Source organism: Mercenaria mercenaria, chromosome 8, assembly GCF_021730395.1.
Source record: "Mercenaria mercenaria strain notata chromosome 8, MADL_Memer_1, whole genome shotgun sequence".
Classification (NCBI taxonomy): Eukaryota; Metazoa; Mollusca; class Bivalvia; order Venerida; family Veneridae; genus Mercenaria; species Mercenaria mercenaria.
This window is the reverse complement of record NC_069368.1, coordinates 13354976-13499154: the sequence shown is the minus strand read 5'-3', so window position 1 is coordinate 13499154 and position 144179 is coordinate 13354976. Positions and strand designations below refer to the sequence as shown.

The 144179-nt window shown below is 35.2% G+C and overlaps 5 protein-coding genes across 5 annotated transcripts; 3 read left to right on the top strand and 2 right to left on the bottom strand.

Annotated features, from left to right (window-relative positions):
* Positions 1-23268: 23268 nt before the first annotated feature.
* LOC123565496 (uncharacterized) lies at positions 23269-24048 on the bottom strand. Its single transcript, XM_045359364.2, has one exon. The coding sequence runs from the start codon at positions 24046-24048 to the stop codon at positions 23269-23271; it is 780 nt and encodes a 259-aa protein (XP_045215299.2).
* A 6828-nt stretch (positions 24049-30876) lies between these two features.
* Positions 30877-125169, top strand: LOC123523023 (DNA polymerase kappa-like). Its single transcript, XM_045300606.2, has 14 exons — positions 30877-30945; positions 35829-36051; positions 36304-36408; positions 37421-37539; positions 62297-62449; positions 67731-68328; positions 68915-69039; positions 72771-72937; positions 79844-79876; positions 94506-94602; positions 96439-96610; positions 98938-100887; positions 115548-115740; positions 121930-125169. Exons 2-14 carry the CDS (start codon positions 35838-35840, stop codon positions 122039-122041), a joined length of 4038 nt encoding a protein of 1345 aa, XP_045156541.2. The 5' UTR covers positions 30877-30945; positions 35829-35837; the 3' UTR covers positions 122042-125169.
* LOC123523025 (uncharacterized) lies at positions 81977-89948 on the bottom strand. Its single transcript, XM_045300608.2, has 2 exons — positions 89800-89948; positions 81977-84742 (listed from the first exon to the last, which is right to left on the bottom strand). The coding sequence occupies exon 2, from the start codon at positions 84739-84741 to the stop codon at positions 82660-82662; it is 2082 nt and encodes a 693-aa protein (XP_045156543.2). The 5' UTR covers position 84742; positions 89800-89948; the 3' UTR covers positions 81977-82659.
* On the top strand, positions 108400-111446 carry LOC123523024 (uncharacterized). The gene is made up of 2 exons (XM_045300607.2): positions 108400-108504; positions 109222-111446. Exon 2 carries the CDS (start codon positions 109223-109225, stop codon positions 111335-111337), a length of 2115 nt encoding a protein of 704 aa, XP_045156542.2. The 5' UTR covers positions 108400-108504; position 109222; the 3' UTR covers positions 111338-111446.
* Positions 125170-131109: 5940 nt separating the features above from the next.
* On the top strand, positions 131110-140895 carry LOC128559150 (adhesion G-protein coupled receptor V1-like). The gene is made up of 3 exons (XM_053550342.1): positions 131110-131385; positions 139990-140167; positions 140635-140895. The coding sequence occupies exons 1-3, from the start codon at positions 131369-131371 to the stop codon at positions 140893-140895; spliced, it is 456 nt and encodes a 151-aa protein (XP_053406317.1). The 5' UTR covers positions 131110-131368.
* Positions 140896-144179: the final 3284 nt, after the last annotated feature.

The window sequence follows — 144179 nt, the reverse complement described above, 5'->3', positions numbered from 1 at the left end:
ATGAAATTATAACATTTTTTCTTATTCAGTCAACATACGGTTACGTTAAAATCAACTTTATCTTTCTTATCACAGATCGGAAAAAGAGTTTATAAAAGAGAAACATTGCAGTTTTTATCTCTGTAAAATATTTAGTAAGCCTGAAGGTGACTTCACGATGGCTTTTTGATCAAAATGAAATTTAAAAGATTTGATGAGTAAAGTGATTCAAATTCATTTACATTTTATGCCGCCTATTTTTTACCACTGTAGCTTTTTAGATATATTCTTCATTTTTCAAACTTTGAAGGGCTTTCAAAAAGTAAAAAACAACAACTTAAAACACAAAAAAGTTAAAAGTAATTACTTATGCTGACAGAAAAACGAGACAAAGTAAAGTTGTAGCAAACACTTTTCTGTCATTTTCTCGTTAATATAATATGGTTTTTATAATAGTAGCTCGATCTGGGATGTTGTATTCGACTCGTGTGGATTTTTGCCAGATCGGATCTCACGAGGCGCGCAAATGCTGAGTGTGATCCGACCTTTCAAAATCCACGGGAGCCGAATACAAAAACCCAGAACTAGCTACTGTTATCATGACCTTTTTATTATATACCTCCACCGTTTTGTTTGTTGTATTGTTATTGAACGAAAACTTCAATATTTATCGATATTAAAATGGAACTTAGTGAAGTTTTTATGTGCGCTATTTATAGAACTGTGTCAGGTCATGCATGTTAATGAAAGTAGTCCGGCAGCAAACAATACAAAAGGTACAATATGGATTTTTTTCTGCCTGTTCATATTAACTTGTGAAATACAAACCGATATTTACAGAATTTATATAGGTATGTAATAAATACATATACCTACGTATTTATATTGTTGACAGAGTGATCAAGATTAACTGGAGATTTATACCAGGGGTTGTTTAACCTTTACCCTAAATTTCTAAAATGGACTGGTCCATCATTCAATTTTGATAATACCATTTATTATTCGAAGGGGTGTTCACTGAAAATTTACTAACTGAACAGCGAACAGTGTAGACCAAGATCAGCCTGCACCGATGTGCAGGATGATTGTCGCAAAGGCAAAATCACTTGCCGCCAGCAGGCTAAAGGTTAATAAAAAGGTAGAACTGTGTTACAATTTTTATGTACTTTCGACTGTAATAGAACTGATTTTTATCTTATTGGATGTTAATATGGCTTGGTCCCTTTTAGAAGCCGCCAGAGCTAAATTAGAAAAGTCTTTAACAACTTCTTATCATGAACCTCTTGACAGATCGTCACTAAATGGTTGAAACGGTTCTGCATTTTTGGCCGTAAAAGCAAAAAGTAGGCAAACCTATAAATAAATTTTGGTGAACGGTTTAATGGATGTTCACCAAACTTTGTCAGAAGCAAGGTCAAATGCTAAGGTTCTCATGTGAGCAGTTTATGCCTAAATGGTCTTGCCTTAAATTTTAATCTATATTTATCAATACTGGTTCAATTATTCATATAAGAAATATCAATTCACGCATATCTAAATTGTACTCAGGAAGTACTTTCATAGAACATGACAAATAGTCTGATACTGAAATCATACAGGTATGTAAAAATAAGAGTGGTTAAAAGAAAATAAGACTGACTGACTGACTGACTGACTGAATGAATGAATGAATGAATGAACGTGTTTGTAATTTTTCTAAGCGAGACATCCGTAAAGACCTCTGCAAGTTATTAAATCTGCCTTATATTTGTTACGTTAAGTCACTCGCGGACATGTGAAAATGCATAATAAAATGTACATAGTTGATATCATTCTTAACCAGTGCAAACAAGTAGGAAAACTGCAAAACATTTGACACTTTTGATGGTTCTAACAGTTATCTGTTGGTTTTTTGTTTTAAAAAAAGGTCTGAGGTCATTTTCTTTCAAATTAATAATGCTTAGATATACTTTGGATGTTCTCATATCACACAACAACTTTTATTAGGACAAGGTCACAGCATACTTTACAAAGTTACAAACCTGGCTACCTCAGACAGACCAACTTGGTCGCCTTATGGCTTTACAAACACATTGTTTTCTTTTGAAGTTTGTTAACTGTTTTTCTGTCCCTTCTTTATGTGCTATGTTCCTACACTTGGCCCTGAATATTCCGTAAAAATTTTATTCCTTTCTCACCCCGAACCTTTTGTTCAGGGTGAGCTATATGTATTTATGAATGGTTCGATGTCCCTCTACAGTTTGTAGCTCGACTATTAAAAGCTGGTTATGCCTTTAAGGTAGTATTTCAGTAAAAAATAACTGAAACTAATTAAAACTTCGCACAATTCTTCATTGTGATAATCAGAAATGCAAAGCACAGGTTCCATTCCTTTTGCTTTATCACAAAAGTTATACACCTATTTTAACATAGCAAGTTTGGTTAAGTTTGTACTTCAGTAACCACTTGTGAGAATGGATGTAAACTTCACACACTTAAGGTTAGACAAAATTGCTGCCTATTTTATTCTATATATGTAATTGTATTCATTTAGCTTTTTGTGACGAGTGTTAGTTTTGAATTGACGAGTGTTGCTGTGCCATGTCAACTCTTCTCATTTAAATATCTACTGATCAGACTCGATCAAATTTGGTCCGTATCCTTCTGGCATTAACTTCTCTCAAACTTGATAAAACGGTTCTGTTTGATTATATCTAGGGGACATCAGTGTTATAAACCACGGAAAACATATGAGCTGCATAACGAATCTTCAACAAACTTTGTCTGTAGCAACTTACTTTGGATTGATCTTTCTCAGATTTCTTCAAATGTTTCTAACTGAAAGCACACAGGTGTCGTTATAACTAATCAAAGTACTGAAAGTGCAGAAAGACGAGCACGAAAAATGAAAAATGTGCGACAAGATAAGATTGACACGTCTGGGTTTTTATTGTTTTTCCATATCAAGTAAGGTGAACAAAAGGTACTGCTGGGGAGAAACATCTTACAATTTTGCTCCATATTTCGGTTCAAGTATTTCGAACTTCGCCAAATCATATAATAAATATTTCTTTTGCATGAAAATTAAACAGAATATAAAACATGTAAATCATTCTAAGAAATTATTGACTATTAACTGAAATATGCTTTGAATTTTGGACAAGTACCGCATAAAGCAGCCACAATTTCGGATAGTGCAACGCCTTTACAAAGTTAACTCACTGTTTTCAAAGGACTGCTACAGATGTCCCTTTTGATACATTTTTAATATTGTCCCAGTGCTGAACACTCACATCGCTAGGTTCAACATCGTTTTCATTAACTCTAAAAATTGTGTGATTGATATTTCTTTACAAATGGCATTTCTTTCTAAAGGGTGACCACTTTTCAGAGTATAAGTATTCATTTGTATGGGACAGTACGGTTAAACATGTACTGCACAGGTAAACTGGCGGTAAAAAATGCTGTTCGTTTTCCAAAAACTGTGATAAGTTTATTTTACGATTTACATTATCTTTTCAATGTTTTCATGGATCAATCGTGTCGATTTTATAGTCATTATATCAATTTCTTTCAAATAGCCCAGCTTAAAACAAATAGATTGTTTTATTTTTTTTTTTTTTTTTTTTTTTTAAATGACTGATTTAAGGTGACGTTTAAGGCTTTATGAAATTTGATTCACAAAAAAAAAAACTACTAAGGTTTGAATCTTTTTTCATTGTATTTCAAAAGTATTTAAACCTATGCATATTTAGAACGTTCTCCCTTAAGAGAACTGTATATGATATTTGAAAACTGAGTTTCTAAAATGTTATTACCTTTTTATACTGAAGCTAATGAGTTTAACTCTCTGTATTTGATAATATATGGGCAATTAATTAATTTGAAAACATATGTCAAAATTCTGTGACAAGATGTTTCCTTAAGCAGAGGATACTGTATAAAATGAAGTAATTTTAACGGGGTATCACCTAGCTGTGGGCATTGGTCACATATTGATTTTATTCCCTTTAAAAATGTAAGCTACATCTTTTGAAGTCATAAGGACTATAATCAGATTTTCCCCATCTTTGTCGAGCTCCAAAATCTATAGCTTACACTTCTTGAATATAATAAATATGATAGAAACATTTGAACATTTTAACAAATGTAACCTTTATCTTTTAATTTTTTATCAAAGTGTTGAACATGTTCATGAATGGGAGCACAAACTCCAGGAAACCTGTAGTAGAGAAACATCAGGGGACCGTTTAGATAGATGGATACATGTTTTATGCTTCCTGGCTTTTCAGCAAGTTCACGGCTTGTGTGGACTTCCGAGCTGACCACTGGTGAAGAGATAATCATTGTGTACGTAAGTGACAAATGATCTTTAATGCTTTGGTGTTGGTGAAGACAAGGAGAAGGCCTCTAGGCACTTTACCCTGAATAGTATAAATGTTACAAGCAATGTGTTCATAATAACATTGTAATTTTAACTGTTTTAACTGTTCATCTTTTTAAGAACACACTTTATTAAAAGTAACCATATGCTCTTGGAATACTTATCTTAGTGTATAATCATGTGAAGACAAGAAACATAAATTTGGGCCGGCAGGTTCCGACAAGATTGTTTAAGTTCCTACTATATATATGCATGTTTATATGAAACTGGCAAAGTGTATGGTATTACCGGGTTGCACTGCTTTAAATAAATGCAAATTCGCATCTGTTAGGCAGAATTTCTTTACTTGATTCAAACTGCTCGGGGAAACTACCAACAATAATAACTCTGTAACAAACCGAGCCTGTCATTACGATGGTACTGCAATATTTTAAATTTCATGAGCATGTTTTGGAATCATCGACATAAATGGCATGTCAAACGTTGCTAAATTATATATGTATGTTATAGTTATTGTATGTTTGTTATTGTTATTCAATGTCTTGTCATTCATATTCTAAAAGTCATTATTGTTATTCTGTATTTTGTTATTCTTATTGTATTTTTATATTGTTATTCAATGTCGTGTCATTCATATTCTAAGTCTTACCATTGTTATTGTATATGTCGTTTTCGATATTCTTATATAATGGTAAAAGTCATCATTGTTGTTCAATATCTGACGATTCTATTTACAAAACGTGTCATTCTTATTCTATGTTATGCAATTGTATTTGTATAGCGTCGCTGTGCTATTTATATCGCGGGAAATCGCACATACAATAAGAATATCAAGCTTACAAAAAAATGAATATACAACACCAATAACGTCTTTTACAATAAGAATATCGAACATACAATAAGAATAACGACATATAGAATAACAATGGTAAGACTTAGAATATGAACGGCACGACATTGAATAACAATATCAAAGATACAATAAGAATAACGAAATATAGAATAACAATAATGAATTTTACCATAAGAATATCGAACATACAATAAGAATAACGACATATACAATAACAATGGTAAGATTTAGAATAGGAATGACACAACATTGAATAATAATATCAAAGATACGATAACAATAACGAAACATAGAATAACAATAATGACTTTTACCATAAAAATATCGAACATACCATAAGAATAACGACATATACGATAACAATAGCAAATTTTAGAATATGAATGACACGACATTGAATAATAATAACAAACATACAATAATAATAACATACATATATAATTTTGACATGCCATAGACATGTACTATATTATTGTATGCACTCAATTTTCAAACTTCTACCACAGTTTAAATATCGCTGGTCGTTGCAAGGTTTAGCATGCAGACTATTTGCATATTGTAAGTACGTGCAAGTTGGCGAGCGAAGTGAGCCGAAAAAAATATAGAAAACATTATAAATGGCAATAAAATGTATGTTATGTGTTAATGGAGATAGTATTGCCTTTGAATCCTTTTATTTTTAAGATCATGTGTGGATGATATGACCGTTTTCTTCGGTGAATATTTATATATCTTATCTTTTCAAATATTGCATTTTTGGCATTTTCATGTTTCTCTTTTCGAAAGTAGGCACCTACTTACAATTAATTAATTTTACTCAACCGGGAGCGAGATGTCGTCGACGATAGCATGTATATCAACTACCGCCCATGATCAGGTTCGATCAGACTGAACCTGCTATATTTTCATTTCTGATGTGTTGACCTGTGGAAATCCGTTATTTTATTGTATTTTATTTTATCTTAAAAATTGATAGATCACGTATAAAGCGAATTGATTCTTTATCTGAATTAGTTCGTTTTCATTGTCTTTTATGTTCATACGCTTGTTACTAAATGAATCTTTTGATGTTGGATATGCCTAGCTACTGCCACGGTATGTAATTACTTTGTCAAAGACTCCCAGTACCTTATATAGAATAAGGGATAACATACATAAAACAGAAAATATCTTATTAACTACACCTTACATTTGAGGTTTACTATAAACAAATAAGTATAGAAATAAACTATTCTTTCATAAGGAGATATTTTTCTTTTTGAATTGCAAAATGTAAATATCGTCTGATAGGGAACTCTCAAATCAATAGGAATTTTCGATTGCAATTCCAGTCCCTTTATATAAATCTGTAAGAATCTTAAATAAATCTGTAAATTACATGGATTTGTTTAGAACAACATGGACATTTTTGACATCACGAACTTGTGTTTGCAAACTGAGTAAATTTAAATTATTTAATTTACAAAACCATGATTTCATGTGCTCGTATCTCATACGGGATCAAACACACTGGTTAGGCAAAATTGACGGGCTTCGTTTAAAGTTACAGCTCCAGGTAATTTAACGAGCATACACCAGGAATATGTGAGTGTATTAAAAAAATAATGGTATTTTATGTTTCAACGTTATAACGGAAAAGACGGTAGATTTTACGGAATGAAAAAAGGCCTCTGCTACGCTCTAGTTTCATTCAATTTCGATGTATACGTTCCGTGTGAAAATTTATTCAGTCACTTACAAGTAAAAAGGTTACCAAATAACTAGTACTTATTGTGTGGTATACCACACTTTTTTCTTACAACCATAGATTTTCTGATTTAAGCGACATAAAATCATACTTAATGTACTTGTATAACAACAATATTGTTTTTACAACCATAGATTTTCTGATTTAAGCGACATAAAATCATACTTAATGTACTTGTATAACAACAATATTGTTCTTACAAGTGGATTCATTAACTTACCTTTGAAATTATTTGCTCTCAAGCTGATACCATGAACTATGCTCCAGGATATATTCCAGTTCACCTCACATGTAAGCTGCTTTTCTACTGTCTAGTGAAAAATATTCAGTTCTTTGACGAATGCAAATGACGCGTAAAGTATTTATTTCCAGTAAATAGCGCGTAAACGCAAAAGGTAAGTCTGTTAACAAGTGGTTGAAGAAGCCAAAACGAAAACGAAAGCCCATGTCAATTTGAAAAGAATGATGTTAAATGTTGATATCAAAACAACTCGCCAGAAGCCATTTTATTAAAGATTTAAAATTAAATACCTTATCGGCTTGTCAAGGAATATTTTATATTTAGAAAGCGTATTCAGATTATTGAAAACACAGGGAAACGTGTTCAATTTAATGATGATATAAGAAAATAATCAAATACAGTAGAACACCGTTACCTCGATATTCAAGGGACTGTAAAAATTGCATCGACGTATCCGAAGTTCGACGTAACGATATCGACTGTCTGGGACTACTTTGTACTTGTGTCGGACGTCTATATTGTAATTATATCCAATGCGTATTCCAGAGGGTTTGAAAGGGGAAAGAAATAATATTAAACGTAAATACGATTTTATTTTTATTGACAAATAAAACATCTTAATTAAATAGTAAATACATGTACATAGTACATACATACAACTTTTTTTAATTTTTCAAAATATACGTGAAAACATTAGCATTTTTATTCCTTCCCTAAACAAGTCTGAATGCAGCGGTAATGTTCCTAGTTGAATAGTCATTTTGACTAACAAAAATTTGCCAGTTAAATACGCATATTGTTACTCAATCCTAAATGGCAGACTTTTACTCCGTCAAACAAAAAAATATTTCATCCAAATTAGTTGTTATATTGGAAAAAAACTTGCTCGCTTGCACGCTGTTTTATAAGACTAATAGAATTAAATGCAAACTTTCTGACATTTAAATTGGATTACAGATTAAATAACAAACAAAACAAACACTCAAACTAGCTTGATTATGATTAATACATCGCCGAACAACAATAGGTTGATTTTCACACCTTACAAATAACATGGATATTTTTGACAAGCTGTGATATCGACGAAACCAGGTGTGAAAACAGTACAGGTAAGTTGACGGGACTGAAAAAATCTCATCGAGCTAAACAAAATATCGAGCTAATCAGATCGAGGTAATGATAAATAATTACATTAAAATATATAGGGAAAAATCGGGACCGACTAAAACACATCGTGCTAACCAGATTATCGAGCTAACCGTTATCGAGGTAACGATATTCAACTGTACTTTCTTTCCACACGTAAATTTATATTAGTGTATTAGCCTGTATTAATTTTAATTGAATTACTATTCTAAAGTAGTTTCTGCAGTTTAAGATAGATGTGTTAGCAATATAAATTGGATTTATGATGTTCATACATGTTTTCATGTTTTAACAGATACTCAAAGTATTTTAATTCTGAGTAATGTGCATGTTTTTATTATCTTGCAATAAAATAAAGTGATATATTATGTGAACTGGATCTTTATTTTGTTTGTGTGTAAATCCATAAAGGACACCTCGTAGCGCTTTTTACTGTGCCCAGTACCTTGGAAAGCAAGGCCTGGAACCTCGCAGCTCAAAACAAATTGAGATCACAGAATCCAGTGAAATGTGTCTATTAATAAGTTTAAAATGACGTAAGTTTGATTTATCAATGACAAACAACAAAGTGAATTATACAAGTTCTACTTTAGTTTTGTCACAAAAATATCCAAACCTATAAAAAATGAAATTTGAAGAAAACAAACAGTGGATTTCGCAGTAAAATAGTCTTGGGTTGCGGCGTTTGTACGGCTCGATTTTACGGCCTCGATTGCCGTAATATAAGATAATTTATTTTACGCCTAATATGTCTTTTCTTGGCATTCTTTTCACCGACATCACGACAAAAGTTTTAAATATATTTGTTTCCATAATAATCATAAGTTTGTCAAAGATAATTAATACCGTTTTAAATAATGAGACAATGGCAGTATTAATAAGTAAGTATTGTGATAATTATAAAAATGAAATTGTAAAATATACTACAGTGACACCAATATGGGAGGCACCCTATTAAGACTGGTACCATGAAAACAATGGCCGTTTAAGAAACGTTGACATTTCTCTTTTTCTTCTCAGGCAACAACATAAAGTTATTCACCGCCCTATTTCTTAAATGTATATGCAAAGAGTTGCTAAATATGCGATATACTGACATGAGTGTTGCTACAGAGCGCAAATTCATGCACAATTTTGGTTTATAAAAACGAACATCTAGCAACAAATAAAATGAAACTCTTAACGTTAATGAATACAAAACAAGGTACATATACTAGTGTCGTTTCTATTTTGTTTTTGAATAGTATTTTTTCTTCTAGACTGGATAAATACGTTCATTTTGACAATATTTCGTGTTTTCGTAGTATATCTATGATAATTACGCAACTAATGCACAGAAGAAGAAAATTGAATTGGAGCGTTTCGTTGTATTTCTAAACTTTAATACTTCCTTTCTTGGCATTCTTTTCACCGACATCACGACAAAAGTTTTAAATATATTTGTTTCCATAATAATCATAAGTTTGTCAAAGATAATTAATATCGTTTTAAATAATGAGACAATGGCTGTATTAATAAGTAAGTATTGTGATAATTATAAAAATGAAATTGTAAAATATACTACAGTGACACCAATATGGGAGGCACCCTATTAAGACTGGTACCATGAAAACAATGGCCGTTTAAGAAACGTTGACATTTCTCTTTTTCTTCTCAGGCAACAACATAAAGTTATTCACCGCCCTATTTCTTAAATGTATATGCAAAGAGTTGCTAAATATGCGATATACTGACATGAGTGTTGCTACAGAGCGCAAATTCATGCACAATTTTGGTTTATAAAAACGAACATCTAGCAACAAATAAAATGAAACTCTTAACGTTAATGAATACAAAACAAGGTACATATACTAGTGTCGTTTCTATTTTGTTTTTGAATAGTATTTTTTCTTCTAGACTGGATAAATATGTTCATTTTGACAATATTTCGTGTTTTCGTAGTATATCTATGATAATTACGCAACTAATGCACAGAAGAAGAAAATTGAATTGGAGCGTTTCGTTGTATTTCTAAACTTTAATACTTCACTGCATATGGAAGAAATTTATTTCATTTACAATATTCAAAGAAGATGTCGGCATTCTTTGAGTATTTTTGGTTGTATTTTTGAAATTATGGTTATCCGGTTTAAAACGTGAAAAATTAAGCCGCTCGTAATTCGGTTCAATTTTCGATATTATATTGAATAAACTTGAACAATAACGAATTAATTTCATGATCAAGATCACTACATGATGCAGGAATACCTTACACGTTCCGTAAAGGCATTCTCCAGTTCAATTAAAATGTTAAAAACATGTAAAATGATCGTTTTATTATACTCACATGTTCATTATAGTTGTGATCCTCCATTCTTAACTGGAGCATGCACGTTACGTTACCTGGAACTGTAACGTTACGCGGGAGCCCGTTCGTTTTGCTTAACCGATGTGTCTTACAACTAGTATGTTTTCTGAGAACACAATATTTTATGTCGTTTTTGTATACGGCTACCTGACGGTTACATTTTGCTAACAGAAAAATATGTTCAGTGTAAAGATAACTACTAACTACTGGTATATCACAATGCGACTTTCGTTAAAACGTAAGTCTTATGCACAGATTAGCAAGAATGTAAGTTTCAGTTTTCTAAAGAAGGAATATCATTAGCATTTTGAACTTTAGGGTGGCCAATCACAACATTCTTCACTTTAGAGACAAAATGACCTTTTACATTTATTTAGATCGATCCATTAGTTGTATCAGTGGTTAACGATTATATCGGTAACATGATCTTTATAATTAATTTAGACGCAGCTGGACACTGTGCTGCCTGTCAGTCGTTTTTTAGTTAGATGTGGCAAACTTGAGAGTAACTGCTGCTTGTGATGAAAATTAAAACTTTTGTTCATTGGCAGTCTCTGAAGAACAAGTTATATCAAAGCAATGAAATAAACAAACACGGCAATCCTTAAAGCTTAAGTGATATCAAAGCAATGAAATAGAAAAAAGCTATCCCTAAAGAACAAAGCAATGTAATAAACAAAGCAATGAAATAAACAAACATGGAAATCCCTAACGAACAAGTTATATCAAAGTAATGAAATAAAACAAACATAGCAATCCCTAAAACACAAGTGACATCAAAGCAATGAAATAAACAAACATGACAATTGATATCAAAGTAATGAACCTAAAAAACACATTACCTATATCGACTATATCGTGCATTCGATCCCCGGGTGAGGCGCATGTTGTCCATGACGATTTGTAAAAACACATCTTGTCTGAAATCATTTATCCTCCACCTAGCAATTACTTGCAGTGAACATGTTTGTACTGGTACAGAATCCAGGAACACAGGTTAGGTTAATAGCCCGACGTTAAATAACTGAAATACTGTTGAAAAATGGCGTTAATCCCAAAACAAAGAAATCCTTCTAAAACAACACATTCGAAAATGTCTCACAGTAAAAATTCAAGCCGAAACACATGTGACAATTACACCCAGGAAACCATATAAATAACATTGAAAGATTAGTTTGTAAAACGATGAAAAAGAGAGGATGCCGGTTCTAATCTTGATTTAGAAAATTTTCCAGAGTCTGGGAGCAGTGCATGAGAAGCTGCTGTGCCAGGCATCACGGATCACGGTCAGATTCTTTGATACAACTAGAACAATGTATTTTGACCTTACGGCCGGTCTTAAACTTCTTTCGTGTCTTATAGAGGCCAGGGAATAACCATTAGAGCAGATGGGCATTTTTTTAATCTTTGATATTGCTCTCTGTTATTTCATTCTGTAATGGTTTGGTTCCCATTTAATTTTGCCTTGATCTACATATAAAAATATATGTTGTCTGGTTACGGCCATTAAAGGTATCATCAAGCAGGTAAATATAAAATATGTTCTATCAAAGACTAATCATGGCGGAAATTGATTGTCATTTCATAAAAGATACGCAGAGACGTCATGGAATGCAGTATATTTGTTTTTGTATTTCACTTTGTTCCATACAGCCAGGAGAGAAGGTAGGATTGTTCTTATAATAAATCAAAATTCTGAAACGTTTTTATATAATCTTATAATTTTTGCTTTTAAGTTTTATTCATTTTAAAGTTATGCTTAATGTTTAGACCTTTTAATATCGAAAAAATATACTATAGTATGTACATGTGTATTTTGTTCTATCGATATAACTTAGAAACACTCGCGTTGGGAATAATAACATGGCCATCCAGCTGGCTTACGGAAGGTCGGTGGTTCTATCCAGGTGCTCGTTCGTGATGAAATAATGCACGGAGGGGCACCTGGGGCCTTCCTACACCATTAAAGCTGGAAAGTCGCCATATGACTTATCATATATCGGTGCGACGTTAAATCCAACCAAAAAAAAAATAATAATAACAAGTTCAAACCGGAATTTTGTTTTGAAAGGCTGGTCATATTTTAAGCAAATATATTAATAGACAATGGTCAGATCTGATAATTTATTGTACCAGTGTTTTTTCTTTAATACACACTTCTTTAATCGCAGACAATGTATTAAAGGTCTTCGTTCAGTATTAAGTTCGGAAGTATTTTTGTACCTTTAATATATTTGGTACCGTTTAAAAATTAAGTTTAAATACAATTTATGTCGAATAATTGTAAATTGAAGTAACAAATGTATCGCTTAAATAGCTGTGCCAGGTCAGGTATAATGTAATAAGTAAAATTCTGTAAGCGACACTTCAGTGTGGGTTAGATATACTCTGTGTTGTACTTTATGATTTTTATTGCTTTAGCTTAATATTTGTATCATAGCTCGGTGTTTTTTCTTAACAAATTTGGTGCAGATAATTCGTATACTCTTGAGTACAGGGTGCGGTAACTAAAAGTGTGCAGATATTTAATACCCGCACGCTAGTTACCGCACTGTTAGATAGGAAAGTATGCCAGAGTGTCTGGAACAGTAGACAGCAAGGTGTATTTTATTGATTTTCTGCTCTAGCATTGGTTTATTTTACCTGGGCTTTACACATCTGTAAAGCAAGGATTTTAAGTACTCACTGAACTACTGTATATGGCAATGTGGACCGCCTAAAACTTCCATATATGGATGGCTATGATACAAAACAGAAAGAACATTAAAACTCACGGGTAAACGATTTATACTCGGGGGCTACGCCCCCTCGTACAAATCGTTTACCCTTTAGTTTCAATGCTCTTTCTATTACATAGAGGATATTTGTTTGTTTCAATGTGTTTCGCGAGTGAACACTAAATGCAATATTTTCACGAGTGGCATAGCTTTGAGTGAAACTGTAAGATAGGGTGTTCATGAGTGAAAGATATTCTGATCTTACATATGTTTTAGTTTTAATAAACCCATCAATGTACAATATACATGGAATTTAAATTATACTTAAAATTTACATATAACTAAAGTACATTGCCATTCATAAATGAATTACAAGGGACTTTTAATAAACTACTTACAAAATGTATAGATGAGCCGCGCCGTGGGAAAACCAACATAGTGGCTTTGCGACCAGCATGGATCAAGACCAGCCTGCGCATCCGCGCAGTCTGGTCAGGATCCATGCTGTTCGCTAACGGTTTCCCTAATTGCTATAGGCTTTGAAAGCGAACAGCATGGATCCTGACCAGACTGCGCGGATGTTGGTTTTCTCATAGCACGGCAAAGATATCTACATTTCTGTGTGAACAACAATCATAATTAATTGTTATCACATATATCCCAAAATCTAAACAATTACTGCTAATCCAAGGTTTAAATGCTGCATAAAAAAGTTTAGAATAAGAAACTGAGAACAGAAACGGGCGCAAACGCGCACTATCACAAATATAAAACATACAAATATTCTTTTTATTTCGTGTTTTGACCAATTCTAACCATATTATAGTTTCTTACCCCTGAAAAATTTATTTTATAGATTCCGCTGTGAAAATACCAGATGATATTTCGATAATTAACTGAGGAAAACTATAATAAATCGTAATATAGCTATAGTAATATGAAACAGTAATGAGCCGATATGTTATTGAATCCTGTTGACACTGAAAGTCATTAGGACCGTTTGTATTTAATACATCTGTGTATTATCTATCATATCTGAGGATCCATACAGTTTTCAAGTTTCTCAGGTCCGAATCAATTACGGAAACGGATATGTCACTGCTAATTTGTAAGACACGAACTAACCATTTCTAATACGTTGTATATTAGGGTCATTATAACAGTAGTTTAAGGTACACGGGGGAGGAAGTGTCACACGAAGGATGAAGTTCTTCTGATAACCTGTCATGTTTTCTTCTGATAACTGTTACGGAGTTCGTCTGATTTCTGAATGACGTGCCAAGGAATCGTAGGAAAAAATGGTAATTATTTATCTTTAAATAGAGAGAATGGGGTGTAAAACTAAAGTTTGATGATCAAGGTTGCCTGATGTCTTGTGCTATGCGTCAGAAAAAAACTGTTTAGTCTAATAATCAGCCCCACTACTTTGAAAAGAAGACATTTTGAGTAAAATATCGAAATCGTTTGCTCATTCATACATATTATTCTTCTTATTCACGTTCTTCATCCGCAGCACATGCAATAGAATAATTTTAGTGCAAAGTTGCAAACATATACCACTTTCTAACAATTTTATGCCCGATTTTTCAAATGTTACGGAATTCCGGTGATAACTCTGAAGATGTCGCAGAGTTCTTATGATAACTTTTATTACTGCCAGGGTGTTTCTTGAGCTATGTTAAGATACTTTTTAGCTAATTTTATTATTTAAAAAGGTTGTTAACGATGTTCTAACGTAATATATTTATCCAAGGCACAGTATTGTGGTTATATAATGTACGGTATGTGTGTTTTTGAGTTCCAATGATAAGTTTTTAGTGTTATATTTGTTATTCTGACTAGATGTTACTTTTAAAGGGACTGTGTACGCTAATAATGATGATCTGGCTAACTATGGTTAATTTTTTAAATACAAATTGCACATAAATGATGTACAGTGTTAAACAGTTACAGAAATATACTCTTATTTTCATTTCTAACACGATCCGCAGCAGTTGCTATATAAAAATATAGCGAAATCGCCTATACATGAATCTACGATAAAATATAGCTGTTCCATTCCACCCTACGATTATAACATGACTGTGAGATTCTATTCTGCTTCCGTTATATGCCGACTAAATACTCGACTTTTTCAGTGCTAAGCAGAAGTAATAAAATGTACATCAAATTTTCTGAAACAAACAATTTCTAACTGATGAATTTATTTGTTTATATTTTTACCGTAAGAAAATGTTTCAGCCCGGTAAGTTTCAACCTCAACATCAGTGCATCTATCTGGTCGTGTACGTAGTTTACAATTTCTGCGCTGTAAGCACCACGAATGTCAACTAGATTCTACTTTGACATTACTAAAATAAAATTATGATTCATGTTCCAATCTTCCAGACTCGACTGTTTACGTGTTTATATGCCGCAATGTTCTGGCGTGTATGTTTCAGTGCCATCATGTAGTGACGTGTACTATTTTAAGAAACTGCATATATATAAGGTTTGTATTTACATCGGATTTCTATATCTGACCTTAGATATTATTGAAAATAGCATTTTCATAACTTAATACTTTAATTAAAATTTAATGAATATCGGAAAATTCCGTTTTATGCAACGCTTTCCATTCGTGGGAGGTTTTTGTAATAGCATATGGCCAGCCGAATGACATATTGAGCTAAAATGTAGTGCTGTAAAATGCGCAGAATTTGCGTGGTTAGAATCGAAATAATAAATATGTTCCAATAATTTTATCAGTTAATAAAATATGGGCAGTCGTTCGGATGCGAATATTAAATCACTCGTGCTACGCACTCGTGATTTAATTATTACGCATCCGAACTCCTGCCCATATTTTATTAACTGATAAAATATAGGGACATATTTATTATTTCTTAATTAGTTGGCTTGGAAATTACTTTGTGGATTCTATTGTAAGAAAGTGCAGAATCCTCTTACTTTATAATATTTCCAGCTGAACTCTAAAATGCCATTCATTTCATCTTATAGCATTTAGATAGCACTTTAAAATTCACATTATTCACTTATTATGATATTCTATATGACAAATAGTATATGCACGTATGAGGATGACAACCCCCTATTTGGTACGCAGTATTCAGCGCATCGAAAATTATATGCATTCTGTAAGATGTAATGACAATACTGCAGTATTAACGCCAGTCACATTACGAACATGTCGGTTATCTGCCTCAAATCTGTGGTAAATATGCTATAGCATCATATGACTCATGTCAACTGATTACACATGAAGCGGTAGCTCGCTCTCTGTGTTGTGTAGTGTCGCATTGTGACTGTACTTTTTCAGTGTCAACTTTATAAAGGATTTAAAAAATTATGATGGTAAAGTTATAACTATCATGGTAAATCATACTATATAGCATTATTTTTTATCATTAATCCGATCAACCACTTCAGAAACAGACAGCCTCTGCAAATGCAGCAACTAGATGTACCCTAAATTAAAGATAACGGATTTGATTTCAATTCAGTGATCAATCAAAACGGAAACCAATAAATCGTTGTTCACGAACATTAGCACATCCATTGATAGAACGAAAAAATACAATTTACTGCATTTATTATCTATTCGTACTTTACTATATATGTCATTATACTGCATATAGTTTTAAACTTTACAAAAGACTCATACCGTACATTATATAACCACAATACTGTGCCTTGGATAAATATATTACGTTAGAACATCGTTAACACCCTTTTTAAACAATAAAATTAGCTAAAAAGTATCTTAACATAGCTCAAGAAACACACTGGTAGTAATAAAAGTTATCATAAGAACTCTGTGACATCTTCAGAGTTATCACCGGAATTCCGTAACATTTGAAAAATCGGGCATAAAATTGTTAGAAAGTGGTATATGTTTGCAACTTTGCACTAAAATTATTCTATTGCATGTGCTGCGGATGAAGAACGTGAATAAGAAGAATAATATGTATGAATGAGCAAACGATTTCGATATTTTACTCAAAATGTCTTCTTTTCAAAGTAGTGGGGCTGATTATTAGACTAAACAGTTTTTTCTGAGGCATAGCACAAGACATTAGGCAACCTTGATCATCAAACTTTAGTTTTACACCCCATTCTCTCTATTTAAAGATAAATAATTACCATTTATTTCTACGATTATTTGGCACGTCATTCAGAAATCAGACGAACTCCGTTACGTTTTCCAGGAACTCCGTAACAGTTATCAGAAGAAAACATGACAGGTTATCAGAAGAACTCCATCCTTCGTGTGACACTTCCTCCCCCGTGAGGTAGTTCTGCACGTTAAAATCGGATTTTTTTTTCTACAATGTAGAATTTGATTAAACTCAAAACTTTGAAATACACTAAGAAAATTACGGTGTTCCGTTTGGACAATCGTGACTTTTTATTGAATCCTGAACCGCGACGTACGATGGTAAGATGACGAAAACGCGATGGTGCGATGGCACGATGATGAAACAACGATGGTACGATGGTGAAAACGCCATGGCACGATGATGAAATCGCGATGATGCGATGGTACGATGGTGAAATGTCGATGTAATATCGCGTTTTCATCATCGTACCATCGCGTTTTCACCATCGTATCATCGTACCATCACGTTTTCATCATCGTACCATCGTTGTTTCATCATCGTGCCATCGCACCATCGCGTTTGCGTCATCGTACCATCGTACAAAGTTGAACGGTAGAAATTTAGACATATTTCTCAAGTTAACAATGGTATATTTTATTTATTGATACCATGTATAATCTTATGCACCAGGTCTTTTGAGTAAAACAAGTCAAAAAAGGAAGATTTTACTTCCCGAACGGAAAGCAAATTGCTATATTTAGTATCAAGTTTCCCGTTCAGGAAGTAGGGAAACACCCAGTGGTTGACTTCCCGAACGAGAAGTTTCCCCTGCTGTACTAAAGGACCATATATGGTTTTCATATCATTAAAATGCTCTGAAGTAATGAGGTTTCAATATTTCATTATTTATTTGAAATAAAGAAGGAACTGAATTGGTAGTATGTAACCTAAATGGGCCGAAATATACCGTGACGTAGTTTTATGCTTGGAAACTGGCTGTACCTTTTACGTTGTCTTCAAGACGACTTTTCGTTCATATCAAAGTTTCACAGAATGAAATAGTTTTGTCATTATTATATCGAAAGAAACTAATTACTAATACATTTTAACACGCCGTGTCAGACTTCAGCCAAAAAAAAATGTACAGAAATAATAGATAAATACCGACTATGAGTTATGTGTGTCTTGTAGTTTGAATAACTTTATTACACATATAACAGTATGAAACAGAAATTTAAAAATATATTTCATTATGTTAATCCAGTTCATAACTGAAATATGCATTATCATGTGATAGAAACGGATTTACGTGTGTTTTAGATTTTGACCATATAAATCCAGAAAGGAACGGAAAGCATAGTTTAGTTATTGGGGAATGACGAAGAGCAACTTGCATCAGTGAACAATTTAGAGAGGTTTAAATGACAAAAGCGAGATATTACTTGAACAATCGAATATCTGGAAAACAACGAAATCAAATGTTCATACAAGTATATATATCTTAATGTTTCTAATAGTTTTTGTTAATTTCGTAATAGTGATTTCAGTTCAAATTTACATGATGCAAGGAAGTGCTTAATTATTTGTTTACTTTAAACGTTAGTATGTGTATGTTATTTTACCCTTAGTATATAAAATGTTTGATAAGCAAAGGTGCTACTTATATGTACTATCATTAAACGTCATTTATTTAGAATTCACGTTTTAATCCTTTAATAGTCGTTAACAAATTCACGAAAGCTAAATTTTGTTTTACAGATCTGAATCTATTTTGTTTTACAGGTCTTACTCTACACTGGACAAGGACTGGTATTCCGCTGCAAATGTAACAATTTAACTATACATTGCAAAAGGATATTATGGTCACTTTGGGCTGATTGTAAACGAAGTATCGATCATTGACTTTCGATCGTATGCTTCTGATCAACATATCAATATTTTGCGAAGACAGACAGTCCGGAAAGATAAATACGTAGAAAGTGTTAAAATTCCCGCATTTTATAGTGTTAGATTTTATATAAACTGTTCTATTCTATATCGCCATATAAGAATATAATTTGAAACATCGTACAAAAAAAAATAATCCTGGAAATATGGAGAGCAACAAATCTGTTTCTACCTACAGCAACAACACGACCAGTTACACTGAAATCGAGAAAGCTTCTCTTTCATTGGTATTATGTATAGTAATTTGTTCTACTTTATACATCATTTTTGACATAGTGGTCATTCTGGCGTTGAGAAGAACCAAAACAGTTCCTAACATGGCTCGATTCCTTGCCATATCATTGCTTCTTTGCTACGCCTGTATTGCAATAATTACTTTATGTAGAAGAGTCATCGGCTCTATAAATAATGCGTTGGTAATTCTAAAGGTGACAGGCATAGCAATTCGACTGACAAGTTACACAATCATTGCAATGCTAGCTATAGACAGGGTCGTTGTGATATGTGCCTTCAGTGAAAGTTAAATCCGTCGCTGTTTTGATTTTGTTTATCATTTTCCTGTGGTGTTTTGTTGGCTTGATTTGGAAATGTGATCTTACAGCTACACAAAGTGAATTTGCTGCATTTGATAGATGCTTTAAGGATAGGACGCCGCCATTTGTGGGATCAGCGTTAGTAGGTAATGGTGTTACCGTACTTACGTGCCTTTGTATCATCAGCAAAACATTGTATAAACAGTCCAAAATTAGAAATATGAGAATCCTTACAGGAATGTACAAAACGACAATAGCAATATTTGGAAATGTCATCAATTACATAGCAATCGTGGTTATATATATCATTGCAGTAGTTTCTTTAGATTCAGCACAGAGTAGATTACTTACTTTAGAAGTACTCGCAGGATTAAATGCTCTCCTAGATACTGTTTTATATGCACTTTGGTTTAAAGAATGCCGTTTAGAGCTGTTAAAAATAGCGACCATTTGTGTACCCAAGCTGGAACAAAAAGTTGAGAGACTCAGGTATCAAGTTTTTAGCATTCAGAATGCGGCAGATGTAAGCCAAATAGGTTCAAATGCAAAAAGGATTTGAGATTTGTCAGTAAATTGTAGTGCGTGCAGCATTTATACAGGAACACTGTTTATCTTGAGACTCGGTTCAAAATTATTTCACCATATATAGTAATTTTTGATACTGATTATAGCAATGTTAACCTTTCCCTTGTTAAATTTCTATAATGTCCCATCATTCAGTTTGAACAATACCATTTAATATTCGAAGGAGGGTTCACTGAAAATAGCGAACTGTGCATGCTGCTGATCTTGGTCTGCACTGGTCGCAAAGGCATATTCACTTGCCACCAGCAGGTTAAAACTTAATTTGAATCAGACTACAGTATGTACAATTTATTTATTTATTATTATAGTCTCTTCACTGTACAGTACATCAATATACAACATAGGTCATAGAAACAATAATACAATGTACAATGTCATTCATGTATGAATTATAAGAGACTGAGATAAAATTGATTTCTACTACAAAAAGCCAGACATAATTTTAAAACATACTCATAGTTACTTTTACTGGTATTACCACTAATTAAAATTCTATATTTACTATCTAAAATCTAGGAATTAGACATATAAGTACTAAGACAGTGCCATTTAAAAGTTTAAAACAGACTATTTATAATAAAAAAAGGAGATAGAACAATTGTTTACAGACTGTCCTAAATATCTACATTGGTACATATAAGACCATAATGTCAGTGTTATTGATACAGCTATTAAAAAGCTATCTGTTTTGAAATGTATGTTTTATTAAAAATATATTTTAACAAGAACTATTCGTAAGACAGCACGCTCAACCTTTCTCAGTGAATTAGAGCTTTGCCCGCAAAAGAAACACTTTATTAAACTTTAACCAGAACATTCTAAGTTAATAAAAGGGGCACAGCCCTGTAAAAATCCAAGATCAGATCTATGGGGATCATTTCTCCTGGTGTAGACTGACAACAGATGACCATTTCAAGTTGCGAGTCTAACAAATTTATGAAACTTAAACCAAAAAATTATAAGTTAAAAAGGGGCATAACCCTATCAAAATTGAAACCAGAATTATGCAGATTATTTCTCCTGGCATAGAACTTGATAGTAAATAATTATTTTATGGTTCAAATCACAAGCTTTGATAATAACAGAGATGTTCAAATTTTCCAAAAAACTTTTGACTAAAGAAAATTCTAACTTAAAAGGGGCATAACTGTGTCACACCTGAAACCAGAGCCATGGGAATTGTTTCCCCTGGTGTAGATCTTGGTAGTGATAACTGTTTTAGTTTAATCCTTGAAGGCAATAAAGACTTCTGACTTTATAGAAAGAAAAACTTCGACGGTTATGACAGCGCCGCGGCAAGTGTGATAGCTCCATTTTCCTTCGACAAGTCGAGCTAAAAGGTATAGTGAATACCATTGCTAAAAATTGTAAACAAAAAGAAACACTTATTACTCAAAATGGAAATTACTTTGCATGGAATATGAGTGATTAACACTGACATTATGCATTAACCTAAAACACATGTTTTATCTAAAATATGAATATTGTTAGTACATTTAATAACTACTTTATTTATATACAAATTCATTTCTTCTCCTTAAAATAAGAAAGCAAGTTTTGGCTATAAAACGAACAAGAGCTATATTTGTAAAAATGAATAAAAAAAAATTCATTATCAGAGTAATGCTTAAATTCTGCTTCTATAGAACTGGCTTTTCTGAACAATTCTTGTCTAAAATCACTATATAATTGACATTCCATAATGACATGTTTTTCATCCTCAATATTTTCCTTACAAAATGGGCAAAGCCTTTCATTGATATCTAGTCTTTCATATCTTCTAGTTTAAATACGTATTGGCGCAACACCTATCCTAATTTGCAAAAGCAGCTCTATGTGGACGAGACAGAATAACTTTACAATATTGTTCTGTTTCATATTTTGATTTAAACAATTTATAAGTACGTAGTTTATTTCTACCTCTTTTGCTCGGGCCATGTTGAGCAATTATGTCGGTTTTCCACCCATTAACAAATTCTTGCATGGAAGACTCAATGACTCTATCTAAAACAGATTTCTTAGACATACTCAAAAGGCGATTACACAACTCTTCACACGTAAAGTTTAAATTTTTGACATATTCTAAAACACCAATTTTTGCATTTATTACCATTTTGGTTATAACAATAATCAAAGATTCTACGGTTTATACGTGTTGTTGACATATTACAAACTCTATGCCAGTAGTTTGAAACATTAATTCGTTGTCTCACTGGTGTGGGTCGCCATCCCATATCGCCAGCAACTGCCGTTGATGGGGCAAATTTTGATACACCAAGAAACAAACATATTGCTCTATTTTGTACTGAATCAATGCAAGAAAATGACTGGGTTCCACAAACAGCTGCTCCATATCCAATGACGGACCACACCATCGAGTCAAATCTACAGGCATACCACCCAGAATTCTAAACTTTGCAGTCAAAAGACCAAGTGCAGATTGTGCAACAAATTTAGCAATAATATTTAAGTCCAGAAACTGATCCAAAGTAAGGCCTAAATACACATACTTATCTACAACTGTAAGACTATCGTTACCACATTTAAATATATGTTTGGTAGATGGTATATGTCGTGGTCTGAAGTGAACTATATTACTCTTGTTTGGATTAACATAAATACAATTTTCACTGGTCCATTCATACAGTGTATTTAACATAAGCTGCAAATCTTTTTCATTCTCGGATAGTAGTACAATATCACCCTTGTCTCAAACCTGTTTTAACTTTAAACCAGTCTGTACTTTAACACAGGAAGATATACAATCATACAGTGACTTTATAGCACCATGCATTTTACCATGTATACCTGTACTGCCCAGTTTCCGCCAGAGACGACCTCTGTGTACAGAATCGTATGCTTTTCTGAAATCGATGAATGCTGCGAATGTGGACATTTTATGTTTGATTCTAGTTTCAATTAAATTTGTCACAGACGATAAATGATCTACAGTACTCCTTTTCTTTCGGAAGCCATTTTGTTCATCAACTAATTTTTCATTTGATTCTGCCCATAGAGACAATGTATCGCTCAAAACCGAACTGTACAGTTTATACACTGTAGGTGATAATGATATCCCTCTGTATGACATAGGATCTCTAATATCATTTGTACTACTTTTGGGAGTTGGGTTTACAATACATTTACCCCAGTCTGATGATATTTTACCAGAATTAAAACATACGTTAAATAAAACATGTAAATATGAAACAAAAGTATCATTCTTAAATATCTCATATGGGAAACCATCAAAGCCTAGAGATTTTCCACTTTTTGCCTTAAAAATAGCTTTGCGGACTTCCTGCACACTAATATTATTATTTAAAGTTTCATCTATCTCTAAAGCACCATCACTTTCAGCATATATTTCCTCAATGGCATTATCTTCTCTATCAAGTACATTATACAAAGCTGAAAAACTGGATTTCCATTTATCTAAGACAGCTGCTTTATCTTTAATAATGTGACCATTTTCAGACATAACTTCCATAGGTAAAGAATGTTTTTTCCTGATATCCTACTCCAATTTTACCAAAGGATTTCCAAAACTTATTTGGATCAGTATTTACATTCTGTAATAAGTCCTGTTGAACATTAAACTAATGCAGTCGTTTAGATTTTTGCACTAATCTATTAAACCCTTTACGGCACATCAGAAAATCGATTCAATACTTTTTTCGGGTAGAAGGAACTTTACTGTTTAAATATTTGTTTTCATATTCACAAACTTTATTCCATTTTACTGAAAAGTCATTATTTCACCATGGTTTTCCAGTCTTTTTATTCTTTTTGGGGCCTTGGAATTACTGGACGTACTCTTCATCTTACACTTTAATTTTAATGACATTTCTTTATTTAAGGTCTTACAAAGTTCAGAATATGCCTCATCAATATCAGTTTGATTTCGGAAACTAGACCTAAGTTAAAAACTGTATTATGTAATTCCTGTACAATACTAGTATCTTGTAAAAAAGTATCTGGCATATTTCGAGTATCATACATTGTTGATGAGTTACAGTTTTCATAATCAATTACACAATCGTTTCTAGTAAGAGTACATGATATCATAATATCCCATACTAAAATGGAATGATCTGGCATTGCAATTGGCATAATACTAAACAAATTTACCAGTTCAGACATACGTTTAACCTCAAAATTTTGATATAAATTCAAATCTTCATGACTAACTAGGCAAAAATCTACCACAGAACAACCCTGTGGTCTAACACATGTATAATCATTTTTCATAGTGTTCCTACCATTCAGTACACAAACATTACTATTTATTAAAAAGTCAATAAGAAAAGATCCATATCCATTACTGATAAAACCAGTAACATCCCGCTCAATGATAGAATCAACACCTTCTATATAATCATAAAGATCGCCAATGCGACTATTAAAGTCGCCACAAAAACATAATGTCCCATATTTATGATATTCATATACCAATGTTAAAAGATTATCGTAAAAATTCTGTACATCTGTCTGTCTGGTTGAAAATTTTGGTGGTAGATAACATACAACCGGAAATAAACAAAGATCAGCATGTATACATTGTAATTTTAACAGCAGAATACCCTCATTTTCATTATTGCATTCTGTCACTTTAAAATCCTCAAGTATATCTGCCAGTCCTATTGGGTAGAATATATATTATAGGTTCTTTGATTTCATATGACAATATTTTTCATCAAACGTGTCAGTTACATACATTTCTTTCCTTATTTTATCAGCTTGCATTAAACTGGAAAATGGTTAGAATTTGATTTCCTCGGGTAAATATCTAATTTATGAGTATCAAATATACCAGTATTATATATGTGTTATATTTTTAAGATGTTTCAAAGTGTTGACGTATTAAAGATATTGTATAAAACGTTAACTGTAATAAAGATGTTCAATAAATTCACATTATTTTGCGTTTATTCTATTTGGTTCAAGATAATATGAGCCGCGCCATGAGAAAACCAACATAGTGGCTTTGCGACCAGCATGGATCCAGACCAGCCTGCGCATCCGCGCAGTCTGGTCAGGATCCATGCTGTTCGCTTTTAAAGCCTACTGCAATTAGAGAAACCATTAGCGAACAGCATGGATCCTGACCAGACTGCGCGGATGCGCAGGCTGGTCTGGATCCATGCTGGTCGCAAAGCCACTATGTTGGTTTTCTCATGGCACGGCTCATATATCTCCCTCATCCACACCCCAAAGGTAACGGGGATATGGTAATGGTCGCCATCCTTCCGTCCATCATCTATCTATCAATCCATAATCCTTTTTGTCCAGAGCATAACTCAAAAACTGTCTATGGCATCACACAAGGACCGAGGTCTATAACTCTATCTTCCTTGTTTTTTAATTATAAGACAATTTTCATTTTTGATTTCTGTTGCTTAGTGGTCAGTTATGTCAATATCATACTAAAATGGTATATGTTCAATAGGAGGACATACAAATGCGGTTCTTTCTCTTTTCAGCGTATTCTTTTTTAGAAAGCACTGTTTTCTACATGAAAGTAGTCAGATTGGTTCGACATGTGCAAAAGGATTGCAATCTTGATAAAAGCTACAATGGGTCTTTTCTGATTTTTTTAAGGTTTCCTCTTTTTGGTTATTATTTTAGTAGATACATTCAAGGAATATTTCTATGAAAATGCTTTGATCATCGTCATGCAGATTCATGGTAGACGATGTTTGTTTTTACCAGGTCCCAGATCTTCCTTGTAAAGTTTCCTATATGTTTCTTCTTTTTTTTTCTTTTTTTCTATATGTTTAGCGTCACATTGACGCAATATTGCTCATATGGCGAATTCTGCTTTGCATGGTGGAAAAAGACCCCAGGCGTTCTTTCCAACAAAATTTCATCCACGCGCTGACCTACAACCCTGGTGGATGTATTCCTGTTTGCTGGTTTTCGGCTTAAGTTAGAGTCTCACAACTGGAGGATTTTTAACGAAATTAATAAATCATAATATGATATACATACAGTATTTACATAAAAACATCACTTTCCTATTTAAAGTATGTTAAATGGTATCATTTATTTCCAAATATCACAATGGTCACAAATCCCTAAATTGCCTTTACTTGACATATATACACTTTCAAAATATTTAAAGCACAATACAGTCAAACCTGTCTATAAAGACCACCATTGGGAGGTGGTCTTTATTCACAGGTTAAAATACACTATAAATGTTAAAATGGGAAACAAAACATGTGGTCTTTAGAGCCAGGTGGTCTCTGTTCAGAGGTGGTTCTTAACACAGGTTTGACTGTATAGTATTTCATATTCATGTACAAAATAAAGTTATGTGGAAAACAATCAAAATTCCCTTTATCAAAATCACTTTGACTGAAAACAAAAATTGGGTGTAGCAAAATACCCTTCACACTTCTGCATTAGTTTAACAGTATTTATTTCGAATACAATGCGCACCTACATGCATGCATACATGCAAGTGAACTAAATATGTGCAAAGTAGACAAAGTATGTGAAAATAAGTCTTCCAGTTCGAAAACGAAGTTTCTAAGAATTCGTTTCTCAAAGTATGTGTAAAGTTCCTCTCGATGTTGTCTTAGATAATCGAAGCAAGGACACATCGTGAGGCCTTAGGATGATTTTAATTGCAGCAAATTTCGTTTCCTTTCTTTTCTTTGTTCTTTCGTTTCTTTTCTTTTATCCTTCTCACTTCGAAAATTTCATTATATGTTTCCTCATAAATATACAGTTTGTGAGGTACGGTAACTTTTGAAAGAAGGTTTGTCTACGTGCCTTATAAAGAGGGCATGCTAGCAGAAAATGGTTCTCTGTTTCAATCTCTTCATATACGCAAGGCGAGCTATTTACAATTGATTTTGTGAATAGATCATATTTCAAGGCGCTGCATTCTAGACGAAGATGGCCAAGATGGATAAGTCCTAGTCTGCCTGCAATAAGAAATTGCGGGAGTACACTATGACAGTTCATATTAAGTTAACCTTGAATTCATTTAGAGTAGATTTATTTATTTATATTTTTGATATGCTCGGGAAGGGCGTTCCAATCGCGGATGTCGGAATGAAGGAGTGATTCTCTATGAAGTTGCATTTATGTCCCTTAATTCATGTCGAGTTTATATGGTCATCGGGATTAAGTCTGACAGATAACTTGGAGTAATTTGGAGTAAGAAGATTTTTCATCTTGTAAAAGATAATAAGCTTGTGTTTCCTCCTGGAAGATAAAGGTTCCCATTTCGTTATTGATACTGCATACTTTTGCAGCCCCGGTCATAATTCTTGCACTTCGATTTGTCTGGCTTCGATCTGTATAGCTGCGATTTGTTTCTTCTAGTCAGTAGTGGGTATTATAATCCTCTATGGGATTTTACCGGGTTACATAATCCCCTTCTTGTTACGTCTATCGTAATTCCCTTCATGAAATTTACAGGGCTATAAAAAAAACTTTCAGATTAAAAAAGAGATAATGTCTCACTTTCTAGACATATATAATAAAATGGGCTATAATGCTTCTGGATATGTTTACAAATATTTATAATAGTTTGGCATATAAAGAGATGATTATTTAGATCCTCTTTTTGTTAGAACAATTAGTAAAAGTAAAGACATCCCTGCTATTTTCACCATGGAGATTATGATACTTTCTGCAAAAGCCAATGATTACAATATAGAGGCACGCACAATTGTCAACTTTAAAACTTGCTTAAAGCCCGTCTTTGCATAATTGAATATTCAAAAATATCCAGCGTTTCAAACACGTACTATCAGAATTAATTTAACTTTAATACTTGGTATGGTCGCCATTTGCTTGGACGACCGCCCTGCATCTGCTGCGCATGAACAAGACGTAATTTAAACAAATGACCTCAAAAACATGGTTCCCCTCCTCTAAGACAAACTGTTGCAATTGCCTCAAATTCTGTGGAGTTCATCTTCTGACAGCCTCATCGACTACATCCCAGATATGCTCAATGGATTTAGGGCAAGTGAGCGGGATGACATTGGCAGAACATTTACCCTGTTTGCAGCTAGAACAGCCGCAATATGCCCCATCCTGCAATATCGAATGTCCCTAGGAATACAAATGGGAAGTTAAATCTCATTTATGTACCTGTCAACATTTGAATTACCGCGAATTCCGACAGCAACAGTTTTTGTGTTCGTTGATATCCTTTCCTAAATCATAACGGAACCCCGCCAAATGGTGTCAGATATTTCTGAATCGTTCATTTCTCATTCGATAAATTCGTTTTTTTGGGGGGGTTAACACCGTTTTTCAACAGTATTTCAGTCAAGTAACGGCGGGCATGCAGTTAACCTAACCAGTGTTCCTGGATTCTGTACCAGTACAAACCTGTCCTCCGCAAGTAACTGTCAACTTCCCCACATGAATCAGAGGTGGAGGACTAATGATTTCAGACACAATGTCGTTTATCAAATAGTCACGGAGAACATACGCCCCGCCCGAGGATCGAACTCACGACCCCGCGATCCGTAGACCAACGCTCTTACCTACTGAGCTAAGCGGGCGATAAATTCGTACCCCATCTTTATAAGTTAAAGGCGTACGCTAGAATTTCCTGTATATGAGATGGGCGAAAACTTTCCCAATAACAGAATTTCTTTAAACTTTGGATATTGAAGGACAATCATCTAAGAAACAAAAAAATGCAATAAAAATCATAGGTCACTGGATTCGAAAAAGAGTTATCTGCCCTTGAAAACGTCATTTTCGGGGGGAAATGCTGTTTTCAAGGGCAGATAACTCTTTTTCGATACCGGTGACCTATGATTGTTATTGCATTTTTTTGTTTCTTAGATGATTGTCCTTCAATATCCAAAGTTTGAAGAAATTCTGTTATTGGGAAAATTTTCGCACCAAATTCTAGCATACGTCCTTATTTAAAGCGTGATTCGTCATTAAATAAAATACTCCCGCCCAGTCCGCTCTGGTCATCCGTAAGTGACGACGGGCCCAATGTAGACGGTTCGTTTGCGCTGATCAGTCACGATTATCACATCGCATGAAATGGGCGTCTGCAGCGCGCATCATTTTCCCTCAACATTCTGCGCACAGTCTGAACGCTGATAGGGCGACCATGCGTTCCAACTGTTACTCTTGATGTATCAGTATCTCGACGTCGCCTGTCTTGAATTTGTATATTCAGAATGTTTCTGTCCTGGTTTCTTGTAGTAACACGTCCTCTGAGTTGGCGTGGCTGGTCATGGACAGAGCTTGTCGTTCTGTATTTACGCAGCATACGTAATACTGAGGTGCGATGCACGTTCAGCATTCTTGCAACCTTAAAGAGTACAGAATAATTATACAAATTTCTGAAAACGGCCTAAGGTAGATTTTAGATTTTAAACAAAAATCCGATTAAAAACGAAATAATCATTACCGGCGAAAAATAAGTAAATGAACACTTACAACATTGTAATTCGCACCATCTTCGATTAGACTAGAACTTTTGCTCTTTCCTGGATTGACATTTTCGTCATTTTATAATATCAATGAACTTTCCTAATAATTGCTTCAAATGTCCACGAATTTAACCGTTTATATTTTTAATCTTAGAAAATACATGTATTACTTATCAGTCAGCACAAGTTTCACGTGCACCGCGCCTCATCTAAAAAATCAAAAGCAATGCTTACATGAGCAATTAAACAGTTATTTATCGGTTTTTGGAAGCATGCATATAAACTCACATTAAAATATAATTACAGCGATTATAAATAAAATCCGAAATTCAATTTATTATACATTCTAAATTTGCAAGAATATTTCTAATAAAAACCGTTAACTTTCGCGTTAGTTACTATATTTACTGTAGCGTTATATGTTAGTGCCGCAACATCTATATATGTATACGCATGTCACACTTCGTGAACATATAATTATTGGCTATATTGCGACTTTGAAAAACAGGGGTTTCGTCGGATTAGTAATGAAATCTGTTATTTTTAGACATATTTCCTTGTTCATTTTGTATCAAACGATGTCTTATATATTGTTCTAAATTTCCTAAAAATATTATTTAGTTCTCTTTGGTAATTTTAAAGTAGAAAAGTTGTTACTTGTATCAGGAAGGTCTAATCAGTTGTTCCAGCTTGTATTACTTTTCTAATTGAAGGTGGTCAATCACATTTTTATATGATTTTTTTACTAATTATATACTTATGGTATACAGTATACGATTAGTTGTTTGTTTTAGTAGTTTGTTCTCTGTTGGTTTCTTGTTGTATTTGTTTTTGTTGTTGTTTTTTGGGGTAGTACGCCACTGTACAGTAATTTGCACAGAATGGTATATTTCACGATACACCTATAAAAAGAGAGGGAAGGACGTACACATTTAATTTCGTTTTATTTACAATTTCTGGTGAGTTATACAATATTACATACCCTTAAGTCATGATAACACACCTCATAATGAATCTAAACGTCGTTCTTTTTTGTGTAGTTCCCAAATAAAGTGCAATGGATACTGCAATATTAACGTTTTTCGAACATGCGATAATTCGGATAGTTTATATCGGATAGTTCTTTAACAACTGTTTCTCTGACAGCGCCGCCCAGTGATAGTCGGAAATCGACGGTTGGGTGAAAGATGTAGATGTAGATGTAGATGTTATTTGATAATAATTTAAAAAAATTAATGTGGCACAACTACTGTATAGGGTTAATTTATTGGTTATCTATACCTTTACAATTTTTAGTTAACACTTACTCTGCTAAATTTCTATAATGAACTTGTCCATCTTTCAATTTGGACAGTACCATTAACTATTAAAAGGGGTGGTTATCAAAAAGTTATTGATTGAATGGCGAACAGTGCAGACCATGATCAGACTGCACGGATTTGCAGGCTGATCTTGGTCTGCACTGGTCGCAAAGGCAGAATCACTTGTCGTCAGCAGGCTAAAGGTTAAGTTTGTAAAATTATAGGCTGAGGGTATGCATAGCTGTCAAGGCCTTAAGTAGTCCAAATAATTTGATGTCAGAACTGATTTTGAGATATATTCTTGATAAAGCAGAATCGCTCTCTTTAAGTCAAAACAAGACCTATTCTGTGGTGAATATAGATTTAGGTAAAAACACGATCAAACAATATACTTGAACGCAGAAATTGTAAAACAAAATAAAACTGAATCATTTTATGGTTTAAACTTATATTACAGTAAAACACGTTAATAAAGCGTAAACACTGTAATATTTCATTTTGGCTACTTTGCCGTACTTACATGTCCGCCATGACACTCGTAGCGCGGTTGGTCGTTAGGCGTAAAAAAAAAATTGTTTGTTTCCGGTATCCCGACCTACCCTAAATTTTTGGCCTGACCCTAAATGTTTTTATAGCTTTGGAGAATATTTTTTTCAACTTTTTAACAAAAAATGCAAAACTTCACTTTATATGCTTTAAAACATGGTCAGTGATGTTAGAAATCAACTTACTGATAGCGATTATAAATAAAATCCGAAATTCAATTTATTATACATTCTAAATTTGCAAGAATATTTCTAATAAAAAACGTTAACTTTCGCGTTAGTTACTATATTTACTGTAGCGTTATATGTTAGTGCCGCAACACCTACATATGTATACGCATGTCACACTTCGTGAACATATAATTATTGGCTATATTGCGACTTTGAAAAACAGGGGTTTCGTCGGATTAGTAATGAAATCTGTTATTTTTAGACATATTTCCTTGTTCATTTTGTATCAAACGATGTCTTATATATTGTTCTAAATTTCCTGAAAATATTATTTAGTTCTCTTTGGTAATTTTAAAGTAGAAAAGTTGTTACTTGTATCAGGAAGGTCTAATCAGTTGTTCCAGCTTGTATTACTTTCCTAATTGAAGGTGGTCAATCACATTTTTATATGATTTTTTTACTAATTATATACTTATGGTATACAGTATACGATTATTTTATAGTTGTCATCCGTCTAAGCCTTACCCGTGTCTGGATTTTACTGTTAGGAAAACGGAGACATTAAAAAATCCAAAAAAGTCATATTAAGTATACTGGTCAGACTTACTTGCTTTAATAAATTAAACATTGGTATTCCTGTAGAAACTTCAAATGGGTCGAATTTAATCAGAGACTTAAATCTTTGAAAATATGATGTCACAGGTGGGAGGAGATATCTACCCTGACACTGATTTCAATAAACAGCAGACTGCGGATGACACTAAATTGCAGAAACAAAACACAAAATATACATTCATAAAATGTCAGCGAGGCAAGTGTATGCTTTAATGTCAACATAAATTTATTATCAGAGATGTAATCATTACAAATACTTAATACAATGTACCAGAAAACGTTCCCAATGGATTTCATTGGCGATTTCCTAACAGAAATATGCAGAATAAGTTTGAACATGACGGAGACAGCGACAGTCAAAAGTTATTACGCTGTCCCGAAAGACCTATTATCTAGCCTAGATAACTTTTGACTGTTGCTGTCCCTTTCATACTTAAAAGTTTTTTGGCAATCTTTGCTTTCTGGATATAACTTTAGTACAATATAAGACAATGACTTGAAACTTAAAATGTATCTTTATCATCATCATCTGCATGTGTGGTAACAATCCCCATAACTCTGATTTGTATTTTTGACCAAATTATGCCCCTTTCATACTTAAATTTATTTGACAAACTTCATTTTCTGGGCATAACTTCGATTTTTCCTCTTAAAGTAGAGGTCTCTTATTGAGACATAAATTAATTTTACTGTCAAATCGCCAAATAGTGGAGCGCGCCGTCTTATGGACAGCTCTTGTTTTTAAGGTTAAAGTTTTTCGGCAACCTTTGTTTTTGTGTCATATCTTTGTTGCTATTGCTTATATCTTGCTGTCCAACATACAAAGTATGTGCAGGGGCTGGGCCCATTATACCAAAGGTCAAGGTCACCAAGGTGTTATACTTAGGTTATTTTTAAGGTTAAAGTTTTTCGGCAACCTTTGTTTTTCAGTAATATCTTTGTTAGTATTGCTTATATCTTACTGTACCTTCACATAAACATTGCCCAGCATACAAACAAAGTATGTGCAGGGGCTGGGCCGATTATACCCAAGGTCAAGGTCATCAAGGTGTTATACTTACTAGGTTATTTTTAAGGTTAAAGTTTTTCGGCAACCTTTGTTTTTCTGTCATATCTTTGTTACTGTTGCTTATATCTTACTGTCAGTTCACATAAACATTATCCAGCACACAAACAAAGTAAGTGCAGGGGCTGGGCCTATTATACCCAAGGTCAAGGTCACAAAGTTGTTATACTTGGAATTATTTTTATGTTAAGTTTTTTTGAAAGCTTTGTTTTAAATATAGACATATCTTTGGTTCTTTAAAAGATAATGACTTGAAATTAAAAATATTTCTTTATAATGTGTGTTACAATCCCCATAACTCTAGTTGTACTTTTGACAAAATTATGCATCTTTCATACTAAAAAATTTTGGCAGTCTTCGCTTTCTTGATGTTACTTTAGTACAATATAAGATAAAGACTTGAAACTTGAAATGTATCTTTATCATCATCATCTGCATGAGTGGTAACAATCCCAATAACTCTGATTTGTATTTTTGACCAAATTATGCCCCTTTCATACTTAAATTTTTTGACAAGCTTCGTTTTCTGGACATAACTTTGATACTATATAAGGTTATGACTTGAAACTCAAAATATATTTTTACCATCATCATCTGCATGTGTGGTAACAATCCCAATAACTCTAGTTTGTGTTCTTGACAGAATTATGCCCCTTGGTGTATCTTCCTTTTAAAGTAGAGGTCTCTTATTGAGGCATATATTCATTTTACTGTCAAATCGCCGAATAGTGGAGCACGCTGTCTTACGGACAGCTCTTGTTATCTTTATTTTTCAGTTTGTATTTCTTGCATTAAAAACAAAGTTAGATATAATGCCATTGACAAACTGTTAAATTTGTTGTTTGTTAAAAATAGCAGACAACTCTTTTAGTTCATTTTAATATGTATAGAAGGGAGGTAATATATTTAACCAATTATTAGATTTTTTATGCCCCCCGCATCTACTGATACTAATGCAGATGTAACCTGTGAATAAACGGTTGTTGTTATTTATTGCATGTAATCAATGTCCTTTCTTGCGTTCTGTCATTTCATAGGTAGATTGTCGTGTAGTCATCGGCCATTTCTGTTTATGAAAATACATGTGAGCATGCATTGATATTTCACTATTCATAATCACTTAAGATGCAGAATGCAGAATAAATGGAGAAAAAAATCAAACAATATAATTTTAGAAATTAACTGCGGAAAATAAGGAAAACAACCTAGTAGGAGACTAGCTGTACACTATTTTTTGTTTTCTGTATTACAGTATACGGGGATATCTCTACAGCCCTAGTATTGACCCATTTCTCCCAAAGGGAAGGAAGGGCTGTAGTAGTTCAAGGCAAGTTTCAAATTCTCTTAATTTAGGGATGTCAATAATAAAAAAAGTTATTCAGTTGTTTTAATATTCAGTTAACCATTAAATCTTTTGAATGGTTACCCAGTTAAAAGAATAAAATGTGCTTACAGAATAAAATGTGCTGCATCTATTTCTTGATTGAAGGGTGAAACTGTATGTATACATTCAGACCTCATTATAACTCAAGATGTCAATGGTAACTACCATATGACTTTCTTCATCCAGATTAAAAGCAATTAACATTACTATCTTTTAGTTGTATCAAATTCAAGTACTTCAAGATGTTTGGCAAAGGAGTAGGGGTACTGGAAGCTAAACTTTCTAAATAATATAGTTAATAATTTTTGATTAAAACTGTATTTCTTTCATTATATTTATGAAAAAAAAATCGATTGTTCTTAGATATTTCTAGAATATTTAGTGAAAGGGTTTTATATATAAAAAAGGATGTGATCATCCAAAAAATATTTAACTTCAACAGCCAGATCTAAACTACATGTACTTGACATTAAATCATAAAAGGGCAAGCAATACTGTAAATTTTGAGAAATACAAGCCAATTATTCCTTCATGTCAGATTGTGGAGTTGCAGTTAGCGCCTTTTACACAGTGATTGACACCTGTCAAATAGACTGATTGTGGAGGGCTGCTTTTGTCACAATATTGTTTCTCAGACAGACCATTTTTAAATGAAATTTCCAATTTTAATTTCTAACTGGTAATAGTTTTTAATAAAGGGTAGACGTATGTCCACATGGTATCCAATTAACAGTTGACATACCAACTATATTTTTTACAGAAGTTACAAATGGCATCTGATGTAAGCCTGTCTGAGAGTGAAATGGAAGATTGGGAAGATGAAGAAGACTGGACGAGCACAGCCTGGGCTGATCCGAGCGGCAACAACTTGAACAAGAATATTGCACAACCATTAGGTCATCAGAACATCTGTGCGCAGACTCAAGTCTTGAATGCTGGACAGGCTACTGATAGTACCTCCAGTACTGCTCCACCTAAATCTGGTATGTGCATTAAAGTTTCAAAAACATACTTAAATTTAAGTTTTACAGGCACATGTACATTTTAAACATGTGGAGCTAAATAGCGTTAGAATTGCAAAGCTCTGAATTTTGATACATCGGATGCTTATTGAAATAAAGAATTTAATCCCACATGTACCTGTGTAAAATCTGTTATATTTTACTTAAGCACCAGTGTATACTTTCGTATGTTGATTTCTAACAAGAATGTTGGGAAATTCAATCTCATTACAGGAGAGAGTACTGTTGTAAAGAGAATGTTGTTGAACGACAACAAGGCTGGAATGGAAGGTCTCGATAAAGACAGGATCAATCAAATCATTCATGAAGCTTCAAAAGGTAATTATTTCATTGAGGGTATTTCATTGAGGGTATCCCAGTCATTCTTAAGTGATTGACAAAATAATCTTGGGATAAAATAAGAACTTCTCGTACCATTAATTTGTTTTAGAGAAGTTGATGAAATGAAATATCTGTTTCTTCAACATCAGTGTTGCCTTGTTTCAGGTGGGAAACCAGTGATTACCACTGGCAATGTATATGCCTTTTCTGTGCCTCAATAACATAATAATCCATATAGATAGAATATAAGGGGCCTCTGTGGCAGAGTGATTAAGGTCGCTGACTTCAAATCACCTGCCCCTCACCAATGTTTGTTCGAGCCTCACTTGGGCATTGAAATCTTCATGTGAGGAAGCCATCCAGCTGGCTTACGGAAGGTCGGTGGTTCTACCCAGGTGCCTGCTTGTGATGAAAAATGCACGGATGGGGCACCTGGGGTCTTATATGACCTTTAAAAAAAAAAGGCGAAAATATGTAAAGAGAGTTATTGCACCTGTTTTATGGGTCATTCCTAGTTACAAATTACAAAATGTACTTGATGGTCCTTTACAGTGGGGATGTCTTTTTCTACAGTTATCACAGCTGAACATTGATTGACATAAAAATACAGACCTGTATTAAACTATTTGCTAATGTACATTTTCTTCGTTTTGATCACTTCATAGGGGCCTCCGTGGCCGAGTGGTTAAAGTTGCTGACTTGGTATCACTTGCCCCTCACCAATGTTGGTTCGAGCCTCACTCGGGGCGTTGAATTCTTCATGCGAGGAAGCCATCCAGCTGGCTTACGGAAGGTCGGTTGTTCTACCCAGGTGCCTGCTCGTGATGAAATAATGCACGAAGGGGCACCTGGGGTCTTCCTCCACTATAAAAGCTGGAAAGTTGCCTTAATATTATGACCTATAATTGTGTAGGTGCGACGTTAAACCTAACAAAATAAAATATGATCACTTAATAGCCAAGAACTGACTGAAATTGTTATATTCCTAACCATCACATGATATTTTTAGGATCAAAGTTTTACGAGAATGAAAGACAGAAAGAAGAACAAATGAAGAGAAGGATTGAAGAACAAAGACAGAAAATACATCAGATATCAGCAGAACAGTTGAGGCAAGGAACTGTAGAGGTAAGGAGGTTGATGCGAGTTGTATTGTTGATTTGGTTTTTGCAGAATAGTTAGAGCTATTGTGTTTGTCCTTCCGTTGATGTTGGTGTCGCGATCTGGTTTAGCTTTTGAATGTAAGCTGGTATGTCAGCAACCATTTGTTGATCCGAGATATAGAAAACAATTGCTTTCAATCTTTTCATTAAAAAGAAAGAAACGACAAATATAAGAATATTTTATTGGTTGTACATTAAAGAAAACAAAAATTGATAGTACAACGAGACCTGTTTTGCTCTCGACTGCAGAGGTAAAAATTGTTACTGGTGTCAATGTAAATGTTACTGGTGTCAATGTAAACTAAACTTCTACCTCAAAATTGACCAAAATTTTTTTTTTTCCCCAGGATTTTTGGCTTCTATTGTCTATGCATATTATACACAAGTGTGCATCATACATGGCTGTCTACAGTACTCTGATAAAATTTGAATCAGTATGTCATATTGTACACTTTGTTTTGTCATGTGACACGATGCTATGTAGAAATTGCCTGGGTATTTTGATCTTGTGGAAAGTTCAAATTTGAAGAAAGAAGAAGTTTCACAGATTTGCCCTTATTATTGTGCAAAACCTTAGAGTGACCAATGATTCATTTCTTTATTATATCACATTAATGAATGAGTTATTAAGTATTTTTAGGGGGAGTGGGGGAGGGGGCATGTGCAACAGCTGGTTAGAGCAGTTGTTTTCAAAACTATTGAGCCCAACTATTACCCATTTAATACACATGATCTAGATAATGACTTGTGAAACAGGTTTTAAGCCCACCATCATCAGATGGTGGGCTATTCAAATCACTCTGCGTCCATGGTCCGTCGTCCTTTCCTTCCGTCCGTCCTTCCGTCTGTTAACAATTTCTCGTTATCGCATCTCCTCAGAAACTACCAGGGGGATTTTGACCAAACTTTGTCAGAATGATGTATTGGTACCCTAGTTTTGTCCCCCTGAAAATCAGACTGGTTTAACAATTATTTAGTGAGTTATGGCCCTTTGTTTATTTCTATAATTTACATAGATTTATATATAGGGAAAAACTTTGAAAATCTTCTTGTCCAAAACCACAGAGCCTAGGGCTTTGATATTCGGTATGAAGCATCATCTAGTGGTCCTCTACCAAGATGATTCAAATTATTTCCCTGGGGTCTAATATGGCCCCGCCCCGTGGGTCACAAGGTTTATATAGACTTATATAGGGAAAAACTTTGAAAAACCTCTTGTTCAAAACCACAGGGCCTAGGGCTTTGATATTTTGTTATGTGACATCATCTAGTGGTCTTCTACTAAGAATTTTCAAATTATCCCCCTAGGGACTGGGTCAAATATGGCCCCGCCCCGGGGGGTCACATGGTTTACATAGACTTATATAGGGAAAAGCTTTGAAAATCTTCTTGTCCAACCACAAAGCCTAGAGCTTTGGCATTTGTAATGTAGCATCATCTAGTGGTTCTCTACCAAGTTTGTTCAAGTTACCCAAAAACCCCGAAAGGAATTAAAAAAATTTTGCATTTGGGCCCCCGGAATTTTGGTTTGGTGACGTTTGTTTCGCGGTTTTGAGGGGTTTTTAACCCCATATTGCAGTCCAAAAATTGTATGAGAACGACCGCAGTGGGAAAGACCCTGCTTTAACTTACAAAATTTTTCCATTTTCATGTTCCTTTTATTTGAAAGGTAAAAAAAATATTTGCCGGTTTTTGTGCAACCCTGAAAATGGGTTTTTAAAATTTTTTTCCGGGGTGGGAACTTTTTATCCAAAAAATCATGGTTGATTATAGCCCAAAGACACGGGGACTATTTTATTGGGGCTGCGAAAATTTTTTGATCATACTTTCCAAAACTTTTTTACCGTGCGCGACCAAAATTCACGGATTTTAAAAGGTACTGAAAAAAGCTCGTGGATTTTATTTTGGTTTAGCTGTTAAGTAAATTGACATGTATATAATGAAAAAAATCGTCCCGCGTTTTTACGAAACCGAATCAAACTTACATTCGTTTGGGGATTTTTTAACGTTTTTTTTCCCCTTAATTTTTTAAAACCCTTAAAAATACTACCGGCAGTAAAATTTTGGCAAGATCCACCGCACCCTTTAAGGTAAAGAAAATTTTTCCCAAAATTTGGCCCTTTTCAAAAATTTTTTTTTTTAGGTGGAGGGAACGTTAGAGCAAATCATCTTGAGCTAAGGGTTTAAGTTTTTAAAACCTTTTAACAACAGATTTTCAAGTTTGATGTTAGGTTTCCCAAAACCGACCTCATGTAGTTTCGTGCCAAATTTTAAAGCTTCTGTTGTCACTGCTGATAAAGCTTTCCCGGGCGAATTCGACCCGGGACCCGACGGTCGCAGTGTTTTCTGGCGAGTTAGCGCTATCATGCCCGTTTGGGGTTCTCAGCATTAAAATGTTTCCAAATTTTTACTATCCTTTTTTCGATATTTTTTGAGGGCCCCCAAAAATTTTTTTAAAATCAATTAGATTACCTAATCCGGGGTTTTTCCGTCATCCTTTGGCCGGGTTTCAGCCCTTTTCTCCGACCGGGTCCCCTACCCTTTGGGGTTTTGGGGTCTTTTGTATCCCCCCGGGGCCCTTTTCTTAGGGCCCTTGGGCTTGTTTTTCCCTGCCCTTTTCCCTCCTTGGCCATGATCCCCGGGGCGCGTATCGGGCCCCGTTCCCTCCTGTGCCTTTATCCCAGGGCTGCGTCCCCAAATTTAAACTGTTTTCCCCCCTTTCCCCCTACCCGGCATTCTACCAACTCGCTTATTTTTATGTTTTCTTGACCCCTTAAAAAACAGTTGGGGCCGAAAAAAGTGGCCCGGGCAAATGACTTTTTATAAACCCTTTTTTAGGGGCCTGAAATTTTCTCGGTGTATCCATGGAAACGATTTTCGCGTCGCTTGGAATTATATCTTTTCTTTGTATATATGAAACTACCCTTCCGAAAGGGAAAATTTTAACTAGAAAAAAACTAGATTAATCGAAAATATTAATCTTTTTTATTTTCCCCCACCCCCTTGTGCTAATAATTAAAGTACTTCAGTACTGTAAGTTTAGGTTTAAAAATGAAATAAAATTTTTGAAATGTTTTTTTTCAGTTGGTAAAGCAGCTTATTTCCCAGCCAGACATGGCTAATAGATAATTTTACTTCAGCACAAGTAAGTTTTAGGTAATAATGATGTACATTTGTGAAATGTTTGTTCATTTAGTAAATTCAGCTTATTTCGAAGCACAGACATGTGCTAATAGTAATGTTCTTTTTAGCACAAAAAAGTTCTAGGGGGAATAAAGACATTTCATTTTTGGAAAAAATTTGTTTTATTTGGGAAAATTGGGAGCTCATTTTCCCCCGCACAGACATGTGCTAATAGATAATTACATTGGGACAAGTAAATTCTAGGGAATAAAGAAAAAACTTTGTGAAATTTTGTTCAGTTGGTTTAAAAAGCCCATTTCCCCGCACAGACCTGTGGTAATTTGATAAAAGTACATCAGCACAAGTAATTCTATGTAAGAAAAAAACCCAAAAATTAAGGGAAAAGTTTGGGTTTATTGGGACCTGCAACTTATTTCCCAGCACAGGGCATTGTAATTTGATAATTTTTCTTCGCATAAGTAAGTTTTAGGTTTTAAAGGGCATACATTTAAGAAATGTTTGTTTTAGTTTGGGAAATCCTTATTTTCCCCGTACAGGGGCATAGCTAATAGATAATTTACTTCAGCACAATTTAAATTCTTAAAGGGAATAAAGACATACATCTAAGAAATGTTTGTTCAGTTGGTAAAAGGCACTTAATTTTCCCCGCAAAAACATGTGCTAAAGATAATTCTTTTGGGAGAAGTAAAATTTTAGGTAAAGAATACTTTCATTTGTGAAATTTTGTATTTTTAGTTGGTGCGGAGAGCCCATTTCCCCCGCACAGCATGTCAATAGATAAAAGTACTTCAGCACAAAAAAATTCCCAGGTAAAAAAGACATACATCTAAGAAATTTTTTTTGTTCAGGTTTGGGGACATGCAGGGTTTTTTTCCCGCACAACTGTGCTAATAAAATAACGTACTTCAGCACAAAAATTGATTGGTAATAAAGACTACATTTGTGAAATGTTTTCAGTTGCCTCATGCATTTTTTTTTCCCCGCACAGAATGGCTAATAGATAACGTACTTCGCACAAGTAAGTTTTAGGGGAAAAAGGGCATACATTTTTTGGGAAAAGGGTTTTTTCAGTTTCCTCATTTTAAACTTATTTTCCCCCCACAGACATGTGCTAAAAAGATAAAGTTTCTTCCGCACAAGTAAGTTCTAGGTAATAAAGACATACATCTAAGAAATGTTTTTCATTGGTACATGGGGCCTTTATTTCCCACACAGACGTGCTAATAGTAATTAAAATTTGGGCCAAAATAAATTCTAGGTAATAAAAAAAAATACATTTGTGAAATGTTTGTTCAGTTGGGAAAAGAGTGCCCTTTTTTCCCGCACAGACATGTCTAATAGGGAAAAATTTCATTTACACAATTTTTTCAATTTAAAAAAGAATAAAAAAAGGAAAAAATTTTTTTCAGTTTTGGGACCTCCGCTTATTTCCCCGCAAAAGAATGGGCTAATAGATAATGTACTTCCCCAAAAGTAAGTTCTAGGGGATTTAAAAACAAAAATTTTTAAAAAATGTTTGTTCGTTGGGGACATGCCGCTTATTTCCCAGTACAGAAAATGCCAAAAAGATAATGTACTTCAGCAAAGTACGTTCTAAAGGGAATAAAGACATACAAACTAAAAATGTTTTTTTCAGTTTGGGACAGGAGCTTTTTTTCCCACACAGAAAATGTGCTAATAGATTTAAATTTCATTGGCAAAGAAAAATTTTTTTTTTAAAGAAGCAACAATTTTTGAAATGTTTTTTCAGTTGGTGCGGAGAGCCATTTCCCCGCACAGGCAAGTGCTAATAATAAAGACTTCAGCACAAGTAAGTTCTAGGGAATAAAGACATAAAATCTAAGAAATTTTTTGTTCAGTTGGTACATGCAGCTTTTTTCCCCGCAAAAGACATGTTCTTAAAAGAAACTTACTTTAGCACAAGTTTGTTCTAGGTAATAAAGCTACAATTTTTGAAATTTTTTTTCGGGTTTCCTCATGCATCTTATTTTCCCCCACAGACATGTGCTAAAAAGTTTTTGAAATTCAAACAAAGTAAGTTCTAGGTAATAAAGGGCTTTCAATTTTTGAAATGTTTGTTCAGTTGGTACAGGCACTTATTTCCCAGCACAGACATGTGCTAATAAAATAAAAGTACTTCAGCACAAGAAAATTCTGGTAAAAGACATACATTTTTTGAAATGTTTATTCTTTTTCCCCCATTCATTTAAATTTTCCCCCCACGAAGTTTCTTTAAAAGATTTAAAGTACTTCCCACAAGAAAATTCTAGGTAATAAAGACAAACATCAAAAAAAATGTTTTTTCAGTAGGTTTCAGGGGCCCTTTTTTCCCCCGCACAAAGGGCATGTGCTAAATTTGATAACGTACTTCAGCCCAAATAAGTTCTAGGTAATAAAGACATACATTTGTGAAATTTTTTATTTAGTTTGGGCCCCAAGCATCTTATTTCCCGCCAGACTTTTGCTAAAAAAAATAAGTTAAATTCAGCACAAAAAAGTTTTAAAGGGAATAAAGACAAAAAATCTAAGAAAATTTTTTTTCAGTTTTTACATCAAACTTATTTCCCAGCACAAGAATTTTCAAAAAGATAATGTACTTCAGTACAAGTAAAATTCTTTGGGAATTTAAAAAACTTTCATTTGTGAAAAATTTTTTTCAGTTGGTACATGCGCTTATTTCCCCCGCACAGAAAGTGCTAAAAATAATTACAAGGCACAAGTTTAAAATTTTAGGTAATGAAGACATCATTTGGAAATGGTGTTCAGTTGGGGGGGAGCCCCATTTCCCACAACAGACATGTGCTAAAAATAATGTACATGGCACAATAAGTTCTATTTTAAAAAAAGAAAATAAGTTTTAGGTATTTTTTTGACATACAATTTAAAAAAATGTTTGTTCAGTTTGGTACATGCAGCTTTTTTCCCAGCAAAAGGCTTTGGGTATTAGATAATTTTTCTTTTAGCACAAGTAAGTTCAAAGGGAATAAAGACATACATTAAGAAATGGGGGGGGGGGGTTTGGGCCGGGGCTTATTCCCCCCACAGGGCATGTTTTCCCAAAAGATAAGGGCATTTGCCCCAAGTTTTGTTCTAGGTTTAAAAAAGACATACATTTGGAAATGTTTGGGTTAAATTTGCCTCAAGCAGCTTATTTCCCCGCAAAGACAGGGGCAATAGATAAATTTCATCCGCACAAATTAGTTCTAGGTAATAAAGACATACATTTCTGAAATGTTTTTTTCAGTTTTTGGGAAAAGGCAAACTTATTTACCAGCACAACTTTTCAAAATTTAATGTACATCAGCACACGGGGTTTTAGGAATAAAGACATACATTTAAGAAATTGTTTTTCAGTTGGGACAAAACAGCTTAAATTCCCCCCGCACAGACATGTCCAATAGATAAAGTACAATTTTACAAATAAAATTTAAAGTAAAAAGAAAAAAATTTTTGAAAAAGTTTTTTCGTTGCCTCATGCAGCTTATTTTGGGGCAAGGCATGTGCTAATGATAATGTACTTTGCACAAGTAAGTTTCCCAAGGTAATTTAAAAACACATCTAAGAAATGTTTTTTCAGTTGGTACAGGCAGCTTATTCCCCAGCACAGACATGTGCTAATAGATAATGTACTTCAGCACAAGTAAGTTCTAGGTAATAAAGACATACATCTAAGAAATGTTTGTTCAGTTGGTACAGGCAGCTTATTTCCCAGCACAGACATGTGCTAATAGATAAAGTACTTCAGCACAAGTAAGTTTAGGTTTTTTAAGACAAACATTTGTGAAATGTTTTTTTCCCGTTTCCTCATGCAGCTTATTTTTCCCGCACAGACCCGGGTAAAAGATAATTTACTTTAGCAAAAAGTAAGTTTAGGAATAAAGGGCATACTTTTTTTAAAGTTTTTTCAGTTGCCCCCCGCATCTTATTTCCCAGCACAGACATTTTGCTAATTAAAATAATGTTTCTTCAGCTTTAAAAAAGTTCTAGGTAATAAAAACATACATCTAAGAAATGTTTGTTCAGTTGGTACATGCAGCTTATTTCCCAGCACAGACATGTGCTAATAGATAACGTACTTCAGACAAGTAAAAATTTTAAGGGAATAAAGACATACATTTTGGGGAAAAAAGTTTTTTTTAAAAATTTTTTTAAAAGGGAGCCTATTTCCCCGCACAGACATGTGCTAAAGAAATTACTTCAGCCAAGTAAGTTCTAGGGAATAAAGGGCATATATCTAAAAAATTTTTTGTTCGTTTTTTTTCAAGGGACTTAAACCCCCGCACAGAAAAATGTTCTAATTAAGAATAATTTTCATTTAGCACAAGAAGTTCCCGGGTTTTTAAAGCATTTTAAAATTTTAAAAAATGTTTTTTTCCGGGTACAGGGCTTATTCCCCCGCAAAGGGCCTGGCTAAAAGATAAATTTACATCACACAAAATTTAAATTCTAATTTTTAAAGAAATTCATTTGTGAAATGTTTTTTTTCAGTTTTGGGAAAAGGGAACTTATTCCCCCCACAGACATGTGCTAAAGATAAAGAAAAATAGCAAAGGGGGGGGGGGGGAAGGTTCTAAAATAATAAAAAAATGCATTTGTAAATTTTTTGTTCATTTGGGAAAGGCAGCTTTTTTCCCAACGACTTTTGCTAATAGATTAAAGTACATCAGCACAAGTAAGTTTTAGGTTTAATTTAAAAAAATACCCTTTAAGAAATGTTTTTTCGTTGGAAAAGGCGCTTTTTCCCCCCCACGACATTTGCTAATAGATAATTTTACATCAGCACAAGTAAATTTTAAGTAATTAAAAAACATACAAATTTTTGAAAAGTTTTTTTCATTTTTACAGGCGGGTTTTTCTCCAAATAGGGAAAGTGCTAATAATAAAGTACTCAGAAAATTAAATTCCCAAGTAATTTAAAAACAAAAATTTGTGAAAGTTTGTTCATTTGGGGAAAGGCAGTTATTTCCCCGCACCCGCCCTGCGATGATTAAAGAAATTTAGCAAAAAAGTAAGTTTTTTAAGTTTTTAAAAATACATTTTTTGAAATGTTTGTTCAGTTTGGGACGGGAATTATTTCCCCCGCCAAAACATGTGCTAATTTGATAATGTACTTCAGTACAAATAAGTTCTAGGGAATAAAACATACAATTGTGAAATGTGGGGAAAGGCAGAGCTTATTTCCCACACGACATGTGCTAAAAGATAATGTAATTCAGCACAAGTAAGTTTCTAGGTTGTAAAGACATACACCTTGAAATTTTGTTAAATTTGGGAAAGACAAAGCCTTTTTTTCCCAGCACGACATTTTTGTAATAGATAATGTAAAATTTACACAATAAGTTTTAGGTAATAAAAAACATAATTTAAAAAATTTTTGTTTTAGTTGGGAAAAGGAGCTTATTCCCCGAAAAGACATGTGCCAATTAAAAAATGTACATTTTTTAAAAGAAAATTCTATGTAATAAAGACAAAAATTTTTTGAAATGTTTTTCAGTTGCCCCAAAGCAGCTTATTTCCGGAAAGGGGCATTGGGAAAAAGATAATGTTCTTCTGCACAAGTAAGTTCTAAGGGAATAAAACATACATCTAAGAAATGTTTGTTCCGTTGGTACAGGGGTTTTTTCCCCGCACGAAAGTGCTAAAAAGATAAAAAACTTCACCAAGTAAAATTTTTAAAGGGAAAAAACATACATCTAAGAAAGTTTTTTTTGTTTGGGACAGGCGCTTAAATTTCCCCGCACAGGCATGTGCTAATAAATAACGTAAATTCAGCAAAAATAAGTTCTAGGTAATTTAAAAACAAACATTAAGAAAAGTTTTTTAATTTGGTTTAAAGGGAGCCCCATTTTCCCCGCCCAGGGAAAAGTTTCTAATAGATTGTACTTCAGCACAAGAAAGGGTTTTAGGTAATTTAAAAACTTTCAACTAAAAAAATGTTTGGTTTTAAATTTGGGAGGCGCTTTTTCCCCACACAAAAAGTCTAAAAAGATAATGTACATCAGCAAAATAAGTTCTAGGGAATAAAAAATACAAATTTTTAAAAAAAATGGTTTGGGTTTTGTTTGGGACAGGCAGCTTTTTCCCCACCAGACATGTGGGTAATTTTTTGATGTCAACGCACAATAAATTCTAAATAATAAAGACATACATTTGTGAAATTTTTTGTTTAGTTGGTACAAGGAGCTTTTTCCCCCGCACAGACATGTGCTTTTAGATAAGTACTCAACAAAGTAAGTTCTAAGTAATAAAAACATTTCATTTGTGAAATGTTTGTTATTTGGGGGGAAAGGAGTTATTTCCCCGCACAGACATGTGCTAAAAATAAAGTACATCGCACAAAATAAGTTCTAGGGAATAAAGGGAAAAATATTTAAGAAATGTTTGTTAGTTGGAAAAGGGCAAACTTATTTTCCCCACAGGGCATGTTGTAATAGATAAAGACATCGACAAGTAAGTTCTAAGTAAAAAAGCATACATTTGTGAAAGTTTTTTTTAATTTTGGGACAGGCAGCTTTTTCCCCCGCACAGACATGTGCTAATAAAATAATTACATAAAAGGGACAATAAGTTTTAATAATAAAGACTACATTTTTGAAATGTTTGTTTTTTGGGGAAAAAGGGAGCTTATTTCCCCGCACAGACATGTGGTTTTATAGATAAAAGTTTCTTCAAAACAATAAGTTTTTTTGGTTATAAAAACAAAAATTTGTGAAAAGTTTTTTCAGTTGGGACAGGGAGCTTATTTCCCAAACCAGACAAAGTGCTAATAGATAATGTACTTCAGTACAAGTAAGTTCTTGGGAATAAAGACCAACCCTTTGTTTAAATGTTTGTTCAGTTTTGGGACATTTCGCTTTTTTCCCACACAGACCCTGTGCTAATAGATTTAAATTTCATTTGGGAAAAGTTTAAAATTTTAGGTAAGAAGACATACATTTGTGAAAAGTGTGTTCAGTTGGTACGGGGAGCCTATTTCCCAGCACAGAACCCTGTGCTTTAAAAATAAAGTACAAAACAGCACAAGTAAATTCTATGTTTAAAAAAGACATTAATTCTGGGAAAAAAGACATTTCATTTACGAATGGGTTTTTTCAGTTGGTACATTTCGCTTATTTCCCCCGCCCCGACATGTGCTAATGATAATTTCTTCAGCAAAGTAGGTAATAAAGAAATACATAAAAAAAAGTTTTTCGTTGGGAACCCGGGAGCTTATTCCCCGCACCCAACATGTTTTCCCAATTTGATAATGTACATTAACACAAGTAAGTTCTAAGGGAAAAAGAATACATTTGTGAAATGTTTGTTCGTCGCCCCCAGAGCTTATTTCCCCGCCCCTGGGCATGTTTCCCAATTTTAAAAATGTGCATCAGCAAAGTTAGTTCTAGGTTGAAAAAACTTTAATTTTTTGAAAGTTTGTTTTAGTTTGGGCAGGCAGCTTATTTTTCCCAGCACAGCAAAGTCTAATATATTTTTGTACATCACCCGGGAGTTTCTAGGTAAAAATGACATACATTTAAGAAATGTGTGTTTTAGTTTGGGACAGGCAGCTTTTTTCCCCGCACAGACATGTGCCCAAAAGGGTAATGTACATTTCACAAGTAAGTTTTTTATGTTAAAAAAGACAAACATTTGTGAAAATGTTTGTTCAGTTTGGGCCCCATGCGGGGTTTTTTCCGGGCAAGGAAATTTTCTAATTTGAAAAAATGTACATCAGCAAAAGTAAGTTCTTTGGGAAAAAAAGACATACATCTAAGAAATGTTTTTTTTAAATTGGGACAAAGGGAATTTTTTTCCCAGCACCGACAAAGTTAAAAAGATAACGTACTCAGCACAAGTAATTTTTTGGTATAAAAAACATACATCTAAAAATGTTTTTTTCAGTTTTGGGACAGGGAGCTTATTTCCCGCACAGGGATTTGCTAAAAGATTAAAGTATTAAACACAAGTAAGTTTAGGTTTAAAAAAAGACAAAAACAAAAAATGTTTTTTTAAATTTTGGTTTAAAGGGAGCCTATTTCCCCGCACAGACAGGGGTTTAAAAAAAATAATGAAATTCAGCACAATAAGTTTTTAGGTAAAAAGCATACATTAAAAAATTTTTTTTCAATTGGTACAGGCAGCTTTTCCCCCCGCACGAAATGTGTAAAAAGATAATGTTCTTCAGCACAATTTAAAATTAAAGGGAATAAAGACATAAATCTAGAAATGTTGTTCAGTTGGTACAGGCAGTTTAAACCCCCCGCACAGACTTTTGCTTAAAAGATAATGAAATCAGCACAAGTAAGATTAGGGAAAAAAAAACATACATTTTAAAAAAATTTTGTTTTAATTTTGGGCAGGCCCCCTTATTCCCCAGCACAAAACATGTGCTAATAGAAATTTTACCCTTTACCAAAATAAGTTCTAGGTAATTTAAAAACTTTCATCTAAGAAATGTTTTTTTTTCAGTTGGGACGGGGAGTTATTCCCCAGCACAGACAGTGCTAAAAGATAATGACAAACGCACAAGTAAATTCTAGGTTAAAAAAAACAACCCTTAAGAAATTTTTTGTTCAAATTTTACCGGACTTATTCCCCGCAAAAACATGGCTAATAGATAATGTAATTCACACAAGGGAAGTTCTAGGGAAAAAAGACCCTACATCTAAGAAATGTTTGTTTTAATTGGTACCCGGAGCTTTTTCCCCAGCACAGAAAATGGCTAAATAATATTTTATTCAGCACAAGTAAGATCTTTGGTTAAAAAAGACATACATCTAAGAAAGGGTTTTTTCCTTGGTACAGGCCCCCTTTTTTTCCCCAGCACAGGGCATGTGCTAAAAGATAATTAAACAGCAAAAAGTAAGATCTAAATAATTTAAAAACATACATCTAAGAAATGTTTGTTCAATTTTGGGACAGGGAGCTTATTCCCCCAGCCAGACAAGTGCTAATAGAAAAATTTTTACTTCCGCAAAAAGTAAGTTTTAGGTTAATTTAAAAAAAATACATCCCAAGAAAAGTTTTTTCATTGGTACAGGCAGCTTATTCCCCCGCACAGAAGGGTAATAGATGATGTACATCGCACAAGTAATTTTTTAAGTAAAAAAGACATACATTTTTTGGGAAAGGTTTTTTTTCAGTTGGTACAGGCCGCTTATTCCCCCGCACAGACATGTGCTATTTGATAATGTAAAATCGCACAAGTAAGTTTTTTTAAATAATAAAGACATGCATTTGTTTTTAAAGTTTGTTCATTTGGTAAAGGCACTTATTTCCAGCCAGCATGTGCTAAAAATAAAGGACTTTAGCACAAGTTAAATTCTAAAGGGAATAAAGACATACATTTGTGAAATTTTTGTTCATTTGGTTTCAGGCAGCTTATTCCCCCGCCAGACATGTGCTATAGATAAAAGTACTCAGCACAAGTAAGTTCTTGTAAATTTAAAACCCTACTTTTTTAAATGTTTTGTTAATTTTGGGAAAGGGAGTTATTTCCAACCCCAGACATGTGCGATTGATAAAAGTACTTCACACAAATAAGTTTAAGGGTTTTAAAGAAAACATTTGTGAAAAGTTTGTTCATTTGGGACAGGCAGCTTATTTTTCCCCGCACAGACATGTGTAATAGTAATTTTACTTCGTACAAGTAAGTTCTAGGGTTTAAAAAAGAAAAACATTTTTGAAATTTTGTTTTTAGTTGGGACATTCAGCTTATTTCCCAGGGACGACATGTGCTAATAGAAAAATTACCTTGGCACAAGTAAATTCTGGGAATGAAGAATACATTTTGTGAAAAAGTGTGTTCAGTTGGTACGGGGGCCTATTTCCCCCGCCCCAGACAGTTTCTTTAATTTTATAATGTTTCATCAGCACAAGTTAAATTTAAAAAATTTAAAAACATTATTTTTAGGAATAAAAAACCTACATTTAAGAAATTTTGTTCAGTTGGTACATGCAAACTTATTTCCCCCACAGACATGTGCTAAAAATAATGTACTTCAGCACAAGTGGTAATAAAGACATTTCACTAAGAAATTTTGTTGTTGGAAACCGGCCCGCTTTTTCCCCCCCCGACAAAGTTCCAATTTGTTTAAAAAACAAAGACAAGTAAGTTTTTAGGTTTAAAAAAAGACATAAATTTTTGAAATGTTTGTTCAGTCGCCTCAGCATTTTTTTCCCAGCAAATGACATGTGCTAATAGATAAAAAGCATCAGCAAAAAGGGTTTGTTCTAGGGTTTTAAAAAACATAAAAATTTTTGAAAATTTTTTTCATTGGGACAGGCAAATTATTTCCCCGCACAGACATGGCTAATATATAAGTAAATCAGAAAACGGAGTTCAAGGGAAAAAAGACTACATTTTTAAAAAAATGTTGTTCAAAATTGGTACAGGTGGGTTTTTCCCCAGCACAGACATGTGCCAATAGATAATGTACATTTTCACAAGTAAGTTCTATGTAATAAAGACAAACATTTGTGAAATGTTTTTTCAGTTGCCTCATGCAGCTTATTTCCGAGCAAGGACATGTGCTAATAGATAATGTACTTCTGCACAAGTAAGTTCTAAGGTAATAAAGACATACATCTAAGAAATGTTTGTTCAGTTGGTACAGGCAGCTTATTTCCCAGCACAGACATGTGCTAATAGATAACGTACTTCAGCCAAGTAAGTTTAGGTAATAAAAAAACATACACCCAAGAAATGTTTGTTCATTTGGTACGGCAGCTTATTTCCCACAAAAGAAAATGTGCTAAAAGTTTAAATTTCTTCAGCACAATAATTTTCTAGGGGAATTAAAAACATTTCATTAAGAAATGTTTTTTTCAGTTGGGGACATGCAGCCTTTTTTTCCCAGCAGAGCCCTGTGCTAATAGATAAAGTAATTCAGCACAAAATAAGTTTAGGAATAAAGACATACATTTTTTGAAATTTTTTTCGTTGCTTTTTGCAACTTATTTCCCAGCACAGACATGTGCCCAATAATTTTTTTTTTTTACCTTTAGCACAAGTAAATTCTAGGTAATAAAGACCTTTCATTTGTGAAATGTTTTTTCAGTTTTCCTCATGCATCCCTTTTTTCCCACACAGACAATCTAATAGATAATGTACTCAGCACAAGTAAGTTCTAGGTTATTAAAAATATTTAAGAAAAATGTTTTTTCAGTTGGTACATGCAGCTTATTTCCCCGCACAGGAAAATGTGCTAATAGATAACGCTTAGCACAAATAAGTTTAGGTAATAAAACATACATTTGTGAAATGTTATTTTGTTTTTCCCCATGCATCCCTTTTTTCCCCAAAAGCCCTGTTCTAATAGATAAAGTACTTCCCCCAAAAAAGTAAGTTAAGTAATAAAGACAAAACTTTGGAAAAAGGGTTTTTTCAGTTGGGAAAAAGGAAACTTAAATTTTCCCCGCACAGAAAATGGCTAATAGATAACGTACTTCAGCAGAAGTAAGTTCTAGGTAATAAAGGCAAACCTTTGTGAAATGTTTGTTTTAATTTTTTTAAAGGGAGGGGGAAAAATTTCCCCCAAGACATGCGCTAATTTGATAATGTACTTCAGCACAATAAGTTTTAAGTTAAAAAGACATACATTTGTGAAAAGTTTTTTCATTTGGGACAGGCATTTTTCCCCAACACAGACTCTTTAAAAGAAAATTTTACATCAGCACAATAAGTTCTAAGTAAAAAGACAACATTTGGGAAATGTTTGTTCAAATTTTGGGAAAGGCGCTTATTTCCCAGCCAGACATGTGCTATAGAAAAAAATGAAAATCAGCACAATTAAAAAAATTCTAGGTAAAAAAAAAGACATACATTTTTAAAAAAAGTTTGTTCAATTTTTACAGGCATTATTAACCCCCGCACAGAAATGTGCTAATAGATAATGTACATCAGCACAAGTAAGTTCTAAGTAATAAAGACATACATTTGTGAAATGTTTGTTCAGTTGGTACAGGCAGCTTATTCCCCAGCACAGACATGTGCTAATAGATAATGTACATCAGCACAAGTAAGTTCTAAGTAATAAAGACATACAGTTGTGAAATGTTTTTTCTTTTTGGGAAAGGCAGCAGCTTATTTTTCCCCGCACAGACATGTCCCGATAGATAATTTCTTCAGCACAAGTAAAGTTTTCCCTTTAATAAAGACATACATTTGTGAAATTTTTTTTCAGTTGCCTTAAAGCATCTTATTTCCAGCAGAGACATGTGTAATAGATAATGTACCCCACCCAAAAAAAAATTTTGTTTTAGGTAAAAAAGAAAACATCTAAAAATGTTTGTTCAGTTGGTACAGGCATCTAGTATTTTCCCCGCACAGACATGTGCTAATAATTTAAAGTACATCAGGGACAAGTAAGTTTTAAAATAATAAAGGGCATACATTTTTTGAAATGTTTGTTCATTTTTTAAAGGCCCGCTTATTTCCCACACAGACATTTCTTAAAAGATAAAGTACATGGCAAAAAAAGTTCTAAAGGGAATAAAGACATACATTTAAGAAATTTTTTGTTCAGTTTGGTACAAACAGCTTATTCCCCAGCACAGGCATGTGCTAATAGATAATGTCCCTTTAGCACAAGTAAGTTTTTAAAATAATAAAAAAAATACATTTGTGAAATGTTTGTTCCCTTTGGGACAGGCACTTATTCGCCACACAGAATGTGCAATGATAAAGTACATCAGCACAAGTAAGTTTTTAAGTAATTTAAAAACATACATTTTTGAAAAATTGTTTTATTGGTAAAGGCAGCAGCTTATTTCCCCCACGACCAAAGTGTGATAAAAATGTTTTCTTCAGCACAAGTAATTCTAAGGGAATAAAGACATACATTTGTGGGAAAAGTTTTTAAGTTGGGAAGGCAGCTTATTTCCCCGCACAGACATGGCTAATAGAAAAATGTACTTCAGCACAAGAAAGATTAGGTAAAAAAGACCTTAAAAAAAAATCTAAGAAATGTTTTTTTCAGTTGGTACAGGCGTTTTTCCCCCGCAAAAGGACAAGTGCTAATAATAATGTACTTCAGCACAAGTAAGATTAGGTAATAAAACATTTCATCTAAGAAATGTTTGTTTTATTGGGCGGCAATTTTATTCCCCCGCGCAGAATGTGCTAATAGATAATTTTACTTCACAAAGTAAATTTTTTGGTAAATAAAGACATACATCTAAGAAATGTTTGTTCAGTTGGTAAAAGGCAGTTTATTCCCAGCGGACTGTGCAAAAGATAATGTACTTCAGCACAAATAAGTTCTAGGTAATAAAGGGGCATACATCTAAGAAATGGTTTTTTTTCATTTTGGGACAGGTTTTTTATTCCCCAGCACAGGGCATTTGCTAATAGATAATGTACTTCAGCACAATAAGTTCTTTGGTAAAAAAAAGACATTCAATTTTTTGAAATGGTTTTTTTCAGTTTGGGACAGGGAGTTTTATTCCCCAGACAGGGCATGTGCTAAAAAATAATGTTTCTTCAGTTCAAATAAGTTCTAGGTAATAAAAACATTCTTTGTGGGAAAATTTTTTTGGGTTTGGGACAGGGGATTTTTTTTCCCAGCACAGCATGTGCTAATGATAATGTACTTCACCCCAAAATAAGTTTTAGGTAATAAAGACCCTACATCTAAGAAAAATTTTTTTCATTGGACAGGGAGTTTATTTCCCCCCACAGACATGTGCTAATAGAAAAAGTCTTCAGCACAAGTTAAAATCTAGGAAAAAAAAAAAAACAAACTAAAAAGTTTTTTTCAGTTTGGGACAGGCAGTTTATTCCCCAGCGCAGAAAATGTGCTAATAGATAATGAAATTCAGCACAATAAGTTCTAGGGGAATAAAGAAAACATCTAAAAATTTTGTTCAGTTGGGCGGCAGCTTATTCCCCCGCAAAGACATGTGCTAATAGATTTAAAGTACCTTTTAGCCAAGTTAAATTTAGGTAATAAAAACATACAACTAAAAAAAGTTTGTTCTTTTGGACAGGCAGCTCTTCCCCGCCAGACTTTTCTAATAGTAATGTAAATTTTAGCACAAGTAAGTTCTAGGAATTAAAAACATTTCATTTGTGAAATGTTTGTTCAGTTTGGGCAGCAGTTTTTCCCCACACAGACATTTGAAAAAAGATAATTTACTTCAGTACAAAATTTAAATTCTAGGTAATAAAGAAAACATTTGTGGGAAAAGTTTTTTTCATTGGTACAGGGGTTTATTCCCCAGCACAGACATTTTGCTAAAAAGATAAAAAGTACTTTATACAAGTAAGGTTCTAGGTAAAAAAGACATAATTTGTGAAAAAGTTTTTTTCATTTTGGGACAGGCCGTTTATTCCCAGCACAGACATTTTTCTTAAAAGAAAATGTACATCAGCACAATAAGTTTTTAAAGGGTAATAAAGACATACATCTAAGAAATTTTGTTCAATTTTGGGACGGGAACCCTTTTTCCCCGCACAGCATGTGCTAATAGTAATGTACTTCACAAAATTTAAATTCTATTTAAAAAAGACATTTCATCTAAGAAATGTTTTTTTCAATGGGACAGGCAGCTTATTCCCCGCACAACATGGCTAATAGATAAAAGTACTTCAGCACAAGTAAGTTCTAGGGTTAAAAAAGAAAAAAATCTAAGGGAAAAGTTTGTTCAATTGGACAGGCAGTTATTCCCCCGCACGACAAGTGGGTAATAGATAATGTACTTCAAACACAATAAGTTCTAGGTATTTAAAACAACATCTAAAAAATGTTGTTCAATTGGGACGGGCAGGGGTTTTTTCCCCAGCAAAAGACTTTTGCTAATAATAAAGTACTTTAGCACAAGTAAGATTTTAGGTAAAAAAGACATACATTAAGAAATGTTTTTTCAGTTGGTAAGGGGAGTTTTTTCCCCAGCACAGACATGTTTAAAAGATAATGGTTTCAACAGCCCAAAATAAGATTAGGGAAATTTAAAAACAAAACCCCTTTTTAAAAAGTTTGTTTTTTAAATTTGGGACAGGCAGCCCTTTTTTCCCCCGCACAACCCTGTGCTAATAATAAAGTCCCTTTAGCACAAGTAAATCTAGGTAATAAAGACATTCCTCTTTAAAAAATTTTGTTCCCTTGGGTACAGGGGAAATTTTTTTCCCAGCACAGACATTTTCTAATAGATAATGTACAACAGCAAAAGTAAGATCTAGGTAAATAAGACATACAACTAAGAAAAAGTTTGTTTTATTTGCCTCATGCCCCGCTTATTTCCCCGCACAGATATGTTCTAATGTTTTTAAACTCACATTCCCCAAAGTGCAGGGGGGTGAGCTTTTTTGGGTCGCGCCGTCCGTCGTCCCCGTCCCTTTGTCCGTCCCCGTGGCCCTGCGTAAAATTTTTCCCTTTTGACCTCTCTAGAGGGCACATTTTTCATGGGGTCTTTTGAATGTTGGTCAAATGTTCATCTTGTTTATATCTAGGGCCCAAATTCGAAAATGGGCCGTGGGGGGTCAAAAACTAGGTCAAAGGTTAAAAAAATAGAAAAACCTTTTGACCTCTCTAGAGGGCCTTTTTTTTCAAAAGATCTTTTTGAAAATTGGTCAGGGAAAGTTTTTCCCTTTAGTAATTTTTAGGTCAAATTCGAAACTGGGTCCATGCCGTCAAAAACTAGGTCAGTAGGGGGCAAATAATAGGAAAAAACCCTTTTGACCTCTCTAAGGGCCCAAAAATTTTATGGGGTCTGTATGAAAGTTGGGCTGAAAGTTCATCCGGGGATATCCCCAGGTCAAATTTTGAAACTGGGCACTGCGGTCAAAAAAATTGGGCATTAGGTCTAAAAAAAGAAAAACCTTTTGACCTCCCCCTAGAGGCCCTATTTTTTTAAAAAAATCTTCATGAAAATTTGGGCAGGGAAGTTCACCTTGATGATATCTAAAGGGCAAATTCGAACTGGGTTTACGTTTCCCAAAAAATAGGCAGTAGGGGCAAAAAAATAGAAAAAAACCTTTTTACCTCTCTTGAGGCCCCTAATTTTTTTTATGGGATTGTATGAAAGTTTGGGCTGAATGTTCATCTTGATTTAAAATCTAGGTCAAGTTTGAAACTGGGGCAGCTGCGGTCAAAAAAATAGGTCATTAGGTCTAAAAAAAAGGGAAAAAACCCTTTTACCTCTCTAGAGGTCATACTTTTGAATGGATCTTATGGAAAAAAGGTCAAATGTTTTACCTTGAAAGAATTTTTTAGGGCAAAATTTGAAACTGGGGGCACGTGCAGTCAATAACCCAGGGCAGTAGGTTAAATAAAAAAAAAACGTTTGACCTCTCTAAGGGGGCCCTATTTTTCATGGGGGGTCTGTAAGGGAAAGGGTTTGGTTTTGAATGTTCATCTTGAGGGTTTTCTAGGCCCAAATTCGAAACCGGGTCAACTTTTGTTTTAAAAAATAGGTCAGTAGGTCTAAAAAAAAGAAAAACCTTTGACCTCTCTAGAGGTCCCCAATTTTTTTTTTCAAGATCTTCTGAAAAATTGGGCAGAATGTTTACCTTGATGATATCTAGGTCAATTTCGAAACTGGGTCATGTGCCGTCAAAAACTAGGTCAGTAGGTCAAATAATAGAAAACCTTGTGACCTCTCTAGAGGCCATATTTTCATGGGATCTGTATGAAAGTTGGTCAGAATGTTCATCTTGATGATATCTAGATCAGGTTCAAAACTGGGTCACATGAGCTCAAAAACTAGGTCACTATGTCAAATAATAGAAAAAAAAACGACGTCATACTCGGTTCAAAACTGGGTCATGTTGGGACAGGTGAGCGATTCAGGACCATCATGGTCCTCTTGTTTTCAGATAAGTGCCAATGTCACAGATATTGTGCTAATGTTTAATGCTCCTCAGCACAAATAAGTTCTAGGTAATAATGAGACTTCAGGTAAGTTGTTTAAGATTTTTCAGGTCAGTTAATTGCTTCAGATGGATGCCATTCAGCATAGACATGTGCTACTGAATAATATATGTTAGTACTAGTAAGTTCTAGGTATAAATACATACATGTTCAGTTGCTTCACCTAGCTGATATTATTTTCAAAACACAGTGTATATTTAATTGCTTCAGATTATTTAGGTGTCTTGTTAAGTTGATTCAGATTTCCCAGCAGACAATATTATGGTGATGAATTATGAACATCAACACAAGTTTGTTCTTGGTTGAAAAGACATACCTTTGTTAAGAGTGTCTGTTAAGCTCCTTGAGATATTTCATGTCTGTTGATAGCTGCCAAATTTGTTGTTTTTCCTGCACACACATGTGCTGATGAATGATGAACATCAGTAGAAGTAAGTTTTAGGTTTGCCTTTGTGAGTTTCCTTTGCCATGATGCTCCTTTTAGACGGAAACCGTCCACATTTATTTTCCAGATAATTGGTAAAGTTGTGAAAATTAGAAGCTGAGATTACTATTAGTGTTGATCTTGTTAATATTATACATATTTTTGGTGTGTTAAAGTCTAAACATTTTTTTCCATTTCTGTCATGACTGAAAAGAAAGTGTGAAAAAATAAATGCAAATAGTTTTCTTCTTAAATATTAGAATATTTTCCAAAAATATTTAATTTATTATAAAATCATGAGAGAAATACCTTTGTGTTACTTGAACAAGTTTCTGTTAGATGTTTGTGGATGTGATCTGATTTTAGATTGGATTTTACAGAATTTTATACTATAAACTTAGTTGCATTTTACTTGTTGAGAAGTTCTACTCCAGTATCTCATTAATTATTGTAATTATCTTCTAGAGTAAAGCTTCTTGATGATCTTTTACTAATTATCAGTTAAGTTAATATTAATTAATGGATGACATTTAAGTAATTAAGTAGTTGAGTATCTGTTTTTCTCACCTTTTTGGTTGGACAATTAATGTTTTAATATTGAAAATGTTAAATTTTATTGAAAATGCATTATGAATTTTAAAGACAATGCATGTGTGTATTACTATTATTATTATTTATTTTATTTTTTTGTAAAATTAAAATTAAGAAGAAGGAATAATTTTGAAGGTAAAATTGTTTTGTTTTAGATAATTAATGGTTGTTTGTGAAAAAAATTAGTGGCTTATGTTGCATTTTAATTCTTACGAGATGCCAGGATAAATTTAAGTGTAAACCAAAATGATTGTTATAAATTTACTTGTTGAAAATTGATTTTGAGGTAAAAAAAGTTTTTTAACAATATTCCCTTCAGAAGCTACTGGCAGAATTTTGAAATATTTTCACAGAAATCTCTCATGTTGTCTTGATCAGTTTAAAAGCATGGCTGTCAGGGGACAGGGCTCAGTTTTCTCTATATGGCTGTATGGAAAACTTTGAAAACTTCCTCTTTGGAAGTTCTGAAATAATTTCATGCAAACATTCCTTAGGTGACATTCTACCACAGATTCGTCTGGTTTCAAAATAATATGACTGAAATGGCCCTTGGATGACTCTACCATATTCCTTCAAGAAGCATTGATTTAAAAAAAAGTTTGGCTGTCAGTTGGCGGGGCTTCTTTATGTGGCTGTATGGAAAAGTTAAAATGTCTTCTTCACAGATTATTATCCCGACTTTGAAATAATTATATGTAAATGTCCCTTGGATGACCAGATATGGAGATTGTCAGGATCATCCCAATTCATTGACAAAAATCTTCAACTTCTGCTCTGTTTTTGACATTGTTTCACTGAAATGTTTTCTTGGAGGATCGTCCACAAACATGGCCACCAGAAGTGAAAATAGAAATATTTTTCAAACAAAATCGCAACTATACTCTTTTAAGAGTGAGGTGATTACTGAAGATGATGAACATTTCCTCCTAAATTGTTTGTTCAACTTCTGAAATAATTTCGCAGAAATATTTCCTTCAGGGTTGTTAATGTTAATTTTATTCATCAAAGAAAATAACCCCTTAACATGCAAGTTATAACACTCTTTAAATGTCATTTCTCTTAAAGTGATGGTTAATTTTTGGATACTGTTAAATCATTAATATTCTTGGGGGACTAATTTTCGTTGATTTCGTGGTTGAGTCAATCCACAAAATTCAATCCCAACAAACAAGTAAAATTCCTATTCATTTTATGTTCAAAAGTTGAAATCCACGAATTCATATCCCCATGAAATTGCTGTTTTGACCAAAACCACGAAATTTCATGCCCACGAATTTAAACGATTTTACCGTAATTGCCTAGAATGTTCGTTCAGTAACTCTGTACCACTTACGTTAGCATAACATTCTTTCAGTTTATTAAATACATGAAAACCTGAGGTCATAATCACCCTTTTCTGTATGTATATAGTGGTTTGTGCATGTTGAAAAGTAAAAACTTTGCAAATCTTGTCAGAAACCACCGGCCCAGTTTCAAAATACTGTTAAAACTGGATATCTTCAACTCGCTTTAATATCTCAAAATTCCGACTGTGTCGAAGATATTCTCGAGTCCAATCTCAAAAACACAATCACAAAATATATTTAAGTCAAATTTTGGTTAATATCTCGAAGTTGATCCCTTGGAATTGGAGATACCGAGTTTTAACTGTAATTTCTTAGATATTTTCTTGCTACCAAAATTTATCAAGCCACCTGTGAAACTCGAGTGAGCATCCTAAATCTAATGGCATAATTGCCCTCTCAGGTTATGGATATGAATCATATCTGTAATAAAAAGAATGCATTGCTTTTAACCCTTATCATGCTGGACATGATTGATTCTGCCTTTGCGACCAATGTAGATCATGATCAGCCTAAACATCCGTGCAGTCTGATCATGACCTGCACTGTTCGCCATCCCAGTCAGTTTATTTTTGGTATGCACCCATTTTAACAGTTAATGGTACTGTCCAAACTGAAAGATGAACCGGTCCATTTTAGAAATTTAGCAGGGTAAAGGTTAAATTGTAACCTCTCTAGAGGGACTTTAATTGTTTTATTGAATGTTAAGTGGTGATAATTTTACATTTAATTGGAAAGAAAATGTTGACCTTTGTGTTCAGAAGCATTTGTTCTTTGGAGATGTTATTGATAAAAGTTATACTGAATCATTTCTTTTCATACTTTTAGACGGACAGATTGTTAGGAGATTTTGAACAGCAGCGTGATTTGAGTCGCAGAATCTGTTTATATTTTTCAGGCTGATAGATTGTTAGAAGATTTTGAACAGCAGCGTGATTTGAGTCGTACAATCTGTTTATATTTTTCAGGCTGATAGATTGTTAGAAGATTTTGAACAGCAGCGTGATTTGAGTCGCAGAATCTGTTTATATTTTTCAGGCTGATAGATTGTTAGAAGATTTTGAACAGCAGCGTGATTTGAGTTGCAGAATCTGTTTTATTTTTTCAGGCTTACAGATTGTTAGAAGATTTTGAACAGCAGCGTGATTTGAGTTGCAGAATCTGTTTATATTTTTCAGGCTTACAGATTGTTAGAAGATTTTGAACAGCAGCGTGATTTGAGTTGCAGAATCTGTTTATATTTTTCAGGCTTACAGATTGTTAGAAGATTTTGAACAGCAGCGTGATTTGAGTTGCAGAATCTGTTTTATATTTTTCAGGCTTACAGATTGTTAGAAGATTTTGAACAGCAGCGTGATTTGAGTTGCAGAATCTGTTTATATTTTTCAGGCTTACAGATTGTTAGAAGATTTTGAACAGCAGCGTGATTTGAGTTGCAGAATCTGTTTATATTTTTCAGGCTTACAGATTGTTAGAAGATTTTGAACAGCAGCGTGATTTGAGTTGCAGAATCTGTTTATATTTTTCAGGCTTACAGATTGTTAGAAGATTTTGAACAGCAGCGTGATTTGAGTTGCAGAATCTGTTTATATTTTTCAGGCTTACAGATTGTTAGAAGATTTTGAACAGCAGCGTGATTTGAGTTGCAGAATCTGTTTATATTTTTCAGGCTTACAGATTGTTAGAAGATTTTGAATAGCAGCGTGATTTGAGTTGCAGAATCTGTTTTATATTTTTCAGGCTGATAGATTGTTAGAAGATTTTGAACAACAGCGTATTTTGAGTCGCAGAATCTGTTTATATTTTTCAGGCTGATAAATTGTTAGAAGATTTTGAACAACAGTGTATTCTGAGTCGCAGAATCTGTTTATATTTTTCAGGCTGATAGATTGTTAGAAGATTTTGAACAGCAGCATGATTTGAGTTGCAGAATCTGTTTATATTTTTCAGGCTGACAGATTGTTAGAAGATTTTGAACAGCAGCATGATTTGAGTTGCAGAATCTGTTTATATTTTTCAGGCTGATAGATTGTTAGAAGATTTTGAACAGCAGCATGATTTGAGTTGCAGAATCTGTTTATATTTTTCAGGCTTACAGATTGTTAGAAGATTTTGAACAGCAGCATGATTTGAGTTGCAGAATCTGTTTATATTTTTCAGGCTGATAGATTGTTAGAAGATTTTGAACAGCAGCATGATTTGAGTTGCAGAATCTGTTTATATTTTTCAGGCTTACAGATTGTTAGAAGATTTTGAACAGCAGCATGATTTGAGTTGCAGAATCTGTTTATATTTTTCAGGCTGATAGATTGTTAGAAGATTTTGAACAGCAGCATGATTTGAGTTGCAGAATCTGTTTATATTTTTCAGGCTGACAGATTGTTAGAAGATTTTGAACAGCAGCGTGATTTGAGTCGCTGTATAGTGCACATTGACATGGATGCTTTCTATGCTGCTGTGGAGATGAAAGATGATCCAAGTTTGAAAAATAAACCAATGGCTGTTGGTGGTAACTCAATGCTGGTATGTGTTGTGCATGTAACATACAAAGATCTATGTAATTTAGTTTAAAATTTCCTCCAGAGTGATATGAAGACAGTCTTATGTGCAAAACTTCATTTGTTTGTTTGTTTTGGGTTTAACACCATTTTTAGCTCGACTATACGAAGTATGGAGAGCTATCCTACTTGACCCGTCGTCGGCGTCCTTCCGCGTCCGCACTTCGGTTAAAGTTTTGATGCACTTCCTCATTATCTTTCTTATTACTTGATGGATTTGCTTCAAACTTACAATAGTTGTTCCACATCATCCCCTACATCATAGGACACAAGGTGCATAACTCGGGCACCAATATTTCATGAATTATCCCCCCTTTTTACTTAGAATATCAGGTTAAAGTTTTGGTGCACTTTCACTTTATCTCAGTTATTACTTAATGGATTTGATTCAAACTTAAAATAGTTGTTCCACATCATCACCCACATCATATGACACAAGGTGCATAACTCTGGCACCAATTTTTCATGAATTATGCCCCCTTGTTACTTAGAATTTTATGTTATTTTTGATGCATTTTCATTGTATCTGTGTTATTTCACAAGGGATTTGATTCAGACTTAAAATAATTGTTCATCATCACTACCTGCATCATTTGACACAAGGGCATAACTGTGATACCTGTATTTTATGATTTACCCCCCTTTTGTACTTAAAGTTTCAGGTTAAAGTGTTAATGCACTTTCACTTTATCTCTGTTATTACTTGGTGGATTTGCTTCAAACTTAAAATAGTTGTTCCTCATCATCACCCACATCATATGGCAAAAGGGTCATAACTGTGGCAACAACATTTCATGAATTACCCCCCCCCCCCCCCCCTTTATACTTAGAATTTCAGGTTATTTTGGTGCATTTTCAGTAAATATTTGACATATTACTATATGGATTTGATTCAAACTTAAAATAGTTGTTCTACCTTACATAAGGTGCATAACTCTTACACAAATATTATATGCATTATGCCCTCTTTTTGCTTAGTAATTACACTTACATGGTGTTTTGATACACATTATCTTTACCTCTCTTATTACTTAATATTTTTGACACAGACTCAAGCTATTGTGCAATATCTTCATCCACCATTGGTGTCATTAAACACTCCAGTGACAGCTCCAGTTTCCTCAGATGTGCCCAGTTTCACAATCCAGCATCGAAATAGTCGAGCACGCTGTCTCCTGTGACAGCTCTTGTTTTCAACAGTATTTCAGTTATGTAACGGTGGGAAGTTAACCGAACCAGTGTTCTTGGATTCTGTACCAGTACTAACCTTTTCTCCGCAAGTAACAGCCAACTTCCTCACATGAATCAAAGGTGGGGGATAAATGATTTCAGACACAATGTCTTTTATGAAATCATCACGGAGAACATGCGCCTCACCTGAGGATCGAACTCAAGACCCAGGGATCCATAGATGTGCGCTGTCCCTACTGAGCTTAGCAGGCAAAACTTTATACAATATGTTGTCTCATGAAAAGAAATTGTAAGGATCTTTTATGACTGCCTGTGTAAGAAAGGTTTTTCCCAAACACAAGGGACAGGATGGAATGGAGAACAGAACTTTAGCAAGATATTTTATCCAGGCTGTCCCAATGGCCAAGAAAACACATGCTTTCTCATGCTGACATGTCAGATCATTTTTCTTGCCTGCCATTTATTTTATAATGGTAACATTTTCAAAAATAACCGAGATAAAAAATTGCTTTTACACATTGACATTATGATACAACACTAAATTATTACATCAGTATATGAATATATAGCATTGATGATCTTCTACCCAGATTTACTTGTATTTCCCTACCAGATAGGCAAGAATGACTGTTTCTGTATTTAGTGTCACATGTTGAGCTGTTTGAGGGTCACATACTGGCCTGATATTTCTCCAGGGGGAAAAATGTTGGTTTTGTCAAAAAGGAAAAGGTCAACCAAAAATCTTTTCCCCCCAGGGAAGGAAACAACTGGGGGGATTAACTGTCACACTAGTTTTAGGGTATGGTGTAGTGATCCCAAAGGTACTGTATAGCTGGTGATATTCGTGTAGGTTTAATATTCGCTATATCCGTGGTCAACATTGACAGCGCAAAATCTATATACATGTACACATTTCACAAAGGGACACCACTCAGTTACAAACTTTCCTCATTCTTACATTGATACTTCCCCTTACAAATACAAATAAAAATCTCAATTTTATTGAGAAAAAAAAATCAGTATGATAGATGGAGCATAAAAACAGAAACACAATTATAATATATTTTAATGAGTTAATGTTATTTACCAAATACTCCCTTAATCAGTACTTGCTTCGATCCTATAAATGTAGAAATTATGCACAATTTGAAAAATAAAGCTGTGAAAAACATTGTATTGTTATATAGCGGTTATACTTTACAAATAGATTTTTATGCCCCCACTTTGCTGGGTGGGGCATATAGATTTGCCCTTGTCCATCCGTCACTTTCCGAAAATGTTGTGTCGCGCCTAGCTCCAAAAGTATTTGACGTAGAGTCACAAAACTTTACAGGAATGTTGGTCAGCATGTGTTGTTGTGCACCTGGGGTTTCGCGTCCGGATTCATTCAGTTATGTATGAGTTATGGGCCCTGACTTTGTAAAAATTGGTCATTTTAGTGTTGTGTTGCGCCTAGCTCCAAAAGTATTTGACCTAGAGTCACCAAAGTTTACAAGAATGTTTGTCAGCAAGTGCAGTTGTGCACCTAGGGTTTCGCTTCCGGATTCATTCAGTCGTGTAGGAGTTATGGCCCCTGACTTAGTTAAAAATTGGTCATTTTAATTATGTGTCGAGCGTAGCTCCAAAATTATTTGACCTAGAGTCACCAAAGTTTATAGGAATGTTGGTCAGCATGTGCAGTTGTGCACCTGTGGTTTCGCGTCTGGATTCATTCAGTATTGTAGGAGTTATGGCCCCTGACCTAGGAAAAAATTTGTGTTCTTTGTCATATAGTGGGGGCATCTGTGTCCCATGGACACATTTCTAGTTGATAATTGCATCTTGGGTTGTTATACTTTACTTAATACAACCACCGTACTGTATTTAACAAACAACTTTCTATTCATTGTGTTTATAATTATAGCAGTTGCAGAAAAAAAGAGAAGATGTTTTGGTTTTTTAGCTCACCTGAGCCAAAGGCTCAGGGTGAGCTATTGTGACCACTCACCATCCGGCGTCCGTAGTCCGTCGTCCATCGTCCTTAACTTTTACTTTAAACAACATCTCCTCATAAACCGCTAGGCCAATTTCATCCAAACTTCACAGGAATGTTCCTTGAGTGAAGCTCTACAAAAATTGTTCAAAGAATTGAATTCCATGCAGAATTCTGGTTGCCATGGCAACCGAAAGGAAAAACTTTAAAAATCTTCTTCTCAAAAACCAGAAGCCCTAGAGCTTAGATATTTGGTGTGAAGCATTGCCTAGTGGACCTCTACAATGTTTGTGCAAATCATGACCCCGGGTCCGAGGGGTCATATGATTTTACATAGGAAAATCTTAAAAAATCTTCTTCTCAAAAACGAGAAGACCTAGAGCTTAGATATTTGACGTGTAGCATTGCCTAGTGGACCTCTACAAAGTTGGTTCTAATCATGACTCCCGGGATCAAAATTGACCCCGCCCTAGGGGTCACTTGATTTTACAGAGGAAAATCTTCAAAAATTTTCTTAAAATAAACCAGAAGGCCTAGAGCTTAGTTATTTAACATGTAGCATTGCCTAGTGGACCTCTACAAAATTTGTTCAAATCATGACCCCGGGATCAAAATTGACCCGCCTCAGGGGTCACTTGATTTTACGTAGGAAAATCTTCAAAAAATTTCTAAAAATAAACAAGAAGGCCTAGATCTTAGATATTTAACATGTAGCATTGCCTAGTAGACTTCTACAAAATTTGTTCAAATTGACCGGCCCCATGGGGTTACTTGATTGTACATAGAAAAATCTTCAAAATTTTCTAGAAATAAACCAGAAGGCCTAGAGCTTAGATATTTGACATGTAGCATTGCCTAGTGGACCTCTACAAAATTTATTCAAATCTTGACCCCCAGGGTCAAATTGACCCAGCCCCAGGGGTTACTTGATTTTACATAGGAAAATCTTCATAAATTGGCTAAAAATAAACCAGAAGGCCTAGATCTTAGATATTTGATATGTAACATTGCCTAGTAGACTTCTACAAACTTTATTCAAATCATGACCCCCGGGGTAAAATTGGCCCCGCCCCAGGGGTTACTTGATTTTACATCGGAAAATCTTCCAAAAAATTTCTAAAAATCATCAGTTTGACATTTGAAACATGTAGCTCATATTACTCGGGTGAGTGATCCAGGGTCATCATGACCCTATTGTTTTATCCTAGCATTCAGGACTTTCAATATCATTGTTAAAAACCTACAAACTGCATGCAGAGCAATCAAAATAGATAAGTTCTCCGGACAATAACTTTAGAACGCTTGGGCCGAGGATCATGAAACCTAATAGGGAGGTTGATCATGACCAGCAGATGACCTCTATTGATTTTGAGGTCTGTAGGTCAAAGGTCAAGAAAGTTCTGCTTTGACATTGGCTTAGTTCTGTGACAAGGCCATATTGTGGTGGTGTATTCATCATTCCTGTGACAGCTCTAGTTATATTGAATTATATTAGGAATAAATACTCCAGAAATTATCAGATCATATTTCCTAGACGGTTTAATTATAATTATCGGATGACCCCGAGTGATTACGGGTCATCTGACTGTGACCTTGACCTACTGACCTACTTTCTTGTTTTATAAGATACAGCCTTGAAATGGATGACATGCACAGTTTTTCACACCGATCATAAAACTGACGTCCAGTGACCATTCATATGACTTACTGTCTACTTTCTAAATTCCAATATATTTTAGCATCAGTTTGCCATTTTAAATATGTGGCTAATATTACTCAGGTGAGGAATTCAGAGTCATCATGACCCTCTTGTTCATGTTAGATATTCAGTTAATACCAGAATGGGCCGTTATTAATTACATGATTATTCAAAAGTGTAATGCGAAATGTCACTCCAACTCATAATGGCTGCTTAAATGTTTTATACATGTGATGTAAAAAGGGTAGAATGTTTCGTAGCATGGTGAGAGGTGAAGGATGGTAATCATAAAGAATTTATTACAGTAAATAACAATGTTTTCCAAGCATGATAAATACCTTACCTGTTGTACTGTTAATTTCAAATTATTATTTTTCATTTCAGTCCACATCAAATTACCATGCGAGAAAGTTTGGTGTACGAGCAGCTATGCCAGGTTTTATTGCTAGAAAACTGTGCCCTGAACTTGTTATTGTCCCATTGAACTTTGAGAAGTACACCACTGTCAGTAAACAGGTGAAAGCTATAATATCTGAGTATGATCCAAACTTCTGTCCAATGTCTTTAGATGAGGCATATTTGGACCTGACGGAGCATTTAGAAAAAAGACAGGGTATATCTGTGGAAGAAAGAACTTTCATTTGTAGAGATTCCAGTTATACAGATTCCAGGGCCCATTGTAAATGTGACTTGAATGAAACAGTAAGGAATTATGTGAATCAGGCTATTCCGTTGGATGATTTATGCTTGGACGACTTTTTCACAAAAACAAGCCATTTTCAAGTTATGAAAGAGACCGAAAATGATGCTAATTCAGGTAGAACAGAGAGTAATGAAAAAGCAGGGAGGAGTGTTGTGTGCCTGAAATGTAAGAAAGTATTGCCTCCCTTTAAATTTGTGACCTTCGGCTTAAGTGATGAAGATACGGTGAATGAGTTGAGGACAAGAATTGAGCAGAAGACCAGTCTCACAGCTAGTGCAGGTAAATTCGTCATCAGGGGGTAAAGAATTTTAAACTTTTTTGTGAACACATTGAGTTCAGGTTCTATATGAGCTATTCATTAACTAGATTTTTTTTTTCCAAATCCTAGCTTGCATAGCATTATAGTCTGTTAACATTGTAAATACAGAACCAGAGCTGAAACCAGACTGAAATGGACAAATGCAGTACTTTTTTAGCTCACCAGATGCTGTTCTAGATTTATTCAAATAGCTGTCATTTACTGCATACTTGTGTCATCAAAGTTAATAGTAGAAAAAAAAAACTTGAACAGACTTGGATGTAAGTTCACCAAATTGGACTTTAGCATCCTTACATAGAGCTCTCTTAGATTTGTTCAGTTGGTTCAACTTCATTGCCAGTAGAGCTGTGTGAAATTTTTATTACCTATAAATAGCTTCTTCCCACAAATAACATGTTTGGAATTCACTGAATTTTGTTTTCAGCATCCTTGCATTGACTGTACTATCCTAGCATGGATGGGTGGATTTCGTTTCTCATAAAAAATGGTGCTAATGTTATGTGTGTATTGGTAAAATATTACTCAAATATTTGTTTTAACTTTCAGGTATTGCACCAAACATGATGTTAGCTAAAGTGTGTTCAGATAAAAACAAGCCAAATGGCCAATTTAAGATACAGGCTAACAGAGAAGATGTGATGTGTTTTATAAAAGATCTACCAACCAGAAAGGTACGCAGCTTTTAAGAACCTTTTTAGCTCACCTGAGCCAAAGGCTCATGGTGAGCTATTGTGACCGCTCAATGTCCGTCGTGCAGTGTGCGTCGTGTGTCCGTCAACATTTTCTAAAAAAATCTTCTTCTTGAAAACCGCTGGGCAGAATTACACCAAACTTCACAGGAATGATCCTTGGGTGGCCCCCTTTCACAATTTTTCAAAGAATTGAATTCCATGCAGAACTCTGGTTGCCATGGCAACCGAAACGAAAAACTTTAAAAACCTTGTCCAAAACCACAGGGTCTAGGGCTTTGATATCTGGTGTGTAGCATCATCTAGTTGTCTGCTACCAAAATTGTTCAAATTATCCCCCTAGGGTCAAATATGGCCCCGCCCCGGGGGTCACATGGTTTATATAGACTTATATAGGGAAAACTTTGAAAATCTTCTTGTACAAAACCGCATGGCCTAGGGCTTTGATATTTGGTATGTAGCATCATCTAGTGGTCCTCTACCAAAATTATTCAAATTATCCCTCTAGGGTCAAATATGGCCCCGCCCCGGGGGTCCCAAGTTTTACATAGACTTATATATGAAAAAAAGTTTAAAAATCTTCTTGTCTGAAACCACAACACTTAGACCTTTGATATTTGGTTTGTAGCATTGTCTTATGGTCCTCAACCAAAATTGTTCAAATTGTACCCCTGGGGTGAAAAGAGGCCCTGCCGTGGGGGTCCTAAGTTTTATATAGACTTATATAGGAAAAAACTTTAAAAATCTTCTTGTCTGAAACCATACGACCTATGCTTTTGATATTTGGCATGATGCATTGTCTAGTAGTCCTCTACAAAAATTGTTCAAATTATGCCCCTGGAGTTAAAACAGGCCCCGCCCTGGGGTCACTTAGTTACTATGTGAGTAATATAGGAAAAATGCTTAAAAAATCATTTGATCCTATTTCCAAGACTGTTTAATTATAATTACCTGATGACTGCAAGTAAAATGATGTCACTTGACTGTGACCTTGACCTATTGACCTACTTTCTTGTTTTTTAAGATACAGCCTTGAAATTTTGATGACATACACAGTTTTGCACACCAATCGTAAAACTGAATTTCATTGACCATGAATGTGACTTACTGACTTTCTTAATTTTTTATCATCAGTTTGATCTTTGAAACATGTAGCTCATATTACTCAGGTGAGCGATCTAGGGTCATCATGACCCTCTTGTTTATTATACACCCGTCTCTGAAAGAGCGAGGCATATTATGTGAAATCCCGTGGCTGGCTGGCGGGCGGCCTCCAAAAGTATGTCCGCTCTCCAAGTCAAATAGGTTTCATCCAATCTTCCCCAAACTTAGTGACAATGTCTGTGAGCATAATATCTTGGCCAGGTTCGATAACCAGCAAAATCCCATCAGGCACTCTTGGATTATGGCCCTTGAATTACTAGAAAAAACTGCAAATTTAGCCTTGTCTGCTCTCTAAGTCAAACAATTTTCATATGATCTTTCACAAACTTACAGATAATGTTTGTAGGCATAATATCTCAGCCAAGTTCAGTAACGAGCCAAATCGCCCCAGGGAAGTTTGGATTATGGTCCTTGAATTACTTGAAATCTGCGAATTTAGCCTTGTCTGCTCTTTTAAGTCGTACAGTTTTCATCCGATCTTCACCAAACTTGCTTACAACATTTGTGGGCATAATATCTTGGCCAAGTTTGATAACCAGCCAACTTGCTCCAGACACATCTATGCAGTCTTGATCATGGCCTACACTGTTTGCTATTCAGTCAGTAAATTTTCAGAGAACACACCTTTGAATAATAAGTGGTACTGCCCAAATTAAATGATGGATCAGTCCATTTTAGAAATATAGCAGGGTAAATGCAATCAATGTATTTCATGTCCAAATAAAAAATACTACACAAAGTTATCATATTAAGTCCCCAACAAGGAAAAGCATAGATACTGTTTTGCTCTTGTTATTATGTTGGTCCATTGATAGAATGTTTGGTTTTGGATTTACAACTGAACAACCCTTATGTCTCTCATGATCAGATCTTGTAGGATTATTGTTTATGTTTGATAGAAGACACCTTTCATTCTGAGGTCAGAATGTTAAAGGATAAGGTCACAGTTGTGTGCAGACTGAAAATTGTGTCTGATCAATAACTAGAGAATGATTCAGTCAATTGCTGCCAAACTTTGTAGGATGATTGCCTATGGACAGTAGTTGACCCCTTTGTTTTTGAGCAGTAGCTGAAACTTCAGACTGAAAACAGTTTCAGCTCACTTGGGGTCCTCATCCACCATCAAAGCTGGAAAGTTGCCATATGACTTATAATTGTGTCGGTATGATATTGAACCCAACAAAACCAAAAATACTAATAGAAAGGTTCTTCTTAAATTTATCAGTATTGCTTTAGTGTAGACAGTCATAAATCAGCATTTTCTGAACCAGTCCTTTATTTCAGGAAATAAATAACAGGTATTTATATATTTAAACAAAAGTTTTCTTTTTCATGCCCCCCTTCGAAGATAACTCAAGAACGCTTGAGCCTAGGATCATGAAAGTTGATATGGAGGATGGTCATGACTAGCAGATGACCCCTATTGATTTTGAGGTCAGTCAGTCAAAGGTCACAGTGACCTGGAACAGTTAAACGGTTTCCTGATGATACCTCAAGAACGTTTGAGCCTAGGATCATGAAAGTTGATATGGAGGTTGGTCATGACCAGCAGATGACCCCTAATAATTTTGAGGTCAGTAGATCAAAGGTCACAGTGACCCAGAACAGTTAAACAGTTTCCGAAAGGTAACTCAAGAACTCTTTGGTCTAGGATCATGAAAGGTGATATGGAGGTTGGTCATGACCAGCAGAGACAACCGCTTTGAGTGCGGGAGGTCGTGGGTTCTATCCCCGGCAGCGTCATACCAAAGACGTAAAAAATGGTACTAGTAGCTTCCTCGCTCGGCGCTCAGCATTAAAAGGGTAGTGCTAGGACTGGTCAGCCGGGTGTCAGTATAATGTGACTGGGTGGGGTAACGTCACGTGTCTACGGCGTGATATTCCAGTGAGGCAGCACTATGAAGTTGGGCATTGTGCTCACTGATACAAGTAGACACCGTCATTTATGACTGAAAAATTGTTGAAAAAGACGTTAAACCCGAACACACACACACACACACACTTGACCAGCAGATGACGCCTATTGATTTTGTGGGCACTAGGTCAAAGGTCAAGGTGAAAGTGACTTGGAACAGTTAAACCGTTTCTGGACGATAAATTGAGAATGCATGGGCCTAGGATCACGAAATTTGATAAGTAGGACCAGCAGATGACCCCATTGATTTTGAGGTCATTAAGCCAAAGGCCATGTCAAAGTGACCCAGAACAGTTAACCGTTTCAGGACGATTACTGTAGAGCACTTTGGCTTAAGATCACGAAACTTTATAGGGAGGTTGATCATGACCAGCAGATGACCCCTACTGATTTTGAGGTCAGTAGGTCAAAGGTCAAGGTCACATTGACCAAGAATAGTACAACTTTTGTGTACATTGCCCAAATAATTTCTGTTCCTTGTGCAATTACTGAATGCATCAAGGTGGGTAGGGCATTTTGTGTTCTACAAGCTCTTGTTTACATGTGATTTCATCCGATAATCCTAATGTTGAAACATAAGTAATTTTTTAGTCAGTGAAAATATTTCATTGATTTGTTATAATTATACCTTCAGATCAGTGGTATTGGCAAAGTGAGTGAGGCTATGTTGAATGCTGTTGGAGTGTACACATGTACAGATCTATATGAGAAACGGGGACTGTTATACCATCTCTACTCACAGATTTCTTTCAACTATTTCATGAGAATATGTCTGGGGATTGGCTCAACAACTGTAGAAAGGTATACAGGGCTTCTTTCCAATGTTTTATTTGGTTGTGGTTGGGTATCTTGGCTTATATATACCAAATATTTGAGTTTAGGTTTATCTGTAGATGTAGAAAGTTGTTGAAACTTTCCCTGCCAGATTTGCGGAACATGTAGAGATCGATAATTATTCAATGTTGAAAAGTGATATTGAGTTAAAGTTATCGTGATCGATTTATTTTGCAAGAACAAATGTACTTTCAGTTGGATTCGCACCACAACCTTAAAAACATGCAAAAAATTCCTCAGTAGGGTATTTCTGTAGTCATTTTGTTAAGCCTTCAATTAAACTGTTACCAGTCATCTCTTTCTCATAGAAAAAGTTTCTCTTTCATTCAGTCCTCTTACTTACAGAATTAAACTTTTTTATGCCCGGCTTTCCTTGAGGCTATATTGCTTTGCTTGCGTAACTTAGTCTGTCCAACAGTTGATAGACACCACCTTCTGATTAGTAACTTGAGCACTCTTTCGTCTTCAGTGATCAAACTTCATAAGATGATTGCATGTGTCCAATATATGAGCCCTAACATTTTTAGGGTCAGTTGGTTGAAGGTCAAGGTCAAACCGACTTTGTACTGAAAACAGTTTCTAGCGTTATATGTTAAGGTCATACTGGGATTTCAGAATGAAAATCATTCAGCACAATAACTTGGGAACCCTTTGGCCTAGATTTGTCAAACATAGGATGAATGCATGTGGTCAGATGATCTCTGATGGTTTGGGGGTCAGTTGGTCAATGCCACAATGATTTTATACTGAAAACAGTTTCTGTTCAAAAGCTGGGTAAGTCTTGGGACTAAAGTGGTCAACTTCATACTTTAGGAGGATTGCCTGTGGTCAGTAGATGACTACTATACCTTTTGGGTTTAGTAAGGCCTAAAAAAAAAATATGTTTGTTTCCTGTAACATGCTGAAAAAAATGGGGGTCGGTAGGTAGGAAATGTTTTTTTTTTTTTTTTTTCTTTTTTTTTTTTTAGTAGGTGTCAGAACATTTCAGTGTTTAGTAACCTTATTATCGCCGATTAACTGCTTAATCAGGCCTCAACCTTAACTTTTTCAGCAGTTGCCAGCAGGTTCACCAACTGCTAAAATCTAGTAGACCTGCTCAGACGTTAGTGGACCTCCAATTCTATCTCATAAATTGTGATGCTGTAGATGTCATAACTTCATATGACTCAAAGAAACAGGACTTATTTCTAAAATAATTAAAAATGGAAGACTGTAGCAATCTGTTATCCCGAAAAATAATTATTTTGAAAAGTGTCCCAAAATATGGACACAATCATCATCCTCCCGACCAGTGTTGAAAGTGAAAAAAAAAACATCAACAATTATCAGTAATCATTCTGATGATAAACCAAAGAGCTATAAAAATATTAAGTATTTTATGCTTCTTTGGATAAACTAAGTAATTGGCCTCGTTTTCATCATCAATTAACACCCCCTCAAAGAGCTAAAAGAAGTGTGTCGGTTATTGTGGCATCTGCAGTGGAGATCAAAGCGGTATAGTTTCCCCGAGATTGTCATTGCATTACGTCATGTTTTCGCGCCATGTGACACATCACTGTCTGATCGTACTTTCTCGATTCCTTTAATTGTTGAGAAGAAATCAGTAAAAAAGTTTTTTCTTTAATTTTTTAAAAGCGAATGTGCAATATCCAAAATAAACTGACATGTAAATGTGTCAGACCGTGAACGATGATGACCTATTTGCCCTCAAGAAATTTACATTATTGTTTGAGAAGAATATCTAACAAAGTGTTGTGTCAAAAAAATTTAATATATGTACGAAGAATCATTTAAAACTTATTAAAAATCGCAACGACATCATACTGCTTCATTTTAAAACCACATTTCTATTTACGTTCATGAGGTCACGTAACCTATTCTGCCGTGCTAACAGAAATCTGTTTGCCAAAAAATCGTTTTACTCCATGTATTTAAATTGCTGCCGCTTTTTCATTATTTAAGATTTTTTAATTGTGTTTTTTGTACTTTCTGGTCAAAAGTCTGAATTTTATTACCAGTATGTACCGTTTATTTACTTCAAAAAGGAAATAAATAATCAAGATCGCGCTGTTTGAAATTTTACAAAACATTATATGAAAATTTGATCGTTTTTAAAGAGTTTTGCCTACATTCCTGTCGATATCTTATTAAAATTGTTATAGAATTCAAACTGTATTAGTTCTCAAGCGGTGTTGAAAATCTGAAGCGATTATATTAAAAAATGAATGCACTACGCGCGTTTTTTGTGTCAAAAGTAACTGCGATGTAAATTAAGTATTACGATAGGGCGCACGTGCTTGTGGAATGGAAAATTACCAGCATGACGTTTTGATATTTTTACGATTCGCGGGTAAATTCCAGTCAATCCAGGTAATTTTGCATGATGTAATTACTCAGTTTGGTAAAGTTACCATGTAAAAACCACTCGCCCGATTGGTGGAGTAGTCCATTCGTGCTATCCTGACTTTAACTCGCCAATGCTTATAGCTGTAGAATGCCGTACTAAGGCAAAATCAACTTTCGTTTTGTGAATTCGCCGATATGGGTACGATCCCCCCCCCTCCCCACTATTTTTCACTTTTAAGGGTTTTATTTTATTTGCAGACCGTGACTGAAAATTGGTTGACCGTCGGTCTACCCAACTTTTGATAGTGGACCTGCCGATATTTTGGTAGCGTCGGTCCAACGGTCCACCGCTAAGGTCGAGGCCTGCTAATCAAATAAAATTGTTGAAAATTTGCTCCCGCCTTTCAATAACAGATGTTGTTCATACAAGTTTTTTTCTACACTGATTCCTTTTGTTCAGTAAACATTGTGTAACAGGCAAAGTTCATAGTTTTGCAGAACAGAACAGAACAGAATTTTTATTAACAACTTGACTTGAACATAGACGTTCATCGTCACATAAACTGTACATGCATGCGTGTATACGAGAGAGTATAACAATATATATACATATGAAATAAAATAAACTCAAAACATGCTGAAATTGTTCAAATTGCACTTCTTAATTTTTAACGTGCTACCAAATTAGTACTAACTAATTTATTAATTTTTGCCTCCATTGATAAATTTAGCAAAGTGTTTATATATGGTATAATGACATTTTTAGCTCACCTGTCACAAAGTGACAAGGTGAGCTTTTGTGATCGCGCGGTGTCCGTCGTCCGTCAGTGCGTGCGTGCGTCCGTCCGTCCGTAAACTTTTGCTTGTGACCACTCTAGAGGTCACATTTTTCATGGGATCTTTATGAAAGTTGGTCAGAATGTTCATCTTGATGATATCTAGGTCAAGTTCGAAACTGGGTCACGTGCCATCAAAAACTAGGTCAGTAGGTCTAAAAATAGAAAAACCTTGTGACCTCTCTAGAGGCCATATATTTCACAAGATCTTCATATAAATTGGTCAGAAAGTTCACCTTGATGATATCTAGGTCAAGTTTGAAACAAGGTCACATGCCTTCAAAAACTAGGTCAGTAGATCTAAAAATAGAAAAACCTTGTGACCTCTCTAGAGGCCATATATTTCACAAGATCTTCATGAAAATTGGTCAGAACGTTCACCTTGATGATATCTAGGTCAAGTTCGAAACTGGGTCATGTGCCATCAAAAACTAGGTCAGTAGGTCAAATAATAGAAAAACCTTGTGACCTCTCTTAAGGCCATATTTTTCATGGGATCTGTATGAAAGTTGGTCTGAATGTTTGTCTTGATGATATCTAGGTCAAGTTCAAAACTGGGTCACGTGCGGTCAAAAACTAGGTCAGTAGGTCTAAAAATAGAAAAACCTTGTGACCTCTCTAGAGGCCATATATTTCATGAGATCTTCATGAAAATTGGTCAGAATGTTCACCTTGATGATATCTAGGTCAAGTTTGAAAGTGGGTCACGTGCTATCAAAAACTAGGTCAGTAGGTCAAATAATAGAAAAACCTTGTGACCTCTCTAGAGGCACTATTCTTTATGGGATCTGTATGAAAGTTGGTCTGAATGTTCATCTTGATGATATCTAGGTCAAGTTCGAAAGTGGGTCACGTGCCTTCAAAAACTAGGTCAGTAGGTCAAATAATAGAAAAACCTTGTGACCTCTCTAAAGGCCATATTTTTCATGGGATCTGTATGAAAATTGGTCTGAATGTTCATCTTGATGATATCTAGGTCAAGTTCGAAACAGGGTCATGTGCGGTCAAAAACTAGGTCAGTAGGTCTAAAAATAGAAAAACCTTGTGACCTCTCTAGAGGCCATACTTGTGAATGGATCTCCATAAAAATTGGTCAGAATGTTCACCTTGATGATATCTAGGTCAGATTTGAAACTGGGTCATGTGCCTTAAAAAACTAGGTCAGTAGGTCAAATAATAAAAAAACCTTGTGACCTCTCTAGAGGCCATACTTTTCATGGGATCTGTATGAAAGTTGGTCTGAATGTTCATCTTGATGATATCTAGGTCAAGTTTGAAACTGGGTCACGTGCGGTCAAAAACTAGGTCAGTAGGTCTAAAAATAGAAAAACCTTGTGACCTCTCTAGAGGCCATATATTTCATGAGATCTTCATGAAAATTGGTCAGAATGTTCACCTTGATGATATCTAGGTCAAGTTTGAAAGTGGGTCACGTGCCATCAAAAACTAGGTCAGTAGGTCAAATAATAGAAAAACCTTGTGACCTCTCTAGAGGCCATATTCTTTATGGGATCTGTATGAAAGTTGGTCTGAATGTTCATCTTGATGATATCTAGGTCAAATTCGAAAGTGGGTCACGTGCCTTCAAAAACTAGGTCAGTAGGTCAAATAATAGAAAAACCTTGTGACCTCTCTAAAGGCCATATTTTTCATGGGATCTGTATGAAAATTGGTCTGAATGTTCATCTTGATGATATCTAGGTCAAGTTCGAAACAGGATCATGTGCGGTCAAAAACTAGGTCAGTAGGTCTAAAAATAGAAAAACCTTGTGACCTCTCTAGAGGCCATACTTGTGAATGGATCTCCATAAAAATTGGTCAGAATGTTCACCTTGATGATATCTAGGTCAAATTTGAAACTGGGTCACGTGCCTTAAAAAACTAGGTCAGTAGGTCAAATAATAAAAAAACCTTGTGACCTCTCTAGAGGCCATACTTTTCATGGGATCTGTATGAAAGTTGGTCTGAATGTTCATCTTGATGATATCTAGGTCAAGTTTGAAACTGGGTCAACTGCGGTCAAAAACTAGGTCAGTAGGTCTAAAATTATTAAAATCTTTTGACTTCTCTAGAGGCCATATTTTTCAATGGTTCTTCATGAAAATTGATCTGAATGTTCACCTTGATGATATCTAGGTCCATTTCGAAACTGGGTCACGTGCGGTCAAAAACTAGGCCAGTAGGTATAAAAATAGAAAAACCTTGTGACCTCTCTAGAGGCCATATTTTTCATGAGATCTTCATGAAAATTAGTGAGAATGTTCACCTTGATGATATCTAGGTAAAGTTCAAAACAGGGTCACGTACCTTCGAAAACTAGGTCAATAGGTCAGATAATAGAAAAACCTTGTGACCTCTCTAGAGACCATATTTTTCAATGGATCTTCATAAAAATTGGTCAGAATTTTTATCTTGATAATATCTAGGGCAAGTTCAAAACTGGGTCACGTGAGCTCAAAAACTAGGTCACTATGTCAAATAATAGAAAAAACGACGTCATACTTAAAACTGGGTCATGTGGGAAGAGGTGAGTGATTCAGGACCATCATGGTCCTCTTGTTTTACATATCAATGAATGAGATCAAATTTCACAATCTAACAATATAATCAATTACTTGTGTTTAGGTGAATCAAAGTCAAGAAGAGAAGCAAACTATACTTTACTTTGTTAATAGCAATAAATTAATCATGTAGCCCAAGAATGCATTAATATTATGACACACGCCACTGTTCAATAATAAGTATATTAATTAAACTACATTAATCAATAGTGTAAATCCTTACCGAAACGAAATTGTAAGGGTTACCAACTACCAAAACAGCACTGGTTCTGCCCAACGTTGCCTAGACTTGATAAACCTTGCGAAACGAAAGTTAAGATTTATCTGAGGCTAGACAGACATAGCTTCGGGCCGTTTTTGCCAGTTAAGAGATTTTCCGGGCCACAATTAATCTTTTGTCGCAAATGGCTCAAGTGCAGCCGGCAGCGTGACCCCTGAACAAGTGGTACAAACATGATAATAGGCTGCTCTTCTACGAATTGTTTATCAATTAACGTTTACACATTGATCAATAAACACCTTTCATAATGAAGGACATTATTGTACTAAATACAAACCGCGAGATGACCACATGTCAGTCGGCGCGTGGCGTGATTGACATCTGTCAGTAGCTAATTAGTATATGACGCTCCGCCTACTGCCATACTTCCGCTTGTGGCGGCGAACAGTATTGAAATTCACCGAGATTTTGATTGACAAGGGGCAGAACTTTTGAACTCGATATGCATCAACGACAAACAGGCTTTTCGCCATGTTGTTTCATGTCAACAGAACCAGGAACGTTCGTTACTCTGCGTGACGAGGTCGGGTACAACTAAATTATCCCTATAATCAATAAAGATATGATCAGAATCTCGAATTTCGGCCCATAAAAAAATTGCGGTCGGCGGTAAAAACTTACGGTCGGTCGGGTTACAGGAAACAGACATATATTTTTTTTAGGCCTAAGTAAAAGGTCAATGTCAGTGAAAGTTTTAACCAGCTTGAACTCTACCCAGGACAATAGTGCCATCATTTTATAACATTGTATTGGGGCAGCTTTTCAGCAAAAATAATTTTTGAACTTTAAAAATTCAGTTACTCAGCAGAGTTTATGTAGGCTGTATATGTGTTTCTTTTTGTCTTTCTAGGGACAGTGAAAGGAAAAGCATGAGTACAGAAAGGTAGGCAACTTATTTTTATCCCCCCTCCCCACCCCTCCTCGAAGAAGGAAGGGGTACATTATTGTGCAGATGTTGGTCAGTCTGTATGTAGACCAATCTGTTTCCGGATGATAAATCAAGAACGCTTGGGCCTAGAATCATGAAAGTTGATATGGAGGCTGTTCATGACCAGCAGATGACCCCTATTGATTTTGAGATCAGTAGGTCAAAGGTCAAGGTCACAGTGACCCGGAACAGTTGAATGGTTTCCGGATGATAACTCAAGAATGCTTGGGCCTAGAATCATGAAAGTTAATGAAGAGGTTGGTCATGACCAGCAGATGACCTCTATTGATTTTGAGGTCAAAGGTCAAGGTCACAAAGACAGTTTCTGGATGATAACTCAGAATGCTTGGCCTTAAGATCATGAAAGCTGATAGGGAGGTTGGTCATAACCAACAGATGACCCCTATTGATTTTGAGATCAGTAGGTCAAAAGTCAAGGTCACAGTGACCCAGAACAGTTAAACAGTTTTCCAATGATAACTTGAGAACGCTTGGGGCCTAGGATCAAGAAACTTGATAGGGAGTTTGATCATGATCAGCAAATGGTACCTGTTGATTTTGAGGTCAGTAGGTCAAAAGTCAAGGTCACAGTGACCCGTTACAGTTAAACAATTTTGAATGATAACTCAAGAACTCTTAGGCCAAGTATCATGAAAGTTGATAGGGAAGTTGGTCATGACCAGCAGTTGACTCCTATAGATTTTGAGGCAAGATCACATTGACAGTGAACAGTTGAACCATTTCCTGACAATAACTTAAGAACGCTAGGGCCTAGGATCATTGAACTTAATAGGGAGGTTGATCATGACCAGCAGATGACCCTATTAATTTTGAGGTCAGTAGGTCAAAGGTAAAGTCACATTGACCCAGAACAGAAGATCTTTTTTGTACAGTGACCAAATAATTTCTGTTCCTTGTGCAATTACTGAATGCATCGGGGTATGTGGTGGGGAGGGGAGGGGGACATTTCATATTCAGTGAGCTCTTGTTATAGTAGAATTGATATGTGAAAGGATTCAGTTTTCATTCATTTGCCTTGTTAACACTCTAGAGGCCACAATTTTGACCCAATCTTTATAAAACTTGGAATGTATGTCTTGATTGTATCTAGGTCAAGTTTGAAAGCATTTTGCCTAGAGTAGTTTACAAGAAACCTGCTTATATGCAAAACTTTACCCTGAAAGTCTAAGGGGTATAATTTTGACAAAATAAAAGCTAGAGTTATGTAACTTGTCTTGGGAAGTCATTTAATGATGCCAAAGACAGCTTTTGCTCAAGTAGAGAAACCTCGTATGCAAAAATTTTGTGATGCAGAAGCGGACAAAAGGGAGATTACAAAAGCTGTACTATTTGAATATTTTTGTTATTATATCCTATTAAAATTTAATTGATTGGTCAAATAAATTCTAAGCTCATGATTTAAGTTAGCTTGGACATGTGGCTATATCTTCATCATGGTGATGGAACCTCTTCAGTCTAACTTCAGTTGTATATTTTGCAGCTTTGCGGCGTGATTGGGTGATAATTGTATCAAAAATTTACAAAATGTACAACAGATGGTTTTTACAAAAGGAGGAATTTCTTGACTTTGAAAATCCACCAAGTCCATTTTTGATTGGCCATAATATTGTTTGTTTGTGTTGGGTTTAACGCCGTTTTTCAACAGTATTTCAGTCATGTAACGGCGGGCAGTTAACCTAACCAGTGTTCCTGGATTCTGTACCAGTACAAACCTGTTCTCCACAAGTAACTGCCAACTTCCCCACTTGAATTATCAGAGGTGGAGGACTAATGATTGCAGATACAATGTCGTTTATCAAATAGTCACGGAGAACATACGCCCCGCCCGAGGATCGAACACGCGACCCCGCGATCCGTAGACCAACGCTCTTACCTACTGAGCTAAGCGGGCGGGCGCCATAATATTGTATTGGACAGATACAGTAAGATGTCTTTAAAATGGCAAATTAACTGTTACATTGGCAAGAGCATTCAGACAAATGGGAATGCTTTTTCGAAGTCTCTCTATTTTTCCAAGAAAAAATATTTTCCATGGACTGTTTGAAAAGGTTTTATTTCCGGAATAGAGAAAACACAATTCATATTGACATACTGTGCTAATAATAAAGATTTTATGAATACAGAAAAGCATGTATCTATATGGGAATATAAAGTGAACATTTCTACCACACATACCTAATAATAAAATTGCAAGAAAATGTATTTCAAATGTACATAAATTCAGAAGTTTACATACTAGGTATTAAGTTTGATATTAAATTTTTCTGGACCTTTAGCATTGAATTGTTTCAGTTAAACCACTTTCTACATATTGTTCTGTTCAAATAACATTTTAGGTATTCCAATACTTTTCTCAGCCGTAAAGCTATGATTAATGTCAGATGGTTTATTTGGATGGCCCAAAAAAATGGTCACTTTCGGTACAAGCCTTGCAAGCTATCAACAGTCATGTGAGGAAGCCATGTAGCTGGATTCAGAAGGTTGATTGGTTTAATTAATCATCTGAAGTCATGCCCATAGGGACACTTTCAGGTCCTCCTTAACCCTTATCATGCTGGACATGATTGATTCTTCCTTTGAACAAGTTATAAATTAGCAATTGTTGTATGCACAAGTTGGATATTGCTTTTTCTTTATTCAAGAAAGGCATTCTTCATTTACGTATGTTGAATTTTATATTGTTACCATTTTCCTTTGTTCTCGTATATAGCAGAATTTCAGTAGCCTGCTATCAGCTCCGCAAGTAGTCTACATATATGCCACTTGGCGGCATTGTTTCTGTCGCGTATTTTGAGTGACTGTAAATAACATTGAAAAGCTGTAGTTACTCTGTTTTCCTGTTCCATTAATTGACCAACTAGATTTAAGGCAGTTTCCCTGTGTGCTAAGTTAAGTGTGTACATTTCTGTGGCTTGCAAATGAAGATAATTTAAAGTCTGTAATTGATACTCCCTTAGTTGGAGGCATCCAAATGTCTTATAATATAGAAAGTACAGAAATGGATATGAATCTACAGCAGCCCAGTCCATCCAGTAGCCATCAACTCTTCTATAAGGCTGATCTCCTTTCGTGGTTCGGAACATTTCATAGCGCAATTCTTTTGGAATACAGTTTATTTCATATGGCAAAAATCGCACACAAAATGCTATAACGTTTTGTATCTGTATTTCACATACATCAAACTCGATGGATCTACATAGATACGGATAGCTGTCACAGTTGCACATGGGTTGAACCTTGAAGAAACCTTTAGCATATAGGTTTGCTGTATCATCAAGTACTTTATTGACTTCCTGTGCATGTCCAGAAGAGTACAAAGCAGAGGCAAGTTTGAGTCTGCTAGATGCTACATCAGAGTTCAGTCCTGCTTTAATCCAGAATAGTGCTTCCCTTGAAACCTGTTTTTCCAGGCAAATATGAGACGATGCAATTGTCATTGCAGTTGAAGTGCAGAAGAGACTAGCAAGATAATATCCAGCTGTCTTCTTAAAACAATTGCTGTGTTTACAATATCCTAGTAGCGCAAAAAGAGTTTTAAACATGGTGTTTGGCGTTGCATGTGATAATAGCATTTTATGAGCATCACTGACTGTTGACGCAATTTCAATCAGAAGACGGCATTCGCTTTCCATGGCTGCACTAGGATATTGTCCATTGATAGGTCTATAAACCTTGTTTAATTTCTGCTTAAGTCTGTTGCCAAGGTCATCAATCTTGATACTGAGGAGTATTTCACATGTATTGCTTAAAATATTTTCTAATTTTGACAGTATCTTAGTGCCATCGTTTGTTGAAAAGCGATGCAACATCAAATTGTTTTCCCGCAAGATGAAATGAGGACAGTTTCTATCCCTTACAAATTCTTTTAACTTCTTACAGCAGTAATTTAAACACTTAATTTGATTCTGCTCCTGCCAGATATTTGGATCTTCATTTTCAACACAGTGAAATAAGACCGTTTTACACATATAGCTGGACAGGAAATCTCCTTCTAGGTTAAGGTATGATTTTAGAATCATTTTCATCAGGACGTAGCATCTTATCTGTGTTATGTTCAAACTGAACATCAAATAACGCTCTGCCAGAGAAAATGATATTCTCCATTCCAGATCGCGGTATTTACTACCTCTGCTTGCGACTGGAACTACAAAACATTTTTTATTCGCACAAACTTTCTTCAACTCCCCTGATGGCCATTGTCCCTTACTTGGAGCGCTCAACCAGCTTTGGGCTACCTTTGGCCAAGAGGTGCACGGAAATGCTGTTACTGTGTCTTCTGCCCTATATCCTAGATATGCATTACTAGCTAAAGAGGGACCATGAACATCCATTCCTTTCAGCCCTACCATCCCAGCAGCGTAATTGTTCATTGTATTCTTAAGTAGTGTTCTTCCAGCTTTGTCTTTGTAAGTGTTAATTGGATTACTTAATATTACGGAATCATCATAGCCAGCTATTTGTAGAAAGCAGTACCCAGGTGATGCTTCTGAATTTATCATCATCAAATTCTGAAGCATGTTCAGTTTGAATTCACTTGTGTGCTGCATAACATTGTAAAATTTAATGCAAAGGAGCGTGTCTACATCCGATTCTAAGCCACATGTGGTTGTTCCTTCTGTGTTGCTACCAAACATGTAAGTCTTTTCACCAGTGTTGAGTATTTTGGAAGGAATATTATCAAGGGTCTCGGATAAAATGTAAGTATTTCTCATCTTCAGCACTGTCTGTTCACTTAAGCCAATCTCTTTCAAGACCTCGACTAGTTTCAGTGATATTTTCTCATCAGATCCCATCGACATTCTGGAAAATAAGAAAGTGAAGTAGTAGTTGGTAGTTTCAAATAAAAAAGATAGCTCCATGTGGTTAATATTTAAGAAATAAATACCACTAATAGTAATGGATTGAAACTTCACACACTTTTTCAGTGTGATGATCTGATATATGCATTGCACAGGGTTCTTAATTCTTCTTTGCACAATTATGCCCCTTTTTTGACTTAGAAATTTTAAGCTCAACTATTCAAAGAATAGGTAGAGCTATTGGACTCAACAATGCGTCTGCATCCCAATTTGATTAATTTTTTAGCTCACCAGAGCACAAAGTGCTTAAGGTGAGCTATTGTGACCAGTCATTGTCTGGCATCCGTGGATGTGCGCCGTCTGGCGTCCGTCAACATTTGCCTTGTGACACTCTAGAGACCATATTATTGATCTAATATTTATGAAACTTGGTCAGAATGTTAGTCTTGTTAATCTCTAAGTCAAGTTCGAAACTGGGTCATGTGGGGTCAGAAACTAGGTCAATAGGTCAGATCAATGGAAAAGCTTGTGAACACTCTAGAGACCACATTTTTGACCCAATCTTTATGAAACTTGGTCAGAATGTTTGTCTTGATGATCTCTAGGTCAAGTTCGAAACTGGGTCATGTGGGGTCAAAAACTAGGTCAGTAGTTCAAATTAATGGAAAAGCTTGTGAACACTCTAGAGACCACATTTTTGACCCAATATTTATGAAACTTGTTCAGAATGTTAGTCTTGATGATCTCTAGGTCAGATTTGAAACTTGGTCATGTGGGGTCAAAAACTAGGTCAGTAGTTCAGATCAATGGAAAAGCTTGTGAACACTAGAGACCACATTTTTGACCCAATCTTTATGAAACTTGGCCAGAATGTTTGTCTTGATGATCTCTAGGTCGAGTTCGAAACTGGGTCATATGGGGTCAAAAACTAGGTCACCTGGTCAAATCAAAGGAAAAGCTTGTGAACACTTTAGAGGCCACATTTGTGACTCAATCTTTATGAAACTGGGTCAGAGTGTTTGTCTTCATCATTTCTAGGTCAAGTATGAATCTGGGTCATGTGGGATCAAAAACTAGGTCACTAGGCCAGATCAAAGGAAAGTCTTTTCAACACTCTAGAGACCACAATTTAAGTTTGAAACTCATGGGAATTAGTCAGAATGTTTGTCTCATAATCTATAGGTCAGCTTCCAATCTGGGTCATATGGGGTCAAAAACTACGTCACCATTCAAATCAAAAGAAAAGTTTGTGAACACTCTAGAGGCCACAGTTGTAACCAAATCTTTATGAAATTTAGTCAGAATGATTATCTTGATGATCTTTGTGTTCAACTCTTGGTCATGCGGGGTCAAAAACTAGGTCAGTAGGCCAGATCAACTCTGGTGAGCGATGTATATGGCCATCATGGCCCTCTTGTTTATGAAGGCTGGATTTAAACTTCACACACATATACAATGGGAAAAACTGACTTACATTGCACAGGTTCTATAACTCTATTTTGCTTTTTTACAAAATTATGCCCCTTTTACAACTTAGCAGTGGTGTGGAATTCCTATGTCCGACTCAGGACTTTTTGACAGCGGACAAGTGTGTTTTTGCATTCCGTTTGTCCGCGGACAAGCACAAATTTTCTGGTTTGAAATGAGAAAAGAAAAGAATAATTTTGAAACACTGATCACTGCTTCAAGTTTATGGACTTTATAAATGAATTTGACATATGAAACGAATGTTTCACCCACCGAGGGCCTCTCGATTTTAGCATTTAGCGTCTAAATTTAGCATCTCTTTTTCTGAGCTCTGATTGGTTCACTGTCTCAGTCTCGCGTGATTTTGCACATGGTAACTTGGCGAATAGTAACCGGAAACGTTAAACACTATGTTAGTTTTAGGACAAATTCGTCGTTACAACTTCCTCTGCCAATAAAATCAACAGTCAAAGCACAAATAGCTGGCCAGTACGAGTCAGAAAGTTTCATGTATCCTACGGCTTCGCATAGCATGATGGGCGATCTTCTAGGCATTTCTGTTAAATGCTTGACTGCCTTACGGACGAACAGAAGCAAGTGTGGGAAGCTTATATTTTTAGCTCACCTGTCACGAAGTGACCAGGTGAGCTATTGTGACCGCTTGATGCCCATCATGCGTAGTGCGTCGTCTGTCAACAATTTCTAAAAAAATCTTCTTCTTGAAAACCGCAGGGCAGAATTACACCAAACTTCACAGGAATGAACCTTGGGTGGTCCCCTTTCAAAATTGTTCAAAGAATTGAATTCCATGCAGAACTCGAAAAACTTCAAAAATCTTCTCAAAAACCAAAGCCATAGAGCTTAGATATTTAGTGTGAAGCATTGCCTAGTGGACCTCTACCAAGTTTGTTCAAATCATGAACCCGGGGTCAAAATTGACCCTGCCCCAGGGGTCACTTGATTTTACATAGGAATATCTTTAAAAATCTTATTCTCAAAAACCAGAAGCCCTAGACCTTAGATATTTGACATGTAGCATTGCCTAGTGGACCTCTACTAAAGTTGTTCAAATCATGACCCCGGGGTCAAAATTGACCCCACCCCAGGGGTCACTTGATGTTACATAGATTTCTATAGGAAAATCTTCAAAAAATGAAAAAAAAATAAACCAGAAGGCCTAGAGCTTAGATATTTGACATGTAGCATTGCCTAGTGGACCTCTACAAAATTTGTTCAAATTATGACCCCAGGGGAAATCTGCATAAATTTGCTAAAAATAAACCAGAAGGCCTAAATCTTAGATATTTGATATGTAACATTGCCTAGTAGACTTCTATAAACTTTGTTCAAATCATGACCCCCCCCCCCCCCCCCATCAAAATTTTTCTAAAAATCATCAGTTTGACATTTTAAACATGTAGCTCATATTACTCAGGTGAGCGATCCAGGGTCATCATGACCCTCTTGTTTGAAACAGTGACAGTATTATATTTTATATTATGTTTGCTTTTGGTACTACCTGTGGATTATTGTCTGAAACCAAAGAGCTATAAAAATAAGAAATATTATATAAAAAATTGTATTTATACTACTTTGCCGAAACAAAGAATTAGTTTCATACATGCTTAAATGTTGAAAATCTGGGCAAGTAAGGTTTAACTGCGGACAAGTAGATTTTTAATTCTTATTTGTCCGTGGACATGTGAAAAATATTGGGATTTCCACACCCCTGCTTAGAAATTTTGATTAAGCTTTTATGCGTAAGCTGGTATCTCAGTACCCACTAATGGGAATGGATTGAAACTTCAAAAACTTGTTCACTTTGATGATTTGATGTTTTAAAACTAACGCACAGTACTGTCAATATGCAAACTTTTTATTAATTTTATATAAACATAATTTATACTATTATATTGCAGTGGTTCTTGTTGTCTAGTATATATTTAAAGGAGGTATATCTATAAATCAGATTTTGGTCAACTAGTGGTTTTGTTCAAAACTTAACCAACTGATTATTTACACTCATTTATGTTCATTGAGTTCTTAACACACATGTCAGTGAAATTTTTGAAATTTGTTTTCTGAACCCGATTGTCTAACCAAGACAGTATTATTTTAGCGTAAATATAAATTGAACGTATTTTGTCTAAAGGAATAATATTTATATAACCACTACTGTATTAATGTTGTCAAAGATTTGCTTTGATAAATACATATTTTGCCAAAATTAATTAGAAATGCAAGTTTATTTGGCAATTGTTTGTCTATCTCGATTGTGCAACCAAGATAGATTGAAAAAAAGATAGATTCTATAGGTATATGCTGTTTAAAAATTTGCCTTTTGTTTCAAGTTGTTGAAATATTCCAATATTTGTCAAATACGAATGTGTAGCTAGAAATTATATTGTAATCAAAGGAAATAGACCACTTTTTAATTATTTTTATCTTAAAAGGAAGGTAATTACAAAATTACATAAAAAGTGATAAAATAGACATATCTAAAAGGGGTATAAAATTATGTAATGGGTCTTTTTGTTCCTTAAGTATAGGTTAGTGTTTATGAATGTGTATTTACAAAGTTTAATCAGTTATGAGCGGCGCAACTGTGAGGCTGATAAGTTTTGTAAATGCACATTAATAAACACTAACCTACTTAGTGTTTGAAATTATTTTTTGTTTCTAGATGATGTCAGAGCAAATAAAATCAATAACACACCTCTTGTCCCTTCTATGTACAAGACTAACTTGATTAATAAACAATTGCAAGTTAATGCTGATTTACTAAAATAAATTTCCTGAAAATTTGAAAAGTACTGCAATGCCATTGGACAAAAAATAATTTCAAACACTAAATAAATTTCTAACAGATTATATGAAAACTGAAAGTTATCATGAAATGATGCTCAAATGTGATTGACCACCTTGTGACCTTTAAAGTTGAAGTGGACTTTATTTATTCAATGATTTATTTGTTTGTTCAGTAATACCCTGATCAAGGTTTACAGGTACTTGAGAGGTTATTGCCGATTTGTGTATCCATTTCCTGACACATGTAGATAGAATTTACAACACAAATAGAAAAGTTAATGTTGATTTGGGTTATCTTTTGATGCTTAACATGCCACAGTGTAAAATATTTCAAAAGTAAATGTAAGTTAGATCTACTTAAAGTTTAAACCCCATTTTCCCAAAGGAAGTGTCTGGGATACAGAGTGTTATAGATTTCCTTTTTCCCCTAATATATTTATATGGTTGTTTATATCTAAAATTATGTTGAAAATGAAATATCAAATAAGATTTAATCAATTATTCACATAAAACTTGAATCTAAATGGTTTACAAATTTAACAGCATATCTTTGTCTTACTCAGTTAAGCTATGCCACTGGTAAGTCACCAAGTGTTGTGTTATTGTATAATATTATGGTGTTTCAGCATTTTACTACACCACTGCTATATAGGTAATCATATACAATGTATAGGCAACATTCATGTACATTTAGATTGATATAATTATACTTGATCTATATATAGTTTTTGAACAACAGGTGAATGAAATGTTTTGATAAAAAAAGATGTTTTTGGTATTTACCTGATCTGTTAGCAGCAGAGTTCTTCAACTAAATAAATAAGTAGTCAGAACACGGTCTGTATGGAATGTGAAAAATGTCTAAATAGATTGTTAATACAAGTCACATGCTTCCGGTCACATGACATTGCTTGTTGCACATTTTTTCAGTCAATTATGAAAATTATAGTAGGTATTGCAACACCATATTTTGGCCATTAAAGGTTACAACACACTAAATAGCTGTTCTTTATTCTTAATTTCCATATAAGATTGACATATTTCTAATGGCTACAGCACACATTAGGACCAATTTTAAATGTCTGTAACTTGCATTTTCTTGAAGATTATTGTCAATGCTGAATAAAAATTAAAAGAAATTCAAACCTTGCTCCCTCATATATGAGTGATAATTTTACCCCTGTTAGTGCTGTACATAATTACTCTACTAGGTTCAGGGTAAATGTTGATTCCAACTCTGACAGTCCATGTGATATAGTGTCAGATAGCAAGAGATATGCTATTCCTATTGTCAAAGGCTTTGGCAAAAAATCTTTTGCCTTGTGGGGTGCACCTTGTGGAACAGTTTGCCTCTGCAGGGATTCTAGAACTACCCCTTCTTTTAAATCCAGGGTCAAGGCACATTTTTTAAATTCTATTTAACTTTTACAACATGTGCTATAATTTGTTCAGATAGATAGTCTAGTCATTTAAATGTGTTTGATTTTTACATGTGCTTTAAACATTTTTAGTATAGTCTAGTCATAGCCTAGTCATTTTAATGTTTTCAGGGCAACTCAGAACAATTCTCATTCATTGATTCTTCCTAGTATGTCATACAACACTACATCTCAAGGACCACAATGGAAACAAGAGTTTATTAAAACTCTTTTTATATGCCTGTTTGAAAAACGGGACTTATTATGGGAACACCCCTGGCGGGCCGTTGGGCGGACATCCACAGACTTTGTCCGGAGCATATCTTCTTCATGCATGGAAGGATTTTGATGAAACTTGGCACAGTTGTTCACCATCATGAGACGGAGTGTCGTGCGAAGATCCAGGTCCCTAGGTCTAAGGTCAAGGTCACACTTAGAGATCAAAGGTCAAATTAAAGAATGACTTTGTCCGGAGCATATCTTCTTCATGCATGGAGGGATTTTGATGAAACTTGGCACAATTGTTCACCATCATGAGACGGAGTGTCATGCGAAGATCCAGGTCCCTAGGTCTAAGGTCAAGGTCACACTTAGAGATCAAAGGTCAAATTCAAGAATGACTTTGTCTGGAGCATTTCTTCTTCATGCATGGAGGGATTTTGATGTAACTTGGCTCAATTTTTCACCATCATGAGACAGAGTGTCATGCGCAAAAACCATGTCCCTAGGTCTAAGGTCAAGGTCACACTTAGAGGTCAAAGGATACAAGAATGAAAACATTGTCCGGAGCATTTCTTCTTCATGCATAGAGGGATTTTGATATAACTTTGCACAGATGTTCACCACCACGAGATGGAGTGTCTCGCGCAAGAACCAGGTCCCTAGGTCTAAGGTCAAGGTCACACTTACAGGCCAAAGGTCAGATACAAGAATGACTTTGTCCGAAGCATTTCTTCTTCATGCATGGAGGGATTTTGATGTAACTTTGCACAATTGTACACCATAATGAGATGAAATGTCATGTGCAGGTACCTTCTTTAGAATTACTTCCCTTTGTTTTTACTATAAATAGCTTGTATTGTAACTTTTTCATTACTAGCTGTAGGGAAAAATCGAGACCACTTTTCTGTAGTACAACATGCATGTTACATCCAATTCTAAGGTGTATTTTGACCTGTCTCTACCTGGTAAGGATTTTTGTGTGGACCTACAATTTTTGGGGGGGGATTTTTTTAAGATTAACTTCACTTAGTTGTTACTATAAATAACTTATATTGTAACTTTTTTATAATTGACTATAGGGAAAAGCCAAGACCACTTTTCTGTGGTACAACATAGATGTTACTTTCAAATTTTAGGTGTATTTTAAGGTATCTCTACCTGGTAAGGAGTTTTTATGTGGATTTAGAAAAACGAAAGAATTACAATAATTACTACCACAAAATTAAAATTCCATTTGCAAATATAGGTGCTAGTGTGAAGAAATTTGCTGTGACGGGCGTATATTGTGACATTCTGGCACTCTTGTTTTGTGTTATCCTTGACATATAATGTGGATTGACATGGCTATATTAATTCATACATTGTTTATTGTTTGTTGTATGTATTGATGTCATACTTGCCATGTAACTGGACATTTTATTTTGAAATAAATCTTATCTATCTATAAGTGGTGGTCACGTTTGATGCAAGAAAAATATTTTCAATCAATTAAACTGCAAAGTCGGCTAAAAAACTTTCACAGATGAACAATGAATTTTTCTGTGACTATTTTTAGTGCAGTTATGGCCCTTAGACATACATGTGATATGTCCCGGATTGTCCGGGATTGTCCTGGAAATTACATACTCGTCCCGGTGTCCCGGACAGTCTTGAAATGTCCTGGAAAAATAAAAATACAGGAAGAAATAAAAATAATCCCCCAAAAAACTTGTTTTTTTGTCTATAAGTTGTTGAATTTTACACAATAAACAGTCCCCGGTGTCACATTGTTTATTCCTAATCAGTTTCATGCCCTCGAGCGGGACATGTGTTGATTAAGTCCGCTTTGATCACGCGACGATCTTTTGATGACACTGATTAAGTTACAGTCAGTTATTATGATGACCCTGATTAAGAACTGACAGGATTATGCAATCAATAAATGTTTTATGGTACTTAAATTAGGAACAATAGTCGTAAATCTTTGTTTTTAGCACGTTGGCGGTAAAGCTACATGTAGCCTTTATGAAAGAGATTATTGAAAACGGTCAATTAAACGATAATTACTTTAAAAGGTTGTAATAATTTAAGATCAAGATCGATTGTCGCACATACTCTAAATTAAAATATTGAATGCCTTTGCCAACCGACCCATGGAAATTGACCCGACTCCAAATATTTTATATTGGCGATTTTATTTACAAGATATATTTTATTCCTTTAAGGATTCAGTTTAATTATTAGATAAATGTTTAAGCTTTAGAATGATACCAAATTAGCTAGAATCTAAATCACTATGACCAGGTTGATTCTTCGTATATAGTAAGTCTCCTAATTCTGTTCACCTCGGGAACGCAATAAATTCACGTGCCGAACTATAGATGTGTATTACCTGTACATGTATTTACCTCCCTTGGAAAGCTAAACGACATTTGCAGCAAATTAAAACATTGTAAGCGAGTGAACAATGTTTATCTCGTAAAACTACATGTAATATTACGATATTTTTGCATGAAACAGACGAATACCAATGTCACGATGTATGTCCCGGACAAAAGGTAAAAATCCCGGAAATTTTAACTCAGAATCCCGGAAACGTTCTGAAAAATTCTGGCATGTATGCCTTAGATAGTTTTGCTTTGTAGAATATAGAGAAAAATTATGTGTGTCCAACTCCTTAAACACTATTGAAAGAATATGCTTGAAAGTTTCACAGATGTAGGAGCTTGATGTGCAGATGACCATAAATAATGTACTTTTTCCTGTGGCTCTTCATTTCTAAAATTATGGCCCTTTCTTAATTTCACAAAATAGGCCATAGTGAAGAAATTTGGTGTGTTCAACTCCTCATACACTTTTTATGCCCCTGAAGGGAGGCATATTAGTTTTCAACTGTCCGTCCGTTCGTTAGTTAGTTCGTTCGTTCATTCATTCGTCACAACGTTAGCTTTTTGCATGAAGGCACTTTACTCGCGAACCACTGCACCCAGGACCTTCAAACTTCACATGCTGATAGTACTTATTGAGTTTGGGTCACCAGGTCATAGGTCAAGGTCACCAGGTCAAAGGTCAAGGCACTGCGGTGGCATTTGTCACCATTAGTGACAGCTCTTGTTGAAGGAATTGATTCAAACATTTCAGATGCACAACCTTATCTGAATACCGCTTGCTTCAAAACTTTAGTCGAACATCCTTCATGTTAAGATTGTCTGTACAAAAAACTTTGCTATTCAGAGGATGGTGCAGTATATGGGGGCATCAGTGTCCAATGGACAGAATTCCAGTTCAGTTAATGACTCCTTTTGTTTTAGGATAAGAATGTCAAGTGTTCAAGGTCACAGTGATGTTGAAACTAAAAAGAGGATGTGATAACTTTTCACACTATGATATATAAGCAAAAGTAGGGCTCAACCTTAGGACTGCCCTATGGCCAGGGCAGGTAAAAGTTGAGTGCGAGCAGGCAAATAATCATACTTATTTGCCCGTGAGGCAAGTGAAATATATGAAAGATCCCAAGAAATACTTGGAAGAATCATGTACTGCTGTTTTTGGTGCTATACTGCATTGCAATATCTCATCATATCGTCATGGTACATTTGGGCAACCAAAAATTCAGTTCTGACAAGTAAAAACATAGTTGAAATTTACCCATAAAGTGAAGCTCCAGAAAGTACAAAAATCCTTTTCATCAGAAACTGCTGGATCAATTTTACAAATTTGTACAAATGTGTATTTTCTGTCAGTAAATTTTTATGTGGAGTTAATTGGAAGGTCAAATTAAATTTGCAGTGACTTGTGTAGAGTTAAATTTTGGTAATCTTCTTAATTTTGTTATTAAAATAACAGTGTGGTTTAATTTTATATTTTCAGGACATTTTCAGAGATAAGCAGGCCTGCTGACTTGTATCAAAAATGTGAAGAACTGTGTGAAAACTTGTCTGAGGATCTCAAGTCTGAGCAGCTCAAGGTAGTGTTCTTTGGCAGTTTAATTATTCCTTACAGCTTGATAACAACATACTATTTAACAGTAGTTGGAGAAAGCAGTGCATAAAAATTGTTGGCTATTACCGGTATGGCAGTTTTGCAAGAACACAAGTTTGAGCATTTTTTATGTGGGGTGTGAGGGGGGGGGTGGGGGGGGGGATATATGTGATTGTTGTTTGTTGGTTGAGATTTAGTTTCATTAATTGAAAGCTACTGAAATTAGATTTCACAACTGGTTAAATATCATGTAGGATTTAAACTTTCGTGCATTATAGTGCTGTGGTAAAATTCATTCAACTTCCTATGTGAAACAAGAGAAAGAGGGTGGTTAACTGAAGACAGCACCCTTTTTCTAAATGACATGAAAACAATGTTGTAATCAGGTGACTGATGTATCAAAATGCCATGGAAACAGTGGCCCAACCTAGTTACTGATTTATCAAAATGCCATAGAAACAATGTCCCAACCTAGTTACTGATTTTATGTATCAAAATGCCATGGAAACAATGTCCTAACCAAGTGATCAATGTATCAAAATGCCATGGAAACAATGCCCTAACCTGGTGACTGATGAATCAAAATGCCATGAAAACAATGACTGATTTATGAAAATGCCATGAAAACAATGGCCTAACCGGGTGACTGATTTATCAAAATGCCATGAAGACAATGGCTTAACCTGGAGACTGATTTATTAAAATGACATGAAAACAATGGCTTTGGCAAGGTTTTGAACAAACTGTTTCATGTTCAACAAATGCAGCTAGTTTTTAAAGGCCCACTGATTGATACCGAATGAATATATGGTTTCCATCAGATTAACACAAGAACTAAAACTCTGTTTACATATCTAAATTAGCTGCATACTGCATAGAATCTACTATAGTTGTTTTCACTAGATGAGTGCTCAAACACCAAGGAACTTAGACTGAATCACCGTTTTCCTCTTTTTGTGCAGTTTTATAGCTACTTGCCCTCAGTTTAGGTGAAACTTTTCATCATGATCATTTCTACCATAGAATGTACATTATGACACTGAAAAATGATAAAGTGGTTGAAAACAAAAGTTACATATTGGTAAAAATGCAAGAAGAATGTCAAGTTTCTGCATTGTTTCAAAAGGGTAGCAATGGTTTACTACCTTCTCCACAATATTTTTGGTTATTTATAAGATTATGTCTTGCAAAAATCTTACATTGATCAGTTTGTACTCCTAGTCAGTTTCAGAGTATTCTTAAATTATTTTTCACCTAAGATGTGTGGGTTAGTCCCTTTAAGTTTGAGAAAGCAAAAATGAATCATGTCTTTTTGTGTAATATAAAGTTCTGCTTTTGTTTCTGACATGAAGATTTAGAGAAGAGTAAAGTGAAAGTAAGTAACCCACTTATTCTCCATCAGTTGGGTAAAACAGTACATTTCCTAGAGTTTTTGATAAAATAAAAGCTGTGAAAGAAATGTCAGGTTTAAGAACAGAATAATTTTTTCTGAATATTGAGTACTAAATTAGAGTGTAAACCATGCAAAATGAATTTACTTGCAACATTTTGAGTAGATATTTGACGCGATTCACAGTGCATATCTTCGGCATTTCCTCTCTCAAGTTTGATTCAGTTCATGTTTAGATCATCTTAAATTAATATCAGAGTGCAAGACAAAGTTGTGTTATCAGCTTTTATATAATGACTTACATTTATTGGCATGCAAGTATGCACAATGACAGGTCTAACTAACATCTACTGGATATAAGTAAGAAGCATTTCTGTGCAAACTTTTTGAAAGAAACTAGATTTAGAGCATGTTAATCTCTTTGTTCTGCAGGGTAAAACAGTTTCAATCAAGATAAAGACTGTAAAGTTTGAAGTACGAACACGAGCACATACAGTGCGAGACTACACTAATGATTACACTGACATAGTACAGTCTGCTAGAGAATTGTTGAAAACAGAGATACAGAACTGTGCTCCACAACCCGTTAGGCTAAGACTTATGGGTAAGTTAACTTTAGTGCACAGGTGTGTCTATGCTGAATAAGGTAAGGGCTTAAAAAGTTTTATACATTTGTTTGACAGGTTTCAATTCAGTTACTTAAAATCTGTTTCTATTCCCCCACCCCGCATTCCTTCAATGAAAAGGCATGTACCGGTACTGTGGCACACATTGGCTAAATATCTGGTCTGTCAGTCTGTTGGTAGACCATTTGTTTTTCAGTTAAAAACTATACAATTCTTGGGGTTGCAGTTGTCAGTCATCAACAGGGTGGCCAACTGCAGGGTCAATAGGTTAAAAGTCAAGGTGCCAGAAAGCTAATGCTGCAGAGCAACCAGAGGGCATTGGCTTACAGTGGTAAAACTTTATAGGATCATTGTGTTTTACACAGGTTCAGTTTTTATTTTTGTGGCATCAGGGTCTCTTGTTAATGGGTGGTAAAGGTAGACACCTTAAAAATTTCTTGCGCCAGCAGTATAACACATGAAAGCGTAAGGTTATTGGTTCTTTTCCAGGTGCAGCTGGAGCATTAATGTCGAGGGCAGATTTTTTCTGCTAAATTTCTGAAATGGACGGGTCCGTCATTTAGTTTGAGATTTAAGATCACAGTTCCTTTCGAAAACCAGCTTGATTCCATAATGGGTTCTGTAGTTACTGCCCCTGAAAGGGACAAAATTTTCTAGTTTGGCCCTTTCAGCCATATAGAGGTTTCATTTATGCTTTGATTTGATACAAACTTGCAGGCCTGGATCTAAACTGGGTCATGTCTGGTCAAAAACTCGGTCATCAGGTCAAATGAAAGGAAAAGCTTGTTAACACTCTTGAGGCCACATTTATCACCCTATCTTCATGAAACTTGGTCAGAATGTTTATCTTGATGATTCCCAGGCTAAGTTCGAAACTGGGTCATACGGGGTCAAAACTAGGTCACCCGATCATATCAAAGGAAAAGCTTGTTACCATCATCCTACGAATATAAGACGCACATTTTTTACCGAGATTCTGGTCTCGAAGGACCGATGTGTCCTACATATGGGGATAGAAAATAACCAAACATTTCCCCCGACTCAAAAATTAAGAAAATCTATCTTTGTTTACACCGTGTACCTTTATATTGAAGAGAAATTAAGGGGAGTAAATACCAATGACTCGGGCATAGCTAATAGCTGGTATCGGGACCCGCCGTCTTAGATTACTTAAATTGTATAAAATGTAAAATTTAGAGCTCACGTAAAATCTTAAGATAAATAAATGCTGTTTTTCATTAAAATATATTTTACAATGCATTTCTGTAACTGATCATTAAGTTTTTAACAAGAGCTGTGTAAAACTTTCCCGGCATGTTTTCACCCATTTTGCCATAAAATAATTAAAAGACCATATCAGGTAGCCCGGAAATCGATTATCTAGACTTCAAACATAATTTTGATAGTTGGCTATAATCCTCTTGTTCATCGAGAAATTCACGCCCGAGGCATTACTTATCATACACCTACTGTCACAATCTGCAAACTGTTTAACCATACCCGGAGGCAATTGTAAACATGTGCATGCAAGATTTTAGACTGATCCAATATAATCATAGTCGCTGATCCGTAAATGTTCAATACAATTTGCAAACCAGTCTTAAAATTACTTCATTTTACCGCCACGTGCCAAGGTGTACTTTCGTTCTCACTGGCGTCAATATTTATGGAGTGATCAGAGGATGCGGCAGTTTAGTACTTACACAGAGTTTATGCTTTTCAATTTAAATACTTGCACAACATGCAAAAACATCGACAATGATATAGCAAAAACCGGTGAGTTCATAGAAACTATAGCAAATTTCGGACAAACATAAATTTGGATAAGTGATGTGGGTATAAGCATTTTTCCAGAATTCTGCTGATATTTTTTCACTGCGTCCTATACATGAGTGTGACCTATAATCGGCCTATTACGGTAACACTTTTGTTCGTTTGATGTGCATGAAACTTGGTCAGAATGTTTGTGTGCATGAAATATCAGATGAATTTTTATCTGGGTCATGTAGGGTCAAAAACAGTCACCAGGTCAAATCAAAGAATAAGCTTGTTTACACGCATGACGCCAAGTTTTTTGGTCCAATCTTAATGAAAATTGGTCAGAATGAAAATTTACTGACTGAATAGTGAACAGTGTGATTTGGTCTGCACTGGTCCCAAAGGCAAAAATACTTGCCGCCAGCAGGCTAAAGGTTAAGAGCTGATTAGTTAATAGTTCACAAGAGTTTATATGTAGATCTGTCATTTATGAGATAGAGGATTTGATGCTGTCAAATTTTCTGATAATATTTCTGTTTATTTCAAGGTGTAAGGATGTCAAATTTACTGCATGAGAGCCTGTGCCAGGGAAAGAAACAGAATACAATTATTGGGGCCTTTAAACGTCTGTCAAAACTACCTGTCACAAAACTGGAAACAGACAATGAAATAATAACAGTAAAAGACATTGATATCAGTGATACACAAAATGAAACTACTGGCAATTTACAGCAAACAGGTTTTACTGAGGTATCAGAGACTACTTTAGATATAACTAATGATAAAATGAATAAGACAGTTGAGAATTTAAACAGTGATAAAGATATGTTGGAAGTCACCAGTAATGTTTTAGGTAAACCAGGTTCACTAAAGATGTTAACTGAAGAGAAGTCAGATGTGGAAGGAGTAGATGAATTAAATTCTGTGGATAAATCAAGGGAAATTTACGAAAATTCTTTACACAAATTGGAAGGTATTGATGATGCTCAAGTGGTAAATGGTCAGGAAAAAAACATAAAAATATGTGAAAGTGAGGATAGAATTATCTGTGATAAAAACTTAAATGCTGGAAAAATTGTTTGTAGTTCTAAGACTGAAAAAGAAAAGAATGTAATACTTGAAAACAGTGATTCTCAGAAAAATGGAATATCGTTATATTCACCAAATTTAAGAAAAACAAGAAGTGGTTTCATAAGAACGCCAGTGTCACAAGTAAAAAGGAAAAGAAAAGGTGGGAAAACACAAGATTTGACAGTGACTTATGTGTGTCCAGTGTGTTCATTGAGTATTCTTTGTGAAAGTTTGAACAGCTTTAATGAACATGTTGATACTTGCTTAGAGAGTGGAGAAAATGATAAGCATAGTGGTTGTGACATAGATGATTTAAGTGTTGCTAAAAATCAAACTGAATTGGACAGTGACATTTGCAATTTGTCTGAACTTACAGCAGGCAAAAGGCTTGAAACGGGAGGTCCTTTTGATACCAGTGTCACATCCAATGGTTCTCTTGGAGCTGTGACTGGAGAAACTAAAGGAAATTTTATACGGGTTGGTTTAGAGTCTGCAGATGTAGAAGTTAAATGTTGCAATTCTGCTGAAACTGCCAGAGAAGATAATAAAGTATCAAGTAAAACAGGAAGTCAAGAAACAGAACTGAAATCTAAAATTGATACATGTTTGACTTACAAAGATCAAAATGGCATTGTAAGAACTTGTTGTAGTATAGATACTGAAAATGCAGTAACTGATAGAACAAGTGGAGAAAGTTTAGAAAATAGTTTGTGTAATGACAGAAATTCAAAAGAATTAGCAACAAAGGTTAATGGTAAAGTTTATGATAAAGGTACTATCATGGGTTTAGAATCAAATAGACATTATCATGGCACAGATTGTATTAATGACAATAATGCGGGTGTTGATACAGAAACTGAATTAGAACCTGATGGTGTATTAACACTAGTAAATAATGAAGGTATTTCTAATGGGAGTGAATTGAGGACAGAAGGAAGTTCAGATTATATAGCCAGTGAATCTGACGGGAATGAAATAAACAGCGACAGTTTAATAGGTCATCAGCAAGGCAGTACATTTACGACTGAAACTGGAGCAACAAAAGTAATTACATTAGATATATCAGAACAGAAAGCTAAAAAAGGAATGAATTTAAATGAAATTGATAATGTGAATGAACAAGAGGTGACATATAATACATCTTTTTCAGTTGTCCCAATTAGTCCAAAAGTAATTATAAAGAATGTTTCTGAACCTTCTGGTAACTATATTGACAAGATTGACAATGGTTATTACAACAAAACAGTGATCAGAAATTTAGACAGCAATCTTAGAACTGTTGAGGTAGAACCAGATTTGCCGTGCAGTAGTACTCAAGCACAGGAGAAACCAGTTAAAGTGAAAGGATCAGAATTTATAATGAGGAAAAAATACACAGATTTATCAGATGATATTGAGGAGTTGAATGAAGAGGACAATAGTACAGGTAAGATAGTTGTTATGCCTGAACCCTGTTTCACAAGTGAACTATAGTTGATGTTCTTCTTAACTCAAAAATTTCTTCCCTGTTGATAGATGCAGCTTCATTGATAAAAAATAACAGTTGTTTAGAATTTTTGTTGGTATGAAGGCTGATGAATTCATTTATTTGATTATTAGTCCCCTACTGGTTGAAAACCAGTTTCGGGGACTATAGGAATGCACTTTTCCGTCATTCCGTCTTTCCGTCATTCCGTCTTTCCGTCATTCCGTCCGTCTGCAATTTCGTGTCCGGTCCATAACTCTGTCATCCATGAAGGGATTTTAATATTACTTGGCACAAATGTTCCCCATGATGAGACGACGTGTCATGCGCAAAACCCGGACCCCTAGCTCAAAGGTCAAGGTCACAATTGGAGGTCAAAGGTCAACAGGGCTTTTTTCCTGTCCGGTCCACAACTCTCCCATCCTTGAAGGGATTTTAGTATTACTTGGCACAAATGTTCCCCATGATGAGGTGATGTGTCATGCGCAAATCCCGGACCCCTACCTCAAAGGTCAAGGTCACAATTGGAGGTCAAAGGTCAACAGGGCTTTTTTCCTGTCCGGTCCATAACTCTCCCATCCATGAAGAGATTTTAATATTACTTGGCACAAATGTTCCCCATGAGGAGACGACGTGTCATGCGCAAAACCTGGACCCCTAGCTTAAAGGTCAAGGTCACAATTGGAGGTCAAAGGTCAACAAGGCTTTTTTCCTGTCCGGTCCATAACTCTCCCATCTATGAAGGGATTTTAATATTACTTGGCACAAATGTACCTCATAATAAGACGATGTGTCATGCACAACTTTCAGACCCCTTGCTCAAAGGTCAAGGTCACACTTAGCAGTCAAATGTTAACATAGCATGAACAGGGTCTGTTTCGTGTCCGATCCATAACTCTGACATTCATTAAGGGATTTTAATATCACTTAGCACAAGTGTTCCCCATGATGAGACGACGTGTCATGCGCAAATCCCGGACCCCTAGCTCAAAGGTCAAGGTCACAGTTGGGGGTCAAAGGTCAACAGAGTTTTTTTCCTGTCCCGTCCATAACTCTGCCATCCATGAAGGGATTTTAATATTACTGGGCACAAATGTTTCCCATGATGAGACGACACCCAGTACCCTAGCTTAAAGGTCAAGGTCACACTTTGAGATCAAAGGTCAAGAGGATTTTTTTCCTGTCCGGTCTATAACTTTGGCATGCAAAGCAGGATTTAGATATCAGTTGGCACAAATATTCCCCTGGATGAGACAACATGTCATGCGCAAGAACCAGGTCCCTAGGTCTAAGGTCAAGGTCATATTTAGAGGTCAAAGGTCAAATTCAAGAATGACTTTGTACGGAACATTTCTTCTTCATGCATGGAGGGATATTGATGTAACTTGGACCAAATGTTCACCACCATGAGGCACCCTTGTTTTTAGAATTACGTCCCTTTGTTGTTACTATAAATAGATTTTATTGTAACTTTTTTATTACTGGCGGTAGAGAAAAATCGAGACCACTTTTCTGTGGTACAGCATGCATGTTACATCCAATTTTTAGGTGTATTTTGACCTATCTCTACCTGGTAAAGAGTTTCTTGTGGACTTATATTATTTTTATTTTTTTTTTTTTATTTTTTTTTTTTTTTTAAAGATTAATTTCCCTTTGTTGTTACTATAAATAACTTACATGATAACATTTTTATAATCAGCCAAAAAAATTCAATATGAAAACAACTGTGGGTTTTTATATATGCACATTTTAATCCAAGTGTGTTGTTATAACATATTGTATATGTAGTACAATATTGTTTATACATCATTGACAGATATCAGTTCATTATGTTATACTGCAGTAGAGAAAATTAGGTGCCTTCCAGTAGGGGACTTTGTATTGCATGGCAATACTTCATTCACTTGTTTTAAATGGAAGTTAGTAACACATTGAAAACGTGAATAAATTATATTAAATTCTTTTCCACAGTGTTATATTGAAGTTTATTCACAATGTTAATATATTGGAACCTTACCCAGAATTTTATATTGAAATTTTATGAAGAATGTGATATTGAAAGTTTAATTATAATGTGATCAGTGTTCAATCTAGGCCACGCCATGGGGCCATTGGCTCATATTTTACTGTTTGGCGCATAAATGTTTGCCCTATAGCGCACATATTTTCAGAAAACTAGAGCTCCAGATAAGCTTTTGGTGCAGTTGGGTATTTACCCATCACTTTTTATCTGAATTGGGTATTGGGAATTTGAATTGGATAAAAAATAATGTCATTACCCAGCCTTTTCAGAAGTAATTGAGTATTTGCTTAAACCAGTTTGTTATTTCACCAGTCTCACACAAATAATTGAGTATCTTTTGCTTACAATATACATGGTATATATCATTAACCAGGATTGATTATCTACATAAAAGTACTTAAATGGCACCCTTCAGTGTTTAATACAAAAATATATTTAAAATTGTAATGTAATGTGATAAATTAAAACAGTACTGTCTTTTTTAAATTGATTTTACATGCCTTTAATCAATGTAAACATGTGTATTTTAATTCATAGTACCAAAGATATTTTTTCCCTAATCATTTAATGTTTTCTGAGATACTTTTGTTCCATACTGTTGTTTTCTTTTTCACTTTAAATGCAGTCGCAGATCAGTTCATCCACAATACTGAAGGATGTGTTCACTGCAACATGCATTCTCCCATTAGATGTCGTCCAGTATCTGTGACACTACATCATCACAAAAGATAACTGTCATTGTTGAACAGCAAAATATCCCACTATTTTGTTTGTTAATGCTGCAACAATTTTTTTTGCTGCAACCTCTTCACATTTTATCGTCGTAAAATTGTTTACAAAGTGTCCAAATAACTCTGATCAGTCAGTTGAATGGTCCTGTGATTTTTCTGATAAATTGCAACCTGTTCTGCGGTAATGTATAACCAGTCAGTTGTCTAGCGTTAAAGTCTGGTACTCGTTCTTGTAATAAGGAAAATGCGATACGCAGGCGATTTTTTATGAATTGGGTATTAGGAATTTTAATTGCATTTCAGTACCTTATGAATTCAGTTGGGTTTTCTGCAATTTTAATTGTGTAAATATGCAAATACGCGGCTTATCTGGAGCTCAGGAAAACAGAATATTCAATCCGTTTATGAGTAGCCTTATGCACCGACTTCCAGAAGTTGTGAATAAAATACGACTGTTCCGATGACGTAACGCGCCATTTCATTGGTTGATGTTAATCTAACGACAGACAGCTTTGAATGTTTCTCATTGCAGAGTTGGTGGAGCCGTTCTGCGCATGCACAGAATTATTATCCATTAGAGTACACGGCAAATTTACTCATTTTTTTGCATGTCTGCACGCATTTAGTTTATAAAATGCGTAATAAACTGACTCAAGGTTAGGGTTAGTATCACCATGGTTACAAAATATATACATTTAAGATATTTTCGCTCAAATTTAGTTAATCCGGTATATACCGGAGTCTGTAATATATCGCAGGTGCACCAACTCTGTATTTAGTCACAGCCGACAGCTTTCAATGTTGCTATGCAATGGCGGACAAAAACACTGTCGCGATTTGGAGAAAAAAGAAAACTTATTTTACGTTTTTCTCTAAACGTCCAAAAAACAGCAGACAACGGAGAACAAATTTCCATAGAAAGACGACATGTCCTAGACCGCTAAATTGCCCAATAGCGTAACCACTAAGCCAGAATTAAGTGACAAACCTTCATTCTGTAGTTAATGGCTGTCGGACTTTCAGTGGTAAAGTTTTGGTAACGATAAAAAATACTAGCTTGTTACTTCCCTTGAAAAGTTGTATGATAAAGCGCAAGGGTAACCAAATGTAACATTGGTCCCTTTCAGTTGGATTCCTCTGACTTTTTATGCCCCGGCATCTACTGATGCGGGAAGCATATAGTGATTGTCCTGTCTGCTCGTTTGTTCGTCCGTCTGTACGAGGTTAACCATTAACCGTTTCGTCTAGCGTCAATACCCCTTACTAGAATGAATTGATACTAATGCAGATGTAACCTGTGACCATTCCACATCTTCAGCCATCACCTGACCTCAGTTTGACCTTGACCTCATTTTGGACTTGGGTTGCTTTTTTATGGGCCATCTCTTGGTTATCCAAATGGGACCGTTTCGTCTAGCATCAATACCGCTTACAAGGATGAATTGATACTAATACAGATGTAACCTGTGACCATTCCTCATCTGCAAACATCACCTGACCTCAGTTTGACCTTGACCTTGACCTCAGTTTGGGCTTAGGTTACTTTATATTGGCCATCTCTTGGTTAACCAAATGGGACCGTTTTGTCTAGCATCAGTACCGCTTACAAGAATGAATTGATACTGATACAGATGTAACCTTTGACCATTCCTGATTTTCAAACATCACCTGACCTCAGTTTGACCTTGACCTCGTTTTGGACTTAGGTTGCTTTATATTGTCAAGGATGCTACCGGGGGCATCAAGCGTTTATTGAACGCAGCTCCTTGTTCTTTAAAACTTTTTGTCCAAGATGTTGTGGTTGCTCAAAATAAATATGCTTTTTATGTGTAAGTTTCTGAATAAAATGATTAATCAAACCTAAATTTATCAGAGAGCCTATAAAAGATATTCTGTCCTTAATCATTTTCCAGTCGAATGAAATTTAGTATAGATATTGCTTCTGAAAATTACAAAGAAGTCAACGATAAAACAGAGGAAGGACCAATATACTTCTTGGACATAATTAGGGGAAGTAACTGACTAATGTTCCCCATAATGTTTTTAGAACAGCGAAAGTAATATGTTGACCTCCACATAATAAAAGTGGTAAAAATACAGTCTTTTAAGTAAATCAGTTTTTTTTTGTGGCTCCTGTTTTTAGCTCACCTGAGCACAAAGTGCTCAATGTGAGCTTTTGTGATCGCCGTGTCTGTCGGCATCAATAATTTGACTGTTAACACTCTAGAGGTCACAGTTTTGGTCCAATCTTAATGAAACTTGGTCAGAATGTTACCCTTAATAAAATCTTGGACGAGTTTGATATTGGGTCATCTGGGGTCAAAAACTAGGTCACCAGGTCAAATCAAAGGAAAAACTTGTTAACACTCTAGAGGTCACATATTTAGCCCAATCTGAATGAAACTTGGTCAGAATGTTACCCTCAATAAAATCTTGGATGAGTTTGATATTGGGTCATCTGGGGTCAAAAACTAGGTCACCAGGTCAAATGAAACGAAAGGCACTCTAGAGGTCACAATTTGGGCCCAATCTTAATAAAACTCAGTCAGAATGTTACCGCCAAAAATGTCTTGGACGAATATGATATTGGATCATCTGGGGTAAAAAACTAGGTCACCAGGTCAAATCAAAGGAAAAGCTTGTTAACACTGTAGAGGCCAGATTTCTGACTGTATGATCATGAAACTTGGACAGAATGTTAATCTTGATTATCTATAGGTCAAGTTCAAATCTGGGTCAGATGGGGTCAAAAATTAGATCACTAGGTCATTTCAAAGGAAAAGCTTGTTAACACTTTTATGACTGTATCTTCATGAAACTTAGTCAGAATGTTAATCTTGGTGATCTTTAGGTCAAGTTCGAATCTTGGTCATGTGGGGTCAAAAACTAGGTCACAGGGTCAGATCAAAGGAATAGCTATTTAACACTTCAGAGGTCACATCACCATATCTTAATGAAACTTGGTCAGAATGTTAATCTTGATGATCTTTAGGCCAATAGGTCAGGTGAGCGATACAGGGCTTTCATGGCCCTCTTGTTTTTTCAAATGTCCCCAAGTTTTTGCCTCCATGGGACCCTTTGGCCCTACATAAAATATTCTGGAATGAACACTGAATATGATAGAATGTTGTATTGAAACTGTTACCCAGAATGTAATTATTATGTTATTTTGAAACCTTATCCGAGAAGAATTGGCTATATTTGTTTTATTCTTCCTATCATTATTAGAAACATTTTATTGTATGTAAAAAAATAACTTCATAGGATGATTGGTCATGCAGAGTAGATAACCCCTATTGAATATGGGGTCACTCTGTTAAAGTTCAAGGTCGCAGGGGCCTGAACATGGAAAACCATTTCCGGCCAGTAACTTGAGAATCATTTGACCTAGAGTCTTGAAACTTCATAGGGTGATAATACTTATAGAGTAGATGACCCCTGTAATTTTTGGGGTCAATCAGTCAAGGGTCAAGGTCACAGGGGGCTAAACATTGAAAACTCTTTCCAATCAATGACTTGAGAACCACTTGACCCAGAATGTTGAAATTTAATAGGATGGTTGGACATGCAGAGTAGATGACCCCTGCTGGATTTTTGGTAACTCCATCAAATGTCAAGGTCATGGGAGCTTGAACTTGGAAAACCATTTCTAATTTATAACTTTAGAACCACTAGGTCTAAATGTTGAAAGTTAGTTCGATGACTGGACATGCCAAGTAGATATTGCAGCCAACCATCAGTGTCTCTTTGACTTTTGCTCCTGTCCCCTATTGACTTCTTGCCCATACAACTATACATTGGGGGAGACATGGGGCTAGGGGAAAATTTAAGACAATAGATGGAAAATGAAGTCGGTTTCATTTTTCCGCTCATTTTGCAGTTAAATAAATTTGTACGGTAATTTTAGTTTTTCGTAAAAATCTTTACAGTTTTTACACACTGCTTAATCATTCCGCTTGAAAACAGTAATTTGGTAGAAAGGTTTTTGCATGAGTTTTGCATAAAGTAAGCTTTTCATTGGTGAATAGTCGGAGAACATATTTGAAAATTACATCACTGTACAGGTTTCAACGGGCTTGTTATATATAAATAAAAGAAAAAAAACTTGTAATTCAATGGACACCCCAAAACCAAATTAATCGCCGTAAAAACAGCAATGTCACAACTATTTAGGACAAGGCTATAATGTAATTTTTAGATGCCATTTTCCTAAAAATTATGCATTAATTTTTGATCTTTTTGATAACTTTTCATTGGGTAAAGATTAGCTTATGCTAGTATTTAAACATGTTATTAAGGATTTTTTTGTAATTCCCGCTCATTAAACAAGTTTGGCCTGAAACTATAAATAAGAAGAAAAAGAAAAGAAAAAAGAATTTGATGGTGGCCATTCCAGGCTTCTGTATTATTTTGTTAAGGTCTCTCTGAGAATGTTGATTAAGTGAAGTAAAATGAATTGCTTGAGAATAAACTAAAAGCAAGAAGACCATCATCATGTCATAGCATTTTCCCCTTGCTTTCATATATCATTATACAATTGTGTTCAGTATGAAATAATTGACAGCTGTGTAACCCTAAGCATCACAAGAACTTTTTTATTTTAAAATAACTTCTGAACATTACTTTATTTACATTGACTTATTGTTTATCTAAAGTCTGATAGTTGCACTAGTTTAAAGGTAAGTAACTACTGACTGCCAAACACTGTTAAAATATATCAGAGTTATCCTCCTGTTAAAACAGAAAGAGGAAGTAAAAGAAATTCCCAAAGAATTTCCACCAGTAGAGTTAGTGATAATTTGCTGACATCAAACCAAAACTAAGGTATGTACCTTCACAAAATTCTAAGTTTGCTTAAATGTGACATGTTTGACAATTTCATTACAGAACATTTTATAACATTATGGATAATTTTGTACCAAAATGAAGGTAGTGCATTAATAATAGATTTACTCCGGAACTCAGTTTACATCTGGTATTTTCAAGATTCATGCACGTGCTGTGGGTACAAACAAACAGTTCTATAAATAGATTGCACTATGTAGCATTGAACATGTTGAAATATGTCAAGATACTAAACTCGCACACGAACACTAATTCAACCTTATTTTATAAATCCAATACATAATGACGTTAACATATCTGTCTTTAGTAAATAGTAGAAGTTTGGGTTGTCAATTAAAAGAAATATTTGATGTATTAAGGGTTAAACTTTAATAGTTTATACAACAAATTGGGGATGTTTGTACCTACACTGATATGGGAAAACCCGGTTCCGGATTAAGACTATTATAGCCCAAGCTATATGTCATATTTCACTATATCTAAATGCCTTATAAGATGGCACTTTTTCGTGTGAGGGCTGAACTACTGATGTTTGGTGCCAATTTGAATAAATCAAGAATTGTAGAAACTATCGTATAAATTATCAAGCAAAATTGCTATAAACTAGACAAGAATCAGTATTACCATGTAGTCTCAAAGGGAAATAATGTAGTTAACAAAATTACATGTATATAGGTTACTACAACATATTTTCAGAATGTTTCAAGTACCAGATTATACAGGTACTGTGTCAGAGAGACTGTCCGAGGTTCTTGCTGAGATAGGAGTGGATGAGAGAACTGTGTTGAGAAGAAGACGAACAGTGTTGCTGGCAGAATCTGTGGAAAACAGTGCACTACAACTACAGGATAAGAAGCTTACAGAGTACTATTTTGGTAGTCAGTCAGAAGGAACAACTACACAGGGACTTAAATCAGACACTGACATTCTTTATTCTTCTAGTGACTTAATAATACTACAAGATTGGAGTGACTGGCAACCTGGTGTACACAATCTACTGATGATTCAGGATGACACTGTATCACCTGGTTACTGTTTGCTACAGTATCTGAGAGACGATGTCCCTCTTCCATACAATTATGTACTTCATGAACACTGTTTCAGAGACAGGACTGGAAGAATACTACTAAGTAATACATTTATGTCAGCTGCAGCAACAACAGCACATTTCACAGGTGTAAACAATGGTCCAGCATATACAGTAGGTGGAGTACCTGGAGTTCCTGACACAGACTATGTTCCTGCTTACCCCTGTAAAACATGGCCTCTACAAGCTAGACCATGGTTAAACCAGCAAGGTGCAGGTCATTGGCCTTCAGATGATATGAAGAGATATTGTAGCAACACTGGGTGTTTTGTTGTTTGTGTTGGAAGCAAGGGCAGTGAAAATGAGGAGCTTGAATGGAGAATATCAACATCTTTAGCAGAAAGGTGTTTAATGTTAAATCTCAATATCACACAGATTCAGTGCTACGTGTTGATGAAGATGATACTAAAAACTTACATTAAGCCTCCCTATGAAGATACCATTACAAGTTTCATGTGTAAAACAGTTCTGTTCAAACTAATTGCAAGTACAAATTCTAATTTCTGGAGAGAAAAAAACTTACTTGTTTGTCTATTATTTTGTTTATTTTGCCTATACAACAGTGTTTTGAATGAAAACTGTCCACATTTCATCATACCTGGGAACAATTTGATGGCAGGACATATTACTCAAGAATCTAAACCTCACATTCTTGAAATACTGCAGTATATTATAAACAGTGAAGGAACGGCATTACTGGGAATTAAGTGTGATGCTCTTGGTTCAAGGCTCCAGCTGAAGTTGAATTATTTATTCTCAATCAATGAAAGATGCTTTGTTTCAGGATACTTATTAAAAACAACTGCTCGTAGTATTAATGAAAGCATAAATGCTTGTCTAGGTTGTATTAGCAACAGCAGTTATGAAGTAGCTATACAAACATTACTGAAGTATATTTTCAAACTCGCCATTTTTTCTTATCAATGTCAAGGATTGGACAAAACAGGTTGTGGCCTTCTTGCACCCTGGTTCTGTACAACTCTGGGATCTGTCCTGGCTTCCCTCAACATTCAACAGTACAGCAGTATATCAGTAGAAGCTCTTACCTGGATCACACTGGGTCTGAACACAGATGTTTCATCTAGTAAACTGAAGCTAGCATCCATGTTTTATTGTATAGGGGACATTAATAGTACAGAACTTGTACTCACAGATATTGAAGGAAGCTATGATCAAAACATTGTTGAGCCAATTTGCATGTGTTACAACTTTGGCCTTCTAGCTTGTAGAGAAGGATTCAATGAAATATCTGACAATCACAATGAAAATGCTCTAAAATATGCTACAGCATCCTGTGTCAGATTTCTGTCATGTGAAATTAACTGTATTCCAGCTGAACTACAGTATGAACTGTTCAGATCTACAGATGAGGACCTTGCTTTCAGAGGTACTTGTGACTACTGGATGGACTGGGCAGTGATGGATTCTCTCCCTTACCTGTACTTTCTACAATACAAGACCTACAGCAATCTTGGGAGACAAGATGACAAGCAAAGAGCACTTTCCAACCTTATCATGACCATTGAACAGGAACCAAACCTTGGTCACAGGGAAACAGCCCTAAATCTACTTGGACAGTGTATGGAACAAGAGGACCGACCAACAGACGCTTTACGTTGTTATCTATTATCCCTCAATCTAAGGGGAAGAAACAATGCTGCCAAGTTCCATATATGTAGACTTCTATCTACTATAGTAAATCACCAGGCAGAAACAATGTTTTGAAAGATAGTGTCACATGAGTGCAAACACTTCAGATGACAAATAATTTTAGCTCACCTGAGCGAAAGGCTCATGATGAGCTTTTCTGACCACTCAATGTCTGTCATGTGTTGTCCGTCTGTCAACATTTTCAAAACAATCTTCTTCTGGAAAACCACTGGGCCAAATTACACCATATTCACAGGAATGATCCTTGGGTTTTCAAAATTGTTATAAGAACTTAATTCCATGCAGAACTCTGGTTGCCATGGCAACTGACAGGAAAAACTTTAAAAATCTTCTTGTCCAAAACCACATGGCGTAGAGTATTGATATTTGGCATGTGACATCATCTTATGGTGCTCTATCAAGATTGTTCAAATTATGCCCTTTGGGCGAACAGGGGGCCCCGCCCCGGGGGGTCCCAAGTTTTACATACTAAAAAACTTAAAAAATCTTCTTGTCTAAAACCACAACACCTAGGCCTTTGATATTTGTATGTAGCATGCCTTGTGGTCGTCTACCAGAATTGTTCAAATTATATTCCTGGGTTGAAAAGAGGCCCTGCCCAGGGGGTCTGTTACATAGACTTGTATAGGAGTAAAACTTTAAAAATCTTTTTGCCTGAAACTGCAAGTCCTAGGCTTCTGATATTAAGTATGTTGCCTTTCCTAGCGTTTCTGTACCAAAAGTGTTCAAATTATATCCCTAAGGTGAGAAGAGGCCCTGCACTGGGGATACCAAGTTTAGCATAGACTTATATAGGGGAAAAAAATCAAGATCTTCTTGTCTGAAAGTTCAAGGCCTTTCATATTTGGTATGTAGCATTACTGGGTGGATCTCTAACAAATTTGTTCAAATTATGCCCCTGGGGTGAAAAGAGGCCCCACCCTGGGGGTATCTTGTTATAATTGGGAGTTATATAGAAAAGAATATCAGATCACATTTTCAAGACTGTTTCATTATGTTTACCTGATGTCCACAAGCATTTAGGGATCATTTGACTGTGACCTTGACCTACTGACCTACTTCCTTGTTTTCAAGATTCTGCCTTTAAATTTGAATGACATGTACAATTTTGCACACCGATCTTAAAACTGACTTTCAGTTACCATGAATGTGACCTACTGACCTACCTTCTTAGTATTTTAGCATCAGTTTGCCATTTGAAACATGTGACTCATATAACTCAGGTGAGCGATCCAGGGTCATCATGACCCTCTTGTTTGAGAAACTGACTTTTCATTAATAAGTTAATATATTTATATACATGTCCTGTACAATTAGCTTGGTCACTTTTAATTATATTTTGGTGATTTTATAGAAACTGAAAAGGAAGATGTAAATTCTTTGTATCTAAGCAGCTTAATGTAAACTATTTTTGTGCTTTGTTTTTATAGTATATTTCTTTATTCTAACAATATTGCTTAGTAAGAATTGTATAACATTATTCTGCAGATAATAAAATGAAATGGAACTTTATGTTGTGTGTGTTTTGTAATGTCATAAGATGTCTAACTTCAATTTTGTTTATGCATGTCTGTTTCAAACACTGAGATTAGTTTGTTGCAAAATGCATACATATTTCAATTATCATATCTCATCATGAAGGGAGACAATTTTCACAGTTTAGATTTTTTTTTTGTCTCGGCCATAGGTGGGGGAGATATATTGTTTTTGTCTCAGCCATCTGTCCATCCGCATTAAGATTGACTAGTGTTTACAGGTCAAACTGCTGGCCAGATTTTAAAAGTCACAGGGCATAACTCTGCCACAAATTGGTGAAGTGTAACCAAAATCAAACTCAGCCTTTATTTATAATCACATACCTGTGTACCAAAAGTGAATTCAATTCATTCATCATTTTAAAAGTTATCTAAGGGAAATCAAAGTTCTAAAAAGATTTAAGGCAGAAAAGATGAACATTAGTGGTTTATAATTAGAATTTAACTTGGCCTATAATTTATGATCATATCCTTGTACACTTAAATAAATTCATTTCAGATTTCAATGAAACTTCACAGGAGTGATCAGTACCAAGCCTAGTTGTGCTTATCAGCGACATGTTATGCATTGCTGCACAAAATGGCCGCTAGAACTAAAAATAGAAAAATCTTGTCCAGTTTTTACAGGTGAAACTGTTGGCTGGATTTCGACGAAACTTCACTGGAGAGATCAATACAAACCCAGTTGTGCATATCACCAACACATTCTGCTCAACTGCACAAAATGGTCACCAGAGCTATAAATAGAAAAATCTTGTTTGGTTTTCACAATCGTGCAGGTCAAACTGCTGGCCAGATTTCTAGGAAACGTCACAGAAGTGATCAGTACCAAGCCTAGTTTTGCATATCACCAACACATTCTGTTTCGCTGCACAAAATGGCTGCTAGAGCTAAAACTAGAAAAATCTTTTCCTGCTTTCACAGGTCAAACTGCTGGTTAGATTTTGATGAAACGTCACAGGAGTGATCAGTAACAAGTCTAGTTTTGCATATCGCCAACAGGTTCTGTTCCCATCTCAAAAATTGGCTGCTAGAACTAAAAATAGAAAAATCTTGTCCAGCTTTCACAGGTCAAACTGCTGGTTGGATTTCAACAAGATCAGTACCAAGCCTAGTTGTGCATATCATAGACACATTCCACTTCGCTGCTCAAAATAGCTGCTGTAGCTGAAAATAGAAAAATCTTGTCCGTCTTTCACAGGTCAAACTGCTGGCCAGACTTTGACGAAACCTCATAGGAGTTTTGTTGTGCATATTGCTAAGACGTTCTGTTTCGCTGCACAAAATGGCCACTAGAGCTGAAAAAAGAAAAATCTTGTCCGGCTTTCACAGGTCAAAATGCTGGCTGGATTTCTAAGAAACTTCACGGGAGTGATCAGTACCAAGCCTAGTTGTGCATGTCTCTGTCACGTTCCGTTTCGCTGTACGAAATGGTTGCCAGAGCTAATGGTATACACTGGGGGAGACATACTTTTTTGCCCTGTCCGTCCATCCGTCCGACTGTCACACTTAATTTCCTTACAATAACTGGAGAACCATTTGACCTACAACTTTCAAACTTCATAGGGTGGAAGGGCTTATGGAGCAGACAACCCCTATTGCTTTTGGGTCACTCTATCAAATGTCGAGATCAAGGACTGAGAGACACGAACACTGAAAACGTTTTCCGATCAATAACTTAAGAACCACTTGACCAAGAATGTTGAAACTTCATAGGATGACTGGACATGCAGAGTAGATGACCCCTATTGATTTTGAAGTCACTCTGTTAAAGGTCAAGGCCACAGGGGCCTGAACATGGATAACCCCTTCTGATCAATAACTGTAGAACCACTTGACCCAGAATGTTGAAACTTCATAGGATGATTAAACACGCTGAGTAATTGACCCCTATTGATTTTAGGGTCACTTTATTAAGGGTCAAAGTCACAGGGGGCTGAACATGGAAATCCATTACCCATCAGTAACTTGAGAAGCATTTGACCTAGAACCGTCAAACTTATAATATGATAGGACTTATTGAGTAGATGGCCCCTATTGTTTGGTGGGTCACTTGATCAAAGGTAAGGGTCACAGGGGCCTGAACATTGAAAATCGTATCTGATCAATAACTTGAGAACCACTTGACCCAGACTGTTGAAACTTTTTAGGATGATAGGACTTACAGAGTGACCCTTATCACTTTTGGGGTAACTTTTGTAAAGATCAAGGTCACTTGCCTGAACATTGAAAATGCTTTCTGATCAATAACTTGAGAATCGCTGAAACTTCATAAGATGCTTGAGCATGCAGAGTAGATGTCCCCAATTGAATTTGAGGTCACTCAATCAAAGGTCACAGGCCTGAAGATGGAAAACCATTTCAGATCCATAACTTGAACCACTAGGCCCAGAATGTTGAAACTTAGTGGGATGATTGGACATGCCGAGTAGATGATCCCTATGCAGCCAACCATCAGTGTCTCTTTGACTTTCCCTTATGTCCTCTATTGACTTCTTACCTATTACTATGTGCTGGGGGAGACATGCGCTTTTCTACAAAAGCATCTTCCAGTTACTTTTACATGCTACAAAAAATAAAGCATGCCTTAGTTGTGGTGATGGTATGTCTATAAGAGGATGATGAATGCTCTAGGCCCTAAAACTGTATGTGATGTAATCAGTTGGAAAAAGACAACACCTTTCATCACAGGAATAATGGCCTGTTTTATATACCATATTGTGTTTTAGGTGATCAAGATGATGATGATGATGATGATGGAGGGAGGGAAGGGTCATTACTGGTATGTCCTATATGTAACGTTGAGCAGAGGTCAGCCGACTTGAATGAGTTTAACAGTCATGTAGATTCTTGTCTCAGTAGAGGAGCTATATCAGAAATACTTAAAGAACAGAAGAAAACAGAAAGTGGAATCTTAAAAAGGTAACTAAAAGTTTAAAACATTATTGCTTCAAGTTATGTGTCTGTCTTGTCTTGTAACAATTTTGTTTATATTGGGCTATTTCTGTGAAATGGTTTAATTTTTGTCGAGCCCACTTGCAGTGAGCTCGATATAGTCGTCACTTTTGGCGGGCTGGTGTATGTGTGCGTCTTTCTGTCCATCTGATTTTGTCCAGACCATAACTTTGACATGTAAGGACCAATCTTGTTTATATTTGGCATGAATGTTTACCACAAAGAGTGTCATGTGTAAACCCCATGTTCATATCTGTAGGGCAATGTTTCAGTTGGAGGTCCAAAGGTCAAATTGAAGTTTGTCAGGACGATAACTTGACATGCATGGACCAATATTGTTTATATTTGGCATGAATGTTTACCTAAATGAGAAGGAGTGTCATGCGCAAATCCCATCTTCCTATCTCAAAGGTCAAGGTCACAGTTGGAGGTCAAAGGTCAAATTAAAGTTTGTACGGAGCATTTCCTCTTCATGCATGATGGGATTTTGATGTAACTTGGCATGAATGTTTACCATTATGAGACGGAGTGTCATGCGCAAGAAGCAAGGCCCTTGGTCTAAGGTCCTGGTCACACTTAGAGGCCAAAGGTGCTGGCGGGCTTGACATTCTCCCCGCAGGCATGCAGAATGTATTTCTAGTTTAGGCATTAGGTTTCATGGTTTTGGGGAAAATGGCCTCTTTCATGAGGACCTCATTCATTGATTTCAATTTTTGAAGATGGAATAAAAAGGAACTGGCTGTGCTCATTGGGATTTTAATTTCTAAGTCTAGTAAAGACCTTATTTTGTCTCTCTCTGTTTTTGCCCTGTCTGTCTGTTACACTTCATTTCCGATCAATAACTGGAGAACCATTTGACCTAGAATGTTGAAACTTCATTGGGTGTTAAGGCTTATGGAGTAGACAAACACAGTTTTTGGGGTCAATCCAAAGGTCAAGGTCACAGGGGCCAGAACATGGAAAACCATTTCCGATCAAAAACTTGAGAACCACTTGGCTCAGATCATTGAAATTTCATGGGATGATTGGACATGCTGAGTAGATGATCCCTGTTGCATTTCAGTCACTAAGCCAACCATTAGTGTCTCTTTGATTTTTGCTCTTGTACCCTATTGATTTCTTGTCTACTACAACTATGCTTTGGAGGGAGACATGTGCTTTTCTACAAAAGCATCTTCTAGTCTTAGAGGGACCTTATTGGCAGAGAGGTTACAGTCTTTGCTTGGGGTGTAGAATTCATGTGACTGGTAGTTATTCGTTTGGCTTACAGACAGTTGGTGCTTTTACCGAGGTGGAAAAGTCATCATGTGACCTATATTGTGTCAAAATGACCTAAATCCCAATAAAAGAAAAAGCAGTATCTTTGAAAACTTATAAGGATGATAATAATAGCAAAGTTTGTGATTTTTAGTTTTTAATCCCCTTCCAGGAGTGGTAGGGGGTTATAGGAATGGTCTCCCTCTGTCCTTCAATCTGTAACAGTTGTGTCTGCTCCATATAACTTAAACCCCTTGAAGGATTTTCATGAAACTTTGGTCAAATAATTACACCTTATCAAGATGATGTGTACAACTCGTGAGTTAGCCATGTCGGCTCAAGGTCATGGTTACAGCTCAAGGTCAATTCCATTTTGTGTCTGCTCTATATCTCCTAAACCCCTTAAAGGATTTTCATGAAACTTTAGTCAAATGATCACCTCATCAAAACGATGTGCAAAACTCACAAGTCAGCCGTGTCGACTCAAGGTGAAAGTCACAGCTCAAGGTCAAATGTTTGAGCCTTCCATTTTGTGTCAGCTCTGTATCTTCTAAACCCCTTGAAGGATTTTCACTTTGGTCAAATGATTACCTCGTCAAGACAATGTGCAGAACTCCTGAGTCAGCCATATCAGGTCAAGGTGAAGGTCACAACTCGGGGTCGAATGTTTGAGCCTAACATTTTGTGTACGCTCTGCAGCTCCGAAACCCCTTCAAGGATTTTCATGAAATTCGGGTCAAATGATCACCTGATCAAGACGATATGCAGAACTCATGAGTCAGTCATGTTGGCTCAAGGTCAAGCTCACAACTCAAATGTCAAAGGTTTGAGCCTTCCATTTTGTGTCCTCTCTGTATCTCCTAAACTTGAAGGATTTCAATATGACTTGGCTGTAATATTCCCCTTATCAAGACGATGTACAGAACTCAAAATTCACCCTTGTCAGCTCAAAGTTAAGGTCACGACTAAAATGTTTGAGCCTTCAGTTTCCTGTCCCCTCCTTTGCTGCCAAACTTGAAAGATTTTCTTGAAACTTTGATCAAGTGTTCACCTTATTGAGATAGTTTGTAAAACCCATGAGTCAGCCATGCAGGCTCAAGGTCAAGGTCACTATAAAATATACTTAACAGCGTTTTTTTCCTCTCAACTTATACATATTTTCAACACCGGAAGGGACGTATTATTAGCTCACCTGTCACAGAGTGGCAGGGTGAGCTTTTGTGATCGCCCTTCTTCCGTTGTCCGTCCATCATCCACAATTTCATTGTGAACACAATAGAGACCACATTTTGTATTTGATTTTAATCAAACTTGCACACAACTTATATGACCATAATATCTCGAATCCTTTTGAAAACTGGCCAGATCCCATCCAGGATTCCAGAGTTATGGCCCCTTAAAGGGCCAAAATTTGCCATTTTTGGCTTGTGAACACAATAGAGACCACATTTTGCAATCAACTTTAATTAAACTTGCACACAACTTGTATTGTCATAATATCTTGGTTTCTTTTGAAAACTGGCAAGATCGGTTCATGGGTTCTAGCGTAATGGCCCCTTAAAGGGCCAAAATTTGCCATTTTTGGCTTGTGAACACGATAGAGACAATATTTTGCAATCGACTTTAATCAAACTTGCACACAACTAGTATTGGCATAATATCTCAGTTCCTTTCAAAAACTGGCCAAATCTCATCATGGGTTCCAGAGTTATGGCCCCTTAAAGGGCCAGAAATTGCTATTTTGGCTTTTGCAGCCATATAGATACTTCATTTATGGTTTGATTTGATACAAACTTGTTAAATATCTTCAACAACAATAAACCTTGGATTCCATGATGAATCTGTCAGATCCAATCTTAGGTTCTGGAGTTACAGCCCCTGATTGATGCCTAAAAGAGTCAAAATTTCATAATGTTTACCATGTGAACACGATAGAAGTGACATTTTATATTTGATTTAAACCACACTTACAAAAACTTTTAGTCACAATAAGATCTAGGTGTTCCTTTCCAAAACCGGCTAGATTCCATCATGGGTTCTAGAGTTACTGCTCCTGAAAGGGGCAAAATTTTCTATTTTGGCCGTTTCAGCCATATAGAGGTTTCATTTATGCTTTGATTTGACAAACTTGCACAGAATGATTATCTTGATGATCTCTAGGCCTGGATTGAAACTGGATCCTGACAGGTCAAAGACTAGGTCATCTGGTCAAATCAAAGGAAAAGCTTGTTAACAACCTAAGAGGCTCCATTATGACCCTATCTTCATGAAAGTTGGTCAGAATGTTTATCTTGATGATTTCTAGGCCAAGTTTTTAACTGAGTCATATAGGGTCAGAAACTAGGTCATCAGATCATATCTAAGGAAAGTTAACTCTTCATGAAACTTGGTCAGAATGTTTATCTTGATGATTCCTAGGCCAAAAGGTTTGAAACTGGGTCATATGGGGTCAAAAACTAGTAAGGAAAGGCTTGTTAACACTCTTGTTTATTTGATGTGCATGAAATTTGGTCAGAATGTTTGTCTGCATGAAAAATCTTAAGAATTTTTACCTTGGTCATATTAGGTCAAAAACTAGGTCACCAGGTCAAATCAAAGAATAAGCTTGTTGACACCCTAGGTTTCAGTCTGTCCATCTGTCTGTAGACACAATCTTGTGCACACCAACTCCTCATCCCCTTGTCACAATTTAATGAAACTTCACACAAGTGATCAGTAACAATAGTAGTTGTGAATGGTGCATGTTAGGTTCTTCCAGAAAAAAAGTTTGCAGGGTTAGGGGACTTTGTTTTTTGTTACTGTACTATATTCATAGAGTCTGCATATGCAATCTTGTGCGCGCATAATCTCCTGAACCCATGCACACAATTTGATGAAACTTAAAACAAGTGATCAGTAGTCACCCTAGTTGTGCATGGTGCATGTTGGGTTCTTTCAGAAAAAAAATCTGCACAGCTATGGGACTTCGTTTTTTATGCCCCCTCTTTTGGGTGGGGGGCATATAGATTTGCCCTTGTCTGTCTGTCCTTCCGAGAATGTTGTGTCGCGCGTAGCTCCAAAAGTATTTGACGTAGAGTCACAAAACTTGACAGGAATGTTGGTCAGTATGTGTAGTTGTGCACGGTTTTGCGTCCGGATTCATTCATTCATGTAGGAGTTATGGCCCCTGACTTTGTAAAAATTGGTCATTTTAATGTTGTGTCGCGCCTAGCTCCAAAAGTATTTGACCTAGAGTCACAAAACTTAACAGGAATGTTGGTCAGCATGTGTAGTTGTGCACCTGGGGTATTGCATCTGGATTCATTCAGTTATGTAGTAGTTATGGCCCCTGACTTAGTAAAAAATTTGTCATTTTAATGTTGTGTCGCGCGTAGCTCCAAAAGTATTTGACCTAGAGTCATCAAAGTTTACAGGAATGTTGGTCAGCATGTGCAGTTGTGCACCTGGGGTTTCGCGTCCGGATTCACTCAATCTTGTAGGAGTTATGGCCCCTGACTTTGTAAAAATTGGTCATTTTAATGTTGTGTCGCGTGTAGCTCCAAAAGTATTTGACCTAGAGTCACCAAAGTTTACAGGAATGTTGGTAAGCATGTGCAGTTGTGCATCTGGGGTTTCGCGTCCGGATTCATTCAGTCCTGTAGGAGTTTTGGCCCTTGACTTAGTTAAAAATTGGTCATTTTAATGTTGTGTCGCGCGTAGCTCCAAAAGTATTTGACCTAGAGTCATCAAAGTTTACAGGAATTTTGGTCAGCATGTGCAGTTGTGCACCTTGGGTTTCGCGTCCAGATTCACTCAGTCGTGTAGGAGTTATGGCCCCTGACTTAGTTAAAAATTGATCATTTTAATGTTGTGTCGCGCGTAGCTCCAAAAGTATTTGACCTAGAGTCACCAAGGTTTACAGGAATGTTGGTCAGCATTTGCAGTTGTGCACCTGGGGTTTCGCGTCTGGATTCATTCAGTCTTGTAGGAGTTTTGGCCCTTGACTTAGTTAAAAATTGGTCATTTTAATGTTGTGTCGCACGTAGCTCCAAAAGTATTTGACCTAGAGTCACCAAAGTTTAAAGGAATGTTGCAGGTCAGCATTTGCGGTTGTGCACCTGGGGTTTCACGTCCGGATTCATTCAGTATTGTAGGAGTTATGGCCCCTGACCTAGGAAAAAATTTGTGTCCTTTGTCATATAGTGGGGGCATCTGTGTCCCACGGACAGATTTCTAGTTATCAATATACATACAGTCTGCATATACAATCTTGTGCGCGCCTAATCTCCAGGACCCTTGCACACAGTTTAATGAAACTTCACACAAGTGATCAGTACCAACCCTAGTTGTGCATGGTGCATGTTAGGTTCTTTCAGAAAAAAAATTCTGCAGAGTAATGGGATTTCGTTTCTTGTTACTATACTATATATACATATAGTCCACATAATGATGCACTCTTGTGTTTGTCAAATTGCAATGTACTGTGTCAGAGTGTGCGGGGGGTACATTCATCACTTTCAGTGATAGTTTTAGTTTTTACATGAAACATTTCATTTTCTTGCATATAATGCCACATTCTCAGTATATAAGTTATAAATAGCAGTAACTTAACCTTCAGAGGATTCAAGAATTTCATATGGCTGCTGCATTTGCTTCACAAGTACCCAACAACTTCCTCACATGAATCAGGTGTAGTGAACAAAAGATGTATAATTATTGTTTTTCTTAAGTCATAAGTGGAAACATTTTCTGCACACCGGGAATTTACTCTTGATCTCTAGATTGATATTTTGTACACTTGTATCCAACCTGACTGGACTGCAAGCATAACAGGGTTTGTGCATATTTCAGTGTCATATTCTCAGGTAGAATTTTTTTTTGTTCTAGACAAGTTACCGGATCATTTTTTGTACCTTTCAGGAGCAGGGCTGCGGTTACCCCAGGATCTGCCAAGGGTGCGAAGAGACGTAAAACGATGCCAAATATTTCCAAGCCATGCAGAAGCATTGCTTCTTTCTTTCAAGAGAAATGACTTGAAAGTAAACTTTGAATGAAATCATCATGTTCACATCCCATGAGGATTTCTCTTTATTACCTGTTTTTCAATGAATTATCGAAATATTCAAGTGAAATATATCCGGTATTTTCACAGTGAAAAAAATATTAAATATATTTTTCACTGGTAAGAAACTATATAATGGGTAAATTAAGACAAAATATGAAATAAAAAAATGTTTTTGTTTTACATGTAAGATCAAAATATCTTTCATTCATAAACAATATGTTTTACATTTTCACTTGTGGTTACTCCTGAAAATATTGCATTTTTTGTTCACTTATAAAAGATATTTCAATCTTACACTGAAAAGAGTTTCAGTAAAAGTTACCAACTATCCTGTTGTGCAAGATATAATTGAGCAATGTTTTAAGTTAGAAAATGACTCATTTGATGTGCAAAATAACGATGGAGGACGACTTTGTTTCTATGCCTTAAAGATGTTTTTTCACAAATATTTCTAGCAGACAGATTTTTCTATAATTTTGCATATTTATAGATTGATGTACCGCAAGTTAAGATAGACAAGAAAAACAATAGGTACCCATGTTTTTTTTTTAATAATCAAAGTTTATTAGGAGCACCAAAACTGGTATTTTTGTCTGTAGAAACAATACATACATGTCATGATAAAGCAAGTGCAAACAGCTATTTACTTAAAAATTCATTCTGATGTTATTGATTTTACTTCACAATTAATGAAACCACTATAACTATGCATAAAAAATCAACATATAGATATATCAACACAGAAAAAGAGCTCTTGAGAAATGTCGAAAATATCTGGAACTGAAAAAAAAGAAAGTATATTTCCTAAAGATAGGAAAAATCTAGCGGATAGAATTTTACCAAATTTTTGATAAGGTAAGCTAGAACTAGGACAAAAAATACTAAACCAAAAAAATAATATCAACCCTGGTCCCAGGTGCACAACTTCACATGCTGAATAACATACCTATGTTTTTTACTGTCAAGGGCCATAAATCTGGTTTTACTGAGTGAAATCTCAAATAAAGCCCCTGGTGCACAACTTCACATGTTGAATAATATTCCTGTATGGTTTCATGACTCTAGGTCATATCCTTTTTGAGATACATGCAATACAAACTTTTAAGCTCTTTATGTCCATTTTTGACTGTCAATGGCCATAACTCTGTTCTTATTATGTGAAATCCAAAATCAAAACCCCAAGTGCACAACTCCACATGCTGAATATCAATCATATGGTGTTTTATGACTCTATGTCAAATACTTTTTGAGATATACATGACACAAATTTGTATGGACCATTTGAGCATGAAGGTGATACATTACGATTTTCTGAAACCTTGTGTGACCCGAGTCGCTGAATCATTACTCGATGAAATCGTTAAACTTAGCTGTCCAAAATGTTTTCGATTCATACAAGATGATTTCTTGGACACAAACTTCCCACAACTACCCCTCCAATACAACACAATCATTCTAACAACTTTAAATTTGCATGACCATATTAGTAAATATATATTTTTTGTGCACAGACGCTCCATATCGGAGAACTATGCACTTTTGGCAGCAAATTGTGAAATATGCTTACTGTGGTTATCGCTTGCTGCGCGATTTAGTTGCGCACAAAATATTGTGATGAACTGCTTTAAATGCTTGATGCTGGCAGGCATAGACAATATCATCTTAAGTGTAGAAATTGCAAAAGAAAATATGTTGACAACGTACATAGTTGAAATGTCTTGATTAACCCCGACTTTTCCATAGTTGCCAATTTACCATCATGCTTTCTAAACAGTGTGAATTTACTCCCAGTGTAAAAATAATAATCTGGAGCACTGGTGTAAGGCTGAACTGAATTATACTTTGAACTGTTTAGCATTTGTGTTTGACTTGAACTGAATGAAGGTTGGCACTGATAAGATTATGTGTAATTGTGTTTGGCTAAGCTGAATGAAGTTCTGAACTTATATTTTGTGTAATTGTGTAAAGCTGAACTGAAGAAGTTCTGAACTTATATTTGTGTAATTGTGTAACACTGAACTGAATGAAGTTCTGAACTTATATTTTGTGTAATTGTGTAAAGCTGAACTGAAGAAGTTCTGAACTTATATTTGTGTAATTGTTTAACACTGAGTTGAATGAAGTTCTTAACTGATAGATTATGTGTAATTGTGTAATGAAGTTTTGAACATTTAAGTGTATGTGTTATTGTGTTAGACTGAACTGTGTAGTGTTTTGAACAGATAAAATTATGTGTATTAAATTTTGTAAGACTGAATGGAGTGAAGTTTTGAAGTGATATATATTGTGTAATTGCATGAGTCTAAACTGATTAATGTCTTTTATTGATGAGATTATGTGTAATTTTTGTTAGAATGAAAAGTGAAGTTTTGAACTGACAAAGAATTCATTTAACTGTGTTAGACAGAACTGAGTAATGTTTTGTACTGATATGTGTATGAGTAATTTTGTTAGATTTGTATTTTACATTTATCCTAACTGAAACAGATCATGTGTATTTATGAAAAATGAACTGACTGATGTGGTGATCTGTAATTATGTTGGGCTGAATTGAGTCAAGTTCTGAACTCCAGTGTATATGAGCCGTGCCATGAGAAAACCAACAGAGTTCGTTAACGAACAGCATGGATCCTGACCAAACTGTGCGGATGCGCAGGCTAGTCTGGATCCATGCTGGTCGCAAATGCACTATGTTGGTTTTCTCATGGTGCGGCTCATATGTAATTGTTTTAGACTGAAGTTTTGTGCTGATAAATGTATTTTTAATCATGTACGATTGAGTTGAATTATGTTTTAGCTCTCATAGGTATATATTTAAATGTGTTAAACTGAACTGAATGAAATTGTCATGTTGATTTTAGCCTACCACAATATATTGGAATGAAATGTTGAACAGAATTAAATGGCAATTTTCAGTGATAATAGTGAGTTTCAGATTGTTAGAGATCGAGCTAATAATAGAAACTGATGTGCTTAATTAGATGGAAAGAGTTTTGGTTTGAATGTTTTTGCATTTTGATACATTTTATGATAAACTGCAGTCTGTTGTCATGTTACAACTTTCCAGTATTGAGGAAGACCCAGGGTACTACTTTGACCCATGGTTGGACACATGGTAACAACCAGTGACCTTCTGGAAGTCAGCTGTATATTACCCTTATTGTTTTGTGGTTCAGTTATATATCTTTATATATATGTATATGTCTAAGGTTGCATTGCTAATGACTAGAGCTAACAGATGATTGACTTTTGAATTCAAAATGGTCATTGAATCAGTTGGTGACATTTTGCAACAGAGAAATGGATGGTTCAGTACGTCAAACTATGTTTATATGAGCCGTGCCATGAGAAAACCAACATAGTGGCTTTGCGACCAGCATGGATCCAGACCAGCCTGCGCATCCGCGCAGTCTGGTCAGGATCCATGCTGTTCGCTAATAGTTTCTCTAATAGTAATAGGCTTTGAAAGCGAACAGATGAATCCTGACCAGACTGCGTGGATGCGCAGGCTGGTCCGGATCCATGCTGGTCGCAAATCCACTATGTTGGTTTTCTCATGGCACGGCTCATATAAACTATGCTGCATTATATTATTTAGGTTTCTTGTTATTTTGTATGGTTAAGGAAAAGTGCTGGGCAATTCATTTGGTTGTTGACTGTATAATCCATGCACTAAATCTGTATTTTACATGTATAAGGGCATTTGATGTAGATATTATTTCTGGTATATATTTGTTGTATTTTGATGAAAAACTCCTCAATTTTGCTAAGATAAAAGCTATGGAAATAAAACTTGCTTTGTATGAAATTGTTACTGTAATCAGATATATATTTCAATAAATATTATATTAAATAAATGCATCATTTTGTACTCTGTTTAAAACTGTGTTTTTATGCCCCGGAAGGGAGGCATATAGTTTTTGAACCGTCTGTCGGTCTGTCAGTCTGTCCGCAATTTTCGTGTCCGGTCCATATCTTTGTCATCAATGGATGGATTTTCAAATAACTTGGCATGAATGTGTACCACAGTAAGACGACGTGTCGCACGCAAGACCCAGGTCCGTAGCTCAAAGGTCAAGGTCACACTTAGACGTTAAAGGTCATTTTTCATGATAGTGCATTCGTGTCCGGTCTATATCTTTGTCATCCATGGATGGATTTTCAAATAACTTGGCATGAATGTGTACCACAGTAAGACGATGTGTCGCGCGCAAGACCCAGGTCCGTAGCTCAAAGGTCAAGGTCACACTTAGACATTAAAGGTCATATTTCATGATAGTGCATTGATGGGCGTGTCCGGTCCATATCTTTGTCATTCATGCATGGATTTTAAAATTATTGGGCATGAATGTGTACCACAGTAAGACGACGTGTCGCGCGCAAGACCCAGGTCCGTAGGTCAAAGGTCCTAAACTGTAACATCGGCCATAACTATTCATTCAAAGTGCCATCGGGGGCATGTGTCATCCTATGGAGACAGCTCTTGTTGCTTCAGGTTCTGTACTATGTGCATGCATGCATGTGTAAGATATGCATACAATATGACTGTGCAGGGATGCACTCCCCTGCTGAAAATTCTTGATAAGTTTAGCAGTGATGACCCTATGAATAAATCATACATTTGGTAGGAATTTCAAGATTTTCAATTGTTTTTATAATCCGCTGCTGGTAACTAAACTATCCATTGAATTTTGGAAGATTTACTTTCAGGTAAGAAAGGTTATTGCACTCGTGTTGGCATGTACTTAAAGATTTATATGGAGTCCAATATCTTCTTCGTTACTAAAGATATTTTTGCTAAAAACGCTGTACTTGCTTATAGTGACAGTGTACATGAATGTGACAAGATACATAACTCTACCTGCAATATTTCTCTCAACTTTTGGTCACATTTTGTCAAAGTTATGCCCCTTTTAACATGAAAATTTGATGAAATGTTGAAGCTCATACTTTTTCAAAATTATACCCCTGTTGAACTTTGAATTTTGGTGAAAGGTTTCTAGGGCACTATGGAATGCTTTCAAACTTTTGTGCAAGTCTTTGGTATCATGAAATGATTAGTTTTAGTTTTCTAAGTTACTAAGTGCCTTGCATTGTATAGAATAATGCCTTTAGAACATTTTTGTATGTAAGCAAGTATTATGTAAAAGTGGTTTGGAACAGTTCAGCATGCTGTCATTGGACATTCTTCTTATTATTATTATACCACATTTATGTAGCACTCTTTTCATGCACACTTACATATTCAAAAGTGCTTTACAGAATAAATTGCAAACAATGCAAACAAATGCGCATTCAAAAGAAAGAACCATATACATACATATTTAAAAGTATTTAAGTGACCCTTGGATAAAATACTGTATTACGCAGTTTTATGAACAGAACAAAAAATGTATCAGTCAGTTAATGAAATGTTGTACAAAGAAGTGAGTTTTTTGCAGGCTTTTGAAAGCAGCTAGCAAGTGAGCTTTCATGATCTTTACGGGGCGGGAGTTCAAAAGCTTTGGCACAGAGAAGAAAAGCTGCAGTTGCCATACATCATGGTTTTAGTTTTTGACATAACCGGTGACAGTGTGTCTTAGGTTTCTGACTGGCTTATACACTTCTATCATATCCCTTATATAGGCAGGGGACTGATTGTGTAAAGCCTTAAAGAGAATTCCTATAGTTTTTTTCCTTTCATAGAATTTTTTTAAATTCACATAATTATATGATACGAAAATTTGTGCTGAAAACAATGAACAAATAAAAACAATAGGCCACCAGGCTTGTTTTTGTGAAAAATTGTTTTGAACACACCCACTGTTTCTGAAACTGCCAGCGATTTTTCAACATTTTCATAATTTTCTGCTTTTTGTATAAATAACAACCAAAATATACATCAAGACAGCACAATACAGTTTTTTCTATTTACAGACTTTCTTATATACTTATTTGATATCATAGTCATATTTGTAATACTCTATCCATACAATAATGGCTACAAATGAAAAAAAAATATTGTTTCATATTTACTTTTGTGAACTGTTTTCAATGAAAAATACCCATAGTGAAGAATATTATTTTAAATTTTGAAAAAACTCTTTCATAGAATTTTTTCCTGTTTTTCTTGTGTATAGATAATAGTATTGTGAGCATAAAAAAGGCTAAAAATATATGGGTCACCAGGCTAAATTTTATGTTAAGACCGCTAGAATACAACACCTGTTCGGACGGAAAATGGCGCGAACCTGGCCAAATTGATTACATGTATGTCTGCTAGAAGTTAAAAAAAGTTTTAAAAATTCTTAATTCTTTCTATAATTGAATACTAAATAATCTGAAAGGTGATATTGTCTTATTAATACTAAGTCAAATATCTTACATTATATGAACAACACTGTCTTTGTACTAAAATGCGATGTGAAAACACAACCACAAAAATAGCAAGATACCTGTCAGGCATGATACTTGTCAATACAACATAAACCAGTATCAACATTTGATTACTGATCAAACTTATCAAAAATGTTATTTCATTCAAGATTCCTCATATTTAAGATTGTCTGTAACATGTTTCAACAAATGTTGACTTCAGTTCAGTTTTCCATAGAAAGTGTCGGCTGCGCAGAAAGATGCGCATAAAAAACTATAGGAATTCCCTTTAAAGGTGTGGGTCAGAACCTTGTACTCCCATAATGCTTTTTTTTTTTTTTTTTTTTTTTTTGGAAAAAAAGTCTAAACAGAGATCTTACTTTCATTATTACACATGCCCATATATAGTCTAAGCCATAAAGGGAGGTAATCAAAACAGTGGATTCATTAATACTTTCTACTGTGTTAATCAAAAACTCAAACCTATGACAAGAAAACAGTTATCGAATATAGTATTTAACAAGAAAATAATATATTTTATGCTTGTAACAAAAAATATGGCAGCCTCATTTTAAACAAATGTATTTTGGCCCCAGTGTTGTTGTGATGGCTTAAATGCTTGCAGGCACCAAGAAGTCATGTCAGTTTTCTTTGTTCCACAGTTTTGCTTGTAAAGTAGTTAGAAACAAAATGTGATGTAGCTCAAGTGTCATTTATTTCATTTAAACACCTCAGAAATTTATATTTATTTTATGCTAACCGATGAAATAAGCTACTGTGTTTTTTGTCTGTGAGATATAATCCATATCACTCGCTGCATATCAATCACTGTAAATGCTGATCTACTTGTACATTGTGTATGAATTTTTAATTATTTGCTTAAAACAGGATGAAAATTGTAGTCGCACTTTGTTCTTTATAGTATATTTCTCGATTCAAATTAGTTAGTAGTAGAATTTCATAACGTTATGCAGCAAAAAATAAAATAAAATGGAACTTTATGTTGTGTGCGTCTTTCTAACGTCACAACACGTCTGACGTCATGTCTGTTCATGTGCGTCTGTTTCCCGCGCTGAGATTAAAATTTGTTGCAAAATGCACATCTCAACGTAATTAAGCGTAAAATAAAAAGAAAATTTGGGGTTTATTAGTGAATATGGAATATATCTCACCTCCAGTGAGAAAAAATTTTCACGAGCGCTATTTAAATTTTTCTCACTTCTCAGTGAGATATATTCCATATTCACTCAAAACAAACAAATATCCTCTATATACCACACAGAAAAAATCATTTGGGCTTTATCCTCCTGAAAGTATTTGACAGGAGAGATGGTGTTTGTATACAAATCCATTGTATATTCTATTTTTAGAACTGATAAGACAAAGATCAGGTGGGCAGACACCAAGCGTCCATGTTTTTTTGTAAACAGTGATGTTTTTCTAACAGCTTAAACTTTCTTAAAACAAATGATATCAATATTTTTTTGATCATTGCAAAGGATATAAAACAAGCAATTTATTGATGACTTCTAATTATTATTTCGAAATAAAATGAAATAACTATGAATGCTTAACTAACAGTGTTTTTTCTAAAAGTTTGGAGCATCGCTATGCCACTATTAAAATCATATGTCATTTAAAACAGTTATTCATTTGCAAAAGATATTTGAATAATAAAATATGAAAATCATAAGCATTTCAATTTTTTTTTGAATTTTTAAAATTCATAAATGAACAAAAAAGTTATTAAAAATCAAAGATTCCAATCCCATACACAATCGATTAAAAAATATCTGTTTTGCCCACAACCAGATAAACAGGTGTTGATGCGTGACATCAGGGCAATCTCTCCTATAACCCCTTCTTCATGTTGGTATTAATCAAAACACACTATTGCTATGTATTATTTCTTAAATATTTTAAAATACGGAGAATATTAACTGTATGGACGTATGCAAGTTTATCTTGCATGTGACATTGACATTTGTATGTTTTGCAATGTTAATTCATTATGTAAGGCCACAGCGGGCAGGTAGGGTACATGCTTGTAAATTTCCCTCCGTGCATCTGTGGATTGCTCTGATCAGGAAGGTCTAATACGTATCGGTTGTTCCAGCTCTGATACAGAAAAAGACTGCTTTAAAATTCAAAATGTTTTATAAATTATATAAGAGGATTTTATATTAAAGTTTAAGCTCCAACGTTATTTCAGCTGGCAACTTAAAAGTTGACTTTTCAAAATTCTAGCAATAAAGTGTTATTAAAATGTAACATATATGTTTCCAGCATTTTATAGGAATTACCATATGTTCTATGCATCAATATATAGTTGTGAAAACACACAGCAATTTGCATACAGTATGGTACTACATATTCTATCAGTATGTAATAGATTTAGTAAGCTATTAATTGTGAACAGTTTTGATCACAAACCCTCATTTCATTGGAATGTATCAAGCAGTCAGATGATGTTAATAAAAGGTCACATGACCTATTCTATATCACATGACCATAAGAGAAGAGGGTGCTAAGAATCTGGTTGAAAATTAATGAACTATGAATAATTGAATAGGCCCAAGATGGTATGGTTTACAAAGTCAAGAAACATCAATAAATTGAATAAGTTAAGTAAGAGGTGTAAGAAATCAATGGAAGAAAATATTGGGTAACAGATGTTTTTGTGCACCCTTCACTGACAAAGCAAAGGAATGATTACTCAGTATTGACATTTATACGTTTACTCATACAATATGTTGTCTGTCACATATATTGTTTTCCTTTGAAGGTATTTTGAAACCATTTAGTTTCATATTCTTGTGTTCTACGGATTTGTTGCTTTCAATATATGACAGTTTAGGATTAAACAAATATGGATAAAAAGGGATGTTAAGAAAACCCATCCAAAATAGAAACTGAAGTAGAAGTTTTGAATTTGAAGATATGATGGATTTTACAAGGTATGTATTTTCTACATCAGTATTAACTTTTTTCTTGTTTTAGAAGTTTTATGAATATTTTCCAAAGTATTCAATTACTGTATCACCAAAATTATCTGATTTTCCTGTATTTTGCTGTCTTGAGTCAGGTTTTCAACATAGAAAGAGGATAGATTTGTAAAGCCTCAAGTTTGAATTTATATGAGCCGTACCATGGGAAAACCAACATAGTGGCTTTGCGACCAGCATGGATCCAGACCAGCCTGCGCATCCACGCAGTCTGGTCAGGATCCATGCTGTTCGCTTTCAAAGCCTATTGCAATTAGAGAAACTGTTAGCGAACAGCATGGATCCTGACCAGACAGCGCGGATGTGCAGGCTGGTCTGGATCCATGCCGGTCACAAACCCACTATGTTGGTTTTCCCATGGCACGGCTCATATAACTGTTAGTTTTTGATGCTTCCTTCTTAAAGGTTAAGTTACCCATTTAAAATTTTTACAAACTTAACCCTTACCTTGCTAAATTTCTAAAATGAACTTGTCGATGTTTCAGTTGGAATACCATTAACTGTTCAAAGAGGTGCTTACCAAAAAAGGTACTGACAGAATTTCGAACAGTGCAGATCTTTATCAGACTGCAAAGATGTCCAACATTGTAAGGGTTAAAAGCCAGTGAGATGTTTGTTACTGAAATAAGCTTGTCATTTCAGGAAGTAACAGTTGTATATGTAAATGATAATTAAGAACATCCACATTCAGCTGAAAACTCCTGAATAAGACATTTGAACATTTAATAACAAATTAATATTTTAATTCTATATCCTAGATACAAAAGTGATTATTGTTAAATTCTATAGGTATCTCTATTGGTTGAACACAGTCATTAGTGATAAAAAGTTTTGGGATAAAAGTCCCATGTATGGGTGCTATACACCTGGCATGCTAAAGAAACAGGGAAGCTTCTGGAATAGGCGTGTCTTCTGTATCTTCCACTATCCTCCCACTAACATAACTAACAGTTGTCTAGAGGAGTCGCCCACATGGGTTACCAGTGGCGACTTTAAATAAGTTTACATACAAACAAACAAGGGGACAGTTAATATTGACCAATAGCAGTGACGTCATAGACAGTTTACATTGTCAGAATGTTGCCTTCCATTTTCAAGACCTGTTCAAGAGAGGTAGTTTAAACAAAGTGGTCAGAACTCTTTGAAAAATCTTAATATATGACATAAAGAAGTGAATTAATTTCTAGTAAAAGGAAATATTTTTCACTGAATGAACAAAATATATAAATAGAAAAACATTTTACCACCAGAACAAAATGTTAAATCTGTGTGAAAAATATTTTTATTTTTTATGTTCAAAAAGCATATTTTATTTCTTTCGTGTTTCTCGACGATTTAAATTATTTCATCCATAAACGCACTAGCAAAATGCATTTTGATATAGAATGGTTTGTTATGTTAAATTTTACTTTGTTTTTGGAACATGTTTGTATACATTATTAATGGGCTGAGTCAGGTAAGGGGTAGAAAAGTCAATTAATTTGGGTCACGATTTTCTTTATTAATCTGTTTATCGTCATTAATTATTCACTATAGTAACCATGGTTACCTGGATACAAGAAGCACTAACTCCTGAATATAGATTTATATTTCTTAAGATATGCTGGGTATTTTCTTGTTTACCAGTGAGAGTACAAAACTTCAAATCTCAAAGTCCAAAGGCAAATTTTGATTTAGATAAGTTTACAGTTACTTTCAAAGAATAATGAAACATGTAAATGTAAATGAAATACTGTTGAATATCATCTAAAACTAAAAAAAATATGTAAAATTTAACCTCTAATATAAAAACAAAATCTTGAAAATATGAATTTAGGTATCCATTATATATGAGAATTTGACCAGATAATGGCGAAACAGAGTAAAGAAGCCGTGAAAATATGCGAACATATAGAAAATTGATATAAAAAGTCTTTTCTTAAAAGTTTTGAGACCTTTAATAAAAGGGGAATAAATAAACCTGATGTAAGGTCAATTTTTAGGGAAAATGCATGATTAAAAAAAAATTGTGAGGTGAAAAGGTGTATAAACAACCCCTATTACATAAATGCCCTATGGTGTGAAGCTCCCTCAGAATAAGAAAAAATGTTCAGATATCAACTTCTTGTTTAGAATGATATGATGGTGCTTCAGTTATCAACTTTTTGGACAGAATTGATTCTGCCTCTGTGACCAGTGCAGATTATGATCAGTCTGTACATCCATGCAGTCTGATCATGATCTGCACTGTTTGCAATTCAGTCAGTATCTTTTTAGTAAGCACCCTTTTAAACAGTTCATGGTACTGCCCAAATTGAAGAGGGACAAGTTCATTATAGAAATTTATCAGGGTAGGGGTTAGTATATGAATTTTTTTCAATGATATATTTTAACAAAGACAATTGTAGCAATGTTAGCTTGTGTACTGAATTTTTTTTTCAAATAAGGGGCATGCCAGAAACTATTTCATTTCTAGCATATGTTAATGGTACAATATCTAATTAGTGTTGGGCAGGTGGTACAGTATTCTGGTCTATTGTTTGTTAATTGGGATTGTAAACTGATGTAAATTATGTTATTGATATAGTACATAATACATGCAAATATTTAGACATTTATTATGTCTCCCACCACACAGTGGTGTGGGAGACATATTGATTTACTCCAGTCTGTCTGTCTGTGTGTCTGTGTGTGTGTCTGTCACAAAGCTTGTCCGCACTCTAAGTCGAACATTTCTTATCCGATTTTCACCAAACTTGAACAAAATGTGTTTGACCATAAGATCTCGGCCAAGTTCAATAACTAGCCAAATCGGTCCAGGCGTCTTGGAGTTATGGCCCTTGAATTACCAAAAATCGGTCTTTTTACTCTTGTCCGCACTCTAATTCGAATATTTCTCATCCAATCTTCACCAAACTTGAACAAAATGTGTTTGACCATGAGACCTCGGCCAAGCTCGATAACTAGCCAAATCGGTCCAGGCGTTTTGGAGTTACGGCCCTTGAATTATCGAAAAATTGGCCTTTTTACTCATGTCCGCACTCTTAATCAAACATTTCTCATCCGATCTTCTCCAAACTTGAACAAAATGTGTTTGACCATGAGACCTCGGCCAAGTTCGATAACTAGCCAAATCGGTCCAGGCATTTTGGAGTTACGGCCCTTGAATTATCGAAAAATCGGCCTTTTTACTCTTGTCCGCACTCTAAGTCGAACATTTCTCATCCGATCTTCACCAAACTTGAACAAAATGTGTTTGACCATGAGACCTCGGCCAAGTTCGATAACTAGTCAAATCGGTCCAGGCATTTTAGAGTTACGGCCCTTGAATTATCGAAAAATTGGCCTTTTTACTCATGTCCGCACTCTTAATCAAACATTTCTCATCCGATCTTCACCAAACTTGAACAAAATGTGTTTGACCATGAGACCTCGGCCAAGTTGGATAACTAGCCAAATTGGTCCAGGCATTTTAGAGTTACGGCCCTTGAATTTCCGAAAAAATTGGCCTTTTTACTCATGTCCGCTCTCTAAGTCGAACATTTCTCATCCGATCTTCACCAAACTTGAACAAAATGTGTTTGGCCATAAGACCTTACCCAAGTTCGATAACTAGCCAAATCCGCCCAGGCACTTTTGATTTATGGCCCTTGAATTACTGATTGGATCCACTCATCCAGACCATCTAATTGGATCCACTCGTCTAAAACATCTAGAGAAACTAACATTTTTCATAGGGGCAGTTGTGGGAGACATGCGCTTTTCTCAAAAGCATCTCTAGTTTAATTAACATTTTTGACTTCTTTTGGCTTATTGTATTATTTTGTTTTGTAAAAGGCTACTTTCTTTAGATCATTAATCTTTGGAGAAAGAGAATTCTAAAATTTTCATCCAAATTACTTTTGGAGTCAGCAGATTATTTGGGATCAGGACATTTGCTGCCCCCCCCCCCCCCATTTTTTTGGTCCCCAAATGATTGTTTTGGAATACTGTTTTGTATTGTAGGCATTAATGTCTTTGTTTCTTATAATTTTGTAGAAGAAACTTTTCAGCTTGATGCTTTTGGTTTTTGACTTTTTCTGCCTTACATATAGTATTCCAATCCTTTTGAACAATATAATTTTGACCTAACTATGTATATAGTGTAATGTTTTGTTAGCTCACCTGTCACTTAAGGCGGGCTTTTGTGATCGCCCTTCATCTGCCGTCCGTCCATCCACAATTTCTTGTGAACACAGTACAGACCACATTTTGAAATCAATTTTAATCAAACTTGCACACAACTTGTGAGTAAGGTAGTTATCATACACCTTTTTCAGCTGTCTGGCTATTCTTAGAATATGAGCCAAACAAAAATAAGATAGATTTGTCTTAAGGTTAAGGAGTATATCACCAAAGCACAGAAATATTTTATAAACGAACAACATCATTACCAATATTTTACCTGACCATTACATGTTCTGCCGTACTGTCCCGTACTGAAAATATTCTGAAAAAGTTGTCCCCCTTTGAAAATGAATGCCATTTGTAAAGAAATAAAAATAAACAATTGCTGAAAACTGTGTTCCACCTAGTTATGTGAAATTTCAACACTCGCACGCTATTACAAATGCATCAAAACAAACATGTGTAACAGTTCCTTGAAAATGGTGAGATTTTAAAGGCGCTTGACTGTCTGGAAGTGGGGCCTATAAACAGTCCTTTTTCGGATTTCAATGCTTATATCAGTATACTGACACTTGTTTTGTAGAGTAATATACACGCTATCATTACAAAAACGACAAAACAAGTGTCAGTATACTAATATAAACATTGAATTCCGAAAAAAAGACAGCCTAAAGGGGCCCACTTCCGGGCAGTCAAATGCCTTCAAAAACTCACCATTTTCAAAGAACTGTTACACATGTTTGTTTTGATTCATTTGCAATAGCATGCGAGTGTTGAAATTTCACATAACTAAGTGGAACACAGTTTTCAGCAATTGTTTATTTTTATTTCTTTACAAATGGCATTCATTTTCAAAGGGGGACAACTTTTTCAGAATATTTTCAGTACGAGTCAGTACAGCAGAACATGTAATGGTTAAGTAAAATATTGGTAACGATGTTATTCGTTTATAAAATATTTCTGTGTTTTGGTGATATACTTCTAAACCTTAAAATGAATTGATGACACCTTGTTAAAAGAATATAATCTGTGAAACAAATGTGTTTAAAAGACTATACTTATGATAGAACTTCAGATGAAACGTATGAACTATTGTGAAATGGACCCTAGGTGCACATTCAGCTTTCAATGTATGGCTAAACTATTTCGGTATATTTACAAAAGTTAGCAAAAAAGATGCTTTAATAACAAAGTGCATTTGCGACCAGCATGAATCCAGACCAGTCTGCGCAGTCTGGTCAGGATCCATGCTGTTTGCTTTCAAAGCCTATTGCAATTAGAGAAACTGATAGCACCCAGCATTGATCCTGACCAGACTGTGCGGATGGTCTGGATCCATGCTGGTCGCAACTGCACTATGTTGGTTTTCTCATAGTGCGGCTGAAATGCAATCTAGCTATTATGCAGTCTTGTTTGACATAAATCAGACAGGTATAGAAATATTTCTGTAGGATTAATTCTGTAGGATTAAGTAACATATGTCACCCAGATATAAATGCCATGTAAGTCCATTATTTGATAACAATAAGTATTAAAATTACAATAAACTAATCAATTTACTGAAAAACACTGACAGTTGGTGACACTGGAAGGCATAAACATACTTAATATAGCTGGCCTTTTCTAAGGGCTATAATTCACACCAGCATCTTTTTTTTAACCTTAGAATTAGCCTGCTGGTAAAAAAATATTTTGCATTTGCAACCAGGAAAGATCAGCCTTAACATCTGCCGCAGCTGAAAATAGAAACCAGTCTTTATAAAACTTCTTTTCATGAACCATTTAATATCATCAGACTGGGTCTGTAGCATACCGGACTAATCTCAATTTAATATAATATAATAATAAATTAAATAATAATAAATAATAAAGTAATAAATTAAATTTTAAAAATAAATTAAATGAAAATAAATTTTAAAATAATAAAATAATAATAAAATTTAAATTAAAGTAAATAATAATTCGAGGGTTCAACGCAATAAGGGCGTATCTACATATAATATTATACCCTCTTATGGTTCTGTTTGGCACATTGCAGGTTCCACCAAAGCAAAAAAAAAAAAAAAAAAAAAATTAAAAACGTTTAACAACTTCTAATAAGCCGCTAGTTGGATCTTCACTGAACTTGATCTGTAATACTCTTTTGCTGACCTCTCAGTTTTGTGCCAATAGTTCTGCTTTGCAGCTTATAAGGGACTGTCAGAGCTATAGATATGTAAACCTTAATAACAACTTAATTTCGTAGACCTTTTAACTGATATTCAGAAAAATTGGTCTGTAGCAGTCTTTGATGACTCTTTGAAGACACTTGTTATAATTTTTTGCTTGGTCTCTTTAGATGATGATAGCTAAACATAAAAAAAAGCTTTTAAACAACTTCTGATGTACAAATGTTATGGATCTCCACCAAACTTTGTTTGTAGGATTCTTGTATGACCCTCTATCAAATTTATTTGATTCATTTTGCTTTGTCCCTTTGAGAGGCTACCATAGCCATAAATACAAAACCTTTAAACAATGAAGCAGTTTATGGATCTTCACCAAACTTGGTCTGTTGCTTTCTCAAATGAACCTCTCAAGTTTGTTCAAATTGATCTGATTGGCCTTGTTTAGGGTCTGTTAGAGCTTTAACTTCCTTCTGAACCAATTGACAGGTCTACACCAAACTTGGTCTGCAGTTTGATGTGTGGACCCTTGTAAAGTTTGTCCAGTTTGTTGTAAAATAGAAAAAAAAAAACTTTAAAGTTATTGATCTTCATTTATTTAATGATACAGTTTGACATGACAATATTTAAGCTCTGAGCGTCCTGATCTGGTGAGTGTCTTTAGAACCATTTATAGCTCCTTTCTTTGCTCTTCAGAAGTTTATCATAGGAGTATAGCTGTTGCACCCTGCCAGTTTAAACAGATAAGCGAGACTTTCATCTAAGGTCCATTGTAGCAGCACTGTGAATTTTGCTTTGACTGATTTAAACTCACAAACTACAGTCTGTTTATGAATAAAAATGGAATCATCCCATATCTTTCATATTTTCCATTGGTATAATAGAGAAGACCTATTTAGCCCGAAGGGACATATTATGTTATGGTCCCGGTGTCCGTCTGTCTGTCCGTCCCGTCCGTCCATCCATCCGTTAGCAATTTCGTGTCCGCTCTGTAACTCTTGAACCCCTTGAAGGATTGCAAAGAAACTTGACACAAATGTTCACCACACTGAGATGACGTGCAGAGCGCATGTTTTGGATGTCTCATTTCAAGGTCAAGGTCACACTTAGGGGTCAAAGGTCATAAGAGTGTGTTTCGTGTCCGCTCTGTAACTCTTGAACTGCTTGAAGGATTTCAAAGAAACTTGGCACAAATGTTCACCACACTGAGGCAATGTGGATGGTACAGCCAATTTTTAGATGTATTTTGACATAACTTTACCAGGTAAGAATTTTTTGTGGACTTTGAATTTTTTATCCCCCGCTGATGAAATCGGGAGGGGGGTATTAAAATGGCGTTGTCCGTCCGTGCGGGCGTCCGTGTTTCCGTCTGCAGCTATTTCTCAGTAACTAGCAGGTAGAATTTCATGAAACTTGAACTAAACATGAACCAACATACTGCGATGATGCCCGTCAAGTTTCTTTTTTTGATTGGTCAATTTCCCTTAGAGTTATTGCCCTTTAATTGTTTGAAAATCTACAGATTTGTACATAACAAACCAACCAATTGGTAGAATCTTTCCTTTTTATTATTATTTTTTTTCAAACCTTCCATGAATATTTATCAACATGCAAAGTTGTACTGTTCCCCCACCTCACTCCTCCACCCAGTCATGCCCATCACCCCGATCATGCATCACCCCTACCCCTCCCCCCATTTTTTTTATTTTATTTTTTTCATTTTTAATTTTCCATCAATATTTCAATATTTATAATCAACATCGTTGATCAATGACAATAATTATTGATGTTTTGTGTCCTCACCCGGTCACCCCCGCTGCCCCACCCCCTCCCCCAACCAAAAAATAGCATTCATTTTCTGTTAAATTGATTTTGACTAATGAAATTATTTGCTTCTTAGTAACATCTTAACTTTTTGCTGCATATATTTTTTTGCCATTCCTGACTTGTCACAAACCCTTTCGGCGGGGGATACCAATTCATCGAATTTGTTTGTTTTTCTTGGAATTTCTTCTTTTTGTTGTTCCTGTCCTTTGGGCTTCAACAGTCAAGTTCATTAAATTTTGCTCCCATCCTCTGATGTAACCCTTCGGGCGTATATTGCACCACTTGGCGGGGCTCTTGTTAAGCTTTATATACCAGTTTTAATTTTTGTTATTTATGTATGATCACATAAGGAAAGGAAATTGAAAAGCTATCTATAAAATTGTGACGTTAAACCACGTTATACCTTTTTCATTTACAGGATGAAAACAGATGTATTTTTGACCTTGACCTTGATGTATTCTATATGCCTGGTACCCTGTAATGGAGGATTGGTTTATTTCCTTGACACACAAGTGGTAGCCAGTGAGGGGAACCAGTTCAGTCTGAGGATAGGACATACTGGCACTCTTACACAGATTGTCAATGCAATTGTCAGGGTAAGTAAAGATTTATTCTTAGACTCTTGAAACAACTGGGTTGGTATATTTGCTAAATGGTTAAGGCCAAGAGGTCAAGCCCAGTAGAAGTCATACCCATGTTCTGTACTTGGGCCTTTCATAATTCCTGTAGAATCACATACCGATATTTGGTTTTTCTTTTATAGAAAGGCCTGATACTGCAACATGACCTTATCTATTACTGTGACTAAATGAGAAGAACAGCACCCATTGGTGTTAGTCAGAAAAATATGTTTTCTTTATGTACACCTTTATTTAGAATTTATGTCCGAGAAAATGTACGAGTCGAGTTACATTTCATTCTAATTTGAGGATTTTAATATTCTTTTTTTATTGCAAAACTTTATTGAAAGAACTGCCAGACTGTCTTGACAGATAATGATATTTGAGAAGGAAAATTTCTTTTCAGAATGCTTTAGATTTAATTATCTTAACTTTCATAACAGGTTGATAACTCAGATCAAGACTTTGTGGGCAGCAGTCAAGTTGCAGCATTTGCTCCAGGGGGCGATAATGTTGCCTCCGTAACATTTATGGTGTTTGATGACAGTGAACCAGAGATAGAAGAAACTTACACATTTACGTTACAGGCGATAACTTCAGGAACAGATGTGACAATACCAAATATGGCTACTGTAATAATACAGGCAAATGACGATGCTTATGGCGTTTTTAGCATAACAAATGTTAGTCTTACTTTCTTGTAACTTGTCGCTGATTGTACTTGCAGTTTGCAAGAAGAAAAATACATTTGAGAGAAAAGATATGAAAGTCTATGAATGTGTTTTGATAATGTGATTATGTAACTTGAAAAAAAGCACAGTCTTGTAAATCATGTTTCACTTTAATAAGCTTCTTCATTTGACATGCAACCTTTCTTAAACATAAAGAGTAAGAAACAAAGAAAATTGAGCTGTGCCATGAGAAAACCAACATAGTGGGTGTGCGACCAGCATGGATCCAGACCAGCCTGCGCAGGACCGCGCAGTCTGGTCAGGCTCCATGCTGTTCGCTAACAGTTTCTCCAATTCCAATAGGCTTTAAAAGTGAACAGCATGGAGCCTGACCAGACTGCGCGGATGCGCAGGCTGGTCTGGATCCATGCTGGTCGCATACCCACTATGTTGGTTTTCTCATGGCACGGCTCAAATGATGTTGACAGTGAACAAATCAAATACTCTTATGAATATAACCAGGCTGAGACCAAGGTATTGAAACGTTAAAACTTTATTTAGTGAGTTAGGCTTATAAAATCCTTAAACTATATAATATTACAATAGAACTGTGTTCTCTCGAAGTTGGATAATTGGAACCCACCCTCGCCGTGAGCTCACTGTCAGGGTCCAGGCAAAATACTTATATAATGTATATTATTCAATGGTTCAAACTACCGATAACAAAGTTTGTTTGTCCCGTCGAGTTTAAGGAGGTAGGTTACCTTCATATTTGTATGTGCGCATGTCCAACCAGAAGCTAACGTGACGATTTACGATGATGTTTACGACAAACTAAATGTGTTTGTATATTCATTCTCCTGAAAACAAATCATGAACCTGCCTCCGATCTGATACTTCATGGTTTAATAATGCAGAAATAATGAATCAACTGCCGCAGAAATGCTTCAAAACAATGTTGCCTTAAAATGACGTCATTGACGTCATGACGTTACGTGTCAGTTACCGTGCAAAATTAATAGCTTTTATCTTGAAAGTACGTAATTCTGTGCATTTTCTTTATTTTAACTATCTTCAAATAACAAATATTTGCTGAAATATTTGTTATGAATCTTTTGCTCTGAATAATCATCAATATTTTGCTTCTTTTATGTAGTTATATTGAAACGTTATGCGGATTGTAAGAAAATGGATGATGGTAACCAATGTTATCTGGAATATAGTTGGATGAAAGGTTACTTGTAACGGCCATTTTCAAATAAAAAATCTAGCAGTTTGATTTGTAATACCTACCCTTACAGAAGCAAGCCTCTGTGGCGTACATGCTGCGTATTTGCTGTGTAGCAAAACCATGTAGAAACATAGTATATTCAGATAAGATATTTTGCCATGACAATTATAGCAGATTTTAAGACAAAAATTATAACAGTATGCAACGTGTTTTCTCAATTGATTGTCTATTAAACTGTGTGAAAAAAGAAAAAAAAAATGTAACAGTATCTGAAGAACATTACTTTAATAAAAAATAAATATTTAAAATAAAAAAATGTATCCATGAATATTTCATGTGGAAAAACAGTTATTCACATAACAGAATAAACATGTGGAAAACCGCAGGTCGCCCAACGCGACATAGATAATATATTGCAGGCTCGGTTTGATTGAGTATGTTCATGGACGATAGCTTCACGCCATCTAGCCCCGGGTTCAGCAGAGCTCAACATTTACACTTTCTATAAGTACAAGAATGTAATTTAAAGACAAGTGTACAAGATTTCAAAAGTATGATTTATATGGGTTTCAAGAAAATTGACCGAAACAAAACTTTCAACAAGAAATTCAAATTTTCTTATTACTAAAATGCCCACGACCATAACAAAAGCCAATGAAAAGTAAATACTTATCAAAAGATAGTCAACATGTTTTACGGCTGGAGCTCTTATATATATATATTTTTCTTTTCTATTTATCAGACAAGCAATAGAAGTTTAAAGCGCTGATCAAAATATGTGATTTGTGTTAACAAAATCAAGTTGAGTCATTACGTAGAGTTTGGAAAAAAAAACTTCAAAAAACAGAAATGTTAACAGATTAATACAGATCGTCTTGATATTTACGGTTTTAGGTGGTAGATACTAGATTTTGCCTTATTAGCATATGAAGTAGTTTTGGTGCAAATGTTACGACTTATTTCTAAAGAAGTTAATGAACTGTTTAAGGATGCTATTGATTTTCGTGTTATTTCACTGATTTTGTTTGCGATAATATTTGAGTTTATACAGTGCATACGTAACCATTCTATTTTATACTCTCATCAAACGGGACCCAGTATAACATCCATTATCTTGCACCCGAATACTTCAATATAATTGGTTGGATTTAACCTATCACACACGTAACCTTTTCATCCGTAAAACTGAGAGGGTCGGGTACATCGTTTTGCCCAGTGATTCTTCTTCAGAGCATCTTTGCAATCCCTTTCCATTGGACGTGTAAACAAAAAGTTTGGAATTTGGATGTCGGTATGTAATGTTTCTTTCTAAGTTTGAAATTCAGTTTAAAGGCATCTGATATCTTCAATTTTGTTACTATGTTTACATGATTTTGCTGTGGTTTCTGGTTGTGCAAAATAGCGAACCGTCATTTTAAATATGAACGCCATTTTGAATGGCAAATTGTTGAGAAACTAAGCCGAATTACAATGCAGTAATCAATTCGTAAATTCTGTATTCTAGGTAAACTGAAAAATGAAAATCAAGTCCAGATACAAAACAATATTATGTTTTAAAAGGAAAAAAAAGACATATATATATATATAATATTAAAAAACGAAACAACAGATACCTAGACAAATTTGAAGCAAGTAGCTAAGCAAACACAACCGGTGCACATAAATGAATATACTGTAGAAGAATGTTATTGCAGATGGGGTGCTTCAAACACCCATTAAAATGACTCTTTGTTTTATTGAAATAACATAGTGAAATTAAGCATTCTAACAGAACAAAAGAAATTAGATTAACAGTGATATTTCTTCTTGGACACGCATTACCCTTTTTTTATATTGAAGAAAATGTTGTTTGTAAACTTCACAATAGCAACATGTTTGATATGAAACATGCCCTTTTACAGTTATTTAAAGTATTTACATGAATCTGGAAACGCATCTTACTACGGCATAGCCAAAGAGACAGAAAGGAAACACATAACTTATTATATATGAAAGTTTCATATCATTGGCTAGTCCCACATCGGAGGCCAATTTCCATAACGATGGCCGAATTGAAAACATAACTAAGGCCGATTTTTAAATTCCA

What these genes read in the sequence shown, in the direction of transcription:
- LOC123523025 (XM_045300608.2), bottom strand. Translation starts at nt 84,741, where the DNA reads ATGTCGATGGGATCTGATGAGAAAATATCACTGAAACTAGTCGAGGTC.
- LOC123523023 (XM_045300606.2), top strand. Translation starts at nt 35,838, where the DNA reads ATGGCATCTGATGTAAGCCTGTCTGAGAGTGAAATGGAAGATTGGGAA. An exon ending in TGAGGCAAGGAACTGTAGAG is followed by an intron (nt 37,540 to 62,296) that starts GTAAGGAGGTTG and finishes TATATTTTTCAG; the next exon opens with GCTGACAGATTGTTAGAAGA. An exon ending in TGAAGAGGACAATAGTACAG is followed by an intron (nt 100,888 to 115,547) that starts GTAAGATAGTTG and finishes ATTGTGTTTTAG; the next exon opens with GTGATCAAGATGATGATGAT.
- LOC123523024 (XM_045300607.2), top strand. Translation starts at nt 109,223, where the DNA reads ATGTTTCAAGTACCAGATTATACAGGTACTGTGTCAGAGAGACTGTCC.
- LOC123565496 (XM_045359364.2), bottom strand. Translation starts at nt 24,048, where the DNA reads ATGGAAGTTATGTCTGAAAATGGTCACATTATTAAAGATAAAGCAGCT.
- LOC128559150 (XM_053550342.1), top strand. An exon ending in TTGTCAATGCAATTGTCAGG is followed by an intron (nt 140,168 to 140,634) that starts GTAAGTAAAGAT and finishes CTTTCATAACAG; the next exon opens with GTTGATAACTCAGATCAAGA.